General features: G+C 39.0%; 1 protein-coding gene across 3 annotated transcripts; it reads right to left on the reverse strand.

The window, feature by feature from the left end:
• Positions 1-6,267: 6,267 nt before the first annotated feature.
• TEX15 (testis expressed 15, meiosis and synapsis associated) lies at positions 6,268-90,804 on the reverse strand. 3 transcript variants are annotated; one of them, XM_054497927.2, is made up of 12 exons: positions 89,358-89,742; positions 76,705-76,780; positions 65,607-65,704; positions 65,098-65,242; positions 49,824-49,989; positions 42,163-42,400; positions 34,584-34,730; positions 33,335-33,497; positions 16,740-24,049; positions 14,643-14,701; positions 11,589-12,856; positions 6,274-8,164 (listed from the first exon to the last, which is right to left on the reverse strand). In XM_054497927.2, exons 4-12 carry the CDS (start codon positions 65,231-65,233, stop codon positions 8,121-8,123), a joined length of 9,531 nt encoding a protein of 3,176 aa, XP_054353902.2. In that variant the 5' UTR covers positions 65,234-65,242; positions 65,607-65,704; positions 76,705-76,780; positions 89,358-89,742; the 3' UTR covers positions 6,274-8,120. The 3 variants fall into 3 exon arrangements, with proteins under 3 accessions (XP_054353901.2, XP_054353902.2, XP_063524673.1); XM_054497926.2 differs by lacking the exons at positions 65,607-65,704; positions 89,358-89,742 and adding an exon at positions 90,626-90,804 and having other exon boundaries at positions 6,268-8,164; XM_063668603.1 differs by lacking the exons at positions 65,607-65,704; positions 89,358-89,742 and adding an exon at positions 89,855-90,067.
• Between the last annotated feature and the right edge of the window lie 53,375 nt (positions 90,805-144,179).

Raw genomic sequence — 144,179 nt, forward strand, 5'->3', positions numbered from 1 at the left:
TGTCTGCCTGGTCTGGGCTAAATTCATGGTTTTTTGTTGTTGTTGTTGTTCGTTTGTTTTTTTTTTTTTTTGTCTAATCTGTGGAGAGCTATCCTACCCTTGTGAGACCAATGAAACCTCAGAAAATGTGTCCCATCCCAGGTATAGTTTTGAAGCAGGCAGCTCCCTCAGGGCTCCTGAACATTCATAAAACTGGAAGTGAGACTCCTATGTTGGAGATAATAAAAAATTCAGCCGAGCATGGTGGCTCACGCCTGTAATTCCAGCACTTTGGGAGACTGAGGCAGGTGGATCACCTGAGGTCAGGAGTTCGAGAGCAGCCTGGCCAACATGGTGAAACCTTATCTCTACTGCAAATACAAAAAAATTAGCTGGGCATGGTGGCACACGCCTGTAATCCCAGCTACTCAGGAGGCTGAGGCAAGGGAATCACTTGAGCCCGGGAGGCAGAGGTTGCAGTGAGCTGAGATCGCGCTGCTGTACTTTAGCTTGGGTGACAGAGCAAGACTCCACCTAAAAAAAAAAGTAAATAAATAATAAATAATAAAAATTTGATTTGTACATTCATGTTGATACTTTTTCTTCTACATAATATAATTTTTCATAATCTCCCACTATAGGCTATTTAAAAAAATTTTTTTAGGGGTCAATTATTTTTCTATTTTCTTTTCTTTCTTTCTTTCTTTTTGTTTTCTTTGAGATGGAGTTTTGTTCTTTTTGCCCAGGCTGGAGTGCAATGGCATGATCTCGGCTCACTGCAACCTCCATCTCCCGGGTTCAAGCGATTCTCCTACCTCAGCCTCCCAAGTAGCTGGTATTATCAGCATGTGCCACCACACCAGGCTAATTTTTTGTATTTTTAGTAGAGATGGGGTTTCACCATGTTGGTCAGCTCGCCTCGAACTCCTGACCTCAGGTGATCCACCCACCTTGGCCTCCCAAAGTGCTGGGAATACAGGCGTGAGCCACTGCACCTGGCCTATTTCTTTATTTTTAAAAATTTCAACTTTTCTTTTAGATTCCAGGGTAGGGTACACATGCAGGGTTGTTACATAGTATATTATGTGATGCTGAGGTTTGGGATATGATTGAACCTGTCACCTAGGAAGTGAGCATGATACCCAACAGTTTTTCAACCATTTCCCTCCTTTTTCCTTCCCCCATCTAGGAGCCCCCGGTGTCTATTATTGCCATCTTTATGTCCATGAGTACCCAGTGTTTAGCTCCTATGTATAAGTGAGAACATGCAATATTTGGTTTTCTGTCCCTGTGTTAATTTGCTTAGGATAATGGCCTCCAGCTGCATCCATGTTGCTACAAAGGACATGATTTCATTCTTTTCTATGGCTGATGTAGTAATCCATGGTGTATATATACCACATTTTCTTTATCCAATCCACTGTTAATGTGCACCTAGGTTGATTCCATGTCTTAACTATTGTGAATAGTGCTGCAGTGAACATACAAGTACATGTGTCTTTTTGGTAGAACAATTCATTTTCTTTGGGATATATACCCAGTAATGGGATTGCTGGGATGAATGGTAGTTGTTTTAGGTTCTTTGAGAATCTCCAAACATCTACAGTGATGGGACTAATTTACATTCCCACAAACAGTGTATAAGTGCTCCCTTTCCTCTGCAGCCTTGCCAGCATCTGTTGTTTTTTGACATTTTAATAACCGCCATTCTGACTGGTATGAGATGGTGTATTAGTCCGTTTTCACACTGCTGATAAAGACATACCCAAGACTGGGCAATTTACAAAAGAAAGAGGTTTATTGGACTTACAGTTCCACATGGCTGGGGAGGCCTCACAATCATGGCAGAAGGCTGGGAGGAGTAAATCACATCTTACATGGATGGAAGCAGGCAAAAAGAGAGAGAGCTTGTGCAGGAAAACTCTTTTTAAAACCACCAGATCTTGTGAGACTTATTCGCTATCACGAGAACAGCATGGGCAAGACCTGCCCCCATGATTCAATTACCTCCCACCAGGTCCCTCCCACAACACGTGGGAATTCAAGATGAGACTTGGGTGGGGACACAGCCAAACCATATCAGATGGTATCTTATTGTGGTTCTGATTTGCATTTCTCTGATGATTAGTGATGAGGAGCATTTTTTCATTTTTTCACGTTTGTTGGCTTCTTGTATGTCCCCTTTTTAGAAGTGTCTGTCCATGTCCTGTCCTTTGCCCACTTTGTTGTTGTTGATCTTATTTTTATTTATTTATTTTTACTTGAGACAGGGTCTCACTCTGTCACCCAGGCTTGAGTGCAGTGGTGCAATCTCAGCTCACTGCAACCTCTGACTTCTGGGCTCAAGTGATCCTCCCACCTCAACCTCCTGAGTAGCTGGGTCTATAGGCATGTGACACCATGACCAGCTAATTTTTAATTTTTTTATAGAGACAGGGTCTCCCTGTTACATTGTCCTGGCTGGTCTCAAACTCCTGGCCTCAAGCAATCCTCCCTCCTCAGCCTCCCAAAGTGCTGGGATTACAAGCATGAGCCATGGGCTGGGTGCAGTGGTTCACGCCTGTAATCCCAGCACTTTGGGAGGCCAAGGCAGGTGGAGCACCTAAGGTCAGGAGTTTGAGACCAGCCTGGCCAACATGGTAAAATCCTGTCTCTACTAAAAATGCAAAAATTAGCTGGGTGTGGTGGTGGGTGCCTGTAATCCCCACTACTTGGGAAGCTGAGGCAGGAGAATCGCTTGAGTCTGGGGGGGCAGAGGTTGTAGTGAGCTGAGATCACACCACTGCACTCCAGCCTGGGTGATGGAGTGAGACTCTGACTCAAAAAAATAACAACAATAATAATAAACAAGCATGAGCCACCATGCCTGGACTTTTACCCACTTTTTAATGGGGTTGTTTTTTGCTTGCTGACTAAGTTCCTTACAAATTCTGGATGTCAGACCTTTGTCAGATGCATAGTTTCTCATTCTGTAAGTTGTCTATTTACTCTGTTGACAGTTTTTTTTTTTGTTTTTTGCTATGCAGATGCCTTTAATTAGGTTCCACTTATCAGTTTTTATTTTTATTGCAATTGCTTTTGAGGACTTAATCATAACTTTTTTCCTGAGGCCAATGTCCACAGTGGTGTTTCCTATGTTTTCTTCCAGTATTCTTATAGTTTGAAATTTTACATTTAAATTTTTAATCTATCTTGAGTTAATTTTTGTATATAGTGAAAGCTGGGGGTCCAGTTTAATTTTTCTGCATATGGCTAGCCAGTTATCCAAGCAAGATTTACTGAGTAGGGAGTCCTCTCCCTATTGCTTATTTTTGTTCAGTTTGTTGAAAAATCAGATGGCTGTAGGTATGCAGTTTTATTTCTGGGTTCTCTATTCTGTTCCATTGGTCTATGTGTCTGTTTTTGTATCAGTACCATGCTGTTTTGGTTACTGTAGCCTTATAGTATAGTTTGAAGTTGTGTAGTGTAATGCATCCAGCTTTATTCTTTTTGCTTAGGATTGCTTTGGCTATTTAGGTTCTTTTTTCATTCATATGAATTTTAGATAGTTTTTTCTAATTCTGTGAAAAATGACATTGGTGATTTGATAGGAGTAGTGTTAAATCTATAGATTGATTTGGGCAGTATGGCTATTTTAATGATATTGATTCTTCCAATCCATGAGCATGGAATATTTTTCCATTTGTGTCATCTGTGATTTTCTTTCACTAGTGTTTTGTAGTTCTCCTTATAGAGATCTTTCACCTCCTTGGTTATCTGTATTCCTAGGTATTTTACTTTTTTGGTGGCTATTGTAAATGGGATTGTGTTCTTGATTTGGTTCTCAGCTGGAATGTTTTGGGTGTATAGAAATGGCACTGATTTTTGTACACTGATTTTGTGTCCTGAAACTTTACTGAAGTCGTTTATCAGTTCCAGGAGCCACTACAGGCCTTCAAAAAGCTGAGGCCATGGTTTTCTAAAGACTGACACACAGCTCAGGTGCTGATTTCTCAGTTACAGTGAAGGCTCCTGTTTCTCCCCTGAAGTCTGGGAAACTTTTAAAAATAACCCCCAGAGAAGAAGCTTTAGTCACTTCAATCCTGATAGCCACTTTATTGCCCCATCATAATAACTTTTGGGAAATGCTTTAATCTATTTTATTTAATCAGTTACTATTCTCTCACTTGCCCCCCCACTTTCTTGGCGCCATCCCTTAATTCATGATTTACTTCCATACGAAACACTTCTCTTTCTCTTCCTCTTCTATATATATATAAACCTATCCAATTTTTTTTTTTTTAAACAGGGTCTCGAGGCCAGGCGTGATGGCTCACGCCCGTAATCCCAGCACTTTGGGAGGCCGAGGTGGGTGGATCACGAGGTCAGGAGATTGAGAGCATCCTGGTCAACATGGTGAAACCCCGTCTCTACTAAAAATACAAAAATTAGCTGGGCATGGTGGCGGGCGCCTGTAGTCCCAGCTACTCGGGAGGCTGAGGCATGAGAATCGCTTGAACCCAGGACATGGAAGTTGCAGTGAGCCGAGGTTGCGCCACTGCACTCCAGCCTGGCAACAGAGCGAGACTCCATCTCAAAAACAAAAACAGAAACAAAAAACAAACAAACAAACAAAAAAACCAAAAAGACAGGGTCTCAATCTGTCACCCAGGCTGGGGAGCAGCAGCATGATCAGAGCTCACTATACTCCCAAATTCCCAGGCTCAAACGATCCTCCCCCCTTAGCCTCCAGAGTAGCTGGGACTACAGATATGCATCACCATGCCGGGTTTTTAATTTATTGTAGAGCTGGGGTCTATCTTGCCCAGGCTGATCTTGAACTCCTTGGCTCAAGTAATCCTCCCACCTCAGCCTCCCGAAGTGATGGGATTACAGATGTAAGCCACTATGCAGGGATATCTTTCCCAATCTTCAAGGACAAGTGTCAGGACTATTTTTTTTTTTTTTCCATGAAGCCCTTTCTCTTGCTCTTATACCAGGAGGAACTCATCTCTGCACACTTTAAAATTTCATACCTTTGGATCAGTCCCTTTTTTCTACCCCATACTTTCTATCTCATGTTAGTTATTTGCATGCATTTCTCCTCTTTCCTATTAGACTATAAATCTCTTGACCACAAGATCCATATGTATATTAGATTTGTAATATCAAAACATCTATAGAGAGTAAGTGCTCAGTAAATATTTAAGTAAATTTGAGCAAAGTAGCAGGGGCCATAAGAATAAATGGTAACTAGCCAGGCGCAGTGGCTCACGCCTATAATCCCAGCACTTTGGGAGGCCGAGGCGGGTGGATCACCTGAAGTCAGGAGTTTGAGACCAGCCTGGCCAACATTGTGAAATCCCATCTCTACTAAACATACAAAAAATTAGCTGGGCATAGTGGCAGGCACCAGTAATCCCAGCTACTTGGGAGGCTGAGGCAGGAGAATCTCTTGAACCCGGCAGGTGGAGGTTGCGGTGAGCCAAGATCACGCCATTGCACTCCAGCCTGGGCAACAAGAGCGAAACTCTGTCTCAAGAAAAAAAAGTTTAGACATTCAGGTGAGTGTGTTATTGAGGCTTTCTCTTTGGATTCACTGAGCTTCTTGGAACTGTGGGTTTATAGTTTTGATTGTTTGGAAACTTTCATCTATTATTTCTTCAAAACCTTTTTTTCTGTTCCTGCCTCACTCCCCTGTTGACCTTAAACTGGTTCGTATTGTTTCACAGGGCACTGATTCTCTAGTGTTTTGTTTTTCTTTCCCCATTCTTTTTTGTCTCTGTGCTTCATTTTGAATAGTTTCTATGGTTATGTTCTTGAGTTTACTGATTTGTCTTCCTCATTGTCTAATCTTCTCTTTATCCCATACAGTGTATTTTTCATTTCAGATAAGAGTTCCATTTGTGTACTTTTTATATCTTCTATTTGTCTCCCATTTTATTTGCCTCTATATTCTTTTTTTTTTTTTTATTGAGACGGAGTTTCGCTCTTGTTGCCCAGGCTGGAGTGCAGTGGTGTGATCTCGGCTCACTGCAATTTCCACCTCCTAGGTTCAAGCCATTCTCCTGCCTCAGCCTCCCGAGTAGCTGGGATTACAGGTGCCCGCCCCCACTCCCGGCTGATTTTTGTAGTTTTAGTAGAGATGGAGTTTTGTCATGTTGCTCAGATTGGTCTCGAACTCCTGACCTCAGGTGATCCGCCTGCTTCAGCCTCCCAAAGTGCTGGGATTACAGGTGTGAGCCACCACGCCTGGCCCATATTTATGCTTATTATTTAAGAAACACAAAAGAAAAAAACCCTGAAATTAGAAGGAATCCAGTTTATCCAAATAATTCTTCTTTAACAACATTTACAAACAGGTTTTTTTTTTTGCTTATAAAATTTGCTCAATTTTAATTTGTTCTAATATTTAGAATCAAAACACACATTTGAAGGAAAAATATTCCATCTTTTAATATTCTGTCAAGTACAGATTTTTAAAAAATGTAACTGAATATTTAGGTAAGTCTTTAAGAGAAATTAAAACCCATGAAATAAAAATATCACAAAGACAATGTCAACAGAATCTGAAAGTTGCTTAAAGAGTCCTTAACCAGAATATTTAACTTTTGGTTTACATATTAGTAGTAGTATTAACAACAAATGCTGTAACATCTTGGCATAACCAAACATAAACCAAATGACTGAGGGAAACATAAATCAAATGGCTGTTACTCATTTTTGGCTGTTATTCAGTTTTGAATACCAGTTAATATTACTGCTTTCAAAGTTGTTTAGGAGTTCTGATTTTGACAGACTATTTTCAAATAAAACTGCATGGACGAAATATAAATGTTTTTTAAATATTGTTTTAACTCTATCATCTTTTCAAATCTCGTATTTCTTTCGGTTACAGTTCTTTGCTTGACCTTCCCTTTTTAAAGATCTGTATGTTAAAGAAGCAGCTTAGGTATTCTGAATTCCATCCCAGTTGGTTTAAGTGAGTATAAAGAGGCTTATCCTGGGGATTCTCACTGTCTTTCTAAATTGAAAAATTAGTTACTCTACATTAAACAACGTAGAATTATAGTCTTTTCAAAGGCCTGTGCCAGATAATACAAAAAGTTTGCTTACATAAAAAGTTTGCAAAAACACTGAAGCTTTGCTAGTTATTTGTTGCGATTCAGCCAAACCAATTCTCTTGTCACATTTTAGGGCTAACCCTTGAGAAAGGTCTATCCAGTTGTGAGGGCTTTGTCTGACTAGGATCTTACACAAAACGGGAATAGCTGTTGAGCAAGAAAGGTAATACATGAAAAGAGACCGCTCAAGACTGCAGTTACATACTATATCCTGTTGCCCTACGATGATTATTACTAAGAGAGTTTTTACTTTTGCAGAAGGTTAAAAAGAAAAGTCAATGACAAGAGCATGAAAAACTATATTTGTGCTACATTGTTTAAATTACTGTAATAAAGACTAACTGCATAAGCATAAACATTATTCTCTATTATTTGTTAGAAAATCATTAAAATAACTATTCAAATTGTGAAATCCAAAAACAAAATAACCTTCTGGAAATGGCTCTTGTAGAAAAAGGCATTGAAAGTGCTTCATTGCCAATATAATCAACTACAATTGCTTCCAACATAAAAATTTTAAAAATCTCTACTCAAGGAAACACTGAGAGTATGCAAACCAATTTTTCTTTTTAAAAATATTTTACAAGTAGAAACTATAAAATATTGAAATTGAAGAAATTTGCCATATCTGGCATAGAATTGTAAATTATATAATAAAGTGTCAAGAATTATAAAATTCTTGGTTTGATGACTAATGAAAAAAAATCCTGCTTTCAGCTCAAATGGCACAATGCCATCAACAATGTATTGAAACATATCAGAAGCAAGAATCTAGTTTTAAAGATTTTACCACTATTGCTTAACCTTGATCATATTACCCTCCCCTTATAATTGCATGGAAATAATTCTGGTATATCAGATGTTAGAAATTGATGTCCTATGTGATATGTGTTAGATTATTTGTATATTTTACAAAGGACCATATGATTTATATTTCCTACCACATTTACACACATTAAAAATCACTAAATGTTAAAAAATATATAAGTAAAAAATATTTGCAAAAACTTGTTATGTCTTATTTCAATAGACAGAAGACTATTTTCGGTGTCCTGGATGAAAGGATTCTTGGTGCCATGGAGCTGGAAGGAAAAACACCACAAAGATTTAAATAAACAATTTAGACTAACGGTATATGATACTATAGTGGAAAGAACCTGAGTTTAAATTACAGCTAAAGAGACCAAAGTGCTTATTTGCCCTTAAGTAGCCATAGGGTCATCGGATCCTATGAAAGTTAATTTAAGGCTCTCTGAGGAGTGGTTTCCTCATCTGTAAAAGAACAGCACCTCTGCATCTCTCTAAGGTATCCTGTGAAATTAAATGTAGTAAAGGACATAATGTGACTGGGACACAGGGCTCACTCAAGCACTGTCTTTTAGTTCCATTTTCTGGTGTTGAATACAAGCACCACAAACAATATAGTGACAAATGGGTCCAAGAGATTTTCACATTTTTAAGAATGCAGTTCCTGTAAGTGTGAGAGGTGATTTCTGTGGATTATTTACACTCGTGATAACTCAAAGACGTGCTTATAACATTGCAATTGCCTCCTTACTTTTTTTTAGAGTGACTTTTAGATATAAGTAAATGATTATTTCTTTTTCTTTTATTTTAATTGGACTAATATAACCAAGGAGGTAACAATACAGATTATTTGAGAGTCATAGCTGGACTTGATTCCAGAGCTATCTTTTTTAATATCACAAATAGCTTAACTATTAAGAACAAAAGAAAGCCCAAACTATGAGAACCCTTCTGAAACAATCAAGATTTCCTATCTAAGAAATTAAAGTGTCCACTTTAATTCATAGGTTTGTCCCATCTACTATGCTTGGTGTTTATCATTATAGCATCAGCAATGATATCAAATTAATAAAAAAGGAAAAAGCAGAGTCATAGACTTTGTTCCTGCTTTCTTTTTCCCCTCTTTTATTTTTTTTTTTGAGATGGAGTTTCACCCTGTCGCCCAGTATGGAGTGCAGTGGTGTGATCTCGGCTCACTGCAACCTCCGCCTCCCAGATACAAGCCATTCTGCTGCCTCGGCCTCCCACGTAGCTGGGATTAAAGGCATGTGCCACCACACCTGGCTAATTTTGTATTTTTAGTAGAGACAGGGTTGCGCCATGTTGTCCAGGCTGGTCTCAAACTCCTGACCTCAAGTGATCTGCCTGCCTTGGCCTCCCAGAGTGCTGGGATTACAGGCATGAGCTACTGTGTCCAGCCTTTTTTCCCCTCTTTTATCGTTTTCCTTATGTTCTGTCTTAGGTGAAAAATTTCTAGCCCTGTGTAAAGTCATTTACTGAGGCAGAGAAGAAAGGGAAAGATACAGAGATTATTACAATACCACCTAATACTCACATATCTTATGTAAGAAAAGCACACAAAAAGTACTACAGAAGTACGACAGAGATTGTTCTATGGTCCTATGGGAGAACATTAAGTTGTTCAACGTGGCTTGAATGCAGAGGTGGAAGTGGTGGCAGATGATGTTGGACATAGAGGACTGTGAAGGGCTCTGCATTCCAGGCTAAAGTATTTGAATTTTATCCGGTAGGTTATAGTGAATCAGTGATATAACTCCAATGCAGAGGTGCTGATGTGATCAGATTTCTCAGTTAGAAATGGAACTATGTCAACAGGCTGCTTCTTGCCCAATTCAGACCTATGGCCTATGGCCTCTCAATTTTTTCTAAATATCAATTTGTAAGAATATCCAGGGCTTAGAAACTTTTTAAAAGAAATTCTCTGGGCCTGATGCCTCACACCTGTAATCCCACACTTTGGAAGGCAGGGGCAGGAGGATCACTTGAGGCCAGGAGTCCGAGACCACCCTAGGCAACACAGTAAGACCTCATCTCTACTAATATATATATATTTTTTGAGACTGGGTCTTCCTGTCACACAGGCTGGAATGGAGTGCAGTGGCGCGATCTCGGCTCACTGCAACCTCTGCCTCCCGGGTTCAAGTGATTCTCATGCCTCAGCTTCCTGAGTAGCTGGGATTACAGGTGTGTGCTACCACTCCCAGCTAATTTTTGTATTTTCAGTAGATACCAGGGTTTCGCCATGTTTCGCCTCAAGTGAGCTGCCCACCTCCACCTCCCAAAGTGCTGGGATTACAGGTGCTCAGCCTCTACTAAAAATTAAAAATTAAAAATAATTAGCTGGACATGGTGATGCATGCCTGTAGTTCCAGCTACTTGGGATGCTGAAATGGGAGGACAGCTTGAGCCCAGGAGTTTGAGGTTTCAATAAGCTATGAACGTGCCACTGGACTCCAGTCTAGGTGACAGAATGAGACCCTGCCTTAAAAAAGAATTATCTTGCATTTCTCTGTGTAAGATATTAAAAGATGGTTATTTTTATTTAAAGTACATTTTATCTCCAATGGTAGAATATTTGGTTGTTAGGGTAACTTTTTCTGCAGGATAATTGTTTTTATATTTTGCTTTAACTCTGATAAATGCACATTTCAATTTCATTAAAACACCTATATTCTAATCATACTATTTTACAAGTAGAATTAAGCATTTTAGAAAGAAAAAATTTCATGTTACAGAGCAAACTATCAAGTTCTTCTACCAATACATTTTAATTAACTCTATTCACTTACACCAAGATACCATATTAGATAACTGAGAGAAAGAGAAGGGTTGTTTTATCTAATTGAAATTTATTTTCCCACTTTAGTTTACTCTGTTTTTCCTCTAATTATCAAAATAATGTATGTTTCACAGTAGATAATCTAGAAAATGCAAGAAAAAATTCTCTACACACCCCAAAGTTTTTACCTGAAGATAGACAAATTAAAATGTTGGTATATTTTATTTCAGTATTTCTATTTCCATATTTATGTAGGTAAGTTTACATGATATAGTTTAAAAAAAAGTCAGGTCATTAAAAACCCTTTAATGGTTGCATCACATTTCACTGTATCGATTTTTTTTTTTTTTTTTTTTTTTTTTGAGGTCAAGTCTCGTTCTATCACCCAGGCTGGAGCACAGTGGCGGATCTCCGCTCACCACAACCTGCGCCATCTGGGTTCAAGCGATTCTCTTTCCTCAGCCTCCCGGGTAGCTGGGACTACAGGCATGTGTCACCATGCCCGGCTAATTTTTGTATTTTTAGTAGAGACAGGGTTTCACTATGTTGGCCAGGGTGGTCTCGAACTCCTGACCTCGTGATCCGCCCCGCCTCGGCCTCCCAAAGTGCTGGGATTACAGGCGTGAGCCACCGCGCCCGGCCCCACTGTATCAATTAACTATAAGTTACTTAACCATTCCCTGCTGTTGGGTTTTATTGAAGAACACATCAAGGACATATTAGTGATAGTGACAGTTTTTTTTCTTGAATTTTTGACAACTAGATTTCCATCCTCTCTGCCCAATCCATGGGCAATTCCTCTCCTTCTAACTCATCACTTACTGTGAATTCCACTTACATAAATGGACACAGTTAAAAGTAACAACTCAATAAAGCAGGCATTAAAATGTGAAACTCACCATAAACCCAAGGAACTTCTGGAGGCACATCTCGATTAGGAAGGTAAGGGTATGTAGCTTGTGGTAATGGCTGATGAGAAGCATACTGTGAAAAAATTGGCTGCTGAAAATTAGAAGCAGGTATTTGAGATTGAAAATACCCATTCACTGGCACAAAGCCATTTGCTTGTGGCTCCCCAGCAAAGTAAGTAAAATATTGAGAGTACAGAAGATTGGAATGTGTGCCCTGGGCAGTACTTGCAACTGTAGTCAACAGCCCAGAAGGAGATGGCTGTACTTCATATGATGTTATCCCTTGGTATGTCTGGGTAATGGCATTGCCATTGCTGCTGCTGTAATGATAAACACACCAAGCAGAGTATGGATATGAAGTTCCAAATAAATGCTCAGAAGAATTATACATTGGGGTACATGCAGACTGTGGAAGTTCATTCCCATATGTGGCAGCATTCTGCGTTAGGACTTTTGATTTTTCGTCATTCTGTTGTTCAGAAAGAGAGTACTCTGCTCCTTGATTCACATTAAGGGTTATATGCCCAGATGCTCCAAAAGTATGCACAGTATTGGGATTCAATGTATCCTTCATGTATTTGTCCTCTGACTCAGTTTCTGCAGGCTGTAGTTTGTTTATCTGCAGAGTAGGAATTTTTTTCTGGATACAGATGGGTTCTGGAGAAGTCACGCATGAGGAATTTTTAATAGATGAATTTAGTATATCATTATCTTGAAGTTCAAAGACTGTGTCATTCATTTCTAGATCAGTATGGACATCTTTCACAAAACAGAAAATTGGCTTTGAGAGCACCGACGCGTCAGGCACAAGAGAAACATCAGTTTCTGGATTTATATCAGAAAGGCAGGATTTTTGGGTGGGATCTGGGGAATTTTTAAGAAATTTCTGCAAAAGTGTCTCATGGTCTGGTGAAAATGTGCCATGTACACTTTTTTGGTCACAAATTGCAAAAGCAGCACAATCTTTCTTATCACTTTTTGTTTCAGCAGCACTAAAGTTCACATTGCTTTTCTTCATGCTATTTAAATTTTCCTGTTGTTCAGTGAAGTGGTCTGGCACATCAGGTGAAACAGTTAAGTCTATTTTGCTTTCCGACTTTGACGTGCAAGTGTCTTTTGGGTTCTCTAAGGGTAAAAGTGAGCCAGGTAGTGATCTTTGCATTTCAACCTTTTCTGGCGTTAAATGATTTCTTTTCAGATTGTCAGATGAACTTGGTACTATTTTGTTTTCGCTTTGGGGATGAGATCCTGTAGTCCTATTAGGTGCAATACATACATAAAAATGACTTTAAATATATAGGGTCATAAAATTTTAATGGAAATATATATTTGAAATTTTTATCCAGGAGAGGAGTTCTTAAGCTTTACATTTTCCCATTCTATTGGCACTATACAAGTAACATTTTCCTAGTTTGACTGCCGTGGTTTGGATTTAGATACTTTTCCTACTGAAGATGATATGCTCTACATTTTAAATATATTTCCAATATTGTAATAAACTATTTTGTGCATTAGACATTTTCTAATGGAGGCTTTTAAAAGTAGAAAACTATCACTAGTCAATTGTTCAGTAGAGTTTTTTAATTCATATGCCTCCTGCCTGCTGATGATCTTCATTACTTGTAAATAGCTATAAATAACTGGTAAACTACCAGCTGTAACTCCTGCCTTCCCACCAAAGATTTCTTCCCTCTCTGTTATAACAGACGAATACGTTTTTGTCTGTTCATCTTTGAGAAGAGGAAAAGCAGATCTCCAAAATTTCTTGCCCAATTTAATAGCCTCGAAATTATTAGATAAATTCAGACAGTCTCAAGCAGCTGAGAGAAGCATCCAAATGGGAATTGTCTAGAGCCAGACAGTTAATATAGGTCCCTGAGGTAATTATATATATATATACACACACATACACACATATGTATGTGTAAGTGTGTATATATAAAAACATATATATATATATAATTTTTTTTTGGATACAGAGTCTCACTCTGTTGCTCAGGCTGGAGTGCAGCGGCACCATCTCGGCTCACTGCAACCTCCGCCTCCCAAGTTCAAGTGATTTTCCTGCTTCAGCCTCCCAAGTAGCTGGGATTACAGGCGCCTGCCACTATGCCCGGCTAGTTTCTATATTTTTAGTAGAGATAAGGTTTCACCACGTCGGTCAGGCTGGTCTCAATCTCCTGACCTCAGGTGATCCGCCCGCCTTGGCCTCCCAAAGTGTAGGGATTACAGGCATGAGCCACCACACCCAGCCCGTAATTATATTTTTTGGTGCTTTATGAAATTCTTAAATTGTATGAGGAAATATTATGTTGAGAAGGGAAAAGTAGTACTATTTCTCTGTAGTCAAGAGAAATTCATCTTTGGCCTGGAATTCACATATCCCACTCAACAAACTAAAAGCCAAATATTTCACTGAATTCAGCCCCACTGAAACATCACCAGAAATGCGATAAAATCAAAATTATACTTTCTGAGAACTCAAAGTATCATATGGGAATTGATGACTATGTAGGTTCTCATTAAAATGCCAGTTTTGAAATTTGCTGTTCTTCAAAATGCACAAGTTAAAAAAAAGTAATCTTACCACTTGTCCTATTTTTAAAAGTCCCTTTTTGATTTTAAAAGTCTTTTTTTGGTAAACCACTTACTAAGCCCCATCAATTCTTTATGCATTGTATCGTATCTTGTAAAGATATAAATTTTTCTTTCTTATTCTGTGAAACAATCACCCTTTTCTAAGCCTTGGCTGACTTACTTCTAACTATACTCAGAATATTCTTAACCTTTAAATCACTGAAAAAGCACATTTCACATGACTTTAGCCTTTAATACTTACAGAATGAAGTTCAAACTCCTTAGGCTGAATTTAAGAAACTGTATAATTTCAAACAAATTTATTTTTCCTTAGCTTAGTCTCATCCCCTAAGTTGCATGTATGATCCAATGACATTATATAAATAATTGTGTTATTCTAGTTGTTTAGTATCTGCCCAATTTTGTTCAATTTTTTTTCCACATAGGGCTGATGGGAACTCCTACCTTGGATGCTTGAATGCTGCCTTTTCTCTGTTGATTTCTGTGACATCTTTCATGTCTACCTGTGTTTAAAAGATACAAAGAAACTCTTCATTAGTGATAACAAACTATAATAAAAATAATTATTATTTCAATATTAGATATTTGTAATTGCTTGTTCTGCCATCATCTAAAGTTAAACTCATTAATTATCACCTCCCTGCAGAAAGCAGTGACTCTCCTAGACTTCCCACATTTCATATATGTTTGGAGTAACTTTAAAAAAAATAAATTTGCAACATTCTTCTTATCCTCACATCTTTTTTTTTTTGAGATGGAGTCTCATTCTGTCACCCAGGCTGAAGTGCAGTGATGCGATATTGGCTCACTGCAACCTCCGCCTACCAGGTGCAAGCGATTCTCCTGCCTCAGCCTCCAGAGTAGCTGGGACTAAAGGTGCCCACCACCACACCCAGCTGATATTTGTATTTTTAGTAGAGATGGGGATTCACTATGTTGGTCAGGCTGGTCTCGAACTCCTGACCTCAGGTGATCCACCTGCCTCAGCCTCCCAAAGTGCTGGGATTACAGGCATGAGCCACCGCACCTGGCCCTTAAAACTAATCTTGAAGTCCATTTATGACTGTTCCCTCCCTCTTTTATGTTCTTTCTTGTAAACCAGTTGCTAAGCCCCATCGATTCTTTAAGTCATGTCTGTCAATATGAATTTTCCTTTCTAACACCTTTTTCTAAGCCATGGCTGACTTATTACTGTAAGTAGTATTATATACAGTACAACTTACTACTATATATACTTCTATAGAAGACATATATGACTTATATACTCAGAATCTATCCGTTAAATCATTGGAAAAATGAATGTCATATGACAGTACACTTCAATGTGTACAGAATGAAGGTCAAACTCCTTAGGTCTAATTTAAGATATTCCATAATCTGAAATAACCTTCTCCATCCATAGATTATTCTTACCCACTAAGTTAAATTGTTCCAGACTTAATTTAAAAATTATATATATATAAATTTTTTTTGAAACAGAGTCTTACTCTGTCCTCCCAGCTGGGAGTACAGTGGCGTAATCCTGGCTCACTGCAACCTCTGCCCCTGTGCTCAGGCAATCCTCTTACTTCAACCTCCAAGTAGTTGGGACTACAAGTGTATGCCACCATGTCTGGCTAATTTTTTGTTATTTTTAGTAGAGATGAGGTCTCACCATGTTGCCCAGGCTGGTCTTGAACTCCTGGACTCAAGGAGTCCACCCACCTTGGCCTCCCAAAGTGCTGGGAATACAGGCATGAGCTATCGCACCCAGCTGCAAATAGGTTTCTTTTCTAAACTTCTGAACTAAGAAGTCTTGAACAGCTGTTAAGAGAAACCTCTTAGAGCAAGCAGAGCTGAGACAACTGTCAAAAGGGCTCTGGAGGCCAGACTGCCTGGTTTAGATCTGGGTGCTCCCATTTACTAAACTCTGTGACCCCGGGATAGTCATTTCCTCTGTGTCCCAGTTTCCTTATCTTTAAGTAAGATAATAGGAAATACATCATAAGGGGTTGTGTATAAAATAAATCAGTGCCAAGTACATATTAAATGTTTTAGACAATTTGTTAAAATGTATTTAATATAGGACTTTTAACTCCTTGATAATTATCTCTTGAAAAATATCTGTCCTATTTCTCCATTCGGATGATAATGGTCAAGAAGACAGGCTTCGTTAGCCACTTTTTAATATTCACTACACTGGGCATAGGCTTGTTATACAGAAAAGCTACTCAATAAATATTGGTCACTCACTCAGTGTTCATAATATTGAACTCTTTCTTAAGAAGCTTTTAAAATTCACGTCCTTCCAAAAAATGTTTTCTAAGTTAAAACATTTAATTTTATGTTTAAAAAGTAGACATTTGCAAGGTATCACCTATACATATAATTTACGTATCATTTTATAGACGATATGAATTGTTTAAATCAATATTATAGTAAATTCATTTTGCCAATTTACCATTCTTAACTTTTAGAATTCTGCAAACTACTTGTTTGCTTATGAGTAGACTTGTTTTCAAAAAGAATACTTACAAAAGTTTTGTTTTAAAACATTCATACCTTTAGCTTTTTACAACTGGAAATAGGAGTATCTTTCTGTTGTTCCTGAGAGTCTTCACATTTGTCTACAGTGCTCGGTCGTTTTTTAGAGGAATTTGAAATGTTTTTGTTTATGCACTCTGATATTGGGGGCAACATCACAGAAATACTAAATTTATTGTTATTTTCCCCAGGTTTTACAACATGAATATTCATTTTTTCTTTTCTCTTCAGCTGTAAAATCTTCCTTCCGTTATACAGCATTTGGCATAGGAAAAAGGAAATGGTTAGTTCAGCATTTTTAGCACATATAATCTTCATATGTTCAATTGTTTTCATGACTTTCCTAATATGGGCCATTTTTCCTAAATCTTTCCTAGGGGCAGACATTACATTCTTCAGCAGTGTAGAAAATTGATTGTAGTTGTATTCTAACTCCGTCACAGTGCTTCCATAATTTATGGATGCTATATATGGCACAAAGTCAATATATGTGGAAATAAAATACTTAGAGTTCTTCAGAAGCTTTTTTATTTCTGAAAGTTCTTGAAGTTCTCTTGAGAGCAAATGAATAGCATATGAGCAATTAACAGCTTCATTATATTTGCAGATAATATCCAGATCTTTCTTAAGTTCGGAAATAGCCGTCTCTATCACTTTCCAAAGGCAAACATCTGTTGAGTTATCTTTAAGAAATGAAAAAGAAGCCATTTTTTCTTGGCACTGAACCAGCTCAGGAAGAAGTGACAAATCAAACCAAAGCATACCTCGAAACCTCTGTTTGTCTAGTTTCTTTGCTATTGAGTTTTTAAGAAAGTGAATTGTTTCTGACACCATGACGATTTCAATGTACATTTCAGTAGCTTCAGGCTTTAAAATGATAGCCTCATGGCTGTGGTTTATCACCATGTCTAAAACATTTTCTTCTGTGATAAAAATATTATCCATGCTATTATCTTGTAGCATCTGAAAGTATTTTTTTAAAATTTCTAAGTGATCTGTACATCTCAAGGTGAGATCCTGTAATTGTTTAAGGTCTGCAAATTCAGCTTGATCCAATATCTCACTAATACAACAAATATCTGGGTGTGCAAGCAAATTACTGTTAAACTTAGAATTTTCTATGCTAATTGTTGCTTTGTTTATTGGATGATCTGACTTTCTGGAAGCAATTACAGTATCCTCCTCAAGCCCAATAGGGGAAATTGGTTCATTGTTTAAATCTTTAGACAAAGTATCATATATCTTCTGCAACTTAGAAAAAGCACATTTATTCACTCTGAGTAGCCTTTCTTCGTCCTTCTTTTGTGAGTATTTTTTGCTGAAGGATTGTGTTCTCTCTTTCCAAACAAGATTTTTTGCAGCATCAAAAAAGATATGTTCCAGACCATAAAGAGATATTTTAACACGTACTGCCTCGTTTTTCTTAATAAAATTAACCTTTGAGGAGATCATTTCTATGATAATCCACAGATGGTCCTGTTTTCCTGGATATGAATGAACTTTAGGAGAGTCCCCACATACATTGATCAACTTTAAAGTACTTTTTCTTAAGATTTCCAGGTCTTCTAAACTATCTCCAAAGTTAACTCCACAAGTAAACGGAACAGAAAGAGAAAAGTCAAAGCAATCGGAACAATGCTCCATTATGGCTTCACATTCATTAACCTGTCGTTTGTATTTTAAGAATACATAGTATGAATTCTTTTCCCTTTTTGTTTCTTCAAGCAATTCAACTAATTGATCATGGTAAGTCTGTAACTCACAGAATGCATTATATTTTAATCTTCCTTGGAAACCAGGATAGAAATTAGACTGCTGTTGAAATCCACGTGGTTTTCCAAGAAGCTCAGCATACAGTGTTTCATCATACCAAAGCAAGCTTCGGAATGTTGGTTCACCTTCTAAGTGCCTTTTTTTGTTTTCAATGAATTGAATTGTTTCCATCATCATTTGAAGTTCTACCAAAGTGTCAACAGCACATGGTTTTAATGTGTGTTTGCAATTATTCCACAGGTTTTGGTCTACCAGCAGTTCTCTTGAAATCAGGATTTGTTTAACTGAACATTCTTGCTTTCTTTCAAAAGCTTCCACAAATAAAGGGAGAATATTTAGACAAAACTTAGTTTCTTCCTGTAGAATCTGCAAAGATGATGCTTCATCTGCCCTCTGCAAAATTTGAGATAGATTAGCTATAAGGGCCATATGATTAGCTGGGCAATGTTTTTCTTTAAATTCACTCACGTATGATGCAGGTTTCTTCAGAAGAGTAGTGACTTTACAGGTTTCAGAGTGGGCAGGTAAAACAGGCGTATGATTAATTCCTAGAATTCCTGGTTTGGAAATACAGGCTATTTCTGAATGTAATGTCAAGTCAGACTGCGAGTCATTACTAACTTTAATTTCCCCCTTCTTCTCTCTTTTGTTAAGCGGATGATTAGAAACTGTGTTCTTCAAAGGGACTGACTCAGTGGTAGTATTTTTAGTGCTTAGATGGGAATCAATCAGTTTAGTTTTAATAATTTTCTCATTTAAGCAGGATTCTTCTGAGATCTGATTCTTTTGATTTTTGTACTCAGTATTAACAGTTGATCCTTCAGTCATGCTTCTTTTGTAAACAGAATCTTTTGCTTTTTCCGCTTGTTTAACTTTCCACGTTATTCTGTCCTCAGTGTCTTTCTTCACAATACATGTTTCTGAAGAGAAGCCTTTTACATCATCTTTTAAAAGCAGAGAAGTATCACTGGAAGATAATTCCACTATATTTTCTCCATAACTTTTATTTTCTTCAGTTACTGATGCTACATCCAACGCATAACTCTCAGTGATATTTGTTTCATTCCCATCTGTACAGAGGCAATTACCTGAAGAGCACTGTTCTGTCTTTAGAAGCTCTTTTCCTCTACAGCTCAGCTCACAGTGTGGTACAGTAGTGGATGCTGCAAAAGAATCTACAGTAAGAATTCGCTGCTTATCCAAGTAAGATTTTGAAGATTCTCCCTCACTATCTGTCACTGCAGCGGCCGATAACTGAGGAATACGGTACTTTTTACTTGCTATCAAAGTTAGGTTTAATGGGCCCATAAGGAAGTTACCTGTAATAATGCTTTGTTTGGGTCTCTCAATAGGATCTGTCCACTTTACTTCCAGGTTTCTTTTACAATCAGATAAAATAAGGTTACCTTGTTGGTAGAGATCATTTAAAAAGTGCTTCACATTTGAATCTAAGACTGAAATAAGCACGTCAGTTTTCGCCTTTGTGTGACCCATGCAAGTTGCATCATAATCGTTGCCTGTACTATAATTTATGTTGTTTTCTTTTATGCAACTTAAAGATACAGAATTACTTTCATTTATTACTTCATTAGCCTCACAACTGTTTTCTTTAGTTGCATCTTTAACATTATGATTTGCTGAATGTTTTTGAAGCTTTTCATATTTACTAGTGCTAGATAAAAACTTTGTATCAATTTGATTTTCTTTTTCTATTAGTTTCTCATCTGAGTGGTCTGGGGAAAACAGACATCCAGTTTTTCCAGAAAAGGGCTGATGTTCTTCTGATATACTTGGATTGCTTACACTGCTACTATAATAAACTGACTGACTTGTACTTTGGGATGTGGAGGATACAGGCAACTGTGATTCAGGATGTTCTTGATTATGAAATTCTCCCATGTGACTAGTGGGGTGACTTTTTGAGACACTGCTAGCCATACTTTTCCTAGAAAGGCATTTTTTCTCTCCACTTGTTTTATAAGACTTGTACTTTGACACATGGGTTAATGATTTAGAAATATCAGCTTTTGGAGCTCTTTTCTTTCTCTGTTTGTCGTATTTTCTTTTTGACAAAAAATGCTTAGTAGAATAATATTTTCTTTGAGACACAGAACTATGATCTTGAAGGTCACAACTTTCCCAGAAATTATTGCATATTATTGCATATGATTTTGGTAATGGGCCCTTTCTTTTTTCTCCTACTTTAGTTATAAGCTGCAAAGATGTGTGAACTCTTCTATGAGCTTTTTTTAAGTGAACAACTGCTTTGTCTAGTTTTCTGGAAAGACATTTGCTTTTACATAAAGATGCTTCATCACTTAGGATATTTAGGACACTCTTAATGTGCTTTTCTGACTGTGAAAATGTTTTAATTCGTCCTTGGGATAATGAAGAAAAACACTCAGATGAATCTTGACTGGTTAGCCTACTCTTTCTCCCATAAATTTTATGTCGTCTTAAATCTTTATGTGATATGTTCTGATCCCTGGAAGATGTATGTAGCTTCCTTTTGCTAATTCTTGATTCTATCTCCTTTTTATTTTTGCTATCATTATAGTCAGTTTTTGATTTTGTAAAGAAACATCTGCTTCTATCATCTATTGTTGTGACATTAGAAGGTTCAGTAAACAAAGATTCACTGTTCTGATTTTCAGATGTATGATTCACATCTGTATTATGACTCAAGTCAAAAGAAAGGGAGATTTCAGAGTTACTCACTGGTCTTGATTCTTGCCTTATATTATCAACTTTATCTTCACATGGATAATCTGCATTTTCACCAAAAGGCTGGGAATAAATGTCAAATCCTAGAATTTCTCCATCTTCCTCATTTATTTCCGGTTTTGTGGCTTCAGTTACATGTGTGCAAAAATTATCTTTCAATGCAAGGGAGTCAGCTGTCGGGCTGAATCCTGGCCTAAATATATTAGTAATTCTAATTTGTAGATCTGGAAGTAAAATTGGGCTGGTAAGCTCTGTTTCATTGTTTTGTGTAGAGGAATAAAAATAGTTACTTTCCTTAGAATAATGCTGATCACTATTCTCCTTTCCTGTGGTGCTTTCCAAAACTTCCATCTCCCCGTTACCAAGTGCTAACAGACCTTCCCAACTGATACGAGACTTCAGAGCCTTATATGAGGTCACATATTCTTCACAAAGCATGTTTTCATGGCTATGTGTATCTTGTTGAAATATAAAAGCATCATCACAATCTTCTAATTCTATTTCAATTTCACTTTCCAATTCAATGCTTTGAAGAACTAAGTTCTCATTTATTGATTGATGAAATGATTCTTGTGATTTATTTTTATCCGTATCAATTTCACAATCAGAAACCCTATGTTTTACTAACAAACCAAAATCTGGACTTTCAGAAGAACTAGTTTCTTTAAACTGGTATATCTGGTGATCGTCATTATTTAGGCTTAATGCAGGCATAGTAGCACTAGCTATCTGTATTGCAGCATTTGAGGCTACACACACTGAAGAACCTGCAGTTTTGGGAAATGTGGAAGCCAAATGCTCTACACTTCTTCCACTATTTTCAGTATCTTTTTGTTTCACGGCACTAATGGTATCTTCTTCACTCTCTAATAATGCAGTTGTTGCTGACACATATTTTTCTCTGCAAATCAAGTTAAACGTAGTAGAAAATTCTTCAGAACTCAAAATTTCTATATTGTTGTAATTTTTGTCCTCCTTTTCATCTATATTGCTGAAATTTTCGTTTGTATGAGAATCCTGCTTTTCGTCTCCATGTATGTTCTCTATGTTGTTTTCTACACATGAAGCACTATTCTCTTTAGCCTCATTTTGGTTTTCTTTATCTCTTTGTTCTTTGAAATTAACATTCAGGCATATATCATTGTTTAACTGTGAGTTACACAACAGACTGTGACCCTGAACCCTATCTTCAACATAAGCAGTTTCTTCATAGTCTCTCTGAATGTTCTGTAATGACACTGGTTCATCTTCATTTTTCCTATGGACACATATATGTTCTCTAGTTATGCTGCAATTTGAACTGTCATGAGCTGTTTCTATGTTATAAGATGAAGTAACTGTATCAATGAACATTTCTTTGGCCTGGGGTATGTCTTTTGGTTTCGGGAAAGCTTCAGTTATAATGCTAGCATAATTTTGATTTATTTTCCCCAGTTTCAGTTCCATTAGCTTTTGAGCAATGGCTAAACTTGTATGAATGTTATCCTCATACTCCACAGAGTGCTGAGGATGCTTTTGTGACAGGCTCTCTAAACTTGGAGTAATTTGCCATTCCAATGCTAGATGATCTAGTTCATCCTTATCCTTTATGGTAGATTTAGAAGATTTTGTTATTTCTAACTCTTGAGTAATTAATATTTTATCACAGCTTTTCCCAAAAGAATTATGACTCTCACTCTCTTTGCATTCTTGGTGCAAAACAATGTAATTATCTATTGGACTGATTTTTGTTTCATTAGTGAAATCATTATCAATTTCTTTCCATGAAGTTTGCTTTTCTTCATGTTTGGAACTGTCTTCCAGGTCAGCGAAGTTTTTCATCTTTCCAATATTTTGAAGGTATTCATCAATGCTTACTTTCTTTTTGAGTGGAAAAATTGTAGACGTTTGGCAACCAGTCTGATAAATGGTTTTTAAATCAGAAGACTGTGATTCCTGAAAAATGTGACTACTGTACTCTTTTGTATAAGCATTACCGGACTCCTGTTGGGCTCTCTGAGCCTTCTCCTCACTGTGGTTTTGGTTCTCAACCTCTGACACTACATTTGACACAGAAATTGGGAAGGAAAAATTGCCTTGGTCCTTACATTGCCCTGCCATGGTAACTTTATTGGGAGGTATACAGTCATAGTCCTCAGAGCCCATGTTGTGAGCCCAAGATTGTGAATCATTAACAGAAGTTTTAAAGCAAGGGGTATCCAAACCATTAGTAAGAACAGTATGATCACCAGGGACAACTTCTGAGGAGGAGGCAGAATTAGATGGTGTCGATTTTATTTCTGAATTAACATTATCTAAACTCTTCTCAAATTGCAAAATCTCAGTTAAGCCTGCAGTATTACTCTGTTCTTCCATACTTTCTTCTCTCCTCATCAGTCTTGGGTCTTTGATGAATTTTGAAGTAGTAACTGTGCTTGAGCCAGTATTGTTGTGAAGAGGAAAAGAAGCATTAAGACCACTTAAAATATTTTTAAGACTTGTCCAATTTAACAAAAGGTCACCATTAACACTTTCTTTGGCATCACTGGGCATAAGTGAAATGTCTGAATCATGTGCAAGTACTTGAGAAGTGTCTCTAATTTCTGCTAAATTGTGCTCTGTCTGTCCACTGTACGTTTCAGGTATAGAAATGTTTCCATTTTGTACATTTCCATAGGAGTTAGAAATATTTGAGATGGAAGGATTTATCTCTGAATTTAGTGCATTGCATAAACAGTTTTCTTGAACAAATGGAGCTACAGGTTTCTTGAAATGTACAAAGATGACAGTAGCATCTTTTCCTTTTCCAATTCTTTTGGCCACTGTACAGTTACTCAGAGAGCATGTCCTTTCTGTGGAAATAATAAGGAAGACAAATTTGAAAAAAAGTGTTTCTATAGACAACTATTAATACAGGTACATTGTGTCCAGTAATTTTAATTGAAAGTTCAGCTAATAACCTAATGATGATTAAAATGTGTTTTCAACAGAAAAAGCAAAGAGAGAAGGGGATGATTAACAAATAAATAAAATATAAATGATGTAGCATGAAATTCTCCTAGTCTAGAAACCTTTAAAAAGAGTATTTGCCATGAAAGTTTAGTTCTGACAAATAATAGAAAAAAATGACAAATAATAGAAAAAAACTAAATAGGGGCTGGGCACAGTGGCTCACGCTTATAATTCCATTACTTTGAGAGGCCAAGGTGGACAGATCATGAGGTCAGGAGTTCGAGACCAGCCTGGCCAACAGGGTGAAACCCTGCTAAAATACAAAAAAAAAAAAAAAAAAAAAAAATTAGCCAGGTGTGGTGGTGGGCACCTGTAATTCCAGCTACTCAGGAGGCTGAGGCAGGAGAATTGCTTGAACCTGGGAGGCGGAGGTTGCAGTGAGCTGAGATTGCGCCACTGCACTCCAGCCTGGGCAACAGAGCAAGACTCCATCTCGGGGGCCGGGGGCAGAGGTGGGGAAGAATAAAACTAAATAGGAATAAAAACATTTTCCCAATAGATAACAGCTCTCTTGTATTAATTTTCTATATTCAGATGTTTAATAATAGCATCTACATATAAGAAGGCAAAATAATCTCCCTCTATCTACCATTACCTTGCTTCTCCCTCTACCATGGGAGGAAAAAAAGGAAAGGAAAGGGGTGTGTGAGGTGGAAAAACAGGGAAAGGAAAACCCAAAAAGTTCCATAAAATCTTTCCCAGGAGCCAAAGCAAGCTACTATTCCTCTTTTGCAGTGAAATGAATGTTCCTGCAAATAATATATGCAAATAAAAACCTGGAAAATAAAAGCAAACTTTTAAAATAATTTATACAAATTATTTCTAAAATTTCCTAAGAAACCTCATGTAATAATGAATTTACAAAATGCTTATTTAACAAGTAAATAATAATTTCTCATAAATGTTCACCAAACATTCATAGCTAAGTAACACCCTAAAAATACCTTTACTAAGACAGGAATTAATGATGAGAAATTGCTTGTGACATCTATAAAACATATGAAGTTATCATGTCACTGACGAGTACCATAAGGTTCTTTTTCACAGTAAGAGAGCTATGTTGAAGATTTCTAAATTCTACTACCATTTGTGATCTTATTACTTACAGTAAGCTATCATGGAAATATGACCACATATGAAGAGATGTAGTTCTTTAGAGTGGGGAGTATAATGGAGAAGAAAATGGAAATGTAGATTCCTACACCTATACCAAAATAAAATTTGCTATTTAAAAAACTCTATAAAAGTACTAGAAAAAAATATGAATGGATGTTTTTATAATCTTGGCATAGTAAAGTACTTTTAAAGCACGACTGAAAATCGGAAAACATAAAAGTAAAACATGATGTCAATTACATATAAATTATTTTAATAGGTCAAAATGCATGATAACAATACTCAAAGGAAAAAATAGGTAAAATTGTCAACAAACACAAAAAGATGCCCCAACTCCACTAAATAAACAATAAGATCCATTAAAAAAAACTTCTTAAACTGGCAAAAATTTGAAAGAATGATTAATACTATACAAATGTAAGCACTTTTTAATATGGTTCATGGAAGTATAAATTGGTACAAATTTCCTGGAAAACAAGCTGACAGTATTCATCGATATGTTATATGTAATCATTCAAAGCAAACCCATTCTTACTCATTTACTACTCTGATAAACTTGTATAAATACCCAAAATTCTATGGACAAGGATTTTCAGTAAAATAACCCAAGAGAGTTAAAAGCTAGAAACCTAACTATACATCAATATGAGACTGGCTAAATGAATGACATATCAAAAATGATAAAATTACTATGAGCATACGTTATAACAAATGTCCTAGAAGACAGAATGTTATGCAGCTATTACAAAGATTAAGATAGATTAATATGGCCGGGCAAGGTGGCTCACGCCTGTAATCCCAGCACTTTGGGAGGCAGAGGCAGGCAGATCACTTGAGGTCAGGAGTTTGAGACCAGCCTGGCCAACATGGTGAAACACTGTCTCTACTAAAAATACAAAAAACTAGCCGGACGTGGTGGTGTGTGCCTGCAGTCCCAGGTACTCAGGAGGCTGAGGCAGGAGAATCGCTTGAACCCGTGAGGCGGAGGTTGCAGTGAGCTGAGATCACGCCACTACACTCCAGCCTGGGCAACAGAGCAAGACTCTGTCTCAAGGAAAAAGAAAAAAAAAAAAAAGAAGATGGATTAGTATATACCAATGTGGGAAAAGAAACCTAATTACTTAAGTTTAGATCAGGTGAATCTCCTGAGGTCAGGAGTTCGAGACCAGCCTGGCCAACATGGTGAAACCCTGTCTCTACTAAAAATACAAAAATTAGGCATGGTGGCACGTTGCCTGTAGTCCCAGTTACTTGGGAGACGGGAGGATTGCTTAAACCCAGGAGGCGGAAGTTGCAGTGGGCCGAGATGGCACCACCACACTCCAGCCTGGGTGACAGAGCAAGACCCCATCTCAAAACAAACAAACAAAAAAACCCTAACTGCTTAAGTTTAATAATTTCACTTTTACAAATGTGTGACAAATGCATTTTAACATACACATAATGTTAACAAAAACTTATAAAATACTTAACATGGATGCCAGGTCCTGTTTTAAGTGCCTGACGTACATTAATTTAATCTTTTTTTTTTTTTTTTGAGACAGAGTCTCTGTCACCCAGGCTGGAGTGCAGTGGTGCGATCTCGGCTCACTACAAGCTCCGCCTCCCGGGTTCACGCCATCCTCCTGCCTCAGCCTCTCCGAGTAGCTGGGACTACAGGTTCCTGCCACCATGCCCGGCTAATTTTTTCTATTTTTAGTAGAGACAGGGTTTCACCGTGGTCTCGATCTCCTGACCTCGTGATCCGCCCGCCTCGGCCTCCCAAAGTGCTAGGATTACAAGTGTGAGCCACCGTGCCAGGCCACATTAATTTAATCTTAACAATATTTCCATTTTATTGATGAGGAAGTGAAATTAAGAACAATTTGCCCAGAATCACACAGTTTATAAACAGTAGAATCTTAATCTCTATATTATGCTATCTCTTTAAACTTGATAACGGCATTTTTACTTTATTCCCTTTTTAATGGCATTCTCATCAAATGACAATTAAAAATTGCAGAACAAATCCAACATCTTGGGTGCACCAAAATCTCACAAATCACCACTAAAAAACTTACTCATGTAACCAAATACCACCTGTTTCCCTAAAAACCTATGGAAATAAAAAAAATTAAAATAAAAAAGTAGTAAGAAAAAACCCCCAACAAATCCAACATCTTCAATGCAATACGGAAACTAACAAAACCAGATTACAATCAATAAAGTACACTACCAAATAGTTATTAGTACCATATATTCAGTGATGATAGAAATGTTATCTATGGTAGCTACTAGCCACATGTGGTTACTGAGCATTGAAATGTGCCTGGTGTGACTGATAAACTGAATTTATAATTTAATTTTAATTAATTTAAATTTAAAGAGCCACATGTGACTAGTGGCTACCGTATTAGATAGTGTAGTCTGGTGTACTCTAGAGTGAGATAAGTATGCTGATAGCCAACACATGTGGCTATGACTGTGGGCATAATATAGGTTTTCTCTAAAGTTAATCACCCTGAAAGGCCTCATCCTTTGATTAAAGTAATAAGCTATAATACATTTGCAGATGGGCTGCAGTAGAAGTGGGGAAAGGTCCCTATCTGTTGTCTCTAATGTAAGCCTTCTGGTTGAAGGGAAATATGGACAGAACAACTAGGTAGAAAATCGTCAAGGAAACAGAACACTTGAACAAACTATAAAACAAGTAGACCTAACAGCCTATGGAACACCCTGCCTGGCAACAGCAGAATATAGTACAATTGGCCCTATGTATTGGTGGGTTCCAAATCCATGGATTCAACCAATCATGGGTGAAAAATTAAAATAAAAACACAACAAAATAACAATATAACAATAAACAATAATACAAATAAAAAACACAGTATAACAACTATTTACATAGCACAAACGTGGTATTTGTATTATAAGTAATATAGAGATAACTTAAAGTATATGGGAGGATGTGTGTAGGTTATATGCAAATATTGAGCCAGTCTGTATAAGGAATTTGAGCATCCACAAATTTTGGTACCCATGGGACATCCTGGAACCAATCCTCCCTGACAGATACTGGAGGACTACTGTTATATTCTTTTCAGTTGCACATGGATCATTCTCCAGGAAAGACTATATGCTAGGTTATACAACACACCTCAATAAACTTAAAGGAAAAAGATAATACAAACTGTTTTCCAACTACAATGGAATGAAATAGGTATCAGTAACAAAAAAATTTTGGAAATTTGCAAATACATAAAAAACATGGTCTGAAAAAACCAATGAATTAAAGAATGAATCAAAAGGAATTTAGAAAATAAATTTGAGATAAATGAAAATTACAACATAACATATGTCATGGGACACAGCTAAAGTAGTTGTTTCTAGAAATTTATAGCTATAAAGACCTATATTAACAAAGAAGAAATATTTGAAATCAAAACCTAACCTTCCGCCTTAAGACACACACACGTGAAATAGCAAACTAAATCTAAAGCAAACAGAAGAAAATAAAGAGAGGAAATTAATGAAATAGAGAACAGAATAATAGCAAAAAGAATGAAACCAAAATTGGTTCTTTGAAAAACAAAACAAAACAAAACAAAAACAAAATTGATAAATTGATAAACCTTTTTAACCTGACTGACCAAAAAAAAAAAAAGAAGACTCAAACTAGTAGATTCAGAAATGAAAGAGGGGCCATCACTACCAACAGAAATAAAAAGACTATTAAAGGAATACTATTAGCAAATGTATGCCAATAAATTACATAACTTAAATGAACAACTTCCAATAAAAACAGAAAGTACTGAACGTGACGCAAGAAGAAACAGAAAATAAGAACAGACCTACGACAAGTGAAGAAACTGAATTAGTAATTGAATACTACCCACAAGGAAAAACCCATCCCCAGATGGCTTCCTTAGTGAAGTCTACCAAATGTTTAAAGAAGAAATAATACCAATTCTTCATATATTATTCCAAAAAATAAAAGAGGAGAGAATAGAATACTTCCCAACTCATCCTATGGAACAATATTAACCTACCACCAAAACCAGACAAAGACATCATACCAGTATCTCTTATAAATATGGACACAAAAATCCCCAATAAAATTGCAGCAAACTGATTCCAGGAACATATAAAATGAATTATACACCATGACCAAATGGGATCCAAGGAATGCAATGTTAACATCTAAAATCAATTAATGTAATACATTATATCAATAAAAACAACAACAAAAAAAGTCACAACCATCTCAACGAAGAAAAAACAATTGAGAAAATCCAATAGTCTAAAAACTCTCAATGAAGCAGAAACAGAAGCAAATTTCCTCAACATGATAAAGAGCGTCTGTAAAACCCCTACAACTGACATCATACTTCCTGGTAAAAGACTGGAGGCCTTCCCCCTAAATTCAGGAATACAGACAAAGATGTCTGCTCTTGCCACTTCTCTTACTGGAGGTACTTAGCCAGGGCAATTACGCAAAAAAAGACTGGAAAGGAAAAAGTAAAATTTTCTCTATTCACAGATGACATGATCTTATATATAGAAAATCCCAAAGACCACTAAAAAACTATTAGAATAACGAGTTCAGCAAGGCTGCAGGATACACTATCATTACACAAAAGTCAATTATATTTCTATACATTTGGAATGAACAATACACTAATAAAATAAAGAATTCCATTTATGATAGCACCAAAGAATAAAATACTTTGAAATAAGCTTAACAAAAGAAGTGCAAAACTCATATTCTGAAAACTATACTTCACACCCACTAGGATGGCTATAATCAAAAAGTCAAATAAGTCATGACAAGGATATGAAGAAATTCTAACTCTCAGACACTGCTGATGTGAATTTAAATGGTGCAGCCACTTTGGAAAATAGTCTGGCAGTTCCTCGATCAGTTACTACAGAGTCTTCATATAACCCAGCAATTCCACTCTTGGATATACTGTACTCAAGAGCAATGAAAACACATATCCATGTAAAAACTTGTATGCGAACATTCATAGCAGAATTTGTAATTGTCAAAAGATGGAAACAACCCAAATGTTGACCAAATGATAAATACAATATGGTGTATCTATACAATGAAATGGTACTGCATAAAAAGAAATAAAGTGCTGATACATGCTACAACATGGACAAACCGGGAAAATATTGTTAAGTGAAAGAAATCAGGCATAAAAAAGTACAAAAATTATGACTTTACTTAAATGAAATGCCCAGATTAGGCAAATAAGTACATTAGTAGTTGCTTAGGGCTGGGGGTCAGGGATATAATAAGCTTTTAAAGGGCACAAAGTTTCTCTTTTTTTTTCGAGACGGAGTTTTGCTCTTTCGCCCAGGCTGGAGTGAAGTGGTGCCATCTCGGCTCACTGCATCCTCCGACCCCCCAGGTTCAAGCGATTCTCCTGCCTCAGCCTCCCGAGTAGCTGGGATTATAGGCGCCTGGCACCACGCCCAGCTAAGTTTTGTATTTTTAGTAGAGACAGGGTTTCACCATGTTAGCCAGGCTGGTCTCGAACTCCTGACCTCAGGTAATCCACCTGCCTTGGCCTCCCAAAGTGCTGGGATTACAGGCATGAGCCATGGTGCCCGGCACAAAGTTTCTTTAAAATGTGAGCTTCGGCAGGGTTCGGTGGCTCACGACTGTAATCCCAGCACTTTTGGAGGCTGAGGCAGGTGGATCACTTTAGCTTAGGAGTTCGAGACCAGCCTGGGCAACATGGTGAAACCCTGTCTCTACAAAAAAAATACAAAATTAGCCAGGTGTGGTGGTGCGCACCTGTAGTCCCAGCAACTGAAGGTGGAGACGGGAGGATTGCTTGAGCTTGGGAGGCGGAGGCTGCAGTGAGCCAAGTTGTGCCACAGCATTCCAGCCTGGGTGACAAGGTGAGACCCTGTCTCAAAAAACAAAACGAAACAAACTACCTTAAATTTTAAAACTGTGGTGATGATTGCACATATTTGTGAATATGCTAAAAGCTACTGAATCTTACAGTTTTAAATCAACTGAATGGACATACAACAATAGAAAATAAAACAAAATAGCTATCATTTAAAATAGCATAAAATACCAAATGTTTAAAAATAAAACACATGTAAGATGTTATAGAGAAAATTATAAAATTGAAATACATTAGAGATAACTGACATGGGAGAAATACAATGTTAATAGATTAGAAAACTCAATAAAGAAGACAATTTTCCACAAATTAATATATAGATTCCATCAATCTCAATCAAAATTCTGATAGATTTGTTGGCAGATCTTGATAAGCTGATTCTAAAATTTCTATGAACAGCAAAGGACCAAAAACAAAAAATTATTTTTAAAAAGATGAAGGATCAGTTATACAGGTATTAGTATTTTTTCTCTCTCATACAAAGTCAGGTATTAGTATTTTTAATGAAGTTACAATAATTAAGGCAAGATGCTCATGGCAAAAGGATAGGCAAAGAGATGAATAGAGAGTCCAGTAAGAGATCTCTGCAGCACCTGCAGCCAACTGATATATTACAGAGGTGGTACTGCAGTATACATCAGTGGGGAAAATGGATTCTCCAATAAACTGTACTGAGACAACTGGGTTGGCATATGTAAACTAAAATAAATTGGGACTTTAAAAGAATCCTATCACACACCAAAGTCATTTCCAGGTAGATAAAACAAAAATGGGAAAACATACCCATAAAGTTTTAAAAAAACACAGAAAAATATCTTCATGTCCTAGGAAAAGTATTCTTATGAAAGACACATGTAGTAGTACTTAAAAAGACATATCTGACATTAAGAACCCCTGTTCATCAAAAAACATTTGACAAAAATGAGAATACGAACACACAAACTCAGAGAAGACACTCGCAACACAAATGACCCAAGAGCCAATATCCAATATGTAAAAGAATTCCTACAAATCAATAATGAAATAAAAATTAGCTTAATTAGAAAAAGTAGATGAAAGATGTGACCAGGAATTTCAGAAAAGTGGAAAACTAATGGCCAATACACCTATCAAAAAAGAACCTAACTTACTTAGCATTTGAGGAAAAGCAAAATACAAAAGCAATTAAATGCTGTACCTACTAGTGTAGCAAAAACACTGAAAAAGTCTGACAGCACTAAGTTTGGTGAGGATACAAAAATCCTCAACTTCATTAATTAGGGAAAAACAAGTTAAAACCACAATGAAATAACATATCACACTCATTAGACTGGCAGAAACAAAACTCAAACAAAAAGCATAGTATGTGTTGGCAAGAATATAGAGTGATTATGTAATCTAATGCAAACCACTTTGGAAAACCATTTGATGTTGTCTTTAAGTTGAACATTCCTGTTGTAAATACATATTCTATGGAAAAATTCTTGCACATATGCAATGAGACACTTTTATGAATATTTAAAATAGCAATGTTTGGAATAAGAAGAAGACTGGAAAGTGTCCAAATATCCTCAGTAGGATAGTGTACAGTGTGTCTACACAATGGAATACTCTATCCATTCATCCATGAAAATGAACAAACTACAGTTACACATATCAATAGGGAAGAATCACACAAACCTAATACTGAGCAAAATACCTGCAGTATGATTCTAGATCTATAAAATGTAGAACAGGTAAAACACAACTATTTTACTTGGAGATTCACTACTTTTTTTTTTTTTTTTTGCGACAAGGTCTCCCTCTGTCACCTAGGCTGGGCACAGTGGTGTGATCCTGGCTCACTGCAACCTCCACCTCCTGGGTTCAAGTGATTCTCCTTCTTCAGCCACCTGTGTAGCTGGGATTACAGGCACACAACACCACACCTGGCTAATTTTTGTATTTTTACTAGAGACGGGGTTTTGCCATGTTGGTCAGGCTGGCCTCAAGTAATCCGCCCACTTCCGCCTCCCAAAGTGCTGGGATTACAGGTGTGAACCATTGTGCCCAGCCAGTAAATAATACTGAGAAATTTTAAGACCAGCACAAATGCTAATCAATACAATCATATGTGTATCTTACCAGCTCTCTTAGGAAATCCTGTTGAGAGGAATCTCAAAGATGTCATAAGGCGTCCATTATCTACTTTTGAACCAAGAAATTTTACTGTTACTACAGCATATGGAAGACATTGCCTAGGTTTATCTACAGGCTTTGAAAGGACACTGTATTCATAGAAGTACACCTGAAAGATGAAGAAGAAAACAGGTTCATGCTGATTAATTTTGGCAATCAGACTTGAATAAGCTCATATTTAAAAAAAATCAATATAATTGCATATTATTTATCTACTTCCATATAAACTTCTCCAGCTGCCTTGTTTAACCCTAATGTTTTTGAAGATGTACAGAATTCCTTTTTCTCCCCCACAATTTTTTTTTGATAGGCTACTAATGTCTGCAGAGAAAGGCACAATTTGTTTTTAAATAAAAAATATTTTTTCATTAAAAGCTAAATGTTTTGCATACAGTCTCAACTACTGTATTTTATTTGGTAGAAAAAATTAGGAAAATAACAATAGGTAATGTGTTTTACATGTGAGTGCATGGATATACTTTCATTGAGAAGATTTATCTTCATTTAATCATACTATGATTATATATAATCCACATATAATTTAATATTCTGTATAAAATTAAAGGTCCACAGAATAAGTGAAATATGACAGATTACTGTTTCATCCAATGACTAATACATAAGCCTTTTCTTTTTCCTACTTTTGCAAAGTATAGAAGATCAAAATCTTATTTCAAAATAGTCTTGTTTTTTAAAATTAATATTATTTATGATTGATAAATCTTAACTATATATATTTGTGGGGCACAATGTGGTGTTTTGATATATTTATACAATGAGGAGTAATTAAATCAAGGTAATTAACATGTCCATCACCTCACCCATCACTTTTTATGGTGAGACATTGGAAATTTACTCTCAGCAATTCTGAAATAATGCATTATTATTAAGCATGGTCACCCTGCTGTGCAGCCTTGTTTAAAAGAGAAGTTGGTATATTTTGAAAGTTAGTAATTAATCTATATAATATCTAAATAAAAGAAGCCACTGTACTTTGAACAGAGTTAAATGTAAATTTTCAAACTTCTTCACTAATATTCCATACAACAAATATTAAAATAGCTTTCGCTGTTTGCTTAAGATATTATATTGAACGAATTAAGAGATTTTCATTTAACATTTTGGGAATTTAAGTCTTAAAACGTACAATGTGAAACAGGTACTTTTCAAGAAATCAAATGAACCATTAACATACTGCTGAACTGTAGGCTTGCAGTTCAATGGTATCTTTCAATGAAGGTGCATTTCTTGACATATGGCAATCAAAGTTAGGAGAAGGATCCAAAGAAACTTTATTTTTATCCACAGAAGGTTGGATTTTCTTCACTTTTCCAAAGAGAACCTAAAAAAAAAAAGCCAAAAAAAAAAGTACGTAAAAATATACCAAAACATTTCTAAACTGTCACATTTCAAACATAAAAGGCTAACATTGTTTTGTTTTTCTGAGACAGGGTCTCACTCTGTTCAGTCCAGGCTGGAGTTGCAGCCTAGACCTCTCAGGCTTAAGCGATCCTCCCACCTCAGCCCTGCTGAGTAGCTGGGACCACAGGTACGCACCACTATGCCCAGCTAATTTTTGTAGGGATCAGGTTTCACCATGTTGCCTAGGCTGGTCTTGAACTCCCGGGTCAAGCAATTCTCCTGCCTTGGCCTCCCAAAGCACTGGGATTATAGGCATAAGCCACCGTGCCAGGCCCTGATTTTTTTTTTTTAAGAAGTAGAAATATGAATGGAAAGATAATCCATTTTCTAGATGAATGGGATGACTCAGCATGGCAATTATGTCAATTCTCCCCCAAATTAAACTCTTAGATTAGAGTAATTCCAATTAAAATTTCAGAGAATCTACTTTTTTTTTTTTTTTTTTGAGATAGTCTCACTCTGTCACCCAGGCTGGAGTGTAGTGGCGTGATCTTGGTTCACTGCAGCCTCTGCCTCTTGGGTTCCACGATTCTCCTGCCTCAGTCTCCTGAATGGCTGAGATTACATGCCCAGCTAATTTTTGTATTTTTAGTAGAGATGGGATTTTGCCATGTTGGCCAGGCTGGGCTCGAACTCCTGACCTCAGGTGATCTGCCCACCTCGGCTTCCGAAAAGCGTTGGGATTACAGGCGTGAGCCACCGCGCCCAGCCAAGAATTTACTTTTAAAAATGGGGTTTAATTTTAAAATGTACTTGGAAGACAAACAAGAATAGCTCAGAATTTTTTTTTAAAGTCTGGGTTAGCAATTGACAATGATGGAACAGGACAAGTGACTTGCAATTCCAGATATAAAAACATTTTTAAAAAGGATGGTACTACCACAAGAAAAAGCAGAGAAAAGACCAAAATGAACAAAAAACAGAATGAAAGAAAAAGCCCGGAGTAAGCTCCAACATGTATTAAAAATACTAAAAATACAGTATATTATATTAAAGATACCGTTTGAAATAAAGAAGTGATTATTCAATTAATGATGTGGGACAATAGAAAAAATTAAATTCTTTTCTTAACATGTTAAATATTTAAGTATTAAAAACACAATGAAAATACTGTAGAAAGAAACATAGGCCAATATTTATTTAATCTCAAAGTGACAACTGTTTTCTAAGAATATGTGCCAATAAAATGAAACAAAAACATATAAACTTGACAACATAATATTCTAAAATTTCTGCCCATAAACAACAAATGATTTAAAAACTAAAACATGAACATAAATGACAGTATTTTATTACCATTATTTTAAATAGATTAATACGTTCATTCAACAATCAAAACAATACTAAGAATAAAGTGGTATCCTGAATTGGATCCTGGAACACAAACAAACATAAGTAGAAAAATTAGCAAAAGCCAAATAAAGTCTGTAATTTAGTTAATGGTTGACAATGTTAGTTTCTTAGTTTTGACAATCATGCTATATTTATGTAAAATGTTAACATCAGAAGAAGCTGGGTGCGTTATATATAAGCGCTCTCTTTACTATCTTTGTGACTTTTCTATAAATCTAACATTATTCTAAGCTAAAAAGTTTACTAAAAAATTAAAGACGTGAAATGATAAAACATTATACAGAGAGAAGCCTAGCTCTTAAAATATGCTTCAGTCAACAGATAATGCTCACCAGTCAATGCAGAAAAGGGGAAAAAAATCCCCCAAACTGTCAAGGAATATAAATAAGTAATTCACTAAATACTGTCAGTAAATATATTCAACAGAAACTTTAAACTCAGGAATAATCATAATGAAGAAAAAATTAAACCACACATTAGACTGCAGAAGTTTTTTTAAAAGTTCAGTGTAATATATAGGTTTACTGAGGTTGTGAGATAACAGGCATTCTTACACACTGTGGATGGAAATGTCAATTAGTGCAACCTTTCTCAGGACAGTTGAGCATTACACAATCAAAAGATATAAAAATGTACATACTTTTGATTTCTAATTTGACACCTAGGAATAAACCAATTAATTCTTAGCAAAGAATCATTCGTGTGTGTAAAATGTACCTAAAAGGACAATCTATGTAGTATTTAGGAGTGTAAAAACAAAACAAACTAAAAACCAAATAACTTATATCCTAACATCACAGAATTTGTTGGGCAAATATGGCAGGTCTACAGTGTAATACTATGCAGCTGCTCAAAAGGATATTACAAAATAATATTTAAGGGCTTAGAAAATGTTTATTTTATAATCAGTGAAAAAAGCAAGTAATATACAAAGCAACAACATACTTTAATTACAATTATACCTGCATGTCTATACACATGAATAGATGACTAATACACATACACAAAAAACCCTGTGGTTACTGCTGGGCTTTTTGGACTTTTTACTACATTCCAAATTTTCTAAAATCCTTATCTATTACTTTTTAATATAAAAGTAAATTATGCTTAATTTGATATTTGAGGTCAAAAAAATTGTAAGGAGTTATGCCACATGAACCATTGATTTTCTGTAGATATACACACAATCCCAAGCTGTTTTCATGCAAATCAGGATACCTACTGTGATTTTAATAGTCCTGGCAAAGCTTAACCACAGTAAATCTTTTTTTTTCTTTTCTTCCCCCCTTAGATTTCTCTTTATGCTTATTTCTCCGAGAAAAACGACCAGAATAAATCTTAACCAATTTATCTGTGGATGCCTGCGATTCTGCTATGAGACTTATTTTTAAGATTTTGAATAGCTTTTAGAATTTCAGAAAAGTTGTAAAAATAGTTCAGAGGTCAATTGGGAAGGTGGGGGAGTAGGAGGTACCAGAAATCTGTCTCCCTACTTAGACAATAACTGCACTGGCAAAATCTGTCTGGTGTAACTATTTTGGAACTCTAGAACCTACTGAAGGCTTGTAACTTTCAGGGGAACGCTTGAATAGCATACAGGTTGAGTATCCCTTATCCAAAATGCTTAAAACCAGAATGTTTCAGATTTTGAATTTTTTCGAATTTCAGAATATTTGTATTATACTTACCAGTTGATCATCCCTAATAAGGAAATCTGAAACCCTAAATGCTCCAATTAGTATTTCCTTTGAGTGTAATGTTGGCACTCAGAAAATCTCAAATTTTGGAGTATTTCAGATTTCAAATTTTTGGATTAGGGATGCTCAACCTGTATTATGGTTAATTTCAGTCAATTTCAGTTCTTAGCACAGTGGCAGTCACCCTTGGTGCCCCATGACAGGCAGCTGTACAGTGTTCCTGGAGCAGCTTGTACATGTGTTCCTGGCCACAATTTTTGTGGGTCAGAGTGGGCAATAATAAACATATGGTATATGTATTCTCATCACTGAGTGCTGCTTCTATTAATAACAGAGGGGCAACCAGAAGTGGCAGGCATTGCTGCATCAATACCATTGTTGCAAGCCCCTCCTTGCCTGGCTGAAATGACACCCAGGGGATTAAAGAGCCAGTGCCTTTTTTCCCTTCTTCATTTTTTTCTTTTCCCCTATTTTGGAGCCAGACATAAAAAAAATACTACACTCAAAAGCAACTACAGATACAGGAGAAATCAGAAAATCAGCACACAGAGGGAAAGGTGCAGGCTCAGAAAAGGCTGAGAAGTTTATACTGCAGGTTGATCCTTGGCACAGAGACAGCCTACAACAATCAAAAAACAGAAACACAAAACCACAACCAAACCCTGGGAGGAGATGATTTCCAGAGTTACCACATTATTAGATGAAATGTCCAGTCTTCAACAAAAAATATCACCAGGCATGTAAAGAAGCAGAAAATTACAGCCCATTCAAAGGAAAAACAAAACAAAACAAAACAGAAATTGTCCCTGAAAAAGACCTGATGGCTGATCTACTAGACAAAGACTTTAAAACATCTGTCTTAAAGATGCTAAAAGAGCTAAGTATGTGGAGATAGTAAAAAACAATGTATAAACAAAATGGAAATATCAATAAAGAGAAAACTTAAAAACCAAAAAGAAATCCACTAGCTGAAAAGTACAGTAACTAAAACGAAAAGCTCTAGAAGGGTTCAAAAGCAGATATGAGCAGGCAAAGGAGAGAATAAGTGATCTTAAAGATTGGAAAATGAAAATTATTGAGGCTGAGGAACAGAGAGAAAAAAGACTAAAAAAAAGAGTGAACAGAGCCTAAGGCACCTGTGGGGCACCATCAAGCATAAGAACATATATGCTGTGGGAGTCTGAAAAGGAGAGAGAGAAAAAGGGCAGAGAGAACATTTGAAGAAATGAAGGCTGAAAACTTCCCAAATCTGATGAAAGACATATATATATAAATCTAAAAAATAGGTAAGAGGATCGCTAGAGCCTGGGAGTTTGAAGCTATGTCCTCAGGGAAAAAAAAGAAAAAAAAAAAAAAGAAAAGAAAAAGTTTTTACTGTAAGCCAGCAAACTATCCTTCAGAAATGAAGAAGAAATAGGAGGGGTAATTTCCCAGACCAGGAAAAAAAAAAAAAAAAAAAAGGCTGAAAGAATTTATTGTTACCAGACCTGTCCTACAAGAGATATTAAAGGGAGTTGTTCAAAACCAAAAGGATGCTAACATGATACTGTAACCATGGTGTATAAACCATCTTTTTTAAGAAGACAAAATGAAATAACTTAAATAACCACAATTTTTAAGAGACAAGCAATATACATAATACAAATTGTGATTATCAAAAATTCAAAATGTGGGAAGAAAAGGAAATTGGTGTGTATAGGTTTTTTTCTTTGCAATTAAAGTTAAACTGTATCAGTTTTAAATAACTTGTTATAACTACAAAATGTGTTTTGTAAGCCTTAGGGTAACCAAAAAGCAGAAATACTAAAAATAAAAAGCAATGAATTAAAACATACTACCAGAGAAAATCAACCACAAAGGAAGACAGGAAGAAAGAGTTACAAAACAACTAGAAAACGAGTAACAAAATGGCAGTAGTAAGTTCTTACCTATCAATAACAACATTGTAAACGGACAAAATTCTATTAGCACCTCAAATAACTAGAAAAGTGAGAGCAAACCAAACCCAGAATGAGTAGGAAGAAAGACATAAAAAAGATCAGAGAAGAAATAAAATTAAAACTAAAACCAAAAAGATTATCAAAACAAAAAATTATTTTTTAAAAAAAGGTAAACAAAATATACAGTTACTTAGACTAAGAAAATAAGACAGAAGACCCAAATAAATAAAATGAGAAACTAAAAGGAAACATTATAACTGAAACCACAGAAATACAAAGGATTGTTAGAGACTAGTATGATAACTATACAGCAATAAATTGGAAAACCCAAAAGAAATAGATACATTCCTGGACATCCAACCTATTGAGACTGAACCATGAAGAAACAGAAAACTTGAACAGATAAATAATGAGTGACAAGATCAAAACAGCAATAAAGTCTTCAGACAAAGAAAAGCCCAGGTCCTGATAGCTTCACCACTAAATTCTAACCAACATTAAAAAATAATACCAATTCTAATCAAACTATTCAAAAAAACTGAAGGGGAGGAGATACTTCCAAACTCATTCCACAAGGCCAGTACTACCTTGATGCCAAAACCAAAGACAACAAAAGAAGCTATGGGCCAATACCCCTGATGAACAGAGATGTAAAAATCCTCAACAAAATATTAGCAAACTGAATTCAATAGCATATTAAAAATACCATTCATCATGACCAAGTGGGATTCATACCAGGGATGCAAGGATGGTTCAACTTATGCAAATCAATGTGATAAATCACATCAAGAAAATCAAGGACAAAAACCATATTATCATTTCATTAGATGCTGAAAAAGCAATAAAACCGAACATTCCTTCACAAAAAGTCTCAACAAATTGGGTATAGAAGGAATATATCTCAAAACAATAAAACTCATATATGACAAACCCATAGCTAATATCATACTGAATGGGGAAAAATTGAAAGCTGTTTTACAAGGATCTTGAAGACAAGGATGCTCACTTTTACTATTTCTATTCAATATAGTTCTAGAAGTACTAGCCAGAGCAATCAGGCAAGTGAAAGAAATAAAGTGCATCAAAATGGGAAAGGAAGAAGTCAAATTATCCTTGTTTGTAGATGACATGATCTTATATTTAGGAAAACCTAGTGTCATTAAAAAAACCCTCTTAGAACTGATAAATTCAGTAAAGTTGCAGGATACAAAATCAACAAACACTCATCAGTAGTATTTCTATATGATAATAGTTATTGATCTGAAAAGGAAATCAGGAAAGCAATCTCATTTACAACAGTTACAAATGCTGCACTCTGAGCTTGCACCACTGAACTCCAGCCTGGGTGACAGAGTGAGACTGTCGCAAAAAAAGGAAAGGAAAATGGAAGGGAGAAAGGGAGAAAAAAGGAGAAAAAGGGAGAAAGGAGAAAAAGGGGGAAAGGGGAAAGGAGAAAGGAGAAGGGGAAGGGGAAAGAGAAGGGGAAGGGGAAGGGAAGGAAAGGAACACTTACCACTGGATATTTGGAAAATGCTATTTGGAAAACTACAAAGTACAGAAAACTATATTGTCATGATCCAAAGATCATCACTCATAATAACTAAGCACCATTTTATATCATCTTGATATCTCATTTTTAAAAAATTTAAAAAGTTAAACATGATTGCATAAGCATTTTCCCATATCTTTAAAAATTCTCCATAAATCTAACTGCAATGGATACTTCTTATTCCAGAGACATAATATATGATACATTAATAATACACTATTGCTGGACATTTACATGGTGGCTATTTTCTTCTATAAACAAGGCTTTGACACACACACACACACACAGGCACGCATAAAATAGTTCAAAGGTCCCATATACCCTGTGCCCAGCTTTTCTTAATGTTAGCATCTTACATAACCATAGTAAAATCACCAAAATAAAGAATTTAACATTGATACAATACTACTAACTAAAATAAACTGCAGGAGTTTAAAAATAACTAGCTTAAACCAAAATTATTATAATATAATGCTTTAGAGGAGGGTATGTAAAACACTATAGTACTTATTATGATAGAAACAAAAGAGTAAAAGAGAGGTGGGTCAATTAGAATAGAGAAATATATATATTGGGAAGACAAAGATGAAGCTGCTTTTTTTTTTTTTTTTTTTTTTGCTTTGTGTTGCACACCCAGGTAAAGAGGAAAGGAGAAAATTTTGAATAATGATGACAAAAATAATACATATAATTATTACTTATTTAATAGACTGCAGTTTAAAAACACTAACAATTTATATCGAAAGGATAATAGGTTCAGGTCAATTTAAAGCAAACTGTCCACATACTTAATATTTGTTTTATGATACCTACCTTAAAAATTAAAATACTTTCTACAGTAATGCTTCGACTATGAGAATAATTCAAGGCAATATCAACATGTCTAAACATATAACTTCCAAGAAGAGGATTTCCTAGTATCTTCAATGTAGATGCTCTGGTACTTATTCCATTCTGATATATCTGGGCTACATCACTCTGGGGAAGTGCTAAAAAGCAGAAATGTTCTTCAAGTTCCCTGCAATGTCTTCCACTTTCACGCATCTCTGACCTAAAGTAAAACAAACAATGTATACAGTTAAAGATAAATATCAACAAAATTTTCAAGAAGATACATATTTCCACTGACCACAGTTAGAAAGCAAGAGAAGTACTGATATTCAGAGGTATTACTACACTGTGATGATAAATTAGGTTGAATATCATCTTAGGAACAAATTCAGGATTACTTAGCCAAGATTTATGAACATTATCATCATCCCTGGTCTAAAATAACAGGGGCTAACATTTCTTAAATGCTGCTAATGTAACCAGTACAAAATCTTAAGCATTACATTCATCTTCTCATTTCATTCTCAACTTCCCAAGAGGTTTTTATAGTTTATTTTGTTGCTATCGACATTTTTAAAAGGAGGAAAATGAGGTTCAGAAAGTTAAATCTTGTCAAAGTAGGAAAATGACAGAGTTGGAATTATACATGCCAATTCTTGTCTGTCAGGTTCCAGAGCTCACATTTTTGTTAATTGTGTTATGGAGAGAAAAACATGCATTTTCTAAACAAAATATCTTGTCTATATCTATGTATCTCTACACATCTATAGACACAAAAACACACACACATGCACAAATATAGTCAATTATTAGGGACATTATCCATTCTTCAGGGATTTAGGTAACAGCTGGGAGAAACAAGCTAATATTTGATTACAGGATCTTATCTTAGGTAAAGAAAATTAGGAATCAACCTCAGAAAAGATTATAATCTGAAGTATAGATAACCCCCAATTCTACTACTTCCATTACAAAACCCATTTAAACATATAAAATATACATCCCTTCCCTAAAATTGGCAGATTAGATATTCTATATGGCTTGCTCAGGAGTACTGGCAGCAGAAATTGCCACACCAGGTGGTACAACAGAGTGGTTCAGACACTGGGCCAAATGATTATCTGCAATGGAGAATCTACAGAACCTAGCAAAGGAATGTATATACCACAAAAGGAAAATTGTTCTTGAGAACCACATGCTTCCGAGATTTATTTCCTGGAACACCACTTATAGAATGTGTTTAAAGCATACCATGCACATAAGTATATTAATACTTATTTTCAAGAATGACTCATCATTAACAGTAGGCAGGACCACAAAAGCAAGACTGACTGATTAGATAATGATCACTTCTATTTCCTGGAAATGTCAGCCTTAACTTTTGGCTCCACAAATTGGCATTTCCTGCTCTTGATTTCAACTTGACATCAGTAGATTCCGTGAACCACTAAGATCACTGTCTTAAGATTCTTACACTACACATAAAAGTAACATTTGAAGGTACACAGAATAAATTAAAGATGTATAATGTAAACCCTACAGCAGGGTTTTTCCACAGTGGCACCAGGGATATTTTGGGCTAAATTCTTTTTTTTTTTTTTAACCTGGTCATCCTCCTGACTACCATTATATCATCATAAGGGTTTCAGTGGAATGAAACAAACATAACAATAAAAATCTAATCCAGGGCCACAAAATCCTCTGTAAATTGAAGTAGAAAATATTCCCTGGAGTTTTGTATTGGTAATTATACTACTAATACTTTTTATTTTTCAGTATGTCTTCAGAATTATATTTGAAAAAAAAATGCGCCTAAATAGGTTAGTAAAAAAATAGCCTATAATACAGTTTTTGATCTATTTCTGGCTCTAAAAATTGCATAAAGGTTGGCTTTCCAAATTTATTCAGACAACAGGATCTAAATCACGATTTTAAATGACAGAAACTCTGAGTCTCAAGACTTCCATTTCAGAAACAATAGGTAAAACGAGCCTAAAGACTCTTTTCTGTACACAGTAACATGTAATTGAAACTGTGCCCCCAAGAATTAAAGAAACCATTGACTAGCAAAAATTCTTAAGCTTGCAGGATGGCATATAAGAAAACTGACTGAAATACTCAAACTCCCTCCGCTTGTAACAAGACCAGCTGAAACCATTTGGAACCATTTTGGCCAAATGAAGTTTATACACAATCAGCTTGCTGACATCACAGCCTGAATTTCCACCATGTGTTTTATACTAACTCCCCCCAAATTTGCACATGGGACCCATGAGGAAGCATAAAGAGACAACTGTGAATGCCCAAGGACTTTCTACACCTCTCTTTCCTTCTACCAATCACCTGAAGATACTAGGATCCACCCCCAGACCATTTCTAATAAAACTACTGCTTTAAAGCTAGCTTGGGGAGACAGATTTGAGCTTGACCTCCTGTCTCCTTGTGAGTCTACTTGCAATAAAAGCTTTTCTTTTCTCAAAAACCTGGTATCATAGTATTGACTTCTAGTGTATCAGGCAGGGAGCTTCACCTGCTTGATAACATAACTGGGTAAGAATCTGAAGAACCAGCATATACAAATTACTCTTTTGCCAAGACATTAATAAGCATCAGAATCTGTGCTAAAATAATATTTATATTATCTTAAATTTTAAAAATACATAAAAGAATAATTTTCTAGAAATGTTTCCCCATGTTTTTCTGCGGCAATACTAATGAGGGATAGATGTCAAAGTCTGTCACCTCTGAACCCTGCATGTACTTTAAGCTCTGGGGTGGAAAGCTCAAAATCAACACAATACTCAAGTCTTAGAATTTGTAGTTATACTCTTGCTTGTGGGTTTTTAATTTTGGTCATTACTTTTTAACTAATACTTTATTAAATATTAAGTAAATAAATGTAAAAGACAGATGAGAAAACTCATATGATAGAGAAGCTGAGTGGATGAAACAGAATTGGAATCTTGTGTATCTTTCTGTAGACCAGGAACTCTTAATTTACTCTGTGCTACCATGCTGTCTCATTTAAGCTAACTACAACAAAGTATAAGTGCTTTGGATGGAATGCCTATGTCATAGTTAATTACATCATTTAGAATAGGTTCCAAGACAACCTACATATAGTAGGTAATTTTTTGTTCAATAAACAAAACTCTGGGAAGTATTTTATCTCTAAGTTTAAGTGGAAACACAAGTTCATATAAGGTATTTAGCTATGGGGTGGCGGTTGCCTAAAGTAGAGATTAAAAGTATTCAAGTAAGTATTTTTTCATAATAAAGAAAATAAAATTATTTATTTGGAGATCTTTAAAGAGAACTTAATTTTCAGACCCATCATATTGCTAGTGATAAGAACTCAGTATCCAGCTGGCCCAAAGTGCAAGAACCAAAACGCTGACAGCTAAAAGAAATTGGGATTCCACAATATTTAAGAATGCTAATGCCACCCAACTCCAGATACAAGACTTTGTTTCCTTTGCTCTTATAACAAATTCTCACAAACTTAATGGATTAAAAAGCATAAATTTATTATTTTAGTTACGTAGATAAGTCAGACATGACTCTCACTGGGCTAAAATCAAGGTGTCATCTGTCTGGATTGTGTTCCTTTCTGAGGTTCTAGGGGAGGATCTCTTTCCAAGCTGGCAGAATTGAATTACCAGCAAGGACATTTCCCAGCTTCCAGAAGTTACCCACAATCCTTGGCTCATAATCTCCTTTTTTCATCTTCAAAGCCAGAAAAGGCAAGCTGAGTCCCCCTCATATCTCTTTTTTCTTTCATCTCTGCTCTCTGATCCATTCTTCTCCCTCCCTCAAAAGCTCCTGTGATTAAACTGGGCCCACTAAGATCACCTTAGATAATCACTCATCTCCAGGTCTGTAACCTCAATCACACCTGCAAAGTCCTTTCTGCCATGTAAGGTGATATATTCACAGGTTCTGGGGAGTAGGATGTGGACATCTTTGGGGGAGCATTATGCTGCTTACCACACGCAGATTCTGAACTTGGCCCCTCAATGATATGAGAAACTTGTTTTTCCCCACAAGTCTCCCTCTGCTGTGCACAGCTTTATCTTTATCCACATCCAGCTCCCATCACGGTAGCAAGAAGATAGCTGGTAGCAACGAGGCTTCCTTGCTCACAGCCACCAGAAGAGAAACAGGCTTCACTTCTCCAGGATTTCCAAGCAAGTCTTATGCTATGTTTATTTAAAAATAACGACTAGGCTTGTACATCAATAAACTCATAAAGCAAGGGGAATTGGACCAAAAATGGTTAGGCTAATTATAAAAGATGATCTAGAATTGTTAGGAAAACTGCAGTCTACTCATTTGGCTACACTTTTTCATACATACCCTTCTTCTAACACATATACTTTCAAAAATGCTCATTCACACAAAGCACTTTCAATCCACCTCACAAGGAGGGAACAACCCAAAGTCTCACTGAATTACTACATCCAACTCCAGATCCATGATGATCACATGGATGAAATGCCTTCATTTCCAACAGATCTGGATATAGATCTAAATAACCAACATTCATTTAGGTGACTTACGGCTAGGTTTAAATTATCTAAACCCAAAATACAATGGTGGAGGAAAAAATACAATTAAATTCTAAAAAGTAAAGAATGCTAACAATTGTCAATATTAACTTGTCCTTAGCACAAGTATATCCTTCTGTAAAGAAGTAGCTGGGATTCCTTGCTCTCAAAATTCCAAAAGCTAGTAACCATAGCAGGAGATCTTGTTCAGACAATGGGTGAGAGTAAGAATGTCTGTCTCTTGGCAACAAGCCTCTGGGACCTTCCCATCATCCAAGGCCCTCAATCTATAATGAACTTCATTTAGTGAATTTCAACTTGAAACTATCAATTTCTACCAGACTGCATTTAAAATAAAGTCATGTGCCATAGTAGACATTTTTGTTAAGGACAAACCAAAAATACAATGGTGGTCCCTTAAGATTATAATGGAGCTGAAAAATTCCTATTGCCTAGTGATATCTTAGGTCTCACGATGTCATAGCGTAATGCATTACTTTCATGTCTGTGGTGATGGTGGTGCACTGCCAGTCATAAAAGTATAGCATGTATGATTATGTACAGTACACAATACTTGTTAATAATAAATGACTATGTTGTTGGTTTATATATTTAGTATACTATACTTTTTATTATTATTTTAGAGTATATTATCTCTCCTTATTAAAATAAATTAATTGTAAGACAGCCTCAGGCTAGTCCTTCCGGAAGTACTCCTGAAGAAGGCATTGTTATCATAGAAGATGACAGCTCCATGCATGTTACTGCACCTGAAGACCTTCCAGTGGAACAGATGTGGAGGTGGAAGTCAATGATATTGATCATCCTGACCCTGTGTAGGTTTAGGATCATGTGTGTGTTTGTGTCTTAAGTTTTTTAATAAAGAGTTCTAAAAGTTAAAAAAATCAAAAAACAGAAAAAAGTGCATAGAATAAGGATAAAAATATTTTGTTCAGTTGCACAACGTATTTGTGTTTTAAGCTAAATGTTATTACAAAAGGGTCAAAAAGTTAGACTTTGAAGTGTATAAAGTAAAAATATTACAGTAAAATAAGGTTTATTATTGAGAAAATTAAAAAATACATTTAGTGTAGCCTAAGTGTACAGTGTTTATAATGTCTACAGGAGTGACAGGTATACCATATAGCTGAGGTGTATAAGTAGGCTACACCATCTAGGTTTGTGTAAGTCCACTCTATGATGTTTACACAATGACGAAATTGCCCAATGATGCATTTCTCACAACATATTCCTGTCATTAAGCAACATGTATCTTTACTGTATAAACTTGAGTAGTTTCACTTACTAGGCAGAAAATATTTAAAAGGAGTTATTTGGGAAAGATTTAAGGCAACAGATTTGCGCTTTACCACATCTTTATCCCCTGTTAAATTTCATTCCTTTTAAACCCATATTCACCCTAACTTTGGAAAGGATTAATTACCTATTTCAAGCTAATCTTGCAAAGCTGAACTGTGAAACTAGGCCACAAACAGAGTGATTCTTTTTTATTGAATCTGAATTTTCTATGATTGAGAAAATAATGTTTCTTGGGTCTAAACGGGAAATGGTCAAGGCACTCTAATATGCTGAGTTTTTGGTAGAAATTTTCTCAAAAACTACAGCCTCATGAAACACAGGATCTGTGCCCCAAGGTACAGATTATTACCAACTTCCCATTTTGGAATACTGGAGGGATGGGGGTTCCTCACTGCCCTCTTCCCTTGAAGTAAATCCATATTTTAGAATCTCTTAGCTACAAGTACCCCTTTCCCAGTACCAAATTCAGTTCCAGTTGGGTTATCATTGACTTCAAGTACAGAAACTCATTCAAACTGGCTTCTGTTGCCAGACTCAGTTTTGCACTTTGAACACAAAAACAAGATAAAACTCAAAATATACTAGGAGAATGAGACACAAATCAATATATTGTAGTAAGCACCATAAAATGAGTATAAATAACTATGGGAAACAAACGAGTTTTTGTCTAATTGGGCAAATAGCTAAGAAAACAATAAATCCTATACATGTTGGTCATTTACAATGTTTTAACATGCCTTATCACTGGGTACTTGTTCTAACTTTTCCGTAACACTAACAGGGAGAAATAACTTGTTTCAAAGGACAAAAATTTTAATGTCCAAAATAAGCAAAACCAAAGAACGGTGTCAGGAATTCATTTTTGATCAAAGTGTTTTTCAACTTGGAAGTCACTGGATATACCCAGTCCTTTTTACCTACAAAACTGTGTTTTTTAGAGGAAAGGCAATATACCACAACAAATTCTGTCTTTCCCATTAATCCCAAATCTCCAAACAGACACCAAGTGTGGCAGCATGTTTGAATCAAGAGGAATCAATTCTAAAATAAACAAGCCAAAACATTCCAAAATGAGTTTCACATGTGGGTCTATCAAGCTCTAGTTAGGTTTTAAGTTAAACAGTGAGAAATGGCAAAGGAGATAAGTTAGAAGAAAATATAAGAATGCTAAATTGTGCTTACACAAAATCTATACCTATAATTAAAAATGCTTACAATGAAAACTTTGCATACGCTCTTATTCTTATCAAAATGACAATAATATGCCTTCCAAAAAAGCTGGAGAAGTACTTTAAAAAATTATGTGTCAGAAATGGCATCAATATAGAAAGAATAGTTCTAGTGGAATAGCTGGAAACAGCTGGCTACAATCCTCCTAAATTAAAACATCAACCCAGTCTCTTAAGGGCTGCGTTCAAGAGTAAAAAGAAGTTACTTTTTGATTACTTCGACTGCAGTTTTACATTATCTAGGAGGTGTGAGGGATCTACAAATTGGCTGCTTAATAAAGGTGCTGATGCATGTTTCTGAAAAATTTATCAAGGTTAAAAAATTGGAAGGAGGTGTCTGAAATCTCACTACATTAATACATAAAACTAATCAAATCTCACACTTGGCTTTCAATGTTACAAAAGACTATGAGAATGTAACAAAAAATAATCTGTGTTTTCTTAGTAATAACTTACTAAATCTCAAACGGTAGAAATGAATTAGCATAAAACTCCATAGTAAGAAACACAACAAAATCTCAAACACGTTTAGATCATAGTAACTTACCTCTTAGCAGTAAAATTTTTTTCCAGTTCCTCATTGTGAACCAGTTTTGTATCCCCAAACTGCCATAACGACTGCAGATCACAGCTTACGTCAAGCCTGCACTGGTTAAGAGTATCATGTATAAAACTATACTCTCTACTATTGGTGTAACAAGGTGACAAGTAAACTAAAGGTAGAAAAAGAGAAAGCAGTTGTATTTAAAATTACATTATTGGACATCTGTACAATGACAACTGTATCTCTAAGACACAAAATAAGTACTGGAATTTTCATTAACAACATAAGGCAACCACTTATATTTAAGGTTCTACAACAGTAATATAGACCTCCCATACTTGATATAAATGAAAATATGAACTATGATTTTCTCCACATACCTATTAAGAGTTCTTAAAAGTTGACACATACAGATATGACAGTCCCAGAATTTTCAACTTAAGATGTTGCAACTCTGACTGTACAATGCACATCATTACACAAACCTGGCAGCTACTGTTCGTGCATGAGTATTTGCCAAGTAAAGATGAGGCAATCTACACATTAGAAAACGATTGGGTTATTTTGATTTGCAAAAGTACAAGAACATGTGTGTAAGATGTTGCCTGATACAGTGGCATGTGAAAGAGGAAACAGACTTTCTTAGGACAGTGAGCATCTCCAGCATTGTTGTAGTAAATAGATACATAAAAGGATAAAATCCTATGGAAGTGAACTCAGAGGAAAGCAAGGAGCAAATACAATTGACTCTTGTTATTTGTGGTAGTTATATTGTACAAAGTTCCCATCAACATCGAGTCACAAACACTGTGTCACAAACTACTGTTCTTGGGGGAAAGGAAAGGGTTAAGTTACTGTGGGCATCTGGTCAATTTTTTCTTTTTTTTCCTTACAGACACGATCTCGCTCTGTAGCCCAGGCTGGAGTGTAGTGGTATGATCATTTCTCACTATAACCTCTAACTCCTGGGCTCCAGCGATCCTCCTGCCTTGGCTTCCTGTGTAGCTGGGACTACAGGCACAGGCCCAACATGCCCAGCTAGTTTTTCTTTTATTTTTTGTAGAGATAGGGTTGCTATGTTGTCCAAGCTGGTCTCAAATTCCTGGGCTCAAGCGATCCTCTCCAACCTTGGCCTCCCAAAGTGCTGGGATTACAGACAAGAGCCACTGTGCTGATCCTCGTCAAATTTTTGACCACCAAAATGCCATCCGCATTATGTAGATTCTTCTGCCAACATCTTTATAAAACAAACCAATCTCATCAGTTTTGAAAACTTGTTCTTCCGTTTTCCTATGTGACATTTAGCTGGTTATTTAAAAAAATTCTTCCTTAACATCCTGATCTGCAGAACGCATCTGCCTGCAAGTTCAATATTTTTCATATTGCATCTATCACCTTTTGAAATGTTTGAGGCAAATAGCACTAGCCAAGAAGGGTTTAACACTTTCCTGACTCTGGGTAATGTGACCTAGGTTCCTCTGGCTTTTAGCTTCACAATAATGCTGCCCACCATGTTTTTTTTATTAGCCATAACGAAATCTCATGAATCTATAAATTTAGCTGCTTTTCTATCTTTCCCAGAGTTTCATCAGGCACTACAGATGTTACCTTAGCACTTTTTGGTGAGGCCTGATGTACAGATTGGCAAGTTTCTTCCTCCTCTCCCTGGAAATACATTAACATTGAACTCAGGCCTGAGTGAAGCTTACCTAAAATGTTTTTTCTGTAAGGCATATCATAACCTTCTTGACCTTAGGAACACTAGACCACACTTCAGCATTACACTTGGAGACCATTTAAAGTAGTGAAATCACCAACAAAAATGCTAACAATTGATATGGTTTGGCTGTGTCCCTACCCACATCTCATCTTGTAGTTCCCATCATCTGATGTGTCATGGGAGGGACCCAGTGGGAGGTAATTGAATCATGGGGGCAGTTACCCCCATGCTATTCTTGAAATAGTGAGTTCTTAGAGGAGATCTGTTGGTTTTATAAGCGGCCTTTCCCTCCTTGCTCAGCTCTTCTTTCTCCTGACTCCATGTGAAGGACATGTTTGCTTCCCCTTCTGCCATGATTGTAAGTTTCCTAAGGCCTCCTCAGCCATGGGGAACTGTGAGTCAATTAAATCTCTCTTTTATTAAAAAAAATAGGACTAATACAACAATAGCACCATCACTAGGAAAAGAACACTTATTGCAGTATGAGAGCTGAAACAACAAGGCAGAGCATGGCCTCATTTGACCTTAAATGAGAATGCATGCATTGGGTGACTCAAATTCTAGACCCCTACGTGCATGTCTGTGAAAGCATTGCTGAGTAACAAGTTCGGACAAAAAAGCACTGCTGACTGTTGATTGTGAATTTAGCAGGTAGGAAATTCACAAACATGGAATCCTCAAATAACGAAGATTGACTATATAGAAGGTTTAAGGCAATTTCCATATAAATGAACCTAATTAACAATTCACCCCTTAAATTTAGCTTATCAACAGAAGTTAACATAATGACAGAAACAATATAAAATACTATAACCAGCTGATTTCTGTAACAACTCATTCCTCATTCCCATTTTTAATTCTATTATTGACCCCCAAAATGATTTTCATTTTAGTATTTGTAATAATTATTACAAATTTTGATAGTTTCATAATATATGATGTAGAAATTTTGATAGTTTTATAACATATGATGATTTTGTGGATGTATAACTTTTTATTTTGAAATGAATCTAGATTCACAGGAAGTTGCAAAAACAGTACACAGTTAAGGGTACACTGTGTACGCTTAACCCAGTTTCCTCCAGTGGAAGCATGTAACTATAATCCAATATCAAAACTAGGAAAATGACGTTGGTACCAGCCACAGACCTTATTAAGACTTTACCAACCAGTTTTACATCCACTTGTGTGTGTAGTTCTATGCAATTTTATCACATGTAGATTTGTGTAACAATCACCCTAAGATACAGAACTGCTCTATCACCAGAGACATCCCTTCTGCCACTCCTTTATGTATTTTTTCATACGGAAACTCTCCCACACCCCCATTCTCCTACCCTGTCCCCAAATCCTGAAAATTATTACTCTCTTCTCCATATGCATACTTTTGCCATTTCTAGAATGTTTGTAAGTGAAATTTTGTAGTATGAGACCTGTAAAGACTGCTTTTTTTTTTTTTGCTTAGCATACTGCCTCTGAGATTCAACCAAGTTGTTGTATGAGTAGACTGTTTCTTCTTATTGCTAAGTAGTATACCATGGTATGAATGTGCCATAGTTTGTTTAACCATTTACTCATTAGAAATTTGGGTGGTTGTCAGTTTCTGGTTATTACAAATTAAGCTGCTGTGTACATTCACGTATAGGTTTTTGTGTGAACATCATTTTTTGTTTGCCAGGGAAAAATGCCCAAGGGAAGGATGGCTGGATCATATGGCAGTTGCATGCTTATTTATTGATTTTTGAGACAGAGTTTTACTCTTGTTGCCCAGGCTGGAGCACAATGGCGCGATCTCGGCTCACCAAAACCTCCGCCTTCCGGGTTCAAGTGATTCTCCTGCCTCAGCCTCACGAGTAGCTAGCATTACAGGCATGCGCCACCACGCTGGGCTAATTTCTGTATTTTTTTAGTCAAGATGCAGTTTCTCCACGTTGGTCAGGCTGGTCTTGAACTCCCGACCTCAGGTGATCCACCTGCCTCGGCCTCCCAAAGTGCTGGGAATACAGGCGTGAGCCATTGTGCCTGGCCTGCATGCTTACTTATTTTTTTAAAGATTGCATCTTGCTATGTTGCTCAGGATGGCCTTGAACTCCTGGGCTCAAGCAATCCTCCTGCTCTGGCTTCCTGAGTAGCTGGAACTACGAGCACATGCCACTGGGCATGGCTGCATATTTAGTTTTTAAAGATGATGCCAAATTGTTTTCTGGAGTGGCTGTGCTATCTTACATTCCCTAATGGCAATACACGAGTGAGTTGGTGTCTCCCATCCTCACCGGCATTTGGTACTGTTATTGTTTTCTTTTTCAGCTATTCTAAGAAGTGTATAGTTACATCTCATTGTGGTTTTCATATGCATTTCCTTAATGGCTATGATGTTGAACATCTTTTGATAAGCCCATTTGCCATCAGTGTATTCTCTCTGGTGAAAAGTCTATTCATGTCTTTTTCTTGTTTTCTAACTGGATTGCCTTTTTTTTTTTTTTCCACCTATTGAACTTTGAAAGTGCTTTATATGTTCTAGGTGTAAGTCCTTGCTCAGATAAATGATCTGCAAAAGCTTTTTTCCCCATTCCTAGCTTATCTTTTCACCTTCCTAACAGTCTTTCGCAGAGCAAAAGTTTCTGATTTTCATGAAAGTGAATTTCTTCTTTCTTTTATAGATTGTTTTTTGTATCATGTCTAAGAACTCCTTATCCAAGCTGAGATCCTGAAGATGTCCTCTCATGTTTTCTTCTAGATGTTTTATAGCTTCACGTTTTACATTTAAGCCCAAGGTTCATTCGGAATTATTTTTTGCATGAGGTTAGGGTGAACTTCATTTTTTTGGTCTCTGGATGTCCAATTGCTCTAGCAACATTTCATGAAGACTATTTTTCCTCCACTTAATGCACCTTTGTTAAAAATCAATGGAAAGAAAATCAATTGAGCATATTTGCATGGATCTATTTTTGGAATCTTTATTCTGTTCCACAGATCTGTGTGTCTATTCCTGTGGTCACACTGTCTTTCTTACCACAGCTATATGCTAAGGCTTAACAGTGGATAGAGTATTTCCATATACTTTCTTCTATTTCAAAATTGTTTTAGCTATTCTAGTTTCTTTGCCTTCCCAGGTAAGTGTCAGAATAAGCTTGTCTATGAACATCTTGCTGGGATTTTGATAGGAACTGCAATAAACCCTCAGATAAATTTGTGGTGAACTGATGTCATTATGTTGAGTCTTTTAATCTATGAACACACTACATCTCACCATTTATTTAGATTTCCTTTTTTTTTTTTAAAAAAAATCAGTATTTTATAGTTTATAAATATATAAACTATATATTTATGGCGTGAGCTCAGCTCATCGCAACCTCCCCCTCCTGGGTTCAAGGGATTCTCATGCCTCAGCCTCCCAAGTAGCTGGGATTATAGGCACCCACCACCATGCCTAGCTAATTTTTTTCTGTTTTTAGTAGAGATGGGGTTTCGCCATGTTGGCCAGGCTGGTCTCCAACTCCTGATCTCAGGTGATTCACCTGCCTCAGGCTCCCAAAGTACTGGGATTACAGGTGCGAGCCACCATGCCCGGCTGCCCAAAGTTATTTTAAATGGTATTTTAAAAATTGTTTATTTCCATGTGTTCTTTGCTAGTATTTAAAAGCATAGTTGACTCATGAACAATATGGGTTTGAACAGTGGGAAAACTTATACTTGGATTTTCTTCCACCTCTGCTACTCCTTAAGGCTGCATGACCAACCCCTCCTCTTCCTTAGCCTATTCAATGTGAAGATGATGAAGATGAAGACCTTTACAGTGATCCACTTCCATTTAAGGAATAGTAAACATATTTTCTCTTCCTTATGATTTTCTTAGTAACATTTTCTCTACCTTACTTACTGTAAAAGTATAGTAGCATATAATACATATATAAAATTATGTGTTAATCAACTGTTCATGTTATCAGTAAGACTTCAGGTCAACAGTAGGCTATTTGTATTAAAAGTTAAGTGCTGGGGGAGTGAGTTATATGCAGATTTTTCAGCTGTGTGTTTTGGGGAGGGGGTGGGGGCGGGATCAGTGCCCCTAATCCCTGGGTTGTTTATGAGTCAAATGAACAATTGTTTTTTTCTGTTTTCATTGTATCCAGTGACCTTGCTGAACTTACTAGTTCCAAGTTTTCCTTTCTTTTTTTTTAAGATTCCTTAGGATTTTCCATGCAGACCATCATGTTCTCTTCAAATAGGGATAACTTTATTTCTTCTTTTCCACTCTGAATACCTGCTAATTCCTCTCCTTGGCTTTTTGTGCTGGGTATAACTTCCGGTATTATGTTGAATAAGAGTGGTGGAAGAGAACATTCACCTCTCAGTTGTGTGCAATAATTCATTTTAAATATTGAACTCCATTTGCTAATATTTTGTTTAGGATATATGCATCAATTATCACGGACACTGGTCTGTGGGGTGTTTTCCATATTATATTGGTCTTGTCTTAGAACTATGGTAATATTAATCTCATATTATTATTCTCTCAATTTCTATTTTCTGGAAGAGATTGTATAGAGTTTCTGTTCTTTAAATCTTTAGAATTCTCCAGTGAAACCATCTGGGCCTTAAAATTTCCTTTCTAACCATGAATTACATTTAATTGTTGTAAGGCTATTTAAATGATCTATTTAGAACTACATGTGTTTAACGTTTGTACTTTTGATACAACCTGTGGGCCAGTAGTGATAACTCATTTCATTCTTGATAGTGGTAATTTATGGCTTCTTTTTCTTTTGTCAGACTTGATAAAGGTTTGTCAATTTAGTTGATCTTTCCAAACAACCATCTTTTTGTTGTAGTTTCATTAATTATCCTTTCATCTTGACAGGTTTTTTTTTTTTTTTTTTTTTTGAGACAGAGTCTTGCTCTGTCACCCAGGCTGGAGTGCAATGGCATGATCTTGGCTCACTGCAACCTCCACCTCCTGGGTTCAAGCGATTCTCCAGTCTCAGCCTCCCGAGTAGCTGGGATTACAGGCGCATGCCGCCACACCTGGCTAATTTTTTGTATTTTAGTAGAGATGGGGGTTTCACTGTGTTCCCCAGGCTGGTCTCGAACTCCTGAACTCAGGCAATCCACCTGCCTCGGCCTCCCAAAGTGCTAGGATTACAGGCGTAAGCCACCGCACCCAGGCTTTCTTTTTCTGGTTTCTTAAAGGTTGGAAGATTAAGATTATTGATCTGAAACACTCCCTCTTTTCTAACGTAAACATTTAGTGCTATGAACTTCCTTGTTAGCAGTGCTTTAACCATGTCCCTCAAATTTTGGTATGTTGCATTTTCATTTTAGTTATATATTTATTTCCTTTAAAATCCCATGACTATTTCAAAATGTGTTATTTACCTTACTTTTTGCAGAGATAAGGTCTCACTATGTTTCCCAGGCTGGTCTCAAATTCCTAGCCTCAAGCAAGCCCCGTGCCTCCTACTCACTTTCCAAGTGTCTTTGGAGATTTACTTTTTTGTTTGCATGTTGTCAGAGAACATATTCTGTATGATTTCAATTTATTTATTTATGAGACAGAGTCTCGCTCTGTTGCCCAGGCTGGAGTGCAGTGGCGCAATCTCGGCTCACTGCAAGCTCTGCCTCCTGGGCTCACACCATTCTCCTGCCTCAGCCTCCCAAGTAGCTGGGACTACAGGCGCCCACCACCATGCCCGGCTAATTTTTCATATTTTTAGTAGAGACAGGGTTTCACCGTCTTAGCCAGGATGGTCTCAATCTCCTGACCTCGTGATCTGCCCACCTCAGCCTTCCAAAGCGCTGGGATTACAGACATGAGCCACCGCACCTGGCCTCAATTCCTTTAAATATGTTGATACATATCTCATTGCCCAAGATGTTGTCTATTTTGATGCATGTTCCACAGGTGCTTGAAAGGTCTATTCTGCTACTGTTAAGTACAATAATCTATAAACGTCAATTAGATCCTGTTGATTGACAGTGTTAGATTCTTCAATATTCTTCCGGACTTTCTGCTTAGTTTTAGCAACTGAGAGTACAAAGTCTCCAACTATAATTCTAAATTTGTCCATTTCTCCTTTCAGTTTTATCAGTTTCGCTTCATACATTCTGAAGGTCTGATGTCTGATATATACATATTTTAGACTGCTGCATCTACTTGGTGGACTGACCTTTTCATCATTAAGTAACATCCCTCTTTGTTCTTGGAAATTTTCTTTTCTCTGAAGTCTACTTATCCACCATTAATATAGTCACTCTTACTTTATTATTTGTATGGCCTATCTTTTTTCATATGTCTACATTCCACCAACTTATCACTACATTTGAAATGAGTTTGCCAACAGTAGTTGGGTTTTTTAAAATATTATTATTATTATACTTTAAGTTTTAGGGTACATGTGCACAATGTGCAGGTTTGTTACATATGTATACATGTGCCATGTTGGTGTGCTGCACCCATTAACTCGTCATTTAGCATTAGGCATATCTCCTAATGTTATCCCTCCCACCTCCCCCCACCCCACAACAGTCTCCGGAGTGTGATGTTCCCCTTCCTGTGTCCATGTGTTCTCACTGTTCAATTCCCACCTATGAGTGAGAACATGCGGTGTCTGGTTTTTTGTCCTTGTGATAGTTTGCTGAGAATGATGGTTTCCAGTTTCATCCACGTCCCTACAAACGACATGAACTCTTCATTTTTTATGGCTGCATAGTATACCATGGTGTATATGTGCCACATTTTCTTAATCCAGTCTATCATTGTTGGACATTTGGGTTGGTTCCAAGTCTTTGATATTGTGAATAGTGCCGCAATAAACATACATGTGCATGTGTCTTTATAGCAGCATGATTTATAATCCTTTGGGTATATACCCAGTAATGGGATGGCTTGGTCAAATGGTATTTCTAGTTCTAGATCCCTGAGGAATCGCCATACTGACTTCCACAATGGTTGAACTAGTTTACAGTCCCACCAACAGTGTAAAAGTGTTCCTATTTCTCCACATCCTCTCCAGCACCTGTTGTTTCCTGAGTTTTTAATGATTGCCATTCTAATTGGTGTAAGATGGTATCTCATTGTGGTTTTGATTTGCATTTCTCTGATGGCCAGTGATGATGAGCATTTCTTCATGTGTTTTTTGGCTGCATAAATGTCTTCTTTTGAGAAGTGTCTGTTCATATCCTTCGCCCGCTTTTTGATGGGGTTGTTCGTTTTTTTCTTGTAAATTTGAGTTCCTTGTAGATTCCGGATATTAGCCCTTTGTCAGATGAGTAGGTTGCGAAAATTTTCTCCCATTTTGTAGATTGCCTGTTCACTCTGATGGTAGTTTCTTTTGCTGTGCAGAAGCTCCTTAGTTTAATTAGATCCCATTTGTCAATTTTGGCTTTTGTTGCCATTGCTTTTGGTGTTTTAGACATGAAGTCCTTGCCCATGCCTATGTCCTGAGTGGTATTGCCTAGGTTTTCTTCTAGGGTTTTTATGGTTTTACGTCTAACGTTTAAGTCTTTAATCCATCTTGAATTGATTTTTGTATAAGTGTAAGGAAGGGATCCAGTTTCAGCTTTCTACATATGGCTAGCCAGTTTTCCCAGCACCATTTATTAAATAGGGAATCCTTTCCCCATTGCTTGTTTTTCTCAGGTTTATCAAAGATCAGATGATTGTAGATATGCAGCATTATTTTCTGAGGGCTCTGTTCTGTTCCATTGATCTATATCTCTGTTTTGGTACCAGTATCATGCTGTTTTGGTTACTGAGCCTTGTAGTATAGTTTGAAGTCAGGTAGCGTGATGCCTCTGGCTTTGTTCTTTTGGCTGAGGATTGACTTGGCAATGTAAGCTCTTTTTTGGTTCCATATGAAATTTAAAGTAGTTTTTTCCAATTCTGTGAAGAAAGTCATTGGTAGCTTGATGGGGATGGCATTGAGTCTATAAATTACTTTGGGCACTATGGCCATTTTCACAATATTGATTCTTCCTACCCATAAGCATGGAATATTCTTCCATTTGTTTGTATCCTCTTTTATTTCATTGAGCAGTGGGGTTTGTAGTTCTCCTTGAAGAGGTCCTTCACATCCCTTGTAAGTTGGGTTCCTAGGTATTTTATTCTCTTTGAAGCAATTGTGAATGGCAGTTCACTCAGGATTTGGCTCTCTGTTTGTGTGTTATTGGTGGATAAGAATGCTTGTGATTTTTGTACATTGATTTTGTATCCTGAGACTTTGCTGAAGTTGCTTATCAGCTTAAGGAGATTTTGGGCTGAGACAATGGGGTTTTCTAGATATACAATCATGTCGTCTGCAAACAGGGACAATTTGAGTTCCTATTTTCCTAACTGAATACCCTTTATTTCCTTCTCCTGCCTAATTGCCCTGGCCAGAACTTCCAACATTATGTTGAATACGAATGGTGAGAGGGCATCCCTGTCTTGTGCCAGTTTTCAAAGCGAATGCTTCCAGTTTTTGCCCATTCGCTATGATATTGGCTGTGGGTTTGTCATAGATAGCTCTTATTATTTTGAGATACGTCCCATCAATACCTAATTTATTGAGAGTTTTTAGCATGAAGGGTTGTTGAATTTTGTCAAAGGCCTTTTCTGCATCTATTGGGATAATCATGTGGTTTTTGTCTTTGGTTCTGTTTATATGCTGGATTGCATTTACTGATTTGCATATGTTGAACCAGCCTTGCATCCCAGGGATGAAGCCCACTTGATCATGGTGGATAAGCTTTTTGATGTGCTGCTGGATTCGGTTTGCCAGTATTTTATTGAGGATTTTTGCATCAATGTTCATCAAGGATATTGGTCTAAAATTCTGTTTTTTGGTTGTGTCTCTGCCTGGCTTTGGTATCAGGATGATGCTGGCCTCATAAAATGAGTTAGGGAGGATTCCCTCTTTTTCTATTGACAGGAATAGTTTCAGAAGGAATGGTACCAGCTCCTCCTTGTACCTCTGGTAGAATTCGGCTGTGAATCCATCTGGTCCTGGACTTTTTTTGGTTGGTAAGCTATTGATTATTGCCACAATTTCAGAGCCTGTTATTGGTCTATTCAGAGATTCGACTTCTCCCTGGTTTAGTCAGAGATTCAACTTCTCCCTGGTTATGTGTCGAGGAATTTATCCATTTCTTCTAGATTTTCTAGTTTATTTGCGTAGAGGTGTTTGTAGTATTCTCTGATGGTAGTTTGTATTTCTGTGGGATCGGTGGTGACATCCCCTTTATCATTTTTTATTGCGTCTATTTGATTCTTCTCTCTTTTTTTCTTTATTAGTCTTGCTAGTGGTCTATCGATTTTGTTGATCCTTTCAAAAAACCAGCTCCTGGATTCCGTTGCTGGTGAGGAACTACGTTCCTTTGGAGGAGGAGAGGCGCTCTGCTTTTTAGAGTTTCCAGTTTTTCTGCTCTGTTTTTTACCTATCTTTGTGGTTTTATCTACTTTTGGTCTTTGATGATGGTGACGTACAGATGGGTTTTTGGTGTGGATGTCCTTTCTGTTTGTTAGTTTTCCTTCTAACAGACAGGACCCTCAGCTGCAGGTCTGTTGGAGTACCCGGCCGCGTGATGTGTCAAGTCTGCCCCTGCTGGGGGGTGCCTCCCAATTAGGCTGCTCAGGGGTCAGGCATCAGGGACCCACTTGAGGAGGCAGTCTGCCCGTTCTCAGATCTCCAGCTGCGTACTGGGAGAACCACTGCTCTCTTCAAAGCTGTCAGACAGGGACATTTAAGTCTGCAGAGGTTACTGCTGTCTTTTTGTTTGTCCGTGCCCTGCCCCCAGAGGTGGAGCCTACAGAGGCAGGCAGGCCTCCTTGAGCTGTGGTGCGCTCCACCCAGTTTGAGCTTCCTGGCTGCTTTGTTTACCTAAGCAATCCTGGGCAATGGTGGGCGTCCTTCCCCCAGCCTCGCTGCCGCCTTGCAGTTTGATCTCAGACTGCTGTGCTAGCAATCAGCGAGACTCCGTGGGCGTAGGACCCTCTGAGCCAGGTGCGGGATATAATCTCCTGGTGCGCCATTTTTTAAGCCTGTCGGAAAAGCACAGTATTCGGGTGGGAGTTACCTGATTTTCCAGGTGCCATCTGTCACCCCTTTCTTTGACTAGGAAAGGGAACTCCCTGACCCCTTGCACTTCCCGAGTGAGGCAATGCCTCGCCCTTCTTCGGCTCACACACGGTGCATGCACCCACTGACCTGCGCCCACTGTCTGGCACTCCCTAGTGAGATGAACCCGGTACCTCAGATGGAAATGCAGAAATCACGCGTCTTCTGCGTCGCTCATACTGGGAGCTGTAGACCGGAGCTGTTCCTATTCAGTTATCTTGGCTCCTCCCCTCCTACATTTACATTCTTGCTTGATTCTTGGGATCAAGCGTTCCTCCCACCTCAGCTTCCCAAGCAGCTAAGACTACAGGCGTGTACCACACAGGCTGATTTTTAAATTTTTTTCTAGAGACAGGGCCTTGCTATGTTGCACAGGCTGGTCTCAAACTTCTAGCCTCAAGGCATGAGCCACAGTGCCCAATGGTGTAAAAACATTCCTATTTATCCACAGCCTCACCAGCATCTATTGTTTCTTGACTTTTCAATAACTTCCATTATGACTGGCGTGAGATGGTATCTCATTGTGGTTTTGATTTGCATTTCTCTAATGATCAGTGATGTTGAGCTTTTCTTGGCCCTGTAGTTTTCTTCTAAGTTCTTTAACTTGTTTTGGTATTAAAATAATGCTCCTCTAAAAGCATGAGTCAGAAAGTATTCCTTCTACTTGTATCTTCTGAAAGAGATTGTAGAGAATTGGTATAACTTCTTCCTTAAATGCTACTAGCACTCACCAGTGAACCTATCTGGTCCTGGTGCCGTATTGGAAGGTTATTAGTTATTGATTCAATTTGTTTAATAGATAGATTTAGGCCTATTCAGATCACATATTTCTTCTTGTGTGACTTTTTGCAGATAATGTCTTTCAAGGAATTGGTACATTTCATCTAGGTCACCAAATTTACAGGCCCAGAGTTGTTCATAGTATCCTTTATCCTTTTAATGCCCATAGGATCTGTAGTGATGTCCTCTCTTTTGATTTCTGATATCAGTAATTTGTGCTCCCTTTTTTTTTCGTGGTTATCCTGGCTAGAGGCTTATCAACTTTACTGATCTTTTCAAAGATCCAGATTTTCATTTTGTTGATTTTTATCTATTAATTTCCTTTTTTTCATTTCATTCATTTCTGCTCTAATTTTTATTATTTCTTTTCTTCTGCTTATTTTGGATTTAATTTGTCCTCTCTTTTCTAGTTTCCTAAGGTATAAACTTAAATTACTGATTTTAGATATTTCTTGTTTTCTAATACATGCATTCAATGCCATAAATTTCTTCCTAAGTACTGCTTTTGCTTTATCCTACAAATTTTGTTTTCCTTTTCATTTAGTTCAAGGTATTTTAACATTTCTCCTGAGATTTCTTCTTTGATGCTTTTATTATTTAGAAGTGTGCTGTTTAATCTCAAAGAATTTCGGTATTTTCCAGCTATCTTTGGGTTACTTATATCTAGTGTGGGCCTCCTACTTGATCATCTTAATAAATTCCACTGTGGTCTGATATGGTTTGGCTCTGTGTCCCCAACCAAATCTCATCCTGTAGCTCCCATAATTCTCATGTGTTGTGGGAGGGATCCGGTGGGAGATGACTGACTTATGGGAGCAGGTCTTTCCCGTGCTATTCTCGTGATAGTGAATGGGTCTCATGAGATCTGATGGTTTTAAACACAGGAGTTTCTCTGCACAAGCTCTCTTTGCCTGCTGCCATCCATGTAAGATGTGACTTGTTTCTCCTTGCCTTCTGCCATGATTGTGAGGCTTCCCCAGCCACGTGGAACTGTAAGTCCATTATAAACCTCTTTCTTTTGTAAATTGCCCAGTCTCGAGTATGTCTTTATCAGCAGCATGAAAACGGATTAATACATGGTCTGAGAGGTGACTGTATGATTTCTACTATTTCAAGTCTCTTAACATGTGTATTATGGCCAAGGTATGGTCTATCTTGGTGAGTCTTATGTGTGCTTGAGAAGAATGTCTAACGTGCTACTGTTGAATGGAATAGTCTACAGATGTCTATTATACCAAGTTGACTGATGGTGTTGCTGAGTTCAACTATGTCCTTAGTGATTTTCTGTCTGTTGGATATGCCCATTTCTGATAATGGGGTATTTCCAACTATAATAGTGGACTTCTCTATTTCTCCTTGTAGTTCTATTAGTTTTTGCCTGAGTTTTTATTTTAATTAAATTTTCAGTTCTAAGCCTTCTATTCGGTTATTACATATTTCATTTATTTGATGAAATTTTCTAGCTTTTCATTTGTTTCAAAAGTGTCTGTAACTGCTTGTCCGAGTATCTTCATGGTAGCTGCTTTAAAAGTCTCTCAGGTAATTATAGTTCCAACACCTGTGTCAATCTTGATGTTGGCATCTATTGAGTATCTTTTCTCATTCAAGTTGAGATTTTCTTGGTGTGTTAAGATGAGCGATTTTTATTATATCCTGGTCAACTGGGGCATTTTTATGAGACTCTAGATTATATTTAATCTCTCACTTCAGCAAGACTTTACTAAAACTGTGCCGGCAGGAACAATGGCTGGCAGGGAAAGGGGAGCACTGACTCTTTACTACTATGCAGAGGTGAAGTTCTGGCTTTCCACAGGGCCTCCATTTATACCCTGGGGAGTATCCTGTTACCACTGCAAAGGGCTGGAAGGCCATGGTCCCCGCTCATCCTCCACCAACACTGTAGAAGGAGGCCTTGTTACTGCTGGATGTGGTGGAGGTCCAGGCTCTCCACTTTGTTCACTGACTCTAACCCTAGTGGAAAGGACAACTCATCACCACAAAGCAGGGGTAGGTATCAACTGACATTGCAGGAGCAGGATGATGGCAGGGAAGGGAATGAATTATTGTTGTGTGATCCTACTTGGATAACCACTGGCACCATGGGGAAGGAAAGGGGTACCTTGTTCCTGCTGGGTAGGGGGTCAGAGTCCAGGATCCCCACTCAACCTCCTTTGCCATCACCCCAGTGGGAAACGGGAGGGGTATATTTAATGTCAAACAGGTTTCCAACTTTCTAGGCTGCCCTTTTCTTTTCTTAGTCCACTGGCAAGAAAGAAGAGGTTTTTCTTGGGGCTTTTGGGGGAGGTCTGTGTCAGCTGGCATTTCTGTGTTGGGGGCATCTAGTCTGAGATAGGGAGGAAACAAAAAGAAAATCGAGGGAACTTACTGCTATGTCATTCCCTGAGTCTCAAATTCCCTAGTTGGTCTGTCTTCTCTCCAGTTTCAAAAGTCTTCTCATATTTATTTTATAAAAATGTCCAGGGTTTTTAGGTGTACTTAGAGGGAAGGATGCAGAACATGCGTCTATTCTATTTTGTGTGGAAACATAAGTACATGTATGTTTAAGGAATTAGAGACCTGAATTAACCTAATTTTATATAGAGTCAAAATAAAAGATGAACATAAACTAAGAATGAGAGAAATACAGTAATAGTTACTAAAATATTCCCAACTACAGAAATATTACCTTTCTCAGCTGTCCTCCTGATCTTAGGAATGGTGAATTTCTTCAAAGGATTGACTTCACGAGTATTCAACATGGGTTTGCTAGTTGAGCTCATTTGACACAGTGTATTCTGTTTAGCAGTTTCTTTCATTTCCATTTTGTTGGCCTAAAATCAACCCAAGGTTATTAAGCAAAAAGGTCAATAAATACATAAAAGGCAATGGCAGTACGATCATTTAAAAGTTCTTCAACAAAAGTAAATAGTAAAATGTTCTTAGTCAACTGTCATAAAGTTTCCATCTCAATTTGACAGTTACCCAAAAAAGAAAAGGAGTTTACAACTTTGGTTTTTATATAATTTGAAAAATATCAGCTGGGCACAGTGACTCACGCCTGTAATCCCAGCACTTTGAGAGGCTGAGGTGGGCAGATCACTTGAGGCTAGGAGTTTGAGACCAGCCTGGCCAACATGGTGAAACTCCATCTCTACTAAAAATACAAAAAGATTAGCTGGGTGTGATGGCACATACCTGTAATTCCAGCCACTTGGGAGGCTGAGGCACGATAACAGCTTGAACCCGGGAGGTGGAAGTTGCAGTGAGCTGAGATCACTCCACTGCACTCCAGCCTGGGCGATACAGCAAGACTCTATCTCAATATATATATTTCACATACATATATATATCACTTATATATACATTTCACATATATATTTCACACATATATTTCATTCATATATATATATATATATATATATATGAATTTTTGTTTCTAACGCATTTTTTCCTCGTAATTCATGTAACTGTCATTAGGTAACCAAAAGTCTCCCTGCTCCTGAAAAGCTCAAAAACTTACAGCCATAACAATTTTTATGCACATTTGGTAAAATTCTTACCAAACACTCCATTTTTTTTTCTTTCTTTCTTTTGAGACAGGGTCTGTCTGTGTTGCCCAGGCTGGTTTTGAACTCCTGGGCTCAAGTGATCCTCCTGCCTCAGACTCCCAAAGTGCTGGGATTACAGGCATGAGCCACCATGCCCAGCCCAAATACTCCATTTTTAAAAAGCATTTTTTTCCTATACATTTCTGTGACTAAAACGATACTCTCTTTAAATCAAGATCTCTGGCTTTCGAAGAAACTTCAAAAAGTTGTAAACCAACTATTGCTGACTATTCCTACAGCTGATGGCCAACAACAGCCAATCGCTTATTGACTACTGTTCTATAGTATCATTCTATAAATGCTTAAGACAACATCAAATATTGCTATACCAGAAGTATCAAAAATATTCCTCCCCCTCCTTTTTCCCTCTCGTTTCTCTCTCTCCCCAAACTCCCCTGCAACCTCCATCCCCTGCCAAATATTGATTCTTAACCTCTTTAAGTAGGACTCAAGCTGGATTTCAAAAGAAAGCTATGGAGTATACACACAGGGAAATATATATAAGCAGGTATTTTTCGTACCATTTCGTAACATGGTTGATGGCCCTCCTGACACCTATCAACTGCTTAGTTCCAACATTAGATCACAATCCAAATTAAAAGATGCCAAAATTTTACAGAAGGATCACAAAGGATAAGGTTCTAAGAAGGTTCATAAGGATGTCCCTCTTAATCCCCTCCTGTTCTTTATGAAAGGTGATCTTGCAGTCACCCAAACATGGATCAGGGAATGAAAAAGACCTCTAGAAGAAAAAGAGAAGAAAGCCAGCCCTTCTTCCATTCAGCCACAATGACAGAAAATAGTGGGGTACTGCTTTCTAACAAGAATACTCCTAAGATGCACCAGCTCTAGAGATACTTGTCAAGGCTGCCATGTTCACCTCGCAGTTTAGTAAGGGGGAGAATGGAAAATAGTTTAGAATGCCTTATGCAATAAAAATATCTTCGATTAGTCATGATCTGTAACAACAGCACATAAAGGTAAAGAATAATCAGTTGAATATACTTTACTTGAACAGCCAAGTGCTGGGACAATCCTCAAAGCACAATCCTCAATACTGTGTTTAACTACAGTTAAATTACATATTCAGTTTGGGAGGCCGAGGTGGGTGGATCACGAGGTCAGGAGTCGAGACCAGTTTGACCAATATAGTGAAACTCCCTCTCTACTAAAAACACAAAAAATTCGCCGGGTATGGTGGTGTGTGCCTGTAATCCCAGCTCATCAGGAGGCTGAGGCAGAAGAAGCACTTGAACCCGGGAGGCGGAGGTTGCAGGGAGCAGAGATCGCACCATTGCACTCCAGCCTGGGCGACACTGTGACACTCCGGCTCAAAGAAAAAAAAAATTACATATTCAAGAAAGCTTGATGATTTCAGCTATAGGGTTTCTCTAGCATAATTTGCTAATAAAGGAAAGATTTATGAAGTTCACTTCTGTTCCTCAGTGCTTACTTAAGATAATACTTTGCCACAAAAAGCTAAGTTTACTGCTAACGAAAGATGAATAATCAGGACACAATGGTATTCAATATCCTTCATTAAATAAGTTGCGCTCAGCAATTTTTCAGTTATTACCTTTTAAGTAGGAATAAGTCTCTTTAACTTCAGCCCAAACTTCAACTATGTTAAAGTGATAACTTCATATTTTTTTTGTTTGGGTTTTTTTGGGGTGGGATATTAGACCTTTGATATATATTTCTTTATGCTCATGTATCACAGACCTATAACCTTTATATTTATATGTTACATATTACAAATTATGTCATATGAAATAGTCCTACAATGATTATATATGTTTATGTATTATTTATATACATAAGTATATATAAGTAAAATCAGGAAGTTTGAATTCTGAGGATTCATGCTGAGGCTGTCTTCTGGAGTCCTGGGCTATTATAGATAGAGAAAGAAATCAATTCTAAAACACTCAGGAATAGTTAATGTACACGGCAATGCATATACCATGTACTTCATAGTACATATGGTACATAAGGTATATACCATATACTTTAACAGATATTCAAAATAATAACTAAAGAACAAAGGAACCAAAAACAAGAGTTTGCTAACAATTTAAACATCTATCTATATAGGTTTTAAGAGAATGTATGTTATGAACAACTTTAAGCCAATACATTTAAATATTAGACAAAATAATTCTTAGGAAAAAAGCTACCAAAATTGATTCAAGAAGAAATAAAAACAATGAATAATCCTGTTATTATTAGGAGGAAATTAAATCAGTAGAAATTCAATCAAAAGTTAAGTAAAAATGATAATACATCACAAATCAGCTGAGTTCATCTCAGAAATGCAAATATTTGCCATTGTCTAGCTCACCTTCCATTCCCTTCTCAATCTGCTTTGATTTCTACCTCCATTACTCTACCTAAACAGCAATCTTCAAAGTCATCAATGATTTTCCACATCAGTCATTTGCGGTTCATGACTTACTTGGCCTCTCTCTGTTTAATACTCTTGACCACTCTGTTCTTCAAATAACACAGCTTGCCAGACTTCTACGACTTCATAATCCTGATTTTCTTGGTCTCTTAGTAACTCACCTGTCTGTACCTAGCCTTTATTATTTACTAATTTTTGCTTAAAAGAAAATATTCTTTATATTTTTATTTTTTAATATTTCATCAAACTTAACCTTTGAAAACTTGGTAAATAAAAATAGAACTGTGGTTTTAGTTTGCATTTAATTCATTATCAGTGACATTGAGCTATTTTATTTTTTCTGTGAATCACTTGTTCTTATCTTTTTGTCCATTTTTTTCCACAGAGAAGACAGTATTCTAGTTAACGATTTATAAGGACTCCATATACAAATAAATTAGTTTTGTCTGTCATACATATTTTAATATTTTTGTCTTTTAATTTTGTTTCTACATGAGGAAGATTCCTCACACAGAAAAACTAATTTCTGTATAGTCTCATTTCTGAATCTTTTTTTTTCCTTTGAGACTAGTCTCACTAGTGTTGCCCAGGCTGGTCTCAAACTCCTGAGCTCAAGTGATCAATAAATGCCTTGGAGAATTCTGGTTTGTCCTCATTGCATTGTGTGGGGTGAGTGAGGGCGCCGTCATGGGAAGATGCTGGCTAACTGTACACAGATTTTTGATCCTGATGCCTCAGCCTCCCCAATGGCTAAGTAGCTAGGATTACAGGCACATGCCAACCGTGCTTGGCTATTTCTGAATCTTTTATTACACATCATCATGCCAACTGTGCTTGGCTATTTCTGAATCTTTTATTACACATCATCACCAAGAGTATATGAGAGTTCCAGTTTCTCCATATTCTCACAAACACTTGATGTTGATAGTTTTCACTTTCTGCCAACCTGACAGGAGCAAATGATAACTGATTGTGGTTAGTTTGCATTTTCTCCCTGCACCCCCCTTTTTTTTGACAGTGTCTTGCTCTGTTGCCTGGGCTGGAGTGAAGTGGCGTGATCTCAGTGCGCTGCAACCTCTGCCTCCTGGGTTCAAGCGATTCTTCTGGCTCAGCCTCCTAAGTAGCTGGGACTACAGGCATGTGCCACCATGCCTGGCTAATTTTTGTAGACACGAGGGAGGTTTCACCATGTTGGCCAGGCTGGTCTCAGCTTCCTGACCTCAAGTGATCTGCCCGCCTCAGCCTCCCAAAGTGCCTGTAGGCATAAGCCACTGAATCCAGCCCCCAATTTTTGAGAATGATCATGTACTGAGTATATTTATTGGTCATGTTTCCACATCTGTGAAATACCCATCCAAGTTTTTTACCCGATTTTCTATCAGTTTGTTTATTCTATGTATTTGCAAGAAATCTTTATATGAGATACTATCTTTTTTGCTAATTATATTTATTGCAAGTAATTCCCACTTTTAAAAGTTGTATTTTCATTTTCTAAAATAGGTATGTTTAATTTTAGTCCCAACTATGAATATTTTTCTTTATATTTTGTGCTTTCATTTTTGCTTTTGATCAACTTTAAGAAATACTTCTCCCCAAGATCATAAAGATATCCCATATATTTTCTTCTAAAACTTTCATAGTTTTGCCTTTTACCTTTAAGTCTTTACTTCACCTCAAATTCATTTTTTGTCTATGGTAAAAAATAAAGGTTCAAGTTTTCCATGTGAATATCAAACTGTTAGCATTTTTTAAAACAACCTTTCTTATTCCTCTTTATCTGTAATGCCATCTCTGACATAAACCCATTTTCCACATATGTACGAATTCTGGGCTCTGTTTCATTGGTGTCTTTCTGTATTCACGCATCAACACCATATTGTAACAAATCTTGATACATGCTTGAGCAAAACCAAAAAAAAAAAAAAAAAAAAAAAAAAAAAAAACAAATCTTGTTCTTCCACAGCCTCTTTGCACTTTTATACACATTTTAAATTAGGCCTATCTAATAATAAATCTTGTTTAGGTTTTAATTGGAACTTCACTGAATCCAGTGATCGATCTTAAGATAAGCTTTATTGTTATATTAGTTTTCCTATCTGTGAACATGGTATTCAGTTCATTAATGTCTTTCAGTAGTTTTATAATTTTTTTCCCTGAGGGTTTTTACACTTCTTTTAAAGTATTTATTCTAAGGTACTTTATAATTTTTACGTTACTATATATGGTATCTTTAAAACTTATTTTATTCACTACTATGTTTAAAATGATGTTGTAGCCGGGTGCGGTGGCTCACGCCTGTAATCCCAGCACTTTGGGAGGCCGAGGCAGGCGGATCACGAGGTCAGGAGATCGAGACCATCCTGGTTAACACGGTAAAACCCCGTCTCTACTAAAAATACAAAAAATAAGCTGGGCGTGGTTGCAGGCGCCTGTAGTCCCAGCTACTTGGGAGGCTGAGGCAGGAGAATAGCGTGAACCCGGGAGGTGGAGCTTGCAGTGAGCCGAGATTGTGCCACTGCACTCCAGCCTGGGCGACAGAGCAAGACTCTACCTCAAAAAAAAAAAAAAAAAAAAATGTTGATACTGATAATAAAAATGGCTAACACGTATATAACACTTACCAGGTACCAGACACTTTTCTAAATGCTTTAGACATATACTGATCCATTTAATCTTCACAATATCCCTATGAAATACCCTTATTTTAAATTAGAAAACAAAAGTGCAGGGAAGTTAAATAATATGTCCAAGGACACAAAGCTAGGAAGGGCAAAACCTGGAATTCAAAGCTAGGCAGTGTGGCACCAGAGTGAATGCACTCAATCACTAGGTAAATGACTCCCTGAAACCAATTTCTATATATTGGCTACCCAGCAACCTTGTTAAGCTCTTATTAATTGTAAAAATTTAGCTTCATCAACCACCATATCCTCTATGAATAATGGACAGTATAATGACTTATGGTTTTGTTTCTTCCCATCTGATTCTTATGCTATTTATTTCTTGTACCTAGTACAATGTTGAATATAACTGATAATGGCAGGTATCTTGATCTTGCCCTTGATTTTAAAGGGAATGTTTTAAATCTTTTACAATTCAATATGATAAATTCTATTCTTTAGTAGACATGCTGCCATCAGGCTTAATTTTCCTGGGTACAAAATTCTAGAATGACTGCTACTTTCTCTCAGCACTCTGAAGATGTTATCACCTCCAATTGAATTGTCATTCATTTATGGGCAATCTTTTCCTCTGGCAGCTTTTAGTATCTTCTTTGTCTCTTATGTCCTGCATTTTCATCATGATGTTCTAGGCTAAGTATCTGATGAACTTGTTATATCTAACGTTTGGTATCTTTCAACAATTATGTGAAATTCTCAGAAACTTTACCTTTAAATATTGTTGTGACATCATTCTATTTCCTTAGTATAGAACTTCTATTTACCTATGTTCAAATTTCTGTCTTTATTCTTCATGTTTCTTAACCCTTCTTCATATCTAAAATTCATATCATGTTTCTTCATATCTAACATCTGGTTCACTGACTCTCTTCAGCTAGGTCTAATCTGCTTCTAGTCCATTGAGTTAACTATAATTATTACTATTTTCATTAATAAGGGTTATATTTGGTTCTTTAAAAAAATCTGCTTCTCACATTTTAAAGCCTTTCTCATTTCTTTAAAAATATATTGTACTTAAACTGGGTGTGATGGTTTACACCTGTACTCCCTGCTACGTGGCAGGCTGTGGTGGGAGAATTGCTTGAGCCTATGAGTTCAAAGCTGTAGTGAGCTATGACTGGATTCCAGCCTGAGCAACATAGCAATGTAGCAAGAAAAAAAATTCTGTCTCTAAAAAAAACCTGTATTTGATAATTCCAACATGTTAAGTCTCAACTCTGATTCTCCTATTTGTGTGTGTGTGTGTGTGTGTTACCGTTTGTTTATAATACCCTGCTTCCTGTATGATATATATTATTAATTCATTCACTATTTCCGTAACTCATATTCCTTAAAGCTTGGAACAGGCATAAAGACAGACATCTAAGACCAATAAAATAGGAAAAAGAGTTCCAAGATAAACCTTCACATATATGGTGAAATGATGTTCCACAAGGGTGCCAAGACCATTCAGTGGGAGAAAGGACGGTCTGCAACAAATAGTGCCAGGAAAACTGGATATCCATGTGCAAAAGAATGAAGTTGGATTCTTACTTTAAACCATGTACAAAAATTAACTGCAAATGGGTCAAAGATTAAAGATAAGAGTTAAAACTATCAAACTCTTAGAAAAAAAAAAACAAAGAAAAAGCCTAATGTGAAGGTATTGGGAGTTGGGGCCTTTAGAAGTTGATTAGGTATTAAAGGTGGTGCCTTCATGAAGGTACCCTTACAAAACAGACTGTAGAGACCTCCCTCGTAACTTCCACCATGTGAAGATGCAGCGAAAAGACAGCTGTCTGTGGACCAGGAAGCAGTCCCTCACCAGCTACCAAATCTGCCAGCACCTTGATCTTGGATTCCCCAGCCTCCAGAACTGTGACAAAGAAATTTCTGTTGTCTGTAAGTTACCCAGTTTATGGTATTTTGTTACAGCAGCCTGAATGCACCAAGACAGAGGATTTTTAGAAGATCTCCTATAGGTTAGTTTGAACTGATCTTTAGTCAGCAAGAGCATAATCAAAAGAGCATGATCTGTATGGTAAGATGGAAAAGACCTATACCAAAAAAAAATGTGTAGTATAATGACTTAGATGTCAACCTTGTACAAAACGACTGTCAACAGTGAGCCGAGATTGCACCACTGCACTCTAGCCTGGGTGACAAAGCGAGACTCCGTCTCAAAAAAAAAAAAAAAAGACTATTAACAAATGTCTGTTGAATTGGTGATAGAGGTACTGAAGGGGTAAAGTTAAATAATACATTGCTTTTCATGGACTAGAAGTTTGAAATCAAGCTTTGTTGAAGGGTCAGAGGATGCCCCTAAGAGGCTATCAGTAAAATCCATCTATTAACAATCCTCTTATTGGACTTAAAAGAACGTTGCTGACCTTTCTCAGCCAATTAAGGCATGAGTATCTGGTTAAGCATTAGATATATATATATATTTTTAAACGGAGCTCAGACTCAAACACCTATGAAGCCATCATGTGACATTCCATTAGGTAAATGTATAGGTTATTCAAGGGTTTACATGTCAACACTTTTTAAACACTTTTTTTTTTTTGAGACAGAGTCTCACTGTGTCCCCAGGCTGAAGTGCAGTGGTGCGATCTCAGCTCACTGTAACCTCTGCCTCTCAGGTTCAAGCAATTCCCCTGCCTCAGCCTCCCAAGTGGCTGGGACTACAGGTGTCTGCCACCACACCTGGCTAATTTTTTGTATTTTAGTAGAGACGGGGTTTCACCATGTTGGCCAGGATGATCTCGATCTCCTGACCTTGTGATCCACCCACCTTGGCCTCCCAAAGTGCTGAGATTATAGGTGTGAGCTACCGTGCCTGGCCAAACACATACATTTAAATAAAGTTCAATATCATCACAGTGACTTGTGAAGTTCTATCTTTCTTTTTTTCTCAAATCCTTTAATGTGAAGTTTGACTATTGGTACCTTGGAACTTAGGAAAAGAGTGGAACATCTGGAATGCCTAAATGCAGGACAATGACGACCCATAAAGTTTTTTTAAACTTCCCCTCAATCTTATACATATGAGGTAGAAATTATTTAAAAAAGTGTTTCTGGGTTATCTCCATCCTCTTTATATTAAATGAATAGAAAACTAGAAGCAAAAGAGCAAAGAATGCATGGCAGTAGTTTTATCACACTTTTAATTTTATTTAAAATGGTTATTAGGACTTAGGCCATTTTTCATTTATTTTCACTCATCTTGTTTACTTTGCCACTGCCAAATCTCAGAGTCTTTTAGAAAGAGATTACCAAATTCTGTTGGAGAAGATGAACCATCTATTCAGTCCACTTCCTTAGAGGGTATTAGTGTGATCCAGAGACAAAGGCTTATAGCAACTACATAATAATTCCAGTAGTTACCTCAGCTCACTACCAGAAACACACGATTAAAAAAAAAAAGTCAACATAACTCCCCAAAAGAATGCCCCCATTCTGTTGATATTTGTTTTACTTAGGTTTAAAAGATTTAGATAAGCAGAACCTGTGTGCTTCTCAGAATCAGTGCCCATATTGACCACTTCCTCAGAAAGATATGCAGTATCAAAAGAAAGCCTCATACATTAGAATGCACTACACATCTCTAAACCCTTAAAAATTTATAGTAAAACTATAGTAATTTAAATTATTTGGGAAGAATAAAATCTTAGTATCTGGATAAAAGTAATAAATATATTATGAAGTGCTAACAAATAAAGCCTCTTCCAGATTTGTTTTGAAGACTCTAAGACTGAAAGCAATTTTTCCTCCCAATGCAAAAAAGTCTAGAACTGATCATAGTGACCATTTAAAATATGGGGGGTGGTGAGAGAGTATCTAAATTCTCAGGGCCAACCAGTGACAAGTAGCTAAAGATAACCTGGCTAGGAAATTCACACCCTTGTGATTTAACAAACCAACCTTTCACTTCCCTTCCAAACTGTCTTTACAAAATCGGGTTGAAAAAAATTTTTTTGAAAGGATTTATGAAATAACAAAGTATTCTGTACAAGAAGTCGGCAGACGTAGGTATCTTGTCCTGATTCTGCCACTCACTAGATGTCTGCTCCTAAGCTTTACTTTCCTCATTTGTGTTTTGGTAAGGCTTAAAGTTGTATTGTAAACTGTAAAATGTTTTGCCTCCTCCTAACACCTATCCCTCTTCCTACCACTTTCAGGCTCTATTTATCTATATTTTCTCTGCGGTTCCACATATAGGCATATGCAAGAAATTGTACACTGTATGCAAGCCAATGCCTTAAAAGTTGGATAGCCTCATTACATTAAACAGTCCAAATTCCTCCTCTACCTTTCCAATTACTTAGAACATTTATTTGCCTAGAGTATTTCCTTCCATGACTATGGTATTTTTGCTTTTTAAATGTCAATAGTGGGTCCAATTCCCATCTGCTGAGAGTGAATTTCACTTTAGAATCAACCTAAAATCATTTAAAACCCATATGATTAATATGTGGGTAACCAAATGTGACAAAACCACTTTTGACTAAAAATATAAAAATTTTAAGAATCTGTCTAAAAAGCAACTAATTCTCTTTTAAGAGTCAAGATCTCACTCTGACACCCAGGCTGGAGTGCAGAGGTACAATTACAGTTCATTGTAACCTTGAATTCCTGGGCTCAAGCGATCCTTCTGCCTCAGCCTCCTAAGTAGCTAGGATTGCAAGCACATGCCACCTCACCAGACTAATTTTTTATTTTATTTTTTGAGAGACAAGGTCTTGCTATGTTGCCCAGGCTAGTCTCAAACTCCTCACTTCAAGCAATCCTCCTGCCTCTGCCTCTCAAGTGCTGGGATTACTGGCATGAGCCACTAAGCTGGGCCTCATTTTCTTGCCCTGCTTATGTATTGGTTCAAAAAGTAATTCCAAACCTTGAATACCACAAATGTTCTAAGCAATATTTGCATATTGGCCTGACCTTCAAATTAGTTATTGAAAGTGTCAATACTTACCCTAAATTAAGGTCAATTATGTACGGGACAATATTCTCCACTGGACTACAATTTACCCATGTTTCTATCTCCAGCACAAAGTATACTTCCTTATAAAATAAATACCTGCTATGGTCTGAATGCTCATGCCCCCGAAACTCACATGTTGAAACCTAAACATCAGAGTGATGGTATTAAGAGGTGAGGCCTTTGGAGATGATTAAGTCTTGAGAACAGATCCCTCATGAATGGGATTAGCATACTTATTAAAGACCCTCAAGGGAGCTAGCTACCTCCTTCCACCACGCAATAACACAATGAAAATGCACCACCTATGAGAAAGCACCCGTCATCCCAGACACTGAATCTGCCAGCACCTTGATCTTGGACTTCTCTGCTTCCAGAACTGTGAAAAATAAATTTATGTTGTTTATGAGTTACCCAGTTTATATTACGTTGTAGTGGCCCGAGTAGATTAAGACAGTACCCAATAACTATTATCATCAAGAATAATTATTTACATACTTTAAAGTATTCCAATGTGTGATAAAAGACACTCTTCATCTATCTTATTGCCAAATTATTTATAAATCAATTGTAAAGTAGTTAAAATAAATCAACAAGTTATAAATAAAGCAGTAACAAAGCCATTATTTGAAATACTTACCACTCTTCAATGGCATCCAGCATCACACAGTTACAATCAGTACTCAGTCCATACATGATAACTGATAAGGGAACATCTACAAAATAAAAATAAAAACAGAAACATGTAGAGAATTATGATCAGAAGCTCCCCCAGCCCAATAATTATCTCTTCATTGTCTTCTCTATTAATTTTTTTCCTCCTGATTTCTGTCTCCCTTTCACTCCTGTTTCATTCTGGCGGAGGGAGCTGTCTGTTTTCTGCATATCTCAGTTCCTTCTCTCAAGCCTTTCCATTCCTCCCTTTTCTTTCCCTCCTCTTTTCTCAATAAGCTTTTCTCTTTTTCTTCCCTTCAGTACATTCTCATCTGCTATCCAGAGTCCCAATGTCAGCTCACCCATCTCACGCAGCTCTAGTTGGGAAAACCACCTGTAACGCAGCACATGAGCTTACTCTAGTGTTTTTACATACAGCACAAAACATTGATTTTTAGTCAATCACTGCAGTTATGATACATGCTACGCACAGTATAGGTAGCTTACATATAATATCTCATTTTATCTTCACAGACTGATGGTATTGCTCTCATTTTCAGATGAGAACAACAGACTCAGAAAGTTTAAGAAACTTATCTGAGGTAACCAAACTGGTAAGTTGGTTTTCAAGTCCAGGCTTGACGCTTAAGTATGGACCTAAACCACTACACTATTCAAACTCCGTTCTTTTTGTGTGTGTGTGTGTGTGTGTGTGTGTGTGAGACAGTCTCACTCACTCTATCGCCCAGGTTGGAGTGCAGTGGTATGATTTTGGCTCACGGCTCACTGCAACCTCCGCCTCCTGGGTTCAAGGGATTCTCCTGCTTCAGCCTCCCGAGTAGCTGGGATTACAGGCATGTGCCACTATGCCTGGCTAATTCTTGTATTTCTAGTAGAGATGGCGTTTCACCATGTCTTGAACACCTGACATCCAGTGATCTGTCCGCCTCAGCCTCCCAAAGTGCTGGGATTACAAGCGTAAGCCACCGCACCTGGCCCCAACTCCATTCTTATATTTCCTTCTAGAGGCATTTAAACCCTAACTCTGACCGTATGCACCATGGAGACAACAAAACTATAATTAGCCCAAATCCTAATGGCCTATTATAATGAGCTTTCATGTTCCTGTGAAGCTAGACAACTTTTAACTTATTTCTTGATTTCAAGATAATACTACTGATTATAAGGTATATCTCTATATGGTACTAATATATTTAAAATGCTATGCATTTTCAAGAAAAGATAACTTTTATTGGTGAAACATTTAGCAAAATTTGAGATTTACTCCAAATTCTAGATCTTTTTTCTTTTCTCCAAGTTAAGCATCCAAAAAAAGGTCAAAAGGTATTTAAAGCTGACACTGTAGATTGGTCTTTGAAAATATTTTAGAACTCATCATATAAATAAAAGAACATTTTATCCTTTACTGACTTACTGGTTTGTGTATATTTTACTCAAGTGCTTTAATTAAGTGTCATTGTCTAAGAGACCCAAAGAAGTAAACGTAGAGAATAAAAAGAAATAATCAGGGACAAATATAGCCATGCAATATCAGGGTAATTAAAATGAGAGACTTGCATATAAAAATAAAATGTCAAATAATTTGGGAACCAGAAATTCTGAGTACTGTGATAGTGATGATCCATCTCTCTCACCAGCATTCACATAAGGATATCAGTAGTAACATGAAATATTTAGCAACAATTATATGAGTAATATGTGTATGTGAAAACTGATGACTGATGACATTTCTGTCTACTGTAATTATAGTAAGTTGAAAGATAGTTTTTAGGTTAGTACATTAATAAGAATCTGAACCAAACTTGTAAGTTAACACAACTGTCACGTATAAGAAAGGAAATATGCATGAAGATGTTACCAACTGTCTTAATTTGATCATGAAAGTTCTCAAGGGAGGATGTCAACACAAAGACACTTGCACATAGCTGTTCCAGACTTTCTGGAATGGCAAAAGAGTGGCATACAAAATCTCTGCAATAGGAAAAAGAAAAGTTGGCTACAGGACACTGAAATTACAGAACCACACCAATCACAGGTTTTAACAAAGAAGGTACTGATTTGGTAAACCTTTCTACAATTCATGGGTGATATTCCATGAAAAAGAAAAACTAGGGCTGGGCATGGTGGCTCACACCTGTAATCCCAGCACTTTGGGAGGCCAAGGCAGGAGGCTTGCTTGAGGTCAGGAGTTTGAGACCAGCTTGGGCAACATAGTGGGACCAAAAAATTAAAAAATTAGCCAGGCATGCCTGTAGTCCCAGCTACTCAGGAGGCTGAGGTGCGAGGATAACTTGAGCCCAGGAAGTCAAGGCTGCAATGAGTTGTGTTTGCGCCATTGCACTCCAGCCTGGTTGACAGAATAAGAGCCTGTCTCAAAATAAACAAACAAACAAAAAAAGAAAAAGAAAAACCAAAATGGTCTTCAATAGCTTTTTTCTCTACCAGAAGCTATCTAGTAGAGTACCTATAAATTTAATCTGCAGAATATTAATCTGCACAGGAATATAGTGTTTGCATAGGTATGGTTGAAAATATTTAACTAAAGTTCCTATTAAATACAAGAATTCTGTATTGATTAATATTTCAATTTTTCCTCCTTAAAACCACTTGTTTAGCAAGAAAAAAAGGCTTACAAAAGAGTTTGGAAAAAAGGCCTCAGTTTCATCTGTTTTCTAACTCTGTTTCAGGAGATTCTAAGGATGTGTTTTATAATAAGAATTCAAGTGACAAGGAGTCAAGTCTGTAACAACTGTGTTTAGCTGTGAGAAAAAATCCAGAAGAAATGCCCATTTCCCATTCTTCAGGAAATTGTATGGGAGTACAGATAACAGATAAACAATATCAACTTAAGCAACGTATGTTTGAGTATATAATAATATTGGAAAAATTAAGCTTGAAATAAAAAGAAACAGAAGCAGAGAAATGAAGTAATCAGTGTGGTAAGAGTTGGGTAAAAATCTATTCCACTCAACCTCAATTATTTAGACAAGTAAGTCTGAGTAAGTTTTCAAAGTCTGAAAAAAGTCTTATGTTGAAAGAGAAGATCTTAACTTCTGGAATATGGAAAGGCACAGAGCTAGAAAAAACTACTACTTAACAAAGTTTGTCATCTGGGCATGTCCTACACTTCCTAATTATAGATCACTGGCTACACAAGCTGGGGGACCCCTAACAAGCACATCATGAAATTACCTGTATTTCTGGTCTAGTGAACTAGGGGAAGTGGTTCTCAAACTGTGGTCCCTAGATCAGCAGCATCAGCACAACCTGGGAACTTGTTGGCAATGCAAATCCTCTGGCTTCATCCCAGACCTACTGAATGAATCTAGAGGCTGGGCCCAGAAATCTGTGGTTTGACAAGTTCTCCAGGTGATTCTGATGTAAGATAAGTTTGAGATTCGCTGGTCTAAGATAATTCTGAGGAAGGCATCTAATCAGGTATATAAGAACTATTTTTTCTTTTTCCTTCTTTTTTTTTTTTTTTTCCTTCATGTATCAGGAATCTCTTTTAGCCAGAGTCACTATTAGGAAAAAGAAATACTTGCAACTGGGAACTTCACTTTCAGGCTTAAAGCTCCTGCAGAGGAAGAAACCAAAAGATAAACGAAAACGTTATTTTGCTTTTTGCAGGGGGAGGGCAGGAAGGGGGGAAGGTAGGCATTCAATTAACAAATTATCCAGTGGCTACCTTGTTTCAGGCACTCTGCAAGAAGGAAGACAAGGAAGTAGAAAAGAACCGGAAGGTCACTAACAATTTTAACTTGGGTATCATTCAATGTAGTACTAACAACACAGGTTGCCAATTCCTGGTATACACATGCAGTAATATCCACATGGGCAATAAAATATTTATAGTGAAGTAACAGACCAGCAAAGCAAAAAACTATGGTTCATCCTTGATGATCAAAGGGATTGGTGATTCTCCAACTTCAGTGTGTATCAGAATCACCTAGAGGGCTTATTAAAATACAGATTACTGGGTCCCACCTCCAGAGTTTCTAATTCTGTATGTTTAAGGCCCAAGAATTTTTATTTCTCATAAATTCCTAGGTGACATTGAAAGTGAAGAGAGACCACAGTTTGAGAACCACCAATCTAGGTGACGAAGCACAGTAGAATTTAAGTATTCCAGGAAGGAATTGTCTGAAGATTACCAGTACATTTCTCAAGGTGTTCATATTTATTGCACAGACTTTGTCTGTTGCCCCTCAGTGAAAAGGCAAGAGAGGGATTATGCTTTTAAACTATGTGGTTAAACTATTTTATTTTGATAATGCATATTACATAGTCTATGCTGAATCAACCAACCTCCAATGTGAAGGGTTTCCCAAACTAGAAGCCAAAACTGGCACTCAAAGATTTCCATGATTTTGTGATGACTCAAATTATACTCTTGTTTTAATGACCTATGCTGTATGGATGTATTTCTCTAAAAATTTGTGGCAGGCTCTCCTCTAGGCCCAAGGAGGATCCTGTATCTATCTAATTATATAGTCAAATGAGAGCAGACTTAAAAATAATTTACATGTTTAAAAGACTGTCCCAAGAGCCCAGGCTATGGGGAGGAGTACTTCCAGTCCAGCTGCTTTTCATCATGGGGAAAAATCAAAGTTAAGGGGCCCCCAGGGGTTAGGACTCCCTTGGTTTCTTTCCCTTTGGAGTCTAGGAGCTGCAGTACAAATAGATTGAGTTCCACAAAAAGGCCAAGGTCATCCTGGCTGCAGAGAAAGGTGAGAAACAGCTCAACTTTTCACTGAATCAATCCTTCAGTCCTAGTCCTTCCTTCGGCTTTCTCAAAAATGACACATTCTGACTAGCTTGACTGAAATAGATCCAATCTACCAGAAAGTGAGCTAGCACAGGATAACTTGCATCTTATTCCACAAGGAAGATTACCTGGATTACCTATCCTTCCACAAATCAGCATTCTTTTTTCAGCCCAAGCATTAAATATAACAAATGCCATCCTCTGTGTTACTGATAGCGAAAAACAACTGAGAATGGCAAAAAAGTCACCACTTTGCCTGCTTAAAGCCACTTGTCTTCCCTATGCAGATATAAACAGAGAGATAATTACCTTGCCAAGGTCCCTGAAATCAGATATGGTGTTAGAAGGGTATGAAATATGGAAGATGACTGTGCTAATAGGTTGTGAAAGATGAGGATAGATCAATCATGTACAACCCCAAACTGAGTGCATTCTCTGCTCAAACAGATGGAAATTATATGCAAAAGAAGTTGGGAATTGTCATAAAAGCACAGGGATTAGTTACTAATCTATTATGGTTATGAGGCTTTTTAAAAGACATTAGGGAAATACAAAGAAATAATCAGATGCTTAAAGATAATGACACAATTTTCAAGGGAATTAATAACATACAAGTCTTCGAAAGGAAAGAATAATAAAACAAACTTATTTAGGCTGGACGCAGTGGCTCACGCCTGTAATCCCACCACTTTGGGAGGCTCCGGTGGGTGGATCAACTGAGGTCAGGAGTTCGAGACCAGCCTGGCCAACACGGGGAAACCCCATCTCTACTAAAAATATAAAAACTAGCCAGGTGTGGTGGTGGGCGCCTGTAATCCCAGCTACTCAGGAAGCTGAGGCAGGAGAATTGCTTGAACCCGGGAGATGGAGGTTGCAGTGAGCCAACATGGTGCCACTTCACTCCAGCCTTGGTGACAGAGTGAGACTCTGTCTCAAAAAAAAAAAAAAAAAGGACCTTATTTAAACCCTGAAATTGGTCATAACTAAATATTCACACAATTCATCTTGATTAATGTAGGAAAATAGCTATTAGGTAATACATTTTTAACTAGAAATTCATAAATTTCTAACTAGGATTGACCAATACTGAATCAACTTTTCCTCCCCCTGTGAGTTGTTTTCCGGTTAAAAACCACAAGTATTCCTCAGCTTCTCTTTTAATGTCAATGAGGTGTGCATGAAGTCATCTTGCCATATAAAATATTCCTCCCATTTTAAAACATTAAACTATCTTTCTGTGTTAATTCAAAGAAGTCAACAGCTTTATTTTCCACATTTTAGTATGAAAAACATAGCTGCTGACCATTATTCACCTTTTATGATCTGCTGAACCTAAAATTAAAAAAATGTGTTGCTAGATAAAGTTAAAACAAGTTACCTAATACTGTAATGGAGTTATGCCCAGAAAAACACTAATACACAATTATAAATTTCTAAATGTATCTAATCATACATCTTTCTCATGAAAGAGTTCACTTAAACATTTTCTTTAGATACTTATATTAAATGTGGGGGTAACAAAGGTAACAACTAGCAATTCATGTGCCTTCTTACTAATGTCCCTATCAAGAATGAATTTTAAAATAACTTGTCTACTTCTAACATTCATTTTAAGATTCTACCTGACTTTAGTAACACACAGGCTGCTCAAAAATTCTTCAGAAACTGTTTGATTGTGCAATGTCAGAGTACTGCAACAAACCTGGTGGGGATTATACCAAATAGACCAACTGGAGACTTAAAAAGACTTCAAAAAAAAAAAAAAAAAAAAAAAACCAAACTGTAGGCAAAAGTTGAATATTATTGAGTCCCCAGGAGAAATAAACTGTAGTACTGGTCATAGCATTCTAGGCAGAGAATGAACTCTTGGGATGCTGCTATTCCTTTGTCAGACTAAAAATTTTAGTCCTACTTTTGAATTGTCATATTAAATACAATATCACCAAAACAGAGTAATTTTCAGACTGCAAATTTGTACCAAATAATTTTCCTCTAAAAAATTTAGCATAATTCAGATAGATTATTTTTAAGAGAAAATTATTTGACTTATTCATGCCATGGATAAGAGATAATATTTTTGGTGGCAGTTTGGTGAAGCCAGACCACCTGGTCTGTGGCTCACGCCTATAATCCCAGCATTTTGGGAGGCTGAGGCCAGTGGATCACTTGAGCTCAGGAGTTCAAGACAAGCCTGGGCAACATGGCGAAAACCTGTCTTTACAAAAAATACAAAAAAAAAAAAAAAAAAAAAAGGCTGGGCATGGTGGCACACCTGTACTCCCAGCTGCTCGGGATGCTGAGGTGGGAGGATTGCTTGAGCTCAGAAGGTGGCTGTTGCAATGAGCCTTGTGATCATGCCACTGCACTCCAGACTGGGTGAGAGTGACACCCTGTCTCAAAAAACAAAACAAACAAGAAAACCCCCAAAACCCAAATTCTATCTGCCCCTTACTGACTGCAATGTTAGACCCATTACCTATACTTTTGTGCCTCAGTTTCTTCATATGTAAAATGGGAAACAAATAACAGTATTTAGTAGATTAATTCAGTTAATCAACACTCTTCTGCTATATTGATTACTACAACACACAGAACAGTGACTCATTTATGGTAAAGTGCTATGTAAGTGTTGGCTATTATTATTAATGTACGTTTAATCAAATAAAGAGGTGTAATATTTTAATCCTCACAGTTTAATGTTAATCATCTAACATTCCTCCATTCTTCTTCAAATAGTTATATTATTTATTGACCTGGGAAGTCTTTGTTTCTGTTTTAGCCTTAAAAGAGAACAAGCAGCTGGGCGCAGTGGCTCACGCCTGTAATCCCAGCACTTTGGAAGGCTGAGGTGGGAGGATCATGAGGTCAGGAGATCAAGACCATCTTGGCTAACATGGTGAAACCCCGTCTCTACCAAAAACACAAAAAAATTAGCCTGGTGTGGTGGCAGGCACTTGTAATCCCAGCTAGTCAGGAGGCTGAGGCAGGAGAGTGATGTGAAGCCAGGAGGTGGAGCTTGTGGTGAGCCGAGATTGCGCCACTGCACTCCAGCCTCCGTGACAGATCGAGACTCCATCTCAAAAGAAAAAAAAAAAAAGAGAGAGAACAAGCATATATTAAAGTGCTTATATTTGTACCTTGGATAAGCAAGAATGTAATACATTAGGAAAAACTAAAACACTAGGTTTAACTGCGGGGAACAGCCTTGAAAGACCCATGAAAAAGACAATACTGCAGAAGACAGTCAACCAAAATAATTTATAAGCAGATTTTCCCATTTTACTTATGAAAATTTTCCATTTTACATATGAAAAAACCAAGGCACAGAAAGACACTAGGTTTTATTGATTAGCATGTGCTTGAAAGACACAAAAAATTGCATTTTCTAGAGAGAAAAATGGATTTGAGGAACTTAAAACAATTTTTTTTCTTTTGCTGTTCACTTAAGCTGATTCTTACTCCTTGGCCAAATGTGACTTTACATAAAACATACCACACAGATGTAAAGGTTGTATAAATCTTCGTAAGAATACCATTCTAAACTCAAAGAGTTTATAGACTTTCCTAATCACCATTACCCTATGTAATTATACCACCGAAGAATTTGTTGTTGATTTAATAAAAGCTTTTTCCTTATTTAAAGACAAGATCTTGCTGTGTCGCCAAGGCTGGAGGGTGGAGTGCAGTGGTGCAATCATGGCTCATTGTGTGCCTGACAGCATCACAAGATTCAAGTTCATTTCTCTGCCTAGAATGCTGTGATCAGTACTCCAGTTTATTTCTCCTGGTGACTGGATAATATTCAAAATTTGCGTACAGTTTTCTGCAGGCTTGAACTCCTGGGCTCAAGCGATCTTTCCACCTCAGCCTCTTGAGTACCTAGGACTATAGGCGCATGCCAGGATGCCTGGCTAATTTATATATAAAATGTATATATAAATTATATATAAGCTTTATATATAAATTATATATAATTACACCAAAAAAAAAAAAAAAAGCCAAGCGTGGTGGCACAAGCCTTTGGTCCCCAGCTATTTGGGAGGCTAAAATGGGAAGACTGCTTGAGCCCAGGTCGTCAAGGCTGCAGGAAACCGTGATCACATCACTGCACTCCTGGGCAACAGAGTCAGACTCTATGAATTCTATAAAAGAATTCATCGCCCAGGCTGATGTACAAAGGCACAGTGATGGCTCACTGCAGCCTTGACCTCTCAGGCTCAAGTGATCCTCCCATCTCAGCAACCTACCCTCTCTACCCAGGAGCTGGGACTACATGCATGTGCCACCGCATCACATTAATACTTAAATTTTTTGTAGAGATGGGGGTCTCACTACGTTGCCCAGGCTGGTCTTGAATTCCTGAGTCCCAGTGATCCTCCCACCTCAGCCTTCTAAGGTGCTGGAATTGCAGGCATGAGCCACTGTGCCTGATCCTATTTTTTAATTTTTTGTAGAGGCAGGGCATTGCTATATTGCAAAGGGTGGTCTCCGACTTCTGGACTCAAGCGATCCTCCTGCCTCGGCAGCCCAAATTACTAGCATTACAGGTGTGAGCCACTGTGCTGGCATGCTTTCTCCCTTTTGACTTGCTCTATTATATTAATGGCACAAAATTTATAGTAATGTTTTCATCTATGTATATCGAGAAAATATTTGCCTATATATCTCCTTTACATACAATTCATTTTTTTTGCTCATAGTTCTTGCTAAGATCCTACATTAAATGCTTCTATGAGCTTGAAGTCTCTCTCTAAACAAAGCTTTACTGTAAGCCACAGAGTGGAGAACACTGCCCCATCCAGAAAAGAGGTTACAAGGTACAATAAATGCGGACTAACAGAAGAAGCAAAGGATTGGCAGTTAAAAACCTATGTTTGAATCCTAGCTCTTTCACTATTTAGCTACTTCAGTTCATAAAACTGAAGTGTGTTCATCTCTCGATATTACTGCTAACTTTGTTTTTGATAAGAGGGGTGTCTCACATGCTTTAAAGAATCTGATGAAGTCATACATCTTTTCTTCAACAAAAATTAACACAATCCACACATTTTTGCATACAGTTAGGGGCTTCAAGTAATCACACAAGTCCATGTATCCTAAGAACCCTCTAGAATACTGGATTACAATGGTTCCTGCTGTTTTAATATAAAAATGCCATTTCTGCATTCATATTCTCTCTCACACACACCCTTAAAGTCTTGCTGTGCAACCTGTAAATGTACCAGAGCTCACAAGCTTACACTTTTAAACACACAAAAGAAATGAAGTTTTATCTTTATTGGCAGTTTCCCCCTTGAGGCATATTAAGAGTGATTGTGTGTAGTTTTAGATTTATATCAGGACAAGCTAGATACTCAAATCAGTTATTAATCATTATCCTAAAAAATCTTCAAATTTAGTTACAGTAGCTTAATTAAACCTCAGATAAACCTTAAAAATCAAAATATGTTTTGTATACCTAGGATCTAATAGGCACGAACAGAGCTATGCAAAACTCGGTTTGGATAAGGATTTAATTGTCCACATGTATTCAGTCACATTGGTGAAAGCAGTAACTGCATCTGTGCCAAAGTCTCAGCTGCTGTAATTAAAGACAGACCCCCCACCCCACACTCCCCCCTCAGGAGCAGCTAGCTATCATTATTTTCAAAGGGCAGTAATTACAAAGGCTTTGCATTATGTGGATTACACATTCCAAGGATATAGGATTGCTACCAGACTTCGGGGACTATCCTAATAAGCAAAGTTGTTCATTAAAGCAATCATCAAATTTACGTACAAGTTTTAAATTTTCTGAACTTTGCTTAGTTTGTCATGTGAGTTTACCTCCCTTTGTGAAATAGAGCTATTTCTGAAAAGTTAATTTCTGATCATCTTGCCCTACTACTTGACTAACTTTATAAAGCTTGGAAGTATTATTACAAAGCAAGAGTAAATCACCACAGAACATCAATTTTAAACATGCTTAATTGAACAAAAAAATTAGTTCCTCTTTGATAAAGATAAGTAACAAAATATAAACGGAAAGAAGACGAGGTTATTTTTCACTTTTGATATCACATTTAATAGATTCAGAGAAAAACTAATCCCAATTGTGCAACACATTTAGGGGTTGGAGATTTAATGAGATTCCATTAGACCTAACAGGATAACATGTAGGCACTTCAAATCCCCTCTATCATCCTTCATGAAGCCAAGCTATTCTGAAATAAATGAGAAATAGGAACATAGCAAAAGCAGACCAAAGCAGTACATTTACCAAAAATTATAACTGCCAATTTTCCAAAATTTTTGGGTATTGTGAAAATCATGATTGTTTTCTCTAACTTAAAGAAATTTTGTAATCCAGTACAGTATATCATCCTTCAGTACAATTAAAAAAAAAAAAAAACTTTAAAGTGCTCAAGTACACTAGTAGGTGTGCTGGGAGAAAAAGTGACCTTCGCATCTCCTGAAACTGAGTAAAAGCACTATAATTGTACTTCACTGATTCTGTAAAACATTTTTTTAACATACTAAAGCCATATACTAAAGCGGAAATTATCACTAGCTGCTAGGATTAAAATTTCAAAAAGTGTCCGTGGAAGTTCTTATGCTTTCTTCCTACTGGCCAATAAGACTCCTACAGGTAATTTCTTATGTTTGCGTAGTTCCATGAATTCTTTTATAGAATTCATAGAGTCTGACTCTGTTGCCCAGGAGTGCAGTGATGTGATAACGGTTTCCTGCAGCCTTGACCACCCGTGCTCAAGCAATCTTCCCATTTCAGCCTCCCAAATAGCTGGGGACCAAAGGCTTGCATCACCACGCCTGGCTTTTTTTTTTTTTTTTTTTTTTGGTAGAGACGGGGACTATGTTGCCCAGGCTGGTCTTGAACTCCTGGCCTCAAGCAATCTCCCACCTTGGCCTCCCAAAGTCCTAGGAGTACATGGCATTATTTGGCATTCATCCAAATAATTTATTTAAAAAAGAAAACATACATGAGGTTTGATGCTTAAGCACTCTCCCTCGAATTTTGACATCTTTATGATTAGGTAGGGTTCAGATTTTAAAATACCTTTGCAATAAGGTAAAGAAAGATTTATGTTTTGTTTTTTAATTAAAGGCTTTTAAGAATGTGAGCAATAACAAAGCATTAAAAGTATCTCTAAATACTGATTTCACTCCTCCAGTTCCCTTAACTTCAACTGTTAAAACGAACTTTCCCTTTCAAGCAGCGATGATATATTTTGGATGAACCCTAAAACCTTTCAAAAATATACAATAAATTTAACTATTTTCTCAATGTGAACTCAACGACATTTTAATTAAAGCTTGTATCACTTTATTTTTGTTTTTTTAAGACAGAGTCTCGCTCTGTCGCCCAGGCTGGAGTGCAGTGGTGCAGTCTCAGTTCACTGCAGCCTCAAACTCCCAGACTCAAGCGATTCTCCTGCCTCAGCCTCCCCAGTAGTTGAGATTACAGGCGCGTGGCAACACGCTGGCTAATTTTTGTATTTTTTTGTATTATTATTATTATTATTATTATTTTGTAGGGACGGGGTTTCCCCATGTTGCCCAGGCTGGTTTCGAACTCCTGGGCTCATGTGATCCGCCCGCCTCGGCCTCCCAAAATGCTAGGACTACAGGCGTTGAGCCACCGCACTCGCCAAAGCTTGTATCACTTCTACTCCTTCTCCACCAACACACATAGTCGTCAAAAAGGAAATTCAAAAACAAAAACAAACGAATAATGGTACCACTTCTACTTCATGCTTTGAAACAGTCCCATATTCACCCATCACCCCCAAAAAGCAATCAATCAGTGCACTTAGGGCGTTGGGGTGCTTCACACTGCACTTGGAGCTCACCATTTTTAAACTTGAAGGGAACCGTGGTATCTTAAAAGCCTCCGAGTTGCCAGCGACCTCAGCCTCTCCACTTTCTCGAACATCATCCCGGGGCACTGTCTCCCGACACAGCCAGCGCGGTGGCCATGCGCCTCAAACCGAGCATTCCAAACGCGGAAACTCAACCCCGAGCGCGGAGTGGATGGAAACTGCCTGAAAGGATCTGTGCAGGGCTGGGCTTGGGACGCGGCTCGCACGAAACTGAGGCAGGAGTCTCTTCCTGCACGCGCACCACGCCGGGACCCGAGGGGTTTCACTCCCTTCACTGAGCCGAGCCAGGAAGCCAAGAGCCACCAGGGCGAAGCAGCCCTGCAAAACCTCCACTCAGCCTTACAACGGACAGAGCGCCGGGACACGCGGCACCGCATCCCGGGCGCGCCAGTCGCCCTGCAGTCGGGGGACGCTCCCCTCAGGCGCCCGCGTCGGAGCCCAGCGACCCCCGCGCCGCCCTCACCTACCGAGGCTCCCCCACGTCCACCGGCTCCTGCAGCGAGACAGCCGGCGCAGGCGGGCATGGTCCGAGCGCGGGCTCTGCAGGGGAGGACGAGGCGCGCGGACTGCCAGTCACCCGGGCGGCGTTCCCCGCCTTAGCGCTCCAGGGTCGCGAGTCCCACAGGAGTCCCGAGTTGCGGTCCCGGGGCGGGCGGGGCCTCCATTAAGCCCCGCCCCCGCGGAGATCCCCACGCACCACGGAGATCCCCACGCTCCACGGAGATCCCCACGCTCCACGGAGATCCCCATGCGCCCTGCGCAACGCGGCTGCTCCGCGCTGCCTTCTGCTGACTACAAACTGCGCCTCCAGGGAGCCGGGGCGAGGCCGAGGCCACCACGAAGTTGTGGGTCTCTCTCCTCTCGCTGCCTCAGAGCAGCGAATTTCTCCTCAGCTGCAAACAAGGACGCAGGGCCAGCTCCGTGGGACTCAGCGGGGGCAGAGGGAGAGCGAAAGCGCGGGAACCCGCGCATCTGAGGAAAGCTCAACATTTCACCTGTAGAGTCGGCTGCCCTGGCCCTCGGAGGCCCACCTTTGGCCCCAGAGTCCCTGAATTAATGATAATTAACATTTTAAAAAAATTTATTATTTAAAAAAAATTTAATCGGGAAGCCCCGAGCCAGAAGAGTAGCGTCTGAGACTCCCCATAATTAACATTCTTCACTCCTTAATTTTAATTTACCTCACACCTAACTAGCTGCTAACCCTCCTCTCCTCATCCACCACATTCCCCACAAACCTTGAGCTGTCTTCTTTGCTCAGTCAGTTCCTCAGACTCAATCTTAGCACGGTACAGAACTTCGCCCACTGCCTTCCCTGGAAGCCTCAGGAACACAGCAGCACCCCCCAGCGAGGTGCGCGCAGTGAGCAGGCAGCCCAGAAAGCAGTGGCGCTTGCGCACTGCGCCGGGGGCGGAGCCAGAGGCCCTGCACGTGGAAGCTCGAAGCCCGTAGGTGGGGCCCGCGCAGGAACGGACTCCTGAGAGCCTTTCCATGTCCTGAAGCAAACTGTGTGTTCAGCGCCTACTCCGTGTACACGGAGTAGGCCTTCAACAAAACGATCATTTTGTCATGGCTTTCTAATTTAATTCAAAAGGATTTAGAAGATCTGGGAGGACTTTATGTGTTGCTCGGCTAATGGCCAAATCCCTTAGCTAAGGCTTCAGCTTGGCGCTAACAAGTACATCCAAGTTTCAGGGATCTAAAGCATGAAGATTTTTACCAGACTCACTCGGTCGGGTGCGGTGGTCGGTGATCTCAGCACTTTGGGAGGCCAAGGTGTGTTCAGGAGTTTGAGACCAGCCTGGGCAACATAGTGAGACCTCCTCTGCCAAAAAAAAAAAAAAAAAAAAATCTTTGCACTCAGAAAATTAATGCTACTTCATAGCACGGCTTATGAAAACCTGATTCAGAGGCTATATAGATTACAGAATCGAAGTCTTCCAGTCCAGTCACTCAGATTTAGTTTTACAATTGCAGGCCTGAGAGTCACTTCATCCTTCAGTGGGTGAATCCTTTAGGGGTGAAAACGATGGAGACAGGCAGCTTAAAAGACGCAGTATTTGGCCGGGCACGGTGGCTCATGCCTGTAATCCCAGCACTCTGAAATGCCGAGACGGGCAGATCACCCTGAGGTCAGGAGTTCCAGACCAGCCTGGCCAACATGGCGAATCCCAGTCTCTACTAAAAAATGCAAAAATTAGCCAGGTGTGGTGGCGTGTGCCTGTAGTCCCAGCTACTCGGGAGGGTGAGGCGAGAGAATTGCTTGAATCCAGGAGGCGGAGGTTGCAGTGAGCCAAGCTCATGACACTGCACTCCAGCCTGGGCAACGGAGTGAGAGTCTGTCTGTCTGTCTGTCTCTGTCTCTCTCTCTGTCTCTCACACGCACGCGCACGCACACACACACACACAGATGCACTATTCCATTTTCCAATAATCACTTTCTATAAGGCAAGTTTTAAATGTATTTTACAACTGGATTGAAAGAGGAGCTTCAGGGATCTGTGAATACCGTAAATCTGAGAATTAAAATGTTTGTTTCCTTTTTTTTTTTTTTTTACGGAATCTGGCTCTGTTGCCAGGCTGGAGTGCAGTGGCACGATCTCGGCTCACTGCAACCTCCGCCTCCCAGCTTCAAGCGATTTTCCTGCCTCAGCCTCCCGAGTAGCTAGGATTACAGCCACGCGCCGCCATGCCCAGCTAATTTTTGTATTTTTAGTAGAGACGGGGTTTCACCATGTTGGCCAGGATGAGTCTCGGTCTCCTGACCTCGTGATCCGCTTGCCTTGGCCTGCCAAAGTGCTGGGATTACAGGCGTGAGCCACTGCGCTCCGCCTAAAATGTTTCTTTCATTGTAAGTTCAATTTAGTGGAAAGACGTTCTTTAACTATCATCAAATTCTAATATCAATGACACTACCCCACCAAAACACAGTCGGAATTTCTGTTTTCTGTTTATGCTCCTATAAACCAATGGTATTTTAAAAACTTATTTTAAGTTCCAATTCCACTGTGTGTGAAATAAAATTTTATTATTCCTCTTAATAACCTATTTTGGTCGGGCAAGGTGGCTCACGCCCTGTAATCCCAACACTTTGGGAGGCCGAAGCAGGTGGATCACTTGAGGTCAGGAGTTTGAGACCAGCCTGGCCAACAAGGCGAAACCCCGTCTCTACTAAAAATACAAAAATTAGCTGAGTGTGGTGGCATGTGTCTGTAATCCCAGCTACTCGGGAGGCTGAGGCAGGAGAATCACTTGAATCTGGGAGGCGGAGGTTGCAGTGAAACCACTGCACTCCAGCCTGAGACTTCGTCTAAAAATAAAAAATTTAAAAAATCTATTTTTGACAATAAATTGAAAGTTCAAAATTTACATATTTTTCATTTTCTTCTTCATGACCATTATCTGTCTTTTTCAACTTAAGAATTAGGGTACTCAGCAATTGTACTCCTAGGAGTTTACACCCAAGGGACATGTATAAAAATTTCATAGCAATACTGTTCATAATAGCAGAATACTAGGAACAACTGGAATATCCTGAATAAAAATTGCAGCATATTCATTCATTGGAATATTTAATAGCAATGAAAACAGAATAAACTACAGTTACATGCAACAACATGCATGGATTGCCTAAGCAATATTGAGGGAAAGAAGTCAGACAGAAGAGAATGTACATTGTAAGTTGCCAATTGTATAGTTTAAAAATAGACAAAACCAAACTCGTATGTAAGTATGCATGCTTATGTGTCTAAAGGATAGAGAAAAGCAAGGAAGTGATTTTCATGAAAATCAGGATAGTGGTTATCTTTTAGAGAAAATTGTCATCAGTGTGTTACAGGATTTTAGGTAATTTTTATTTTTTCTTTATGCTTTTCTGTAATTTCCAAATTATCTACAATGAACATGTGTTTCTTTATAACCAGCAGGGGAAAACTAGATGTTACTCTCAAAAATAAATAAAAAAGGATCAAGGTCGAGTGCCACAAGAAAATTGAAAAAAAGAGGTATCTTGTGAACAACACTATAAAACTATACCAAATCTACAACTTCAGTTTACTATTTCCTTTATCTCCATCCTTTTCTTTTTAAAATTCCAAAAGAAACAAAAACTATAATAATCTGCAATTTATTTTCTAAAACATTACTTTTTATCCCTTATCATTTTCTTAGATTTACTTTATTCTTATATTACTGTCTTGAATTGATTGGCTTATGTTCATCTTCTTTTGCATTCTTTACTTTTTTCTTTTTGAGACGGAGTTTCGCCCTGTTGCCCGGGTTGGAGTGCAATGGTGGAATCTCGGCTCACTGCAACCTCTGCCTCCTGGTTCAAGCGATTCTCTGCCTCAGCCTCCCAAGTAGCTGGGATTACAAGCATGTGCCACCACACCCAGCTAATTTTTGTATTTTTTTTTTTAGTAGAGACGTGGTTTCATTGCATTATTTTCTTGAATTGATTGGCCAGTTTATGTTTTATTTTCTTTTTCATTTCTTAAAAAACAAAACATTTTTAAGACTATAGCTCTACCTCTGAGGTCATACATTGGCTTCATTCTATGAGTTTTCATAAATAGTATTTTCACGATTGTTTTTTAAAAATAATTTGTATTTGCATTTTTAATTTTTTCTTTTGCTGCCTTCTGTAGCATGTAAAGTTTAACATACACACATTATATCTGTCTTATTGATTGCATTATTCAGACCATTCAAATCTTACTTTTTTTTGGCATACTTCGTATTTTTGTCTTTTTATCTTTCTAAGTCTTAGACAAATGTCCATTTCTCCTCAAATTTGTAGTCACTTTTTTCATATATGTATACCTATATTATTTAGTACATAAAGCTTTATGAATACTATGTATTGTGCATATTGGATCTTGTATTAAAATAAAGTGAATCCCTTTATCAGATTTTAAATGTTCTTTTCCCTCTGTTGAATTCTACTTTAACGAATTATTATTGTTACCCCCTTCTGTCTTTGCATTTGCTTCTTGTTTCTTTGTCCAGTCTTTTGCTTTTAACTTTTCTATGCCATTTGGTTTCCATGTATTTCTAATGAACAGTGTACAATTAAATTTATTCCATTTTAATCTCTTTTCTTTCTTTTTTTTTTTTTTGAGACAGAGTCTTGCTCTGTCACCCAGGCTGGAGTGCAGTGGTGTGATCATAGCTCACTGCAGCCTAGAACTCCTGGGCTCAAGCCATCCTCCTGCCTCAGCCTCACAGTAGCTGGGAATACAGGCACGCACCACCACACTCAGCTAATTTTTTTTTAATAGAGATGAGGTCTCCCTGTGTTGCCCAGGCTGGTCTCGAAGTCCTAGGCTCAAGCAATCCTCACACCTCAGCCTCCCAAAGTGCTGGGCTAATGGGCATGAGCCACCGTGCCTGGCTTAATTTCTTTTTTAGCAGGAGTGCAAAAGCTTTTATAGGTATATCTGACATTGACATTAGTCATCTTGGTTTAGCTATTTTTAATGCATCTTTGCTGTTTCTTTTCTTTTATATCTCTTGTCATGTGGGCTATATTTACTTTTGCTTTCCTCTAGTGTTTTGGCAGGTATGGATACTTTTGTTAACCAAATAATACTAAAACCAGTACTCTCTAATTATCAATACAAATGAAAAGAGTACCTATTGGCTCCTCAATTGATTAAAGAAATTAGCATAATTTTCATATCAATTGTTGATGTCATCTGGACTATTAGACCCAAACATTAAGAAATTAATATCTCATTTAATCCTCAGAACAATTCTGAACAATGCCATTAATCTCGTATTGCAGTTGAACAATCTGAAGCACAGATAAATCATTTCTGAAGTACATACAGCTAATAAATGGTAGAATGAGAACTCAAATCCAAGGGCTTTGACTCTAAACCTCACTTTTTTCCCACTGTACTATGCTAAGTGAAAAGAATAAACAACTTTCTTATCAAACTCTAAGAGCACAGATAATTTATTTGTCAAATTTTAAGCTCCTAGTGATGTTATAACCTTCACAAGATCACGTCTTCAACATTTTTTTGAGCGAATTGCTGTAGTTCCAGGCAGTGCTGGGCACATAAAAAGTGCTGCTCAGCAAATACTCTTGACTTAAATCCAAATAAAAGATATCTTCAATTGAGAGGTTAATTATTAATTTTTTGATGAGAAAGCTACCATTTAATCATTTCCAGCATCATCTCTGTATAGTAAGTGATGTAGAAAGAATCACTTGAATAGTTACGTAATTGAAAGGCACATATGCACCCTATTTCCTAGGGAAAGGTTGTAGTGGTAACTTTTCTGCAACTTGAAAATGGCTTCATCTCCCAATACTCTGTTGGTGTGGAAATCTTGAGACTGGGGAGAAAATATGCAAATTTACTGCCAAACCAATGAGCTTCTGAGAGCAAAGAGAGGGAAGCACTGACCTACTTTAGGGTCAACATAATTAAAACTTCTCTGATGAACTGAGATGGTCCCCACTGGGAAAAGCTGGCAGTATGTCTCCCCGAAGGAACCCCATGAATGAGCACACTGTGAAGTCAGGGAGAGTGTGGCAATGGTGGCCAGCATCGGTACTCAGCCCAGGCTGCATCCAGAAGCTCTTCCTAAACCAGCCATTCCAGCATGGGTAATCAATGGCGCTGTAACCTTACAAACACAGGCTTGGGGAAAGAGACTCTTCTCCCTAGAAGAATCTCTATGGCCTCTGCAGGAAGCTGGATGATCAATAGCTCTGCCATAAACATAAGCAAGAGTGCAGAGATAATGCAGGGACTGTGTTTCAATGGTAAAATGAAGTGGCAGGAGTGAGAATGGCAGTAACAAGTATACCAGCTACAGAAAATGACAGTATGGTAGTAGATTGATCACTCCTGTTTTTACTTCACATAGCCTTTGGAAAGCAAAGTTGGTCCCTTGGTACTTATTAGACCCACCTGGGGTTCTTAAACAATTCAGGGTTGAGGAGACAGGCTTCATGTAGGACCACCAGATCCATAAATAAGTAAATAAAACTACTGCGGTTTTTAACTTTAAGTATATTTCATGCAGTATTTCGCTGAAATTCAAATTTAACTGGATGCCTTGTTTTTGATCTGTCAACCTCATCTCCAAGGTAAAATTACTGAATATTTCAATCTTTTTGTCATATGAGGTCTCAGATAGGGGTCACACCAGTTAATAAGTCAAAGTAGACAATAAATCGTATTTTCTTCGTAATCCAGTAGTGTCTGTGCCTACCACTCTTTATTAAAGCATTTAACACTCTCCATTGCAATCACTGATTTTCTTATGAGTCTTCTTCAATTCCCTGTGAGATATTTGAGGGCAGGCAATGTGTTTTCCCCACCTGTGTATCTCCGAAGCTCAACACAGTGCCTGAGATAGTCATAAATATTTGTTGAAAGCTAAATGAATGCTTGAGTAAATTAATTCCAGTTTCGATGAACTTGGGTAAGTTGTCATTTCATCCAGTAGAGGGCAGCTGTGTACCCAGTACTGCAGAGAGCAAGCACCACATCAGTGCTGAGTGAAGCAGCCTTTTGAACTCGAAAAAATCTATTACCTGCAGCTCACTGCTTAACAGCACTGTGGTCCCTAATCCCATGCCCGTGCCAAAGATTCTTATTGTTCTGTTGAAAAGCTTAATCTAATCTCAACCCATCCTTTCTTCTCTTTAGAAATGCAGAAACTGTCTTATCTGAAAATACTAGAAAAAACAGATCCAACCAGGTGATCTCTTCTTTTTTGAATAACAATTGTAGGTTGATAAATCTATGTAGAATTCTAAATATTCTAGGCGTTGCCATTACCCTTTAATATATTCCATTAATATAATCTTTAAAAAATTATTTCCATGTGACTTTTTGGTTCATATCAGATATTAAGCTGCCTATCAGAGATAAATAAAGCTAAAAAAAGAAGTAATCATGTTGATATATATTGTATGAAAGGGAAAAAAGCATGATTACTCCTTTATGGGTGTTATACTTTTTGTGGTTTTCTTTTTTTGTTTTGTTTTGTTTTGTTTTGAGACAGAGTCCCATTCCATCGTCCAGGCTGGAGTGCAATGGCGCGATCATGGCTCGCTGCAGCCTCAACTTCCTGGGCTCAGTTGATTCTCCCACCTCAGCCTCCCAAGTAGCTGGGACTACAGGCACACACCACCATACCTGGCTAATTTTTGTAATTAGTGCCCTTATAAGAAGAGGAAGAGACCCTAAAGTGCTGTCTTTCTCTGCCATGTGAGGACACAGTGAGAAGGCAGCTGTCTGTAAGCCAGGAGGAGGGCCCTCACCAGAACCTGACCATGCTGACAACCTGATCTTGTGCTTCCAAACTCCAGAACTATGAGAAAATAAATGTCTGTTGTTCAAGCCACCCAGTTTATGATATATTGTGATAGCAGCCTGAGCTGACTAAGACATTATGTATACCTAATTTTGTATTCATGCTTTTCTATTGTTTTCCTTAAATATGGGTCCTCAAATTGTATGAGATTCAGGACCCCAAATCCTGGCTCCAATTCTGGAAATAGGAATGATTATTGTCATCATATTAGGGAAGCAAAATGGAGGTTCAGGCAGTTACCTCAAGTCACACAGCTTGCAGAGGTCAAACTCAGATCTGTAATTCCAAAGTCAGTTTAATGATCAGTTTGACTATCTCCTTTAAGAGGTTTGGGTTCCTTATTTCTAAATCCTGTCTTTATGAGGAATGTAGTTTGTACCTGCAGAGCATTTGCAAGATCACAGTTTCAAATTTCAACTTAAATTTATACACAAATGTAAATTCCTTAATAAAAATATTAAGTAACAAGTATTGGTGAGACAGGAATATAAATTATTATATCATAAAGACACATGCATGCATATGTTCATTGCACCACGGTACACAATAGCAAAGACATGGAATCAACCTAAATGCCCATCAGTGGCAGGTTGGATAAAGAAAATGTGGTACATATACACCATGGAATACTATGCAGCCATAAAAAAGAAAGTCATGTCCTTTGCAGGAACATGGATGGAGCTGGAGGCCATTATCCTTAGCAAACTAATGCAGGAAGAGAAAACCAAATACAGCATGTTCTTACTTATAAGTGGGAGCTAAATAACAAGAACACATGAATACAAAGAGGGGAACAACAGACACTGGGGTCTACTTGAGGGTGGAGGGTGGGATGAGGGAGAGAATCAGAAAAAAATAACTATTGGGTACTAGGCTTAGTACCTGGGTGATGAAATAATCTGTACAGAAAACCCCTGTGACATGAGTTTACCTATATAACAAACCTGCACATGTAACCCTGAACCTAAAATAAAGATTTAAAAACAAAACAAAAAAACCTCCAGGTATTGGTGAGGGTGTGGAGAAATTTGAACTCTCATATACTGCTGGTTAGAAATATACGGTGCAGGTGCCAAAGCCCTCATTGACTATGAGAACTCAAACGAAGCTCTGGATAAGGCCCGGTTAAAGAACAAAGATGTCAAGTTGGCTGAGGCACACCAGCAGGAGTGCTGCCAGAAATTTGAACAACTTTCCAAATCTGCAAAAGAAGAGCTGATAAATTTCAAACGGAAGAGAGTGGCAGCATTTAGAAAGAATCTAATTGAAATGTCTGAACTGGAAATAAAACATGCCAGGAACAATGTCTCCCTTTTGCAGAGCTGTATTGACTTGTTCAAGAATAACTGATATGCCTTCACTCAGAAGAAAAGAAATGAATGTGAAAGAAAGCCAAGCATCACTTGCACTTAAATCATTACCACGGAAGATTTATTAGCTTCAACTTTAGTTTAAAATTATGTGAATAAATATGTTGATTTCTGCAAAAAAAAAAAAAAGAAGAAAGAAAGAAATACATGGTGCAGGTGTTTTTGGAAACAGTCTGGCAGTTCCTCAAAAAGCTAAACATAAAATTACCATAAGATCCCACAATATATACCCACTGTACATCTGAGAAAATTGGAATCATATATCCACACAAAACTTGTACATGAATTTTCATAACAGCATTATTTATAATAGCCAAAAAGTGGAAACAACCCAAATGTCCATCAATCGATAAATGGATAAACGAAATGTGGCGTATCTGCACAATGGGATATTATTCAGGCATAAAAAGGAATGAAGTTCTGATACATTGCTGCGGTATGAATGAACCTGGGAAACATTACACGAAGTGATAGGAGCCAGACACAAAAAAATCATATGTTGTATGATTCTATTCGTATGAAATGTCCAGAATAGGCAAATCCAGGGAGACAGAAAGTAGATTATTGGTTGTGGTGAGGAGAGGATGGTTAATGACTGCTAATGTATATGTTTCTCTTTGAGATGATAAAAATGTGCTGGAATTAGTGTTGTTAGTTGCACAACATAGTGAATATACTGAAAGCCACTGAAATATACAATTTCAAAGGCTGAATTTCATGGTGTGTAAATTTTATCTAAAAATGGGTTTAAAGGATTAAATTTCTTAGCCTTAGAGGCATGTTATCCTTTTACCCACAAAATCATAAGAAAATAATACAAAAGACACACTGAAAACAACCACGTAAAAGAAGAGGTTTCTGAAATACTTTTTAAAAAAGACTTACGGAAGTTTTAGCACAAGATTTCTTTTTCCATAGGGTTCATAGGGTTTTTTTGCGCCTGTTTGGAAAGAGATGTATTAATGCTTGTATTAATGCTGCTAGCTGAATAATTTTTTTGTTATACAGAGGTCTAAGCATATACATGGCACTGAATAAATATTTTGATTTAGGGATTGATTCTCCAATCCTAGTCCAACCCATAATTTACTGACCTTATGCCTAAGAAGCAAGAGATTTGAGAAATAGATGTAAATCTAAGAAGAAGGCAATGGACAAATTTGGTGTATCCTCTGGTTCTTCAGCAAACATTATCTCTAGTTCTACTCTGCTACAAATTCTTCAAGTGAAAGGTAAAACTCTGGGGGTAGATTTCACACTGAAACCCTTCAGAAAACAAGTTTCTTAAAAATGCCATAGGATACAAAAATTAGCCTGGAGTGGTGGCATGTGCCTGTAGTCCCAGCTACTCAGGAGGCTGAGGTGGGAAGATCACTTGAGCCTGAGAGGTCGAGGCTGCAATGAACTGTGACAGTGTCACTGCACTCTAGCCTGGGTGACAGAGCAAGACCCTGTCTCAAAAAATAAAATAAAATAAAAATAAATGCCATAGGTATGTTTCCTTGGGAGTTATTTTTGTTCCCTTCCTGAAAAGCAATTCTGTTTGCCCCAGCTACACTTTCTCTCACTCAGAGTTCAGATCCGTTCATTTAAATTTGGAATAACGTGTTCTGATTTTAGTTTATTTATTTTATTATTATTATTCTTATTGAGACAGAATCTTGCTCTGTTGCCCAGGCTGGAGTGCAGTGGCATGATCTCGGCTCACTGCAAGCTCCGCCTCCCGGGTTCACGCCATTCTCCTGCCTCAGCCTCCCGAGTAGCTGGGACTACAGGCGCCTGCCACCATGCCCGGCTAATTCTTTTGTATTTTTAGTAGAGATGGGGTTTCACCGTGTTAGCCAGGATGGTCTCGATCTCCTGACCTCATGATCCACCTGCCTTGGCCTCCCAAAGTGCTAGGATTACAGGCGTGAGCCACCGCGCCCAGCTATGTGTTCTGATTTTATTTACACCCAGTTATTATTAAATGGGTACAAATGTGTATGCCCCATCTTTTTATCTTTTTTTTTTTTTTTTTTTTTTTTTAAAGCAGCTTGTATCTCTTGCAGGTTCTTTGAGTTTTCAAATTTCCCTGAGGGCAATAATTAGAAGTTTTTAGGTCTCTTCTCTTCCTGAAATATTTCTTTCTTCTAGAGGGGGTTCCTTTGCTTGTTTATCATAAATGTTTTATTTATGCTCTTGTTTTGTTTTGAATGTCTGGGGACTCTAGTTTGTTCGTGCATACATTTCAGTGACAGATGAGATTGTGCAATACACAAGCTGGCCTAGAGCGCCTCCAATTCTGGAGGTCTGTTCCATGATAGCTTTTCTCATGATGAGGAGGGGAGACAGGGTTCTAGAAGAGAGTGGGCAGGAATGTGTGGACAGACAGGATTCCTTTCAGAGTGGGTGCACATTGCACAGGTGTATAAAGACCAGCTAAGCTCAGGCCCTTCATTTGCTGTAGTAAGACATTAACATGGAGACAGAGTGTATAGTATATTTCACCCAGCACATTGCTTCATTTCCTTTTTTCCTTTGTGTCTGTTGTGGTGTTGCAAAGCCTCATTGTCGCCATTGGTCTTTCAATTCATTGTGAAATTTATTCTCATCATACCTAACTTGGAAGCAAATGCCTCAACCAGGTATTCTGTATGCAAACAGTACAATTAATTATCTTGTTTCATGACTCCAACTCCAACTCCAACTCCAACTCACTGTGAACTTGGAGTTTCTCCTGGAAACCCTTGTGGGGAGTGGTGCTCAGCTGTGCATCGGGCCTTTATTTTGGGCTGCAGGTTTCTAGTTATAGTTTCTACATTGGGCAAGGAACTTCCTTTTATGTATTTTCTATCACTTGAATGAGATTTTGACAGGTATGAGATAAACACATTTGCTTAGACCACTATCTTGAATGAGTTAATATGCAAGTTTTAAATTTTAAGGCATATTGTCAAAATCAATCTTCCAAAATAAAATTTGCATCATTTTACACTTCTATCAACAGCAGAGGAGAGTGCCAGTTTTCTCATTCTCATGCCAGTTCTCGGTGGGATCCCTCCTCTGAATTTTTTTTAGCCTCATAAATTAAAAAAGTATGATTTATATTTGTATTTCTTTGATTGCTAGTGAAGTTAAGTATCTTTTCTTCTGTGTGATTGCTTCTTAGCTTCTGTTCTTGGAAATTTTCTGTTTAATACCCATTTATTTTCTATTGAAGTGTGTGTTCATTTTTATTGATTTAAAATATATTTGTACATATTCAGTGTATTGTTGTGTTTTTGGCATATGTTGCATGTTTTTTCCCAGTTTGTCATTTGTATTTTGTTTTTATGTATGGCATGTTTTGCTCTAGAGTTTAAAAATAAGTTTTGTAGTCAAACCTGTCAATATTTTCCTTTATGGTTTCCGAGTTTAGTGTAATACTTAGAACATTCATTGGCTCTACTTTTGTTAGAATTTTTTTTTGTTTCTTGAGATAATTGATCAATTTTCACTTTTTCCTGTTTTTTACAGCTTTGAATTTTTCTCTGAATATGGCTTTAGCTGTATCCCAAAAGTTTTGATAAGGAGAGTTATCGTTGTTGCTTTTCTAAATAATCTGTAAATTCAGTTTTAATTTATCTTTTATCCAGGAGTTAGAGATGTCATTTAATATCTCCAGGCAATGACTTTTTTAAAAAGCTATCTTTTTGTTGATAGCTTCTATTTTACATTTTATTTTGGTCAAGGATTTCTACTTTGTAGAATTTATTATTTACTAACAACATGATGCAATTGTAATTATTCTGGAAAACTCATCATTAACCTTCCTCATGAGATCACTCATGCCTGTCATTATCTCTGTTTACAGATCGTCTTTCCCAACCTCACCTGAACTACTGTAATTTGATATTTACTGACTTCTCTTTCTTCAGAACAACTTTTCCTTTATACTTGCTTTCCATTTCTAGAAACATGTATGAAATCTTTTGATAAATGTAGAGAATGGTCTTTTGAGCCTTTTAGAGTCTTTTTGTAGATCCAGTATAGGCCCTGCTGGAACAGGAATTAAAAGAATTTAAAGAATGTGTAAGCAGTCTTTAATTAAAAGAAATTAAAGAATGTGTAAGCAAAAACTCAGTTGTATGTAAAAAAACCCAATTCCCCCTGAGAAAAAGAAAAAGCTGGAGTCCTTTAAAAATTAACTGCCTGTTTTTCTGTGGCTAGTGAGCCTTATCTCTCCTCCTTTCCCAGGTATTGTGCAGACCCTGTTTCTCTAGCTGTGCAGCTGCAAGGTCACTAGACAGATAAACTCAAGTCATAAAATATGTTTTTCCTTGAAAAGTAAGAAATGATGTAATGCATGTCTCAATTAATTGAATAACTGTCTTTGTTTCTTGCTTCTGTAATATGCTTCCCCCTGCACAGATCTTCCCCTAGAAGTTCAAGACCAGGATGGGAACATGGCAAAACCCCATCTCTACCAAAAATACAAAAATTAGGTAGGCATGGTGGCATGCCCCCGTAGTACCAGCTACTGGGGAGGCTGAGGTGGGAAGATAGTTGGACCCTGGGAGGTGGAGGTCACATTGAGCCAATATTGTACTGCCCCACAAAATGCTTAAAAGGTAACTTAACTCTTTGTCCAGGGCTCAGTCCTTTGGATGTTAATCCGACTGGGCCAGTGCACGTAAATAATAAATATCCTTCTCAACCCCATCAGTCTCTCTAATTCCTTATCAATCCCACTACACTGCAATAACAGATACAACAGCATGGCTGGGAGGATGGGAAGAAGGCCAGACCAGTAGGCAGAACAAAGTTTTTAAGACAGCTGGAAAATCCAACAGGATTGATCTCAGGATAGTCCAAATGCAGAGTAACCTGTGCTTTAAGAGGCTTGTGGAATAAATACAGGTGAATTCTGGAGGCAATGGAAGACAGATTCGAGTAGGTATGTCAACCACTAGAGCCAACAATGGAGAACAATTCAGGTCTCCAATCCTAAAAAAGATTGCCAGCCTGGAAAGGTGACCAAGATAAGAATCAGGAATGTGGAACAAGAGAGAAGAACGCTAGTCATTACAACTTAGGTAAAATATTAGAGGTACAAAATAGTAGATATAATGATATCAAATACAATATTCTTGGCTTAGAATCCCTTGAATATCTTCTTCCTAAATTAGAATTGACCCTAGTGATGCAGTGTCTTCTGATTTAGGGTAGAAGGTTGGTAGCAGGAAGGAGGGATACCAGGCATAATCTGACATAATACGTGGAAAACCCAATTATCCTATTGTAAGCCTCCCTTAGTAAATGGTGCTATACAGTGGTACATTATTTCTATTAAAAATAATTAAATGTTCAATTCATACATTGAAATACATTGATAATAGAACTAATAAATTTATCTATTATACCAAAATATAAATAGTAATATAGTTCCTACTTTGCTGAGTAAAGACTAGAATATTTTTATGTATATATAGAAAAATATGATGAAAATCTGAGCCTAACAGACTGTAAGCCCTCTATAAATATTTTTGAATTAATGAAGGAATAAATGAATAAGAATCATGGTATAACTTATAAAAACAAAAAAAGGAGGGGAGAGAAAAAGTTAACACTCATTAGAAAGAGACTAAAAATTCGAACACAGGCTGGGCACAATGGCTCACACCTGTAATCTCAGCACTTTGGGAAGCTAAGGCAGGAGGATCACGAGATCAGGAGTTCGAGACCAACCTGGCCAACACAGTGAAACCCCGTCTCTACTAAAAATGCAAAAAAAAATTAGCTGGGTGTGGTGGCGGGTGCCTGTAATCCCAGCTACTCAGGAGGCTGAGGCAGGAGAATCTGTTGAACCTGGGAGGTGGAGGTTGCAGTGAGCCGAGGTCATGCCATTGCACTCCAGCCTAGGCAACAGTGCAAGACTCTGTCTCAAAAATAAATAAATAAATAAATAAATAAATAACACATTCATACTATGTAATGCTATATAATCATGACAAAAATGATAGATATTTTTGTATTCACGCACACTGAAGGATGCTTATAATATTTTTAAATCCATAAATAAACAGAATAATGGGCCTCAATGTATCCATTATCCAGCTTCAACAATTATCAACATTCTGGAATTCTCATTTTATCTCCCTCTTTTGTTCATGATAGATTTGAGGTGTAAAACACATACACATAAACATAGTGCCATCCAATTTTTGTTTAAAAAGTTACAAACTCTGTGTGTGTGTGCGTGTGTGTGCCCTTAGTAGGAAATCTAGAAGAAAATACATCATTCTTTTAACAGTAATTTTCCGTAGTGCATGAGAGTGAGGTAGCTAAGGGTAGGGAATGTAGGTAAGATTTAATTTTTTTAACAAAGCTGCACATGCACCCCTGAACTTAAAAGTTTATAAAAAAGATTTAATTTTTTACTTTATATTCCTGGGTTGTTGGATTTTTTAAATTATAGGCTTTTGTTTTGTAGTTACCCTGAAACTTACACACAACACTTTATAGCTAGTATGTTAAGCTGATAACAATTTAACTTGGATCACATACACAAACTCTACACTTTTCTCTCCCTTTGCCCCACATTTTATGTTTTTGTTTCTTTGTGCTTTGAGATGGAGTCTTGTTTGGTCACTAGGCTGGAATGCAATTGCATGATTGTAGCTCACTGCAGTATTGAACTCCAGGGCTCAAGCAAGCCTCCTGCCTCGGCCTCCTGAGAAGCTGGGACTACAGGTGAACACCACCACACCCAGCTAATATTTAAGTTTTTTGTAGAGACAAGGTCTCGCTATGTTGACTAGGTTGATCTAGAACTCCTGGCCTCAAGTGACTTTCCTTCTTCAGCTTTGCAAAGTGTGGGGATTACAGACATGAGCCACTGTTCCTGACTCTCTCTCTGTCTCTCTCTCTCTCTCTGTCTCTCTCTTTGAGTCAGGTTCTTGCTCTGTTGCCCAGGCTGGAGTGCAGTGGTGCAGTCATGGCTTGCTGTAGCCTCAACCTCCTGGGCTCAAGCAATCCTCCCTCCTCAGCCTCCTGAGTATCTGGGACTACAGGCATGCACCACTATACCTGGCTAATTTTTTGATTTTTTTTGTAGAGACAAAGTCTCACTGTGTTGCCCAGGATGGTCTTGAATTCCTGGGCTCAAACGATCCTCCTGTCTTGGCCTCCCAAATTGCTGAGATTACAGGCATGAGCCACTGTGCCCAGCCTGACCCATATTTTGTGTTTTTGATGTTACAATTTGCAGTTGTAATTGTTGATATCCTTAACAAAGTTTTGCAGCTTTAGTTGTTTTTTTTTAACAGTTTTGCCTTTTATTCTTTATATTAGAGGTATAATTGATTTACCCAGTGCCATTACAGTATTAGAATGTTATGAATTTGACAATGTACTTACTTTAATTTCAAATGTTTTCATGTTGCTAGTTAGCATCCTCTTTCTTTCATTTGAAAACTCCCTTTAGCATTTCTTGTAAGTCAGGGCTAGCGGTGATAAACTCTCAGTTTTTGGTTGTCTGAGAAAGTCTTTATCACGTCTTCAGTTTTGAAATACAGGGTTGCCAGGTATAATATTATTGGTTGACTTTTTTTTTTTCTTTCAGGATTTTCAGTATATCACCCCACACTCCCTCTGGCCTATAAGGCTTCTGCTGAAAAATCCACTGATAATCTTATGGCGGTTCCCTTTTACGTAACAATTTGCTATTCCCTTGCTGCTTTCAAAACTCTCTTTGTGTTTAATTTGATAATTTGATTATGATGTGTCTCAGTGTGGGTCTTTTTGGAATTATCTTATTTTGTGTCCTTTGTTCTTCCTGGATCTGGGTTTCTATTTCCTCCCCAAATGTGGGAAGTTTTCTATCATTGTTTCTTTGGATATGTTTTCTGTCTCATTCTCTCTCTCTTTTCTTTCTGGTACATTGATAATGCATATGTTGTTATGCTTGATGGTGCCCCATAAGTCTCTTAAACTGTCCTCACTTCCTCACTTTTTAAAATTCTTTTTTTCTTTTTGGTCCTCTGATTATACAATTTCCAATGACTTGTCTTCAAGTTTATCAATTCTTGTTTTGCTTGCTCTTGTCTGCTGTCGAATGCCTCTTGAAATTTTTTAGTTCAGTTATAGTATTCTTTGGCTGTATGATTTGTTTGGTACTTTTTTATATTTTCTGTTTCTTTGTTAAAATTCTCAGTTTGGGCTGGGCACAGTGTCTCACATCTGTAATCCTAGCACTTTGGGAGGCTGAGGCAGGAGGATTGCTTGAGCCCAGAAGTTCAAGACAAAGCTGGGCAACATGGCAAAACCCCATCTCTACCAAAAATACAAAAATTAGCTAGGCATGTTGGCATGCTCCTGTAGTACCAGCTACTGGGGAGGCTGAGATGGGTAGACAGTTGGAGGCTGGGAGGTGGAGGTTGCATTGAGCCAATATTGTACCATTTCCCTCCAGCCTGGGTGACAGAGCCAGATCCTATCTCAAATAAAAAACAAGACAAAAAACAAAGGAAATTCTCACAAGTTTGTTCTTGCGTTGCCTTCCTGACATTGGTGAGCATCTTTACAACCATTATTTTTAATTCCTTGTCAGATAAATCACACATCTCGTCTTCACTCTGGTCAGTTTCTGGAGATTTATCTTCTTCATTTATTTGAAATATATTGCCCTATTTCTTCATTTTCCTTTACTCTCTGTGTTGGTTACTGCATATTAGATAAGACAATTACCTCTCCCAGTCTTGTCAGACTTGCTTCATGCAGGAGATTTTAAGGTGACAGATATTTTTATTTATTTATTTATTTATTTATTTATTTATTTATTGTGACAGGGTCTCACTCTGTTGCCCAGGTTGGAGTGTAGTGGCACAATCCTAGCTCATGGCAGCAGCCTTGACCTCCTGGGCTCAAGAGATCCTCCCACCTCAGCCTTTCAAATAACTGGGATTACAAGCATGTACCACCACCCCTGGCTAATTTTTTATTCTTTTGTAGAGATCAGGTCTCAGTGTCTGTCAAATCTTTGTGTTTGTCCAGACTGCTATCTCTGTTTTTGGTGGTCCCCCCTGGAACTTAGGATGTGTTACTTTCTGTCAGTACCTCAAGACTGGTGAGGTAAGAAGGTAAGAGCTAGACTCTCTAGAGGTAGCTGGGAAAATTGGGGTGTTGAATGTGTGTTCCATTCCCTTTTGTCTTCATCGTGAAACTGAGTGTGGGCATTTTCTCTTACTCTCTCTGCACTAAGATGGGGAGAGAATTTGTGTCAAATGCCTGTATTCATGTTCAGGTTGTACCCTCTGATCCTGGGAACATAGCTGCTGGAAGCAGGTCCATTGTATATTAACCTCTATGTTCTGTGTGGTCTAGCATCACTCAGAAATGCAAAGCCCATTAACTCCCAGATCGAGGTCATTAAAGAGAAGCTATAGGTTGAGCATGGTGGCTCATGCCTATAATCCTAGCACTTTGGGAGGCCGAGGCAGGTGGATCACCTGAGGTCAGGAGTTCAGCAACATGGTGAAACCCTGTTGCTACTAAAAATACAAAAATTAGCCAGGTATGGTGGTGTGCACCTGTAGTCCCGGTTCCTTGGGAGGCTGAGGCAGGAGAATCACCTGAACCCAGGAGGCGGAGGTTGGAGTGAGCTGAGATTGCACCACTGCACTCCAGCCTGGGCAACGCAGTGAGACTCCATCTCAAAAAATAAAATCAATTAATTAATTAATTAAAATAAGGAGAAGCTATAGAAGTTGTGGCACTCGGTGTGTGGCCAAACTCCTTCCAGGAAGAATTGATAGGCTTGAATTATCACTAGGGTGGGCCAGAAGGAAGGCTTAGGAAGTGCCAAGATCTGGCTCTGGCTGATAAGGGCTATTGTTTGTCCTGTTAGTTTCCTGATGCAAGTTCATTAGAAGCCTGGCCATCAAGTAGCCACTGGAGGTGTATACTGTAAGCCCCTTCCAAAGAGAAAATGGGAGCTGCATATTTCCACCTCTCTTCTGCACTACTCCAACCGGGTGCAGCCCCTGGAAGTGTTTGCACACCTGTTTAAAACCCCCTCTTTGTTTCATGATCTAGGGAGACCCATATATGCCTAATCCCTTCTGCTCCCAGAGCTAAGAGGCTCAGTCAGAATGGAGTCCTCTGGGAGGTAGCTGTAATAGTTTGGATACTTGATGCATGGCATAAACCCCTTCCTAGGAGAAACAAAGAACTGCTTTTTGTTTTGTTTTGTTTGTTTTGTTGTTGTTTTTTATTGAGATGGAGTCCCACTCTGTCGCCCGGGCTGGAATGCAATAGCGCCATCTCGGCTCACTTCAACCTCCATTTCCCAGGTTGAAATAATTCTCTTGCCTCAGGCTCTAGAGTAGCTGGGATTACAGGGGACTGCCATCACTCCCGGCTAATATATATATATTTTTTAATTTTTAGTAGAGATGTGGTTTTACCATGTTGGCTAGGCTTGTCTCGAACTCCTGACCTCTGGTGATAAGCCCACCTCAGCCTCCCAAAGTGCTGGGATTATAGGTGTGAGCCACCATGCCTGGCCAGGAGCTGCATTTTAAAGCCCCTTTTCTGCACTGCTCCTGGGGGATAAAGCCCCTGGAAGTTCTTACATGCCTGTATAAAACTGTCACTTTTTTCTGTGATCTAGAGACATGTATATGCCAGTCCCCTCTGCCCCCGAGAACTGGAAAGTTTAGGATGCCGTTTTATGGGTGGAAGCTATAAAAGTTGGGATGCTCGATGTGTGGACCAACTCCTTCCAAGAGGGATTAATAGACATGGAGTTATTTCTGGGTAAGCTGGGCGAGAAAGCTCAGGAAGTACCAACCTGCTTCTCAGGTAGGCAGGGATGCTTTAATACTTGTGTGTCCCTTTAACTCCCTGATGCAAGTTAGTTAGAAGCCAGGCTGCCAAGTAGCCACTGAGAGAGTGTGTTATGAACCCCTTCCAGGGAGAAACAAAGGTTGTTTTTTAAAGTCCCTTCTCTGCATTGCTCCCAGGGTAGGAAGCCCTTGGAAGTTCTTGAGAAACCATGTAAAACTGCTGCTTTTTCCCTGCAGTCTAGAGAAACTCGCATGCATCTAATCCCCTTTGCTCCCAGAAATGATGAATTAAGAATCAAACCATGGGGAACCTCAGAGTTAGGATGCTGTATGTGAGGTGCAAACCCTCCTCTCCACAGGGAAGAGCTGAGTATTCCCTTCCCAATTTGATGGTGCAGTGCCCGTGGTGGGGCCCATCCACAAGTGTGCCTCAGCTCTTCCTACCTGTACAATGCAGATACTTTCTCAGTTGCCCGGTGGGTAGGAGTCTCTCAACTGGTCTCCGACTTTCTCCCAGAAGGAGTTAACCCATGAATACATGTTTATTTGGTGTGTCTGTGGATGGTGTCAGGAGCTTCCTATTCTGCCATGTTGCTGATGTCACCCAGAATGTTTTTTTCAACATCATGTATTATCTTTCCAACTGCAGGGAGGCAAAACTTTACTTCTGCCCTCTTAGAGTCTCAGGTTAGGCCTGAAAATTCAGTAGTCACAAGACACATTAACAAAAGAAAAGCATACAGATTTTATTTTACATGTACATGGAAGTTCCCACAAGAAAATGAGGACCCAAAGAAGAGGCACATCCCAAATGCTTATATCGTAGGTTGGACAAAGAGTGGCAATTGTGAGTAAGTAACTAAAATGTATGGGAAGGCAAAATAAGACAAGAGTTATTTTAACAAGATCTGTTTATACAGATTTTTGTCAGCCTTGACTCCCTGCCTCTGGTGATAAGAATTTTTTTGTATCCTGTACAGAAAAAAAAGAGTGACCTCAGAGTGGCCCTTTTATATCTGCTACTTTTCATGTGCCTTCAGCTCAAAATAATTCTTATGCCAAAGTGACTTTTTTTTTTTTTTTTTTTTTAAGACAGAGTCTCACTTTGTTGCCCAGGCTGGAGTACAGTGGCGCGATCTTGGCTCACTGTAACCTCTGCCTCCTGGGTTCGAGTGAATCTCCTGCCCTAGCCTCCTGAGTACCTGGGTCTACAGGCTCGCATCACCATGACTGGCTAATTTTTGTATTTTTAGTAGAGACAGGGTTTCACCCTGTCGGCCAGGCTGGCCTTGAACTCCTAACCTCAGGCGATCCACCTGCCTCGGCCTCCCAAAGTGCTGGGATTACAGGCGTGAGCCACCGCGCCTGGCCCAAAGTGGCATATTTTGGAGTGGCGTATTCTGCCACCCTTCATAACTAAACTTTTTAATAAAAACGAAGAAAATTGTATATAAAGAGCTTGATAAAATTAACTAACATAATTATTGCTATAAACTTTAGTGTCCAAAGGAGAAATTTAATCCAGCATTTACAAGTGGCCTTCATAATATTATCATTTTTCTTTTGTATCAGATATCAACAATCCATTGGTCTGTCACTGTAACCCTACATAGGAAAATTGCAGTATGCCAAAAAAAGAAAATAAAACCAATTTATCCAGTGACAGCAAGGCCTGAACAAAATTATGAGTAAGGTTGGGAGTTTGTTAATAATTGATTTGGTCAAATGCAGAGTGAGTTGTCACAAGAAGATGAAGAGTGGCCAAGGCCTCTATATTGCATTTTAAATGGAATAGGAGGTGAATTCAGGTACTGCATGCTCCCTGGAGGCTGCTAAGCCCAGTAGTCGTACAATGCATGCTGTATCACAGTGGCACAGCTGTTGCCCTGGCAAACACGAATTCTTTTTTGCCTCTCTCCTATAAGCACAGAAGACAACTTTCAAGAAAAGAAGTGAGGCTAGTGCATAACATTGACAAAAGCAGAAAGAGTGCCTTCTATGGACTGACTCGCCCCCACTAATTCATGTGTTGAAACTCTAACCCCAAATGCCACTGTATTTGGAGATAAGGCCTTCAAGGAGATAAAGAAGGTTAAATAAGATCATAAGAGTGGGACCCTAATCTGATAGGACTGGTGTCCTTATAAGAAGAGGAAAATACCAGGCATAGTGGCTCACACCTGTAATCCCAGCACTTTGGGAGGCTGAGGCTGGAGGATTGCTTGAGTCCAGGAGTTCAAGACCAGCATAAGTAACACAGTGATACCTTATCCCTACAAAAAACAAAAAAAGTAGCTGGACGTGGTGGCGTGCTCCTGTAGTCCCGGCCACTCAGGAGGCTGAGGCAGCAGGATCGCTTGAGCCCGGGAATTTGAGGCTGCAGTGAGCCACGATCATGCCACTGCACGCTACACGCTAGAGCTCTCTCCTCGCAAACACAGAGAAAAGGGCATGTGAGGACACAGGAAGAAGGTGGTCATCTGGGAGCCGGGAAGAGGCCTCAGTGGAAACCAGCCCTGCAGGCACCTTGGTCCTGGGCTTCCAGACTCCAGAATTGTGAGAAAACAAATTTCTGTTGTTGAAGCTGCCCAATCTGTGGTATTTTGTTATGGCAGCCTTAGCAGGCTAATCAGTGCTCTTGCATTTTCCTTAAGACCCTTCTTTCATTCAGCCAAGATCTCCTGCTATCTTCTTTCAAGGAATTCTGCTCAACTTTCCAGTCTCATCGCTATCTTTCAATCTCAGTCCTGCTCTCTCTCAATCATTTGTGGTCATTCTGTATCTCTAGCTTTAATTAAAATAGAATCTTATGCTCTTTAGATAAGAAAATGAGGAAAATGTAGCACAAGGTGATTTTGTTCTTTGAAAAAGACTGTTTAAGAAAAATACAGCTCAGGCCTGGCGCAGTGTCTCATGCCTGTAATCTTAACACTTTGGGAGGCCGAAGCAGGTGGATCACCTGAGGTCAGGAGTTCGAGACCAGCCTGGCTAACATGGTGAAACCCTGTCTCTACTGAAAATACAAAAAATTAGCCAGGTGTGGTGATGTGTGGCTGTAACCCCAGCTACTCGGGAGTCTGAGGCAGGAGAAATCGCTTGAACCCAGGAGGCAGGGGTTGCAGTGAGCCAAGATTGTGCCACTACACTCCAGCCTAGGTGACAGAGCAAGGCTCCATCTCAAAAAACAAAACAAAACAAAAGAAAAAACAAACACAAAAACCCCCAGCTTATAACACTGGTTTAAAACCAAATTGCCAAAATGCCTTAGTTTCTGTATACATTTGCATTGTTTTCCTTGCATAAGTTGATAGAAAAAAGATACAAATGAATGTCACTAGTAATGATACCCAAAATGCTACTGTGTGTCATGTAATTAGTTTTAAATCAAAACTTGCTGTAAGACTTTTGGCAGGGCACTTAGCCTCTGGGTTTGTTTCCTTGTCTATAAAAAGAAGATATTGCTACTGAGCAAAAGCGCTTGCTGCCAGATGTGCTAGAAGCCAGTACTATGACGCCAGTTTTTTGAGAAAACAAAAGTTTTTCATTGCAGGGTGAGCAACAAAGAAACAGGAGTGTAGCTTGGATCTATCTCCCTGTGATAACTTTAAGGTAGTAATTTTATTAGAAAAGGTTTGGGCCGGGCGCAGTGGCTCATACCTGCAATCCCAGCACTTTGGGAGGCCGAGGTGGGTGGATCACGAGGTCAGGAGATTGAGACCACCCTGGCCAACATGGTGAAACCCTGTCTCTACTAGAAATACAAAAATTAGCTGGGTGTGGTGGTGCGTGGCTGTAATCCCAGCTACTTAGGAGGCTGGGGCAGGATAATCACTTGAACCCAGGAGGCAGAGGTTGCAGTGAGCCAAGATCGTGCCACTGCATTCCAGCCTGGTAACAGAGTGAGACTCCCTCTCAAAAAAAAAAAAAAAAAAAAAAAAAAAGAAAGGAAAAGGTTTAGGGGTGCATTTGGAGATTCATAGGTGATTGGTGGAAGGAAAGGGTAGAGTCAGGAAAGTCCTCAGGCATGCACAGTTATCTCTTCATGCTACTTCATGGATCACATATGCAAATTTGGGAGAAGTTAGCATGAAATATGTGATGGAAATTTGGGCTGTGACATCAGCAAGCTCATTCTGTGCAGACTCTAGTTGGCCATATTGGTTCCAACCAATTTCAGCCAGTTTCTTAAATCTCACAAGCAGAGGGAATTTTGGCGTTTTAGGAAATGGTTTTGTTTTTGCCATCCTCTAAACTCAAGAATTTCCACCGTCTTGTAAACTCAAGAATTTGTTTGTCAATAGTTTCTTTAACTCACTGGTTTCAGTATGCCCCACTATTGTTTGTATTTTTCCTTGAGGTATGTGGTTCAGAGAATAAGTTGAAGACCACTGGATAAGATGATCTTTAAGATTTCTTCAAGTTCTAACCTCCTCTCACTCCTGGGTCATAACTCACAGTTGGAGCTGCATGGCACGCTGGAACATTTCAACTAGTGGGATCCACGAACCAGGGGCTGAGAGGGCAGTGCCGTGGAGGACCCAGCAAGTGCATTAACTCTTCCTGGGGAAAAGGTGTGCAAACACAGCAGCAAGTCCACGGGGATGTGGCAACTCCAGGTGAATCTACGTCCGCAGTACACCCTAAGGGGAAAATTTGATTCTGAGAGCAATGGGCGCGGCATCATGGCAGGATGTCTGGGCAGCAATGACTCTCAGCTCAGGTAGGTTTCCAGGATTGTAAGTCAAGGAGGACTGTCAAATAGAGCCATTGCAAGGAATATAAAGAGTCTTAAAGGGAAGAGGGTGGAATAGACTTGGTGAAGGGAATTTGGATTGTAGTCTACCAAGCTGGAAACAGGACCAAGCATCATTTCCAGTGGGGAAGCTGCATGGAGACAGAGAACCTCGGTAGACCAATCAGATAGACTGGCTATCCAGGGAGCAATCAGTGTGTGAGTGTGTCTGCTGTCTGTTTGCTGGGGGGAAGGGACATGGGCAGGCTGCTGCTCAGTGCTCACATAGACATCCAGGACTCTCTTCACCTCTGGTTTATTATTTCCAAAGTCCACTCATGAATGGGGAGAGCATCCCATTTCTTGCCAGACTGCATTTTCATGGGTTTCAGAAATGGGCAAGGCTGAGCCAGCAGAGGACCTGAGTAAGCAATGACTGCCACTTGGCAAGTGGAAGAGAGAATGGACTTCTCTGCAACCATTTCAGAGACTGGAATGAGGACTAAATGGCAGTCATAGGAGGCCGACTTGGCTCACTATGGAGAATAGGGTTCTGCTAATCAGAGGTTTCCCAAAATGAATACTTCATTACTTCAGTATTGAATTAGTTGTTTGAAGATCTATGAGGGTTGCTATTGAAGGAATTCCTATGTTGAGTGGGAAACTGAACTAGAAAAAAAGTCAGAGAAAGTCAGGTCAACTGTGTTTTTCTTTTTATCCCATTCTGGCTCCTTTTAATGAATCAAACTAACCCACATAGGATGTGCCAGGAGTGGGTAAAAACCAACTTCAGAAAATTGGCTTCTACTACAAATGTAATTCACTCAGATTACTTCCTGTTTGTTGTTGTTGTCATTGTTGAGACAGAGTGCAGTGACAAGAACACAGATCACTGTAGCCTCAAGCTCCCAGGCTTAAGTGATCATCCCACCTCAGCCTCTTGAGTAGCTGAGATTATAGATGCATGCTGCTAAGTAAGCCCAGCTAATTTTTGTGTTTTTTGTAGAGGCAGGGATTTGCCATGTTGCCCAGGCTGGTCTTGAACTCAAGTGATCCTCCAGCCTTGGCCTCCCAAAATGCTGGGATTATAGGCACGAGTCATCATGCCTGGCTCAGATTACTTCCTTTTGCTTGGCCAATTTTGATGGGGTGTCCCTTAAGCTCCCCTTCATTGGTGTCTGCCTTCTCCTTTGCTCAGTTACTTGAATTCTGATTCTTGCCACAAGTATCACTGATTTGATGTCCCATTTTAGATGTAAAACGCAGCCCAAACTGAAAATTTCCCTGGACACAATTCTGATGTCTACTTCCATACCTCATATTGTTATCAAATGGAACTCCGCCGTTGCCCCTGGGGACGGACTAGATTGGCTTGTTCTCTTTTTCTTTTCTTTTTTTTAGAGATGGGGGTCTCACTGTGTTGCCCAGGCTGGTCTGCAACTCCTAGTCTTAAGCAATCCTCCCACCTCAGCCTCCCAAGCAGCTGGGACTACAGGTACATACCACTGTGCCTGGTTTAGATGGGCCTGTTTTCAATTCAGTCTTAGAATTCTTTGCCAAGAGAGGGGACTTGGACAGAGTTCTCCACTGTCATGTCCTTCTTTTGTACAGGTTCTAAATGAGGCAGCAAGTGACCTTAGCTAACTGTACTTCCAAAGCTACACTTTTCAAGAAGAGAGCATTTGAGGACAAAAATTAAATTAAGGAATGGAGAGAGGAAAATGAGATGAGGCTATTTTTGAGCAGTGGCTGAAGATATACTTGAGAAGGGAGGTGACTGTTATAGGTTTGAGCTCCTAGCAGCACATCCTGTGTCAGGGATTCATGTGTAAGTGATTTATTAAAGAAATGCTTCCAGGAGAAACTGGTAAGGGAGTGGTGGATAAAGTACAGGGAAAGGAAAGCTGAGAAAAGGCAAGAATTCAGATACTATGTTAATTTCTTATTGCTATGTACCACAAACTTAGTGGTTGACATAATGGTGTATTATGTCACAGTTTCTGAAGGTCAGAAGTCCAGGCGCAGTGTAACTGAGTTCTCCACATGGGGTCTCACAAGGCTGTAATCAAGGTGTCATCTGGGGCTGTGGTCCCATATGAGGCTTGAGGTCCTCTTCTAAGCTCACATGACTGTTGGCAGAATTCATTTCCTTGTAGCTGTAGGGCTCACAGTGACTTGTTTCTTCAAGGCAGGCAAAAGAGTATCTCTTTACTCTCAGGAAAGGCCTGAGACTTCTTTGAAAGACTCATTTGAGTTGGTCAGGCCTGCTCCAGATGGTTTCCTTTTTTATGAACTCAAAGTCAACTGATTAGGGACCTTAATTACATCTGCAAAATCTTTTCCCTCTTTCCATGTACAGCAACATAATCACAGGAGTGGTATTTCATCCTATTCACAGGTCCTGCACACACTCAAGGGAAGGGGATCATACAAGGGTGTGGGTCATTCATTCACTGCCATCTTAGAATTCTGCCTACCACAGATATATTACTAGCCTCAGCATGATCCCATAGGGAGCTCTAAGAATCTGTGGAAACTTGAGGCAAGGTTGACTTTCACTTTCTTTCACCAGTCTGTCACTGGTTAAGGGCTTCTCCTGGGATGTAAACTCCCAGGCACATTGGGCTTTCCAATGGGCAGTGGCTCCAGTAGCTCTCAGGCAGTCGTATTAAGAAAGTTGCAGGCACAAGCCATTAAGAACACAATAATACAGAAAATTAGAGAGGAGCAGACAGAATTAAGGAATCTTGGGGGGCCAGGTGAGGTGGCTCATGCCTATAATCCCAGCACTTTGGGAGGCTGAGGCAGGCAGATTGCTTCAGCCCAGGAGTTCAAGACTAGCCGGGCAGCATGGCAAAACCCCATCTCTATGAAAAAATACAAAAGTTAGCCAGGTGTAAATGTGTGGACCTGTAGTCCCAGCTACTTGAGAGGCTGAGGCAGGAGGGTTGCTTGAGCCCAGGAGGTTGAGGCTGCAGTGAGCCCTGATTGTAGCACTGCACTCCAGCTTGGGTGACAGAGCAAGATCCTGTCTCAAAAACAAAAACAAAAACAAAAAAAAAAAGAAAAAAGAAAAAGAAAAAAAGGAATCATAAGGGATTTGGCTAAATCACCAACAATAATCACTACCAGTCGCTCATTCTAATGGGCCTACTTGAGTTTCACTGAAGTTCATTCCATCCTGTTAGAAGTGCTTCATGATGGTGGTTGGTCATCACATTTCTGCTAGGGGCGGGAAACTTACCAGAGGGATGTTGGTGAGATCATCTGAAGCTCCCAGTGCTGAAGTTGGTTTTAGGTCATAACTGTTATTCATCATCTCTCTTCTTCCACTCATTCTAGATTCTTTCATACGATGAGTATTTCTGCTGGTCTTGTTGGCTTATCTGATGAGGTGAACCAGAGGGTCTGAGCACATAATTACCAGAACTTTACCAGGCCATTTTTGCTGCAATTGCCCACTTAGAGTTAAGACTTGGCCTAGGAGCACCAGGAATTGCCCCTAATGGGTCCTTTGAGTCCCAGAGATATTCCTCTTGCCTCACTCTGTAGCAGCAGCTCTATCTCCTTATGATGAATAGAGTCGATTGCTAGATTATTAACTGCTAGGATAGTAATTACAAAAGGAACTCAGTCTCACTATGTTTTGCGTTGCTATAACAAAATACCTGAGACTGGGTAATTTATAATAAACAGAAATGTATTTTCTCACAGTTCTGGATGCTGGGAAGTCTAAGATCAAGGTACCAGCACCTGACAAAAGCTTTCTTGTTGTGTCATCACATGGCAGAAGGTCAAAGGGCAAAGAGGCAAAAAGGGGGCTGAACTTGTCCTTTTATAACAGATTAATCCCACCATGAGCATGGAACTCTCATGACCCAATCACCTCCCAAAGGTTCCACCTCCAACACCATCACAAGGGCAACCAAATTCAACACGAGTTTTAGAGAGGACAAACACTCAAACCATAGCAAACTTCATATGACCATGTGGCAGCCACAGCTTTAAGTTTATTAGAACTCCTATGGTGTCCTCTGATGGAAACACTCCCACTCTTGGCAACTAGGATATCTAGACTCACAGATTCTAAACTTGTAGAGACAAGAAAGATTCCCCAGGGGGTTCACTTAAAACTGATAGCAGTACTACTTCTATTTTCACTCTGGTTTCTGCACCCCTCTGCTCTACCTATGGGGCATAATATCATATACTGGCCACTAGTTTAAGGTATATATCATCTCCTGAAAAACAGAGCCCTGACCTTGCCAATCATCTCTTAGCTAGTGCCATAGTTGCATCTTTTGTTTTTGTTTGTTTGTTTTTGAGACAGGGTCTTGCTCTGTCCCATGCGGGAGTGAGGTGGTGCAATCACAGCTGACTGCAGCCTCAATCTCCCAGGCTCAAGTGATCTCCCACCTCAGCCTCCCTCGTAGCTGGGACTACAGGCCCGTGCATCACCATGCCTGGCTATTTTTTTTCATTCTTTTGTAGAGATGGGGTCTCGCTATCTTGCCCAGGCTGGTCTTAAAATCCTGGGCTCAAGCAATCCTCCTGCCTTGGCCTCCCAAAATGCTGGAATTACAGGTGTGGGCCACTACACCCAGCCCCATAGTTGCATCTTTAAGAGCATTCCAGTGCTCTCTCAAGCCAGCCATACTTGAATGATGTAGTCTGTGGTATGATCAATGGATCTTGTGGTCATGGGCCCGTGCTGTGACTCCTTCACTGTTAGGTGGGTTCCTTGGTCTGTAGCTGTGTTATGTGGGATCCTGTGGTATTATGGGCAACGAAGTCAGATCCAGAGAATTGTCAATCTTAGTCAAGATCAATCGCTGCCCTTTTCAGGGTAGAAGGAATCTGGGGTGATCTACTTGCCACAATGGGGCTGGCTAATCTCCTTAAGGGAAAGTACCGTATTATATTAAGAGATGTGTCAGTCTCTGCCACTGATAGACAAGACATTTAGCAGCAACAATAGCTAAATCAGCACTGAAGAGGGGAGTCTATCTTTGTTCAGGCACAGGTGGTCAGGAATACAGGCTGTCTAGGGAAGCCCTGAGTTGTTTAATGCCTCTTCGGCAACTGATCCACTCTGGTAGGCATACAAAGATCCTCACACTTTGAGCCTACTCCAATAGACCTCCAAGCTTTCATGTTCCCAGTCTTGCTTCTTCCAACCCTCTCACCAACCAAGTGAATTATTCATCAGAGCTTCTGAGCAGTGGCGAGCCAGGGGAATGGTGATGGAAGTGGTCCACTCTTGTGCAGGCAAGAAAGGTGAGTATTGTCTGCAGAGAATTTACAAATAATAAAAATGCCTACAAGTCAGCCAGTGTGGTATGATTACTGTGCAGTGGCAATTCTAAACAATGTCAATATGAAACTATTCCTCCATGCTGGAGTAGACTCTTCCTACTGCCCTTTTCTGCAACTCGGTATCTCTCTGTCCAAGAGTCCTTGATATCCTTTTTCCAGAACACTTAATCTCCCTCCACACAAGGTGCATAATAGGATGAACTGCATGAAACTCAGCCCACTGGGAGGATTTTCCTTCATCACTGTCTTTCAGAACCACTCCTGCATGAAACTATAGTGCAACCCAGTCCATTTGTGGTTCACACCAATGAGCTGGCCCATCCACGAATGATTCCAGTCTTGCCAACCAATATGGTAACTAAGTTCATCTTGTCTCTGGTGGTTAAGAGCTACCAGTTGGCATCTATTATTCCACAATCTTATCCCCATTAGGGAGAAGAGTTTCATAATGGCACCTGAAACTGTCAGCTCTAGGCAATGGAGGGACCCACAACTGAGTGTCTGGAGAGTGCGGTGCCCCTCTCATTAGCACATTCCTTATTGTGTAAGTGACAGTAGGGTGCTTGGGGCCCTTGCAAGGAACAAAGACAGCTGGTGGGTCCACGAGTCTTAAATAAACTCATTCTGACAGGTTCTCTTCTCTGGGTCTTTTTATGTATTTATGTACTTTTTAGAGACAGGGTCTCGCTCTGTCACCCAGGCTGGAGTGCAGTGGTACACGCATCGTTCACTGCAGCCTCAACCTCCGGGGCTCAAGCGATCCTCCCACCTCAGCCTCCCGATAGCTGGGACTACAGGCATTTGCCACCATGCCAGACTAATTTCAAAAAGTTTCTTTTTTTTTTTTTTGTAGAGATGGGTTCTCACTTTGTTTCCTAGGCTGGTCTTGAACTGCTGGCTTCAAGTGATCCTCCTACCTTGGCCTCCCAAAGCACTGGGATTACAGGCATGAGCCACTGTGCCTAGTCTCCAAGCTTTTTAAATTCCACTCTTATCACTTTGCTAAGAGATTGGACATGAATCCCAAGTCACAGGATAATGCCCTCATATTGAAAATCTCCTTTACCCAGCTCAGCAGACTGCCCCCAACTTGTTCTAGCACCCTCAAGACCTACTCCTGGACATATCTGCCAAGCCTTGAGACTTTTCTGGGGCCCACTCCCTTTCTTTTCCTGGCAGGGCCAGCACTTCCCCAAACAGGCCAGAGTGAGACTTATGCCGCATTATTGGTCTAGTGGCCAGGAGGGGAGGCAGCTGCTGAACTTGGGGAGGGTAAGTATTGTCTTCAGGAGCACAAGTCATCTGCCACATATGAGGCCTCTACATAGTCTCCAGGCAAGCGGTGGGAAGGGTGGGGCGGGGAGGAGCGGGCATCTCTATCCTCTAGCAAGGGGAAATGGTCCCTTTTGCAGACCCAGATGGTTCAAGGTTCTCAAGTGCATTCACCTGGATGTTGTCATCCCAAATCTCAAGTTCACACTCCTTCCCTGACAAGGCCTTGCCTCTGGCTTAGGAGACTTGACAAGACTGCAAATTCAGCCTTCTCTGAAGTTCTGTTGCTCCTACAATTCAGGGTCTGGTCTTCAGCACACTGTGTCTTCTCGTTTCTGGAAATGAGTGTGTCTTTAAGTGGTGTTTCAGAGCCCTTCTGACTTTCACACCTGAGTCTATCATTTTCTCTTCAATGCCTCAGCAATGCTGTATTTGTCCATTCTCACACTGCTAAAAAAGACGTACCTGAGACTGGGTAATTTACAAAGGAAAGAGGTTTAATTGACTCACAGTTCAACGTGGCTGGGGAGGCCTCAGGAAACCTACAACCATGGCGGAAGGGGAAGCAAACACGTCCTTCTTCACATGGCGGCAGAAGAGAGGAGTGTCAGCAGGGCGAAATGCCGGAAGCTTATAAAACCATCAGATCTTGTGAAACTCACTCATTATCATGAGAACAGCATGGGTTGGGGGGACCTGCTCCCATGATCTAATCACCTCCCACAGGTCCCTTCCCCAACATGTAGGAATTACAATTCGGATTACAATTCAAGATGAGATTTTGGGTGGTGACACAAAACCAGATCATATCAGATGCCCAGAAACAATCAACTAATTTCACAGTTCTTTCTGTTACCATTTCCCTCCTACTTCTCAAACAACAGAGACGTTATAGACACCAGTGCCTCTTGTCCTTCTGTGTCACATCCCATTTTGCCACAGTGAAAGTGTTTGCAGTTCTACAATGTGGCAGGGGCTATCAACCCTCCACTTAGCCCACCAGGGAGGGAGTCCCAGTTGCCATATGGCAGGCAAGTGGCCCAGCTCCAGAAGCCCATGCCAGAATCGGCTTCCTAGGGCCCTTGTTAGAATCAACTGCCTTAGGCTCAGTTCCCCAAAAGCAGACACTGAGACAAGGATTTGTGAGTAAATGATTTAATTATGAAGTGCTCCCAGGAGAAACCCATAAGAAAATGGGGAAGCAGGACATGCAAGTGGAAGAAATGAAGCAAGTGTGCAATCAGGGGCAAAGTCTCAGCATCAGCATGTCCCTGTTGGAACCACTGGAGTGAAAATTACCTTTGAAGGTCAACCATCTCAAGACTAGGAAGATGGGCTTACACACACACACACACACCCATACCACACTAGTCATTGGCTATAGGCCCATCCAGGGAGTGGTAACCCCCAGGCACAACTGCCTCTCTATAAATGTGGACAAATCAGCTCTTGCAGTCCTTGGGCAGTGCTCTAAAGAGAGTCACTGGAGTGTGCTGTCAAAAGCAAAAGGACACAGAAGCTGGGGGGAGTGTCCTTAGAAATGGTAAAAAGAATCCAAAGGGATCTGAGAGGAGAAACCCAAAATTTCCACTACCATGACCAAAGAGGGTGATTATCATAGTGGTGCATCTTTCAGCTTTTCCAAGAGACTTCCCTAATTAATTGAGCAGTTGGTCCTCTGGATGACGGAGGAGAGCAAATGAGAAACATATGGAAAACAGCAGGGTCAAGCCAGTATGTCTGCATCGCACCTTTGGAATTGGAGGTGATAAGGAGTCTTTCCTGTGTGTGTGGTGTGTGTGTGTGTGTGTGTGTGTGTGTGTGTGTGTGTGTGTTTTGTGATTCCTCAGTGCTGGAAGCCTTCTTCTGGGCCCATGCTTGTATTCCCTGGTATTTATTGCCATCATGATTAATGTGTCCACCTTTTAATATCAGTGGTATAAAGGAAGGGGTAGCAATTCTGTCCTTTGCTTCACAGTGGATGAATTGCCACATCATGCTTATTTACAGAAACACAAAGCAAATATTAATAGAACAGTGGATACAGATCTGAGAATTTATGAGCACCCATCTAGTTTAAGGCCTGATTTATAGACACCCCAGATGACCACACGTATAACAAAAGTTTTGTAAAAAACCAACAAAACCAAAGGTCAACTCTTAGAAATTATCCAGAATAAGAATTAACTTTTGCTATAAGACACAGTTGGATAAGTGACCTTCACTTACTCGGCAAACGTATGCTGCACACCTATGATCTGCCAGGCATTTCAGTAGGGAGAGACATATCATGGTGAATAGTACATGGTCCTTTTCCTGGAGCTTATGAATTAATAACACCTATGCTATATTTTTGTATGCATGCAAAAATAGAGGTGTATACAGGTTCAGAAAAGGTACAGAGTAAGCTGCTTAGAGGATGCCTTGCTGCAGCCTCAGGAATACTTCATAAAACAGTAGTTAAAAAATACAGACAAAAATTAGCTGGGCATGGTGGCATGCACCTGTAGTTCCAGCTACTCCAGAGGCTGAGGTGGGAAGATTGCTTGAGACTTGGAGGTGGAGGTTGCACTGAGCCAAGATTGTGCCACTGCACTCCAGCTTGGGTAAGAGAGTGAGACTTTGCCAAAAAAAAAAAAAAAAAAGTCCGGGCGCGGTGGCTCACGCCTGTAATTCCAACACTTTGGGAGTCCAAGGCAGGTGGATCACGAGGTCAGGAGTTCAAGACCAGCCTGGCCAATATGGTGAAACCCCGTCTCTACTAAAAAAAAAAACAAAAATAAGCCAGGCATGGTGATGTGCACCTGTAGTCCCAGCTACTCGGGAGGATGAGGCAGCAGAATTGCTTGAACTAAGGAGGCAGAGGTTGCAGTGAGCCGAGATCACACCACTGCACTCCAGCCTGGGCAATGGAGTGAGATTCTATGTCAAAAAAAAAAGAAGGAAGGAAGGAAGAGAAAGAAAGAAAGAAGGAAGAAAGAAAGAAAGGAAGAAAGAAAGAAAGAAAGAAAGAAAAGAAAGAAAGAAAGAAAGGGGGAAAAGAAAATAAGTTACAGACACAAGACCCGGCGTGGTGGCTCACCCCTGTAATTTCAGCACTTTGGGATGCCAAGGTGGGTGGACTGCTTGAGCCCGGGAGTTTGAGACCAGCCTGGGCAACATGGTGAAATCTCATTTGTACCAAAATTACAAAATACAAAAATTCGCTGGGTCGTTGTGGCACATGCCTGTAGTCCCAGATACTCAAGAGGCTGAGATAGGAAGGATTACCTGAGCCTAGGAAGTTGAGGCTGCAGTGAGCCATGATCATGCCACCGTACTCCAGCCTGGGTGACAGGGTGAGACCCTGTCTAAAAAAAAAAAAAAAAAATTACACAGAAGAGATGAGATGGGAGAATTATGTTGCCTCTGCCCTGACTGCCTCCCAAGGCTTATGACAGAGAAGACAACTTAACCATAGTAGCTGATAAATTATTGCTAACCCTTGAAGGAGCTATTACCATCACCACCAACAAATATTTGCTCCCCCATGATAGATGCTATGGTGGAATAGGAGCTTAAAGTCTACCTCCTTTACAAAGGCTTTCCTGGTCTCTCCAGCTAAATTTTCTTTCTTGCACATTCTAACTCTTCCACGATATTTATTACATTATATATTATAGTACAATTTGTGCTATCTCTTTAACTCAAATGGCAGAGTTTGGGATATAGAGACATGTATCATGTATCCTTGTCACTCTAACAGTAGCTGGTACTATAGTTTACATAGGCTGTTTTCACTAAGTGTTTGTGGATGAGTGAATGAATGAATGAAATGCCAAGACCTTACAGTAGAGTTGGAGAGACAAATGATGTACTCATAAAAAGTAATTATAATATTACAGGTCCAGGTCATCAGTAACATAGTTAGAATAATTAGGAAATGCTTTGTAGTTATACCGTCAAGGATGGGGAGAATTCAAGAAAATGAAGGAAGACATTTCAAAATAATGAATGAATGAATGAATGGAGGATTTACTATATGCAAGGCCCTGTGTGAGTGCCTGAAGATATACGAGTGAATGACTATATTTCTGCCCTCACAAAAGGTATATACAAAAGAAATACACAAGTAATTATACAATGAAAACTCTTGTAATACTACCCTGACATTGTGAAATATATATTTGGTCTTTGTCCTTGTTTTCTGATATATAGTTCCTAAAACCCTTGTAGATAGGGGTGCTAGGAGAATCTTTTGTTCTAATATTTGGTCTTTGACCCCCAGTTCCCGACACAGAGCTCCTAACATCTTTGTCATTCCCTGAGTGATAGGAGGTGATAGGAGTGTCTGACACAGAGCTCCTATATTTCTTGGAATTTCCCAGATGATGGGAGCATCTTTTGGTCTAAAATGTGGCCCTTGGCGGACTCCTGCATACTCCCAGGATGGCGGCTGGTGCCAGGGGAACCAATCATGTGATTAGAAGGTTGGAACTTGCAGTCCCACCCCCGACCTCCAGAGAGGGGAGAGATGTTTAATAGTCGACGATGTAATTAGTCCTGCTAACATAATGACGCCTCCTAAAAAGCCCAAAAGGCCTGGGTTTAGTGATCTTCTGGATAGCTAAAGACATGGGGGGTTTTGGAGGATGGTGCACCCAGAGAGGGCATGGAAGCTCAGCCCTTCCCACACACCTTGTCCTGTGCATCTCTTCCATCTGGCTGTTTCTCTGTATCCTTTGAAATACCCTTTATAATAAACTGATAAATGGGCGGGGTGCAGTAGCTCACACCTGTTATCCCAGCACTTTGGGAGGCTAGGGTACATGGATCACCTGAGGTCAGGAGTTCGAGACCAGCCTGGCCAACATGGTGAAACACCATCTCTACTAAAAACACACACACACACACACAAAAATTAGCTGGGCATGTAGTCTCAGCTACTTGGGAGGCTGAGGCAGGAGAATCGCTAGAACCCAGGAGGCAGAGGTTGCAGTGAGCCGAGATTGCGCCACTGCACTCCAGCCTGGGCAACACAGTGGGACTCCATCTGAAAAAATAAAATAAAATAAACTGATAAATGGAAGTAAAGTGTTTTCCTTAGTTCTATGATCTGCTCTAGCAAACTAATTGAGCCTGAGGAGGGAGTCATTGGAACCCTGATTCACAGCCAATCAGTCAGAAGCCCAGGCCACAACCTGAGGTTTGCCATTGGCATCCTAAGTGAGAATAGGGGCTGACATTTAGGAGTCCCTAAATTGGGAGTCCCTGAATTGGGACTGACATTTAGGAGTTTCAGAAAGAGAATAAAAGGAAAAATTTCAAAGGAATAATACAAAATTGTTCTGAACTACTGAGTTTCAATATTGAAACCATCCCCTAAGTTTCTAGGATAATGAATGAGGAAATACCTACTCAAAGTGTAACACCAGGATATTTGAGTCCTCACGGTCCTTCTCTGTGTCTTTCTAGTTATCTTGGCTGTTTGAAGCTTGTTCTTTAGTAGATTCTACAGGAAGGGCCCATGAGAATAAAATACAAGAAACTCCAAATCTTTGTGTGTTAATAATAGTTTGCCTATACTCCTTTATACTTAAAAATCAGTTTTATTGCATATAAAATCTTTGACTCACATTTTCTTTCCTTGAGTGTTTTAAATATGTTATTCCATTTTCTTTTGGTATAAACCATTGCTGACAAAAGTTTGATGATCATCTAATTTTCTTTCTTTCCATCCCTTGTTGTTTTTTGCCTCGATGTCCAAATAATTTTTTCTTAAAGTCTGGTAATTTGTTTTTTTTAATTATTATTATACTTTAAGTTTTAGGGTACATGTGCACAATGTGCAGGTTTGTTACATATGTATACATGTGCCATGCTGGTGCGCTGCACCCACTAACTCGTCATCTAGCATTAGGTATATCCCCCAATGCTATCCCTCCCCTCCTCCCCCCACCCCACAACAGTCCCCAGCGTGTGATGTTCCCCTTCCTGTGTCCATGTGTTCTCATTGTTCAATTCCCACCTATGAGTGAGAATATGCGGTGTTTGGTTTTTTGTTCTTGTGATAGTTTACTGAGAATGATGATTTCCAATTTCTTCCATGTCCCTACAAAGGACATGAACTCATCATTTTTTATGGCTGCATAGTATTCCATGGTGTATATGTGCCACATTTTCTTAATCCAGTCTATCATTGTTGGATATTTGGGTTGGTTCCAAGTCTTTGCTATTGTGAATAATGCTGCAATAAACATACGTGTGCATGTGTCTTTGTAGCAGCATGATTTATAGTCCTTTCGGTATATACCCAGTAATGGGATGGCTTGGTCAAATGGTATTTCTAGTTCTAGATCCCTGAGGAATCGCCACACTGACTTCCACAATGGTTGAACTAGTTTACAGTCCCACCAACAGTGTAAAAGTGTTCCTATTTCTCCACATCCTCTCCAGCACCTGTTGTTTCCTGACTTTTTAATGATTGCCATTCTAACTGGTGTGAGATGGTATCTCATTGTGGTTTTGATTTGCATTTCTCTGATGGCCAGTGATGGTGAGCATTTTTTCATGTGTTTTTTGGCTGCATAAATGTCTTCTTTTGAGAAGCGTCTGTTCATGTCCTTCGCCCACTTTTTGATGGGGTTGTTTGTTTTTTTCTTGTAAATTTGTTGGAGTTCATTGTAGATTCTGGATATTAGCCCTTTGTCAGATGAGTAGGTTGCGAAAATTTTCTCCCATTTTGTAGGTTGCCTGTTCACTCTGATGGTAGTTTCTTTTGCTGTGCAGAAGCTCTTTAGTTTAATTAGATCCCATTTGTCAATTTTGGCTTTTGTTGCCATTGCTTTTGGTGTTTTAGACATGAAGTCCTTGCCCATGCCTATGTCCTGAATGGTAATGCCTAGGTTTTCTTCTAGGGTTTTTATGGTTTTAGGTCTAACGTTTAAGTCTTTAATCCATCTTGAATTGATTTTTGTATAAGTGTAAGGAAGGGATCCAGTTTCAGCTTTCTACATATGGCTAGCCAGTTTTCCCAGCACCATTTATTAAATAGGGAATCCTTTCCCCATTGCTTGTTTTTCTCAGGTTTGTCAAAGATCAGATAGTTGTAGATGTGCGGCGTTATTTCTGAGGGCTCTGTTCTGTTCCATTGATCTATATCTCTGTTTTGGTACCAGTACCATGCTGTTTTGGTTACTGTAGCCTTGTAGTATAGTTTGAAGTCAGGTAGTGTGATGCCTCTGGCTTTGTTCTTTTGGCTGAGGATTGACTTGGCAATGCAAGCTCTTTTTTGGTTCCATATGAAATTTAAAGTAGTTTTTTCCAATTCTGTGAAGAAAGTCATTGGTAGCTTGATGGGGATGGCATTGAATCTATAAATTACCTTGGGCAGTAAAGCCATTTTCACGATATTGATTCATCCTACCCATGAGAATGGAATGTTCTTCCGTTTGTTTGTATCCTCTTTTATTTCATTGAGCAGTGGTTTGTAGTTCTCCTTGAAGAGGTCCTTCACGTCCCTTGTAAGTTGGATTCCTAGGTATTTTATTCTCTTTGAAGCAATTGTGGATGGGAGTTCACTCATGATTTGGCTCTCTGTTTGTCTGTTATTGGTGGATAAGAATGCTTGTGATTTTTGTACATTGATTTTGTATCCTGAGACTTTGCTGAAGTTGCTTATCAGCTTAAGGAGATTTTGGGCTGAGATGATGGGGTTTTCTAGATACACAATCATGTCATCTGCAAACAGGGACAATTTGACTTCCTCTTTTCCTAATTGAAGACCCATTATTTCCTTCCCCTGCCTAATTGCCCCGGCCAGAACTTCCAACACTATGTTGAATAGGAGTGGTGAGAGAGGGTATCCCTGTCTTGTGCCAGTTTTCAAAGGGAATGCTTCCAGTTTTTGCCCACTCAGTATGATATTGGCTGTGGGTTTGTCATAGATAGCTCTTATTATTTTGAGATACGTCCCATCAATACCTAATTTGTTGAGAGTTTTTAGCATGAAGGGTTGTTGAATTTTGTCAGAGGCCTTTTCTGCATCTCTTGAAATAATCATGTGGTTTTTGTCTTTGCTTCTGTTTATATGCTGGATTACATTCATTGATTTGCATATATTGAACCAGCCTTGCATCCCAGGGATGAAGCCCACTTGATCATGGTAGATAAGCTTTTTGATGTGCTGCTGGATTCGGTTTGCCAGTATTTTATTGAGGATTTTTGCATCAATGTTCATCAAGGATATTGGTCTAAAATTCTCTTTTTTTGTTGTGTCTCTGCCCGGCATTGGTATCAGGATGATGCTGGCCTCATAAAATGAGTTAGGGAGGATTCCCTCTTTTTCTATTGATTGGAATAGTTTCAGAAGGAATGGTACCAGTTCCTCCTTGTACCTCTGGTAGAATTCGGCTGTGAATCCATCTCGTCCTGGACTCTTTTTGGTTGGTAAGCTATTGATTATTGCCACAATTTCAGCCCCTGTTATTGGTCTATTCAGAGATTCAACTTCTTCCTGGTTTAGTCTTGGGAGCATGTATGTGTCGAGGAATTTATCCATTTCTTCTAGATTTTCTAGTTTATTTGCGTAGAGGTGTTTGTAGTATTCTCTGATGGTAGTTTGTATTTCTGTGGGATCGGTGGTGATATCCCCTTTATCATTTTTTATTGCATCTATTTGATTCTTCTCTCTTTTTTTCTTTATTAGTCTTGCTAGCGGTCTATCAATTTTGTTGATCCTTTCAAAAAACCAGCTCCTGGATTCATTAATTTTTTGAAGGGTTTTTTGTGTCTCTATTTCCTTCAGTTCTGCTCTGATTTTAGTTATTTCTTGCCTTCTGCTAGCTTTTGAATGTGTTTGCTCTTGCTTTTCTAGTTCTTTTAATTGTGATGTTAGGGTGTTAATTTTGGATCTTTCCTGCTTTCTCTTGTGGGCATTTAGTGCTATAAATTTCCCTCTACACACTGCTTTGAATGCATCCGAGAGACTCTGGTGTGTTGTGTCTTTGTTCTCGTTGGTTTCAAAGAACATCTTTATTTCTGCCTTCATTTCGTTATGTACCCAGTAGTCATTCAGGAGCAGGTTGTTCAGTTTCCATGTAGTTGAGCGGTTTTGAGTGAGATTCTTAGTCCTGAGTTCCAGTTTGATTGCACTGTGATCTGAGGGATAGTTTGTTATAATTTCTGTTCTTTTACATTTGCTGAGGAGAGCTTTACTTCCAAGTATGTGGTCAATTTTGGAATAGGTGTGGTGTGGTGCTGAAAAAAATGTATATTCTGTTGATTTGGGGTGGAGAGTTCTGTAGATGTCTATTAGGTCCACTTGGTCAGAGCTGAGTTCAATTCCTGGGTATCCTTGTTGACTTTCTGTCTCGTTGATCTGTCTAATGTTGATAGTGGGGTGTTAAAGTCTCCCATTATTAATGTGTGGAAGTCTAAGTCTCTTTGTAGGTCACTCAGGACTTGCTTTATGAATCTGGGTGCTCCTGTATTGGGTGCATATATATTTAGAATAGTTAGCTCTTCTTGTTGAATTAATCCCTTTACCATTATGTAATGGCCTTCTTTGCCTCTTTTGATCTTTGTTGGTTTGAAGTCTGTTTTATCAGAGACTAGGATTGCAATCCCTGCCTTTTTTTGCTTTCCATTTGCTTGGTAGATCTTCCTCCATCCTTTTATTTTGAGCCTATGTGTGTCTCTGCACGTGAGATGGGTTTCCTGAATACAGCACACTGATGGGTCTTGACCCTTTATCCAATTTGCCAGTCTGTGTCTTTTAATTGGAGCATTTAGTCCATTTACATTTAAAGTTAATATTGTTATGTGTGAATTTGATCCTGTCATTATGATGTTAGCTGGTTATTTTGCTCGTTAGTGGATGCAGTTTCTTCCTAGTCTCGATGGTCTTTACATTTTGGCATGATTTTGCAGCAGCTTGTACTGGTTGTTCCTTTCCACGTGTAGCGCTTCCTTCAGGAGCTCTTTTAGGGCAGGCCTGGTGGTGACAAAATCTCTCAGCATTTGCTTGTCTGTAAAGTATTTTATTTCTCCTTCACTTATGAAGCTTAGTTTGGCTGGATATGAAATTCTGGGTTGAAAATTCTTGTCTTTAAGAATGTTGAATATTGGTCCCCACTCTCTTCTGGCTTGTAGAGTTTCTGCTGAGAGATCCGCTGTTAGTCTGATGGGCTTCCCTTTGAGGGTAACCCGACCTTTCTCTCTGGCTGCCCTTAACATTTTTTCCTTCGTTTCAACTTTGGTGAATCTGACAATTATTTGTCTTGGAGTTGCTCTTCTCGAGGAGTATCTTTGTGGGGTTCTCTGTATTTCCTGAATCTGAATGTTGGCCTGCCTTGCTAGATTGGGGAAGTTCTCCTGGATAACATCCTGCAGAGTGTTTTCCAACTTGGTTCCATTCTCCCCATCACTTTCAGGTACACCAATCAGACGTAGATTTGGTCTTTTCACATAGTCCCATATTTCTTGGAGGCTTTGCTCGTTTCTTTTTATTCTTTTTTCTCTAAACTTCCCTTCTCACTTCATTTCTTTCATTTCATCTTCCATCGCTGATACCCTTTCTTCCAGTTGATCGCATCGGCTCCTGAGGCTTCTGCATTCTTCACGTAGTTCTCGAGCCTTGGTTTTCAGCTCCATCAGCTCCTTTAAGCACTTCTCTGTATTGGTTATTCTAGTTATACATTCTTCTAAATTTTTTTCAAAGTTTTCAACTTCTTTGCCTTTGGTTTGAATATCCTCCCGTAGCTCGGAGTAATTTGATCATCTGAAGCCTTTTTCTCTCAGCTCGTCAAAGTCATTCTGCGTCCAGCTTTGTTCCGTTGCTGGTGAGGAACTGCGTTCCTTTGGAGGAGGAGAGGCACTCTGCTTCTTAGAATTTCCAGTTTTTCTGCTCTGTTTTTTCCCCATCTTTGTGGTTTTATCTACTTTTGGTCTTTGATGATGGTGATGTACAGATGGGTTTTTGGTGTGGATGTCCTTTCTGTTTGTTAGTTTTCCTTCTAACAGACAGGACCCTCAGCTGCAGGTCTGTTGGAGTACCCGGCCGTGTGAGGTGTCAGTCTGCCCCTGCTGGGGGGTGCCTCCCAGTTAGGCTGCTCGGGGGTCAGGGGTCAGGGACCCACTTGAGGAGGCAGTCTGCCCGTTCTCAGATCTCCAGCTGCGTGCTAGGTGAACCACTGCTCTCTTCAAAGCTGTCAGACAGGGACATTTTTCAAGTCTGGTAATTTTTAAAGAATGTGTCTTGGTGTTGGTGAGTCTCAGGTTGATAGAGTTGGGTACATGGTGTGCTGTTTCAACATGTAGTTTTAAATTGTTTTAAAATTTAGCTTAATGAAAATTATTTTTGGAGATGGGTCTGGCTCTGTTGCCCAGGCTAGAGTGCAGTGGCATGATTACAGCTCACTGTCACTTTGACCTCCTGGGCTCAAGCAATCCTCCTGCCTCAGCCTCCCAAGTAGCTAGTACCACAGGTGTGTGCCATCTCACTCGGCTAATTTTTTTGTTTTTGTAGAGATAGGATCTCACTATGTTGCTCAGGCTGGTTATAAACTCCTAGGCTCAGGTGATCCTCCTGCCTTGGCCTCCTAAAATGGTGGGATTATAGGCATGAACAACTGCACCTGACTGTTTTTTAATTTTAGGCAAGGTTTCCTGATTGACAGATTTTATTTTATTTATTTATTTCTTTAAGACAGAGTCTCGCTCTGTCACCCAGGCTGGAGTGCAGCAGTGTGATCTCGGCTCACTGCAACATGTGCCTGCTGGGTTCAAGTGATTCTCCTGCCTCAGCCTCCTGAGTAGCTAGGATTACAGGTGCCCACCACCATATCCAACTAATTTTTGTATTTTTAATAGAGACAGAGTTTCACCACGTTGGCCAGACTGGTCTTGAACTCCTGACCTCAGGTTATCCACCTGCCTCGACCTCCCAAAGTGCTGGGATTATGGACGTGAGCCACCGTGCCCGTCTCTAAATGAAAGATTTTAATATTTGTTCTGTCCAGCTTGCTTTACAGGGGCAGACCCCGTAAACCTTTTCCCAGTTTCAGAAGCTGTTGTAAATTGGGTCCCCTGTGCTTTCCAGGGAGTATCTGTTGTTGGCTGCCGAGGTTCTCCTGCTTCAAGGCCTGTTAGACACCTGCTGCTTCCCTCTGCGCTCCAGCATAAACGCAGACACCATGCAGGCCTATGGTTGCTGGGAGTTTTCCTCACCTGGTGCACTCAGATTTATGGAGATATCTTGTTACCTAGTTTTGCTTTTGACTTTGCTATATAATTATTCTGACTGTTTATATGTGGGGATCTGGGGAGATTCAGAAGCCATGTTTCTGCTGCTATCTTCCCAGAACCCCTCTCACTGGAACAAAGATAAAACCCTAAAATTTTTAGAAAGGATCAAGAAGCAGAAATGTGTCAGATTTAGAAGCGTAACACTGGAAGCAAGAAAGCAGAGGAGAAATGTCTTGAAATCTTCAGGGAAAAATACTTTTAACCTAAAACTCTTTACATAGGTAAACTACCAGAAAAGTGGAATAGGGCTGTAGAGTGGATTGGAAACTGCTGTTTTAAGTTTTGGAAACTTGCAGTGCTACTTGACTTAAAAAAAAGTTATACAGTCTTATTTTTATTAGATTAAAATAAAAATTAAATATTAAAATGCCAAAGTGGCTGGAGAAGAGTGAGTAAGGATGAGGGACACCTGAGATAAAGCTGGGACATTAGGGGGCAGTAGGGAAGAACATGTGTGGCATTGAAGAAATGAAACACACCTACACACAAGGTATATTCAGGCCACAATATTCTTTCCTTCCTTCCTTCCTTCCTTCCTCTCTCTCTTTCTTTCTCTCTCTCTTCCTTTTTTTCTCCTTCCTTCCTCTTTCTTTCTTTTCTTTCTCTCTCTCTTTCTCCTTCCTTCCCTCCTCCCTCCCACCTTCCTTCCTTCCTTCCTTCTCCCTTCCTTCTTCCTTCCTTCCTTTCTTCCCCCTTCCTTCTTCCTTCCTTCCTTTCTTCCCCCTTCCTTCCTTCCTTCCTCCCTTCCTTCCTCCCTTCTTTCCTTCCTTCTTTCTTTCCTTCTTTCTTCAGGGGTAGAAGGGAGAAAGGATCTTGTTCTGTTGCCCAGGCTGGAGTGCAGTCGTGCAATCACAGCTCACTTAAGCTTCAGCTCACCTCAGCCTCCTGAGTAGCTGGGACTAAATGTGCACCACCATGCCCAGCTAATTTTTGTATTTTTTTGTGGATACAGAGTTTTGCCATGTTGCCCAGGCTGGTCTCAAACTCCTGTGTTTAAAAGGCTCACTTGCTTAGGCTTCCCAAAATGCTGTGATTACAGGCATGAGGCACCACGCCTGGCCTGCTACCTTTCTTTTCTTTCTTTCTGAAACAGGGTCTCACTCTGTCACCCAGACTGGAGTACAGTGGCACAGTCTTGGCTCACTGCAACCTCCACCACCCAGGCTCAAGTGATTCTCCTGCCTCAGCCTCCTGAGTAGCTGGCATTACAGGCGCGGACCATCACCACCTGGCTAATTTTTGTATTTTTAGTAGAGATGGGGTTTCACCATGTTGGCCAGGCTGGTCTCGAACTGCTGACCACAGGTGATCTGCCCGCCTCGGCCTCCCAAAGTGCTGGGATTACAGGCGTGAGCCACCGTACCTGGCCGGCCTGCTACCTTTCATTTGTATAATATGTCATCAAACATAGTCACATAACAGAATTCAGAAAGTAGAGAAAAATAAGAATTCAATAGCTAGAGAATTTGATAAAATAAGTAGGTCAATCATAATTAGCTTAACTTTATAGATTTATTTATTATATAATTGCCAAGTTATTATGATGGCCAAAACAGACATGATCCCTGACTTATGCTGTTTACACTATAGAAGGCAAGGGAGACATTAAATAAAAAATCCTAAAAGCATATAACCAGAACTATGATAAATAGCATACATGCACGGTATATAGCAGGGAGGGCATGATCTGGTCTGTATGACACAGAAGCCCTTCTTTCAGAGGAAACAGAAGCAGGTCAGGATGCCCAGTATATTCATTTGTTGCCTGTTGCTTACAACAGAATACCTACAACTGGGAAATTTACTTTCAAAAAGGAACTTATGTCTTACAATTGTAAAGGCTGAGACATCCAAGGTCAAGGGGCTGCATCTGGTGAGGGCCTTCTTGCTGGTGGGGACTCTCTGCAGCGTCCCAAGGTAGCACAGGGCATCACATGGCGGGCAGCTGAGTGTGCTAATGTGCTAGCTCAGGTCTCTCTTCTTCTTATAAAGCCAACAGTTCTTCTCCCATGATAATCCATTAATCTACAAATTGATTAATCCATTCATGAAGGCAGAGTCCTCATGATCCAATCACCTCTTAAAGTGTACATCATTCAATACTACCACATTAAGGATGAGGTTTCCAACATAAATTTTAGGGGATACATTTCCAAGCGGAGAGGTAAGGGGAAAGTTGAACAAGATGAGATTGGAGAGTTAAGGAAAGGCCAGAGCATGCAGGGCCATGAAGGATGTAATTAGGATCCACCCTTTTTCTAACAGAAATGAGAAATACTGAAGAGTTTTATACAAGGGAGTGATGAGAGGAGATCAGATTTCTGTTTTTCGTGGGTTTTTTATTTAGAGATGGGATCTTGTTCTGTTGCCCAGGTGGGAGTGCAGTGGTGTGATCATAGCTCACTGCAGTCTCAAACTTCTGGACTCAAGTGATCCTTCTGCCTCAGCCTCCCAAGTAGCTGGGACTACAGGCACGTGCCACCACACCCTGCTAATTTTAAAATTTTTTCTAGGGATGGGGTCTTGCCATGTTGCCCAGGCTGGTCTTAAACTCCTGAGCTCAAGTGACCCTCCCATTTTAACCTCCCAAAGTGCTGGATTACAGTCATAAACCACTGCACTGGCCTAGTTTTCCATTTTTAAAAGATCATGTGATGGGCTGGGCGCCGTGACTCACGCCTGTAATCTCAGCCCTTTGGGAGGCTGAGGCGGGCGGAGATCGTGCCATTGCACTTCAGCATGGGCAACAAGAGTGAAACCCCGTCTCAAACAAAAAAAAAATCATGTGATGATGTCATTTATGTTATTTTTAACAATATGTACATATATGCTCTCAGGAAACTAGGAATAGAGGAGAACTTCCTCAACTTGGTGAAGAACATTTACAAAGAAACTAACATCATACTTAATGATGAGTGTTATAGATTGAACTGAGTCCCCTCTAAATTCACATGCTAAGTCCTAATCCCTAGCACTTCTGAATGTGACTGTATTTGGGGATAGAGTTGTTAAAGAGATAATTATGTTAAGTTGAGGTCATTAGGATGGGCCCCAATCTAATACAATGAGTGTCATAAAAAGAGGAAACGAGGACACAGAGAAGTACCGAGAGAAGGCCATGAGAAGACATAGGCAGAAGGCAGCCATCTACAAGCCAAGCAGAGAGGCCTCAGAAGAAACCAACCCTTCTGACACCTTGATTTCAAGTTTCTAGGCTTCAGTATTGGGAGAAAATACATTTCTGTTGTTTAAGCCACCCAGTCTGTGGTACTTTTTATAGCAGCCTTAGAAAATGAATACAGTGAGAAACTAGAGGCTTTTTCACTAAGATCAGGATCAAGGCAAGGATGTCCCCTCTCACTACTCCCATTCAACATCTCACTGAATGTCCTAGCTAATGCAATAAGACAAGAAAAGGAAATAAAGTGTATACACATTTGGAAGGACGACATAACATTGTCTTTGTTTGCAGGTGAGAAGATTTTCTATGTAGAAGATGCAAATAATTAACAACAAAAAAATTCTGTAACGAATAAGTGGTTATAGCAGAGTTTCTGGATACAAAGATAATATATAAAAGTGAACTGATTTCTTATATGCCAGCAGAGAACAACTGGAATTTGAAGTGTAAAATACAATGTATTTACATCAGCAAGAAAAAAATGAAGCACTTAGGTATAAAGCTAACAAAATATGTATAAAATCTACATGAGAAAAACTATAAAAATCTGATAAAAGAAATCAAAGATGTAAATAAATGGGAAAATATCCCAAATACATAGATAGGAAGATTTTCTCAATATTATCAAGATATCAGTTCTTTCCCAACTGATTCAATTTCCAACTGATCAATTTCCCAATGATCTATAGATTCAATGCAATCTTAATCAAAATCCCGTCATTTTATGGATATATATATATATATATATATATATATATATATATATGTATATGCATTTGCACATGCGTAGACTGTAGCTAGAGAGATTAATTAGAAATTTCTCACAATACGTTGCTTCTGGGGAGAGGAATAGGGGATGTGGGGGGGATGCTTGCTTTTACACATTTTGTATTTTGTATCTTTTGAATTTTGTACCAGGTGCATTCATGTAGACAAAAACAATTTAGCTTAGAAAAGAATTTATACTAGCTCACATTGCTAGTAAGGGATTAAAAAAGGGGACTAAATCCAGGTCTTCTGAGGTGTAAGCTCAGTGCTTTTTTTCACTAGCCCACTATGTGAAGATGAATAAGAGAAGGGGGTTTATTTTTGTATGGGATGGTAGTGAGAGACAGGGATGGAAAGAGCCTCATGGTTGGATTGGGAATGGGTTAGGCAGAGTGTTGGGCAAAGTGGTGTGAATGTCAGCCTGCAGATAATAAGAGTGGCCCAAGTTTTATCCAGGGGAAATTTGATTACAGTAATAGTAGGGGCTTGTCTCCTTTCCTCTTTTGACCACTGCCCAGAAATCTAACCAGTCAGGATTCCAAGGGGTGAATTAGGAAAAAGAGGGACTCTTGGTCCCTTTGTGCTACTGTAACAGAATACCACAGACTGGGTAATTTGTAAGCAATAGAAATGTATTTCTCACAGTTCTGGAGCCTGGGAAGTCTAATATCAAGGCAGCAGCAGACCGGCCAGCAGATTCCGTGTCTGGTGAGTGCGTTCTGCTTAAAAGCTGACCTCTTGTTGCTGCTTGGTGGAAGGGGGCGAGGGAGCTGCTTAAGGGCACTAACCCCATCATTAGCATGGAGCCTGGTGATTTGATCACTTCCCAGAGGCCCCACCTCTTAATATTGTTACATTGGGTATTAGGTTCCAATGTATTTCAAACATCTAGTCTTCAGAATTGGGAGACAATAAATTTCTGTTGTTTAAGCCACCCAGTCTGTGATACTTTGTTTTGGCAGCCCTACAAACTAATATAGGGAGAAACTAATGCATTTTGGGGGGACATCAACTTTTAGGCTACAGAAGGATTCTTTAAGAATTGAAAAATAGAATATATATAGTCTTTTATTATTTTTTAGTTATTAAATTTTTTTTGTAGAGACAGGGTCTCAGTCTGTCACCCAGGCTGGAATGCAGTGGCATGATCATATCTCACCATAACCTTGAACTCCTGGGCTCAAGTGATTCTCCTGCCGCAGCCTCTCCAGTAGCTAGGACTACAGGGGCACACCACCACACCTGGCTAATTTTTAATTTTTTGTAGAAATGGGGTTTTGCCATGTCACTCAGGCTGGTCTTGAACTCCTGACCTCAACTGATCCTCCCACCACGGCCTCCCAAAGTGCTGGGATTACAGGCTCAAGCCACTGTGCCTGGCCTTAGAATATTTTTGTTTTAATAGAAGTTCATTTGCATAAGCCTCAAAGGGTTTTAGGAATGACAAGAGCATCTAGTAGCAAAAAGGTAATGGAAGGATGACTTGATCAGTGGCCGAAGAGAGAACATGCATAACTAACTAGCACTTAAGAGACAGGGAGAATGTGGGGGAAGGCATCAGAAGCAATTCTAATATTCCTGGCTACCCTTTACACGGATTGCTTTTCCTCTAAATGAAGCTGTGTTCACGTTAGAATTACTTCTCAGCATTATGAAAGAATCTAGGATCTAAAAGTCACTGCATTTTTACATGTAAGCCCAGCTGTAATGCAATAATTTGCATTTATATAGCAACATTCATCTAAGGCAGAAACATGCTTCTCCAGCATTAACTCATTAATCCTCACAATGTCCTTGTGAAGGAGCTGGTGAGTGTGATTATCTGCCTTTCACAAATAAGAAAAATGGAACCACAGAGACGGTAAGTGATTTGGGTGAGAATAGGTTGAGTCTATATAATGAATTCATAACTAGTATTAACACAAATCTCTTGGAAATGAGTTATAAATGATTGGTTCAACACAGTTTGGTGTTCAGATGCCTCAAAAAATTTTAATAAATGAATATCTTACTTTGGTTTTATAACCAACAGAATCTGATTATTATTCAGGTTTTATTCACCCTGACTGATGAATGACAAAATCTGTCTCATGGGAATTAAATCCACTTTCCTCTCCAACTAATAACTTTAGAGCCCAGGACTCTATGAAAGGAATTACAAGATTGGGGTAATAATAAGAGAAGGTCACTTGGTTTAAACTGGTTATGAGCAATTTTTTTTTTTAAGACAGGATCTTACTCTGTTGTCTAGGTTGGAGTGCAGTGGTGCAATTGCAGCTCGCTGCAACTTTGAACACCTGGGCTCAAGCGATCCTCCCACCTCAGCCTCCCCAGTAGCTGGGATTACAGGCGTATGCATTACCATGTCTGGCTAATTTTTTCATTCTTTTGTAGAGATGAGGTCTCGCTATTTTGCACAGGCTGGTCTTAAAGTCCTGGCCTGAAGTGATCCTCCCACCTCGGCCTCCCAAAGTGCTGGGATTACAGGTGTGAGCCACCACTCTCAGCCTCCAACTTTTGAGATAAAGATTTGGGTGCAAGTAATTTATTCAGAGTTTATCCCAGGAAGCATGTTGAGGGCATGGAGAAATACAAGAGGAAAGTTCATAACCAGTTTCCGACAGGGGTAACAGCTGTGAGCCTCGGCAGATAGAGCCCATTACCCACAGCTGTTATCCATGTGAGGAACTGGACCTCAGAACTGGCAAGGGAGTTTTTTGTTTTGTTTTGTGTTTTGTTTCTTTAGAGACAGGGTCTGCCTCTGTCACCCAGGCTGGAGTGCAGTGGTACAATCATAGCTCACTGCAGCCTCCACCTCCTGAGCTCAAAGGATCCCCCCACTTCAGCTTCAGCCTCCCCAGTAGCTCCCCAGACCGCAGGTGTGCACCACCACACCTGGCTATTTTTTAAAAATTATTTTTTGTTGGCCAGGCATGGTGGCTCACACCTGTTATCCCAGCACTTTGGGAGGCCAAAGCAGGCAGATCACTTGAGGTCAGGAGTTCAAGACCTGCCTGGCCAACATGGTGAAACTCCATCTCTATTTAAAATACAAAAATTAGCCAGGCATGGTGGTGGGCACGTGTGATCCCAGCTATTAGGGAGGCTGAGGCAGGAGAATCACTTGAACCCAGGAGGTAGAGGTTGCAGTGAGCTGAGATCGTGCCACTGCACTCCAGTCTGGGCGATATACTATATATATATATACACACACACATATATATACACATATATATATACACACGTATATATACACACACATATATACACATATATACACACATATATACACACACACATACACACACACACACACACACACACACACATATATATGGTATGGACAGGCTATGTTGCCCATAGCCCGTTACCATATTAGTTTCCATTTTCTCCATTTCTTCTAAACTGATGTACAAATATATGTGCTTCTTTCTTATTAACTACTTTGCCTGCTTTTTCTCTTTTCAACCTGATTCTCCTTTGTAAATATCTTTCCAATGATTGCTAGCTCATTTGGGGCTTTCCTTCCCTCATCTTGGGCTCATCTCAAACTTCTGGCCTCAAGCCATCCTCTTGCCTCGGCCTCCCAAAGTGCTTGGATTACAGGCGTGAGCCACTGCACCCAGCCCAGAGTTGAGCTTTTCATCTACCATCTTTTGTCCCTCTTCAGTGAGCATTGTTCCTGTGGCACTTCTGTTCTGCTCTGTGCTCAGGCTGAACACCCCCTGCAGCCAGAGAAATTCCTCTGACAGAGAAATGCTGGGCAGCCTGGTCCAGCTCAGACCAAGACATCTCATCTGGCACTGCTGGTGACCTCAGGATGGTCGAAGAGGATAAGATCAAGATACTGACTGCATGTACTGCAACGTTTAACAAATATTTATTAAATACCTACAATGTGCCTGCCACTTTGCTAGGTCTAAGGATAAAAAATAACTCAGACATGGTGATTTCTCTGAAACATAAAATCTGATCATGACATTCTCCATTCCCACCTTCTAGTAGTTCAAATCTACTTTGAACTGCTGCAATATTATAAGAGATGCAGAGAACTTTGCAAGCTTGAGATGAAAAAAACATCGGGTAGCCCTAATGTGTTCTCTTCAATTTCAATTTGGTTTGACTCAGGGAGGATTCCCCGGACTGCTTTTCCCATCGCCTCCCAATCTCTAAGTTACAGACAGGATTTTGGATTCATGGCAGAGCAGGGCAGAATCCTCTCACTTTATGAACTTCCTTTAGCCATGTCTTGCTTGTTTTTTCCCTAATAGGCTATTTGGGAAGACTGTCTATTTGGCTACTGTATTAGCCCATTTTCACACTGCTGATAAAGACATACCTGAGAGGCCAGGTGCGGTGGCTCACGCCTGTAATCCCAGCACTTTGGGAGGCTGAGGCGGGTGGATTACCTGAGGTTGGGAGTTGGAGACCAGCCTGACCAACATGGAGAAACCCTGTCTTTTCTAAAAATACAAAATTAGCCAGGCATGGTGGCACATGCCTGTAATCCCAGCTACTCAGGAGGCTGAGGCAGGAAAATTGCTTGAATCTGGGAGGCGGAGATTGGAGGTTGCGGTGAGCCGAGATTGGCCATTGCACTCCAGCCTCGGCAACAAGAGCGAAACTCCATCTCAAAAAAACAAACAACAACAACAACAACAACAAAAAACCATACCCGAGACTGGGTGATTTATAAAGAGAAAGAGGTTTAATGGGTTCACAGTTCCACTGGCTAGGGAGGCCTCACAATCGTGGCAGAAGGTGAAAGGCACAGCTTACATGGTGGCAGGGAGGAGAAACTTGTGCAGGAAAACTCCCCTTTATAAAACCATCAGATCTCATGAGACTTATTCACTATCACAAGAAGAGCATGAGAAAGACCCGCCCCCATGATTCAATTACCTCCCACCAGGTCCCTCCCACGACATGTGGGAATTGAGGGAGCTACAATTCGAGATGAGATTTGGGTGGGGACACAGCCAAACCATATTAGCTTCCATTTTCTCTATCTCTTCTAAACCGATTTGCAAATATATGTGCTTCTTTCTTGTTAACTACTTTGTCTGCTTTTTCTCTTTTCAACCTAATTCTCCTTTGTAAAAATCTTTCCAATGATTGCGAGCTCATTTGGGGCTTTCCTTCCCTATTCTCTGATGATTTATGGTCTTGATTAAAATTCACTGATATTATTACATAATCCTAAAATTCTATGCTTTTTTCTGATTTCCAAGGTGATGCTAGGTAAATTTTTCCATGGGTTAGCAGGTTGTTGATGAGAAAAGACAAGGCCCTGTCTGTTCTGCCTGACAAATGCATCCCAGGTAGCATTTATATACCTTAAACACAACTCTTCAGAGTCAGCCTTCAATTCCTGATCACTGCTTGGCCTAACAGAATAATGATGTCAAGATCCTCAGTTTAACATGGAGGCAAGAGTGATAGGCTGTCTATGCATGGGGCTATTTTCTGCTCCGTACTTAAATCACTTGGATTACATTTCCTGATAGTTTTCTGAAGAAGGGAAAGAAAGCAATTTGGGATGCTGAGGAGGATTCAAGTCCTATCTCTATTAATAGTCAGGTAGTGTCTGCTGACTGTTGTACAACTCTCCTCTTGGGCACCTGTGTGCTTTCTGGTCACAGTCAGACATTGAGAACTATTAAGGGTTGGGTGCAGTGAATCACACCTGTAATTTCAACACTTTGAGAGGCTGAGTCAGAAGGATGACTTGAGGCCAGGAGTTCACTATGGGAAACGTAGTGAGACCCCCCTCTCTACAATATATATATATATAGTAGAGATTCTCTGTCTCTCTCTCTCTCTATATATATATAGTTTCTACTATATATATATAGTCTACTATATATATAGAGTCTCTACTATATATAGAGTCTACTATATATATATTCTCTACTATATATATATATATTCTCTACTGTATTTATATAGTCTCATATATATATATATATATATATATATATATATATATATATATATATATAAAATTAGCCAGGTACGGTGGCATGTGCCTGTAGTCCCAGCTACTTGGGAGGTAGAGGCAGGATGGTCACTTGAGTTCAGGAGTTTGAGGCTGCAGTGTGATTGAACCACTGCACTCCAGCCTGGGCAATAGAGGAAGATCCTATCTCATGAAGAAGAAGTAGAAGGAGAAGAAGGAGGAGGAGGAGAAAGAGGAGGAGGAGGAGAAGGAGAAGAAGAAGAAGCAGAAGAAGAAGAAGAAGAAGAAGAAGAAGAAGAAGAAGAAGAAGAAGAAGAAGAAGAAGAAGAAGAAGAAGAAGAAGAAGAAGAAGAAGAGAAGCTGTTGAGAAGAAGAAGGAGAAGGAGAGGAAGAGGAAGAATGTGTGCGTGTGTGTGTGTGTGTGTGTGGTGATAACGCAAAGACAAAGTCAATGAGTCTGGAGTGCATTAGCCATCTTGCATTATCGACGCTACATTTAGGAACTTCAAAAGCTGGGAGTTAATGCCACATCTGTTTGGTTGGTAGCGTTTTTCTAAGGTGATCAGAAGGTAGAAGGTATGAAGAAAAGACACAGAAGGTATAATTATATAATTGTAACCAATGAAAGTCAATTTTCTCCTTCACTCATTGAAACAATCTGAGGAGGTTATGAAGTATGGGGCCAAAGACATAAATTCAACCTGTAACTCCCATGCTAAATGGTGGTCCATTTATTATTAGGGGTAGGGGAAAGGACAAAG

The sequence above is a fragment of the Pongo pygmaeus genome, chromosome 7, assembly GCF_028885625.2.
Source record: "Pongo pygmaeus isolate AG05252 chromosome 7, NHGRI_mPonPyg2-v2.0_pri, whole genome shotgun sequence".
NCBI classification, from domain to species: domain Eukaryota; kingdom Metazoa; phylum Chordata; class Mammalia; order Primates; family Hominidae; genus Pongo; species Pongo pygmaeus.

Bases quoted from the DNA above. Each gene is read 5' to 3' on its own strand.
- TEX15 (XM_054497926.2), bottom strand. From the start codon at position 65,233: ATGGAAATGAAAGAAACTGCTAAACAGAATACACTGTGTCAAATGAGC. The intron at 49,990-65,097 runs GTAATATTTCTG...TTCTACCTTTAG, and splicing joins CAGGAGGACAGCTGAGAAAG to TTTACTTGTCACCTTGTTAC. The intron at 34,731-42,162 runs GTAGGTATCATA...TTTTTTTTTTAG, and splicing joins AAAGTATTTTAATTTTTAAG to GTTCTCTTTGGAAAAGTGAA.